Source organism: Colossoma macropomum, unplaced genomic scaffold (genome assembly GCF_904425465.1).
Source record: "Colossoma macropomum unplaced genomic scaffold, Colossoma_macropomum, whole genome shotgun sequence".
Taxonomy (NCBI): Eukaryota; Metazoa; Chordata; class Actinopteri; order Characiformes; family Serrasalmidae; genus Colossoma; species Colossoma macropomum.
In genome coordinates, this window is record NW_023494798.1 from 6358 (window position 1) to 150536 (window position 144179).

The 144179-nt window shown below is 39.3% G+C and overlaps 2 protein-coding genes and 1 long non-coding RNA gene across 4 annotated transcripts; 1 reads left to right on the forward strand and 2 right to left on the reverse strand.

Moving 5' to 3' along the window:
• Window positions 1-2355: 2355 nt before the first annotated feature.
• Window positions 2356-65950, reverse strand: fam214a (family with sequence similarity 214 member A). Its single transcript, XM_036585485.1, has 12 exons — window positions 64926-65950; window positions 17395-17579; window positions 16844-17046; window positions 14388-14513; window positions 12286-14038; window positions 11535-11657; window positions 7998-8086; window positions 6555-6651; window positions 6083-6241; window positions 4882-4950; window positions 3436-3638; window positions 2356-3251 (listed from the first exon to the last, which is right to left on the reverse strand). The coding sequence occupies exons 1-12, from the start codon at window positions 64939-64941 to the stop codon at window positions 3098-3100; spliced, it is 3177 nt and encodes a 1058-aa protein (XP_036441378.1). The 5' UTR covers window positions 64942-65950; the 3' UTR covers window positions 2356-3097.
• Window positions 65951-78356: 12406 nt separating this feature from the next.
• On the reverse strand, window positions 78357-86868 carry onecut1 (one cut homeobox 1). 2 transcript variants are annotated; one of them, XM_036585147.1, is made up of 2 exons: window positions 85216-86868; window positions 78357-78745 (listed from the first exon to the last, which is right to left on the reverse strand). In XM_036585147.1, exons 1-2 carry the CDS (start codon window positions 86342-86344, stop codon window positions 78456-78458), a joined length of 1419 nt encoding a protein of 472 aa, XP_036441040.1. In that variant the 5' UTR covers window positions 86345-86868; the 3' UTR covers window positions 78357-78455. The 2 variants fall into 2 exon arrangements, with proteins under 2 accessions (XP_036441040.1, XP_036441039.1); XM_036585146.1 differs by having other exon boundaries at window positions 85201-86868.
• A 6984-nt stretch (window positions 86869-93852) lies between these two features.
• On the forward strand, window positions 93853-99538 carry LOC118818567. Its single transcript, XR_005008083.1, has 3 exons — window positions 93853-94646; window positions 99260-99344; window positions 99472-99538. It is a non-coding gene; the product is annotated as an uncharacterized LOC118818567 (long non-coding RNA).
• Window positions 99539-144179: the final 44641 nt, after the last annotated feature.

A 144179-nucleotide genomic window follows, 5' to 3' on the forward strand; every position in this document is an offset into this window, starting at 1 on the left:
GGCTGGTACATTATAATACAGTATTGTACTTTAATAGTGTTGGACGCTCTAATAAGCTGAAAAAATAGAAATGATAACATTATCAGATGCTCCTTATTGTTGCTGAATAGAAAAATGCATAGAATCCAGACACCAAACTGAATGAGTTTGTAAATAGTTCATAAGTATACAAAACAGAACAATGTACATTTTAGCCAAGTTTATGTATAGAAGTTTGAAAAAAGACAAAGGTGGACATCCCAGCTGTAGACATATACATTAGAGTATATCACTAAGTTAAAAGTCACTTTCTTACCTCGTACCACTACTAGTGCTTATACAGTATGCAAACTTCAGCATCTGTCACTGTGAGCTGAGCAGCTTTGTCTATACGTTGAGAACATTTTACTATCTGTGTATGTTTAATACAGCCTCTGTGGTGGCCACTGTCTGATAAAGAGCTTTGCAAAGCGTGTTTGTCCAGCAACATGTCTCCTGAACGCCACGATTCACTGTGGATCAAGTTGAGTTACCCAGATTAAAGAGCGAATAAGGTCTTTTAAAGCACATCATAAAGAACACAGACATTTTGTCATTCTCTCTTCTGCCCAGGATCAAAAAGAAAAACTTTTAATTCAAATACTAATGCAGGACTGAACACAAAATACTGCAACCTGTGTTTAAAATAAAATTAAAATTCATCCTTGTAGTAAGTTACATTTTTAAGGAAATGATAAGTACATTTTTCAGGTTTAAACTGATGTGAGGTCATTTGGTGTGCCATTGAGAAATTCTTTTATGGTGCATTTCTATCAGGAGAATCCTAAACACTCTGGTTCAACAGAGTCAGCTTCCAGTCTTAGTTTTACAACTTACAACAATGAACGAGAATGATTCCTTTTTTATTTAGTTTAAAATGCCAGATTTTATTGTTTAATTTGTAAAATGTGAGGCACCCAGAAATGTACATATTTCTCTATACAGTGCAAATGCTTTTATTTTTCATTCTTCTCTACTTTAAGTCTAAATTAATGTTACAAATTATGAGCGTAACAATATGTCAAAAGCAGAACCTTTGTATGAAGTTCTGAATGTCTCAGTATTCAGTATGCCCACCATTTGCTTTAATGGCAGTGTGCACTCCAGCTGACCTTTTTGTACAAAGGCCTCAACACGGTCAGAGTCTCAAACTCATTATAATTTGAATAGTGACCTAGAAATAGCATAGAACCTTCAATATTTCTTATTGTCATTTTCTTTGTTAAAGACTTTCTAACATTCTTGGGTGACTTTACTGAAGGGTGGCGTTCACACAGCTACGACACCTACATTAGACTTTCATGACAACTGGCATCAACCTGTATAGACCATTCTACTAAATTAGCTCAAACTGCGATGCCACAGTATAAAAAGATGAAGTATTCAGATCTTAGATCTTACATTGATATGTTATGATCCATTTAAAGACATTCATAGAGATCATTATAAGCCAAATATATACAAAATCATCATCTATAGGGTACTTTCTATTGGGAGGTGTCTCACCACTAAATTGTGAATTGTGAAAATAGTACTTGTAAATATTTCTTATATTTTTATTTATTTTTATTATTATTTGTTTTTTTTAAGCAAAGTTGAAAGACTTTTTTCACCACTGAAACAGTTTTAGTCTGTAGGCTGAGGCTTATTTTAGTCACGCCCCTGCATTTTAGAGCAGGAAGTGAGGCTGCATCACTGTCGCTCAAGACCACATGGTGAGCAGTTGGACCCCATTGTTTTGAGGTAAATGTGAAAGTCTGAAAGTCAGTGTAGAACATTAAGAATTGTAACATATTTTTTGTAATTAAGTACTTTTTGAATGTTTTAAAAACAAAAGCTGTGTTTTCCGGTCATGTACTCACTGTGTTTTTGAGCTCAAAATGAGCTAAAATTGTCACTATTGAAACATTTGGTAAAGTTTGGGTAGAGTTATGATTGTTTCGGTAGTGAAAAAATGGAATGTTTAATCATTAGTTTTGATAAAATAGACATAATTAAGGTAGAGAGTCATTCAAAGCAAAAGGATTTTAGTATAAAGTCCAAATCAGTTAAAAGTCCCAAATGTGTTTCAGCTCTGACTTTAATTCAGTAGAATGATCCAAATATGCGTTCACATTAAAATGGACATAAACGGCCTCTATGATGACTGACGCTTGTTAGAGTAAGCCTTTATAGACGTTTTGTAGGTTTATGTTGGTTCTTATTAAAGGCTTATATCTGTGTCGTAGCCTTTTGAATGAAGTCTTACCACCTTATGTTGCTCATCCCACTGTGACAGACATGGTTACAAACAATGAAACTGATGTGCATAAAGAAAGAGGCAATTTGACGTCTTTGAAGATTGTTTCATAGATATATATTTCTTTTATTTCAGATCTGAATATTAAAGTCAAAAATACATAGTATGATTGAAACATATTGCACTACGTCATAATGCTGAGCACGACAGGCGTCACATGTGCAGTAAATGAAATATCAATTTAAATATTAAATAACTGACAAAGTAAATATGTAAACACTAAGCTATTTAAGATATTTTTTCTCTATTGCAACACTTCCGATTAAAGTGGTTCAGTAACAGTACAAAAAGAAAGAAATTACTCATTTCTTTTCCAGTTCTGGTGGAGGTACACAGTGCTCTATCCAAAGTCGTTTATTCTTTCAGGGTTGATCCATTTGTTGTCGTTACTGTTTTTGTTTTGTTTTTTTTCTTGTCTTTAGAAAAAAAAATGGTCCATGTTGGTTTTTACCCCACTTCGGTTTCTTCTCTCTGCACCAAAGCTCTGAAAACGAGCTTTAAAACTGCAAGAAAATCTGTTGGAAAAAAAAAGTGTGTCCACTGCTTTAAAATGCGGGGACAACGAAGCACCGATGGTCTGAAGATGCAGGTTTCGTTTTTCTTCCTTTTTTATTTGGGTGAAATGCGGCTGTTGGTTTGCATGTGGGAGTAAATCTTATTTGTTTTTCTAAGTTTCCCTTATAAGCAAAAAAAAATAAGAGGGATTGTGACTGAGTAAGGCCCCTACGCTGGAGTGAGATTATATTTAGATCAGATTAGATTAGACTGGATTGGACTGGATTAGCATCTGGGGGAAAAAGGGGGGTCGGTGGGGGATTCTGTGAAGGATTTGAGCTCGTAGGCAGCACCACTGTCCACTTCCATGGATTTGCGTGAGAATAGAAGCCGGATGTCCCGATGGAGGTAGATCTTTCCAGATTTGGAGCTCTGGAACCTGAGAAGGGAAAAAAAGAAGACATAAGGAATGATGAGCCATAAAGCACTCAGTAGCAGCTAAATAAAATGTGTTAATGCAAGCATAAGGACTGGCTCTTTCCCACAAACACCTCTACAAAAAAGATGATTAGCAATCCCATTCAGATTCCACCAAGTCACCAGTGTCCTCCTGTGATGCTTACCTCAGGTGAATGAGGTAGCGCAGGGTCCGCCCCTGGCCCAACGTGGGGAGGGGCTTCTTGTTGTTGTGGCCGTTGAATTCGCGTTTGACGGGGACGGAGAAGGTCCTCTGCCTCAGGAATGTCTGATGGCTGGCCGGCATTTCCCTCAAATCATACATCACCACGAACATTTTCACCACCGTCTTATTGGGGTTGAATAAGGTCTGAAACGAATAGCGCACAAACACAAATAAGGATTAATACTTAAACACTCCAGAAACAATAATTCAGTTCCAGTACATCAATAAGACACCCAATTAACAATATGTATGATGTGTATACATCAAAAATTGAAATTATTGTGCTAAAACACCTTTCCCATGTTTTGCCACCAGATGGTGCACGTTAGCAGCTTAAGAAACAGCAACACAGTACATTCTGCTGTGTCTGTGCAGATGCTGATGACATAACCAAGATGTCACTCTGTGTCACGTAAACTGTCTGTATAACTGTATTGCAACTGAGCAGACCTGCACAATGCCAAATTATCCACAACATAATATATCCACCGATCAGGCATAACATTCTGACCACCTCCTTGTTTCTACACTCATTGTCCATTTTATCAGCTCCACTTACTGTATAGGTGCACTTTGTAGTTCTACAGTTACAGACTGTAGTCCATCTGTTTCTCTGATACTTTGTTAGCCCCCTTTTACCCTGTTCTTCAGTGGTCAGGACCCCCATGGACCCTCACAGAGCAGGTACTATTTGGGTGGTGGGTCATTCTCAGCACTGCAATAACACTGACGTGGTGGTGGTGTGTTAGTGTGTGTTGCGCTGGTACGAGCGGATCAGACACAGCAGTGCTGCTGGAGTTTTTAAACACTGTGTCCACTCACTGTCCACTCTATTAGACACTCCTACCGTGTCAGTCCACCTTGTAGATGTGAAGTCAGAGACGACAGCTTATCTGCTGCTGAACAGTTTGGGTTGGTCATCTTCTAGCCCTAAACACCTCAGCGTCAGTGCTGGACTGAGAATAGTCCACCAACCAAAAATATGCAGCCAACAGCGTCCTGTGGGCAGCGTCCTGTGACCACTGATGAAGGACTAGAGGATGACCAACCCAAACTGTGCAGCAGCAGATGAGCTATCGTCTCTGACTTTACATCTACAAGGTGGACTGACAAGGTAGGAGTGTCTAATAGAGTGGACAGTGAGTGGACACAGTGTTTAAAAACTCCAGCAGCACTGCTGTGTCTGATCCACTCGTACAAGCACAACACACACTAACACACCACCACCACGTCAGTGTTACTGCAGTGCTGAGAATGACCCACCACCCAAATAGTACCTGCTGTGAGGGTCCAATCTTTGTCACCTTTCCATGAGTCGAATCAGCTGTGGTTTGCAGGACTGGGATTAAAAACAATAGTGTCAAGAATATAAATATAGGGGTCTTACCACTTGAATGGTTCCTGATGGAGGCACACGGTAGCCCCTTTTACCCAAGGACTCCAGGTTTATGACACCCTGCATTAGGAGAAATAGAAACAGTCAACATTAGACAGCTTTTATAAACAGGGCTTTCATCAAACACAATGGCAGTTAGGTCAACAACATGTTGTGCTTCATATTTAATAAATACAGCAGGACACTGCCCGCTACAAACAGAACGACTGTTTGCGGGACAGAAATGGGACCACTGAGAATAACCACATCTATAAAGCTTCCCACAGCATAAAGCAGCTCTGTGCTAATCAATTGGGTATGTTTATCTTGAACATTCAGCTTTAATTTTGTTAAAGTTTTATCCTTGGAATAAAGAGCGATTTTTGCTTAAGTAATGACGTGACAGTTTTTTGTTTTAGATGCAAAGCACCTCATAAAACATGCTTGCTACTCACTCCCTCACATTTAGCAGGTGGAAAACATCTCCTCACGGCAGCATCATTAGCAGTCAAATAGCTTTTATTGCTTCATAAGGGCAGCGCTTCATATCAATAACACTGCGTGTCCTTGATCAAACTACTGTAAAAAAAACTACTGTGCTTTAAACACCTGTGAGGCTTAAGATATCACTACAAGGGGGTAAAATGAGTGGCCTTTGGCTTTATTTATATTTCTACTTGTATCATATTATTTTCCTCTAAATAAACCTTATGGTGCCTTAATATGGCACGTTTTTGCATAGCAACAAAGAAACCATGCTTTTTTTTGTATTAAAACAGTTAGGTGTCCCCAAACTTTTGATGGGCCTTATAATAGCAGGTATACCACTCTCTTGGGATTAGCCTTTAGCCTAGTTTCACATGCATGTATGAAACATGGGTGTATCTATATGTTGTTGACTTTGATTATGTTGCACAATAATTACTGTTTATTTCAGGTTTGAGTCATTAAATATGACTTATTAAAATGTGATGGGAAAAATAAGCCACTGTTAACATATAAAAATATGTTTAGCATCTAAAATGATTTTATTTGAAAGCTATACATAAATACATTGTGATACAAAACAAAATTGTCCAGAATTGTAATTATACCATGACGTACAAGGTAGTAGGGGCTGATACGAGCAAAAATGTATATCATTCGAATGAACACATCAATATTGAGTCAGATGGAGCATAAAGATTTACTGAAACATCACAGAGTTCATTACCATGTAGGGAGAAGGAGCGTTGTCGTCTGAGACGCTGTAGAATGACACGTCCACTGGGAAGGTCATGTGACTGGGGCAGAAACTTCCGCTGGCACCGACTTCCGCAGTGAATCCATCCACAGTGCCCAGCGGCTCCAAACGGTAGTTCAAAACACACTCCTGCACACACACACCAGACATATATCAAGAGTGATGTGTACCTGAAAGCCAAACATTCTCCATATGTGAGCATCAGCTTGTGAGTGATTCAGTCTGAGTGAATGATTCACTGTGAGTCAGTAAGTGATTCATATGGTGAGTGATTCAGTAACAGGAGGTTTGTGAAAACTGTGAGGTCGACCCTAAAGCTCTGGAGCCCAAAGCCAAACACCGGTGAGTGTGAGTGTGAGTGTGTGAGTGTGAGTGTGAGTGTGTGTGTGTGTGTGTGTGTGTGTGTGTGTGTGTGTGTGTGTGTGTGTATTTTAGTGTGTACCTCAAAATTTCCCAGAAGACTGAGACTGGCGGGAGGGGCGCTGGCACTCAGGAGCTGCTGAGGTTCATCTGCGTCTTCAGACTTCTTCAAACACACTCTACACACACACACACACACACACACACACACACACACACACACACACACACACACAGGTCAGTTAAACAATAAACAAAGCTAATCCTCCTCACTATACCTACTGGCCACCCCTCTCTTGAAGCTCCACCTTGCTGTTGTACAGACTGTAGCTCATCTATTTATTTATATAGCACCTTTCATACATAAAAACATAAAAAGGAAACGAAAGATGAAGTAATTTAAGCTGCACTGCATTTTGGGGATTTGGAGCTCTCTGGTGAAAATATGTAACTGCATGCAGTGTGTGGAAGAACGTTCTCCAACTAGGGTCGTGCTTCGGCACCCATTCCCTGAGTGGATGTATCTGAACTAAACTTGGTAAAGGTGCATCATCTGAGGATGTGAGTGAATTAGCTACTACTGCCTAAACGTTGAGCCAGACCTACTTTTTGAGCCTGTGTGTGTGTGATGTTAATATGTAAAGGCGTATGACGTGGTGTGAAAAACTCCCGACCCAACGCCTCTGACTTTTAAATGATTATTTTAGGCTTTACAGAGCAACTCACAGCTGCACCATATTTTAGCCTGCTTTTATTTTCCTCATTCAGTAATGATACTTCCTTCAATTTTAACCAAAAAACTCAGTGCAGCTTTATTAGTTTCATTAAAATAAGTGCTTAATCCAAAAAAAAGCTAGTAAACTGGATACAAATTAAAAGTGTAGCAAAAATGAAAGTCTTAGAGCTAAACTGTAGGAACAAGAAAAGAGACATATTTCAGATCTTAGATCTTCTGCCAGTTGCTTCATCATGTTTAGTTTGGACTCTAATAGCTGTCTATGGATCTGAGAGACCTTCTCGATTTGTATTCTTTAAATGGATAAGGCAAACTGTGCAGCAACAGACTGGCTACAGTCAGTGACTGTAAATCTACAAAGTGTGGTTTGTTTGCTATGTACGGCAGGTATTTCTGATAAAGTGGCCAGTGATTATAGTTAGAAGGAAGGTGTTCTTCATAAAGTGGCAACACAATGAATAGTATTCATAGCATAGCATTCATAGCAATTAGGAGGCCTGGCTGCAAACAAACAAGCTGTGTTTTGAATCATTTAATAATATAGCCTGTAAGAGATCATCAGACACCACATCATCACTGCTCTCCAAACTTCTTAAGTGAAGAGCAGATGTACAGCTCTGCCTGGGCAGCCATTTTGAGCAAGTTCCTCTCTGAGGGCTTTTCCAACTACAGCAGAGTGTTCAGTAGATGGCAGTGTGTGAGAACAGGCCTTAAAATAAAAACAGACAGAGAGAGAGGAGCTGGCAGACAATCAGAGAGAACGCATTTAGGGGGGGATTGAGGTCATACCTCTTGCTGGCGGCCCACGGCACTCCTTTGCAGCGAATCAGAGATGTGTCTAAATCAAAGTAACCGGTCTGGCTCTTCCTCTGAGGAACCTTGGCAGGGGAAGATGAAAAAGGGTCAAATCTGGCATCAAGTTCAGGGCCTCAACACAAGAATATCATCTTTTTTCAAGCTTTGTTTCGGTACGCTTTGACGGCAGATGCTTCAGGCGCAAATAGAGCCGAGCTGAACTGCACAATCAGCGGGGAATCTCCTCTGCAAATCCTCAGCAGTGTGGAGGTGCACAACCCTGCTGCTGGAGGAGTTTGGTGGAAAATACAATTTATTGTTCCCTGCACTCCAAATGTAGTCGATCAGCCAAAGCATGGTTGGTGTCTGCACTGGAGCTACGAGGCTAATTTAGCTAACAAGTTAATCTTATTAACATTATTAGTAAGCATCATGTTACTGCATGCTGAGTATCGAGTTACTAAGTCATCATGAATAAAATTTCTGCTGGTTCCTGGTGGTGTCTAACAGACAGTAATGGTATTGTGTGTTTTCCTGATGGGTTGATATCACAGTGTGAAGTCATGGTTTAGCAGGTGTTAACCATTAAACCATTGGAAAGCAAAATGTTCAGGTTCTAATGGTTCTAATAGTCTTTTGTTTAGCAGGGTGACACTTTATTACACACTGTTATCTAAAAACTTTGGACAAAATTCAGCCTTCAAGAGAGCTGCTAGTGTTTTAAGCTATGCTAATGCACTTTTCCCCAGTGTTTACAGATATAAAAGTATGTTTTAATGCCAATGCATGCACATTATACTACGTATGATTGTGTGTGACCAATAAAGCTTGATTTTTATTTGATCTGATTTGATTCGTGTGCCATGCGGTGTCAGAAACCACACAAACAAGCCGAGATTACTTAACAGCTTGTTGCTAATTATGTGAGCTGGGCATGTAGTTTGAATGATGCCAACTGGTAATGCATTGTTGTTAGCTACGTTAGCTTTGTAGCTCCTGTGCAAAACTGAAGAAGCAAATGTCAGTTTTTCACCAAACACGTCTTGGCTGATTTTGGGATAAGGTAAGAATTTTATTACTTTATTTTAAAGGAATTATTCCTTTTAGTATCGACATCCGGCTGACTTGGCTCTAATGTTGAAACGCTGCTAAAAACCTTGATAATGGGCACCTACACCATCTGCTAGCTGCGCTCCAAACATTACAAATCACCATTCATTTTGCTTCGGGGAAATAGTTGATATTGGATTAAAATTCCGGAACATTTTTCTGAAAACTATAATTTTGCAGCTATAAACACAATATATGGCAGAACATCTGGTTAGCCAAATAACTGTGAAGATTAAAATAAAACTGAAGCTCTCTTACATCTCTGCCAAAATTGGTGCATGTTTACACTTTACTAATAGATGAAATGAGAGACGTGGAAAATCCTTGCTGGCACGAAATCAAAGTTTCTGGTGGTGTCCAATAGTCATTCATTTTTGTTTTATTCTGATGGGTTGATATCACAGTGTAAATGATTCTAATGGTTTAACATTGAAACTGATTCCAGATGCCTCAAGGAATCTAAAGGTGTCCTACAGGAAACTTATGGTGAGTTACTGATTTGTAATATTGCTATAGTGTCAAATACAAGTAAATATAGGGTGACATGGCACATGATATTGTACAACCTGTAACGTACATCACCTCCAATTAATTCTAAACCTACATTTTGAATGTAAACAGCAGGGGGCGCCCTCATCACCTTTCTTACCTATGAGTTTGTTAGATTAGGGATGGAGCTAGCAAAATTGAGAAAGCAAGTTTGGGCAAATATGGTCTAACTGCAAGCTTAGTATATATGTGGAAGGTCATATCCAAACACAAACCACACAATTTGGAGAGATATAAAAACTGGTCAGTGACAACTAAAGAGTACAACATTAAAACTTCTTACAATCAGCCCGCAGTGCAATATGAACATGATGAACATGACTTTAGCGGTTTTTCAGTACGGGTTAGGTCGCATGGAGAACAGCAGAGGTTATGACTCATGGCGGACGAGTCACAGCAGAGCTAATTTTTCGCTGTAGAGACAAGACAAGCCATGATCACAGGCCGTGTCATCCGCTGGAGCTAAAACACAGTGGGGCTGACTCGGCCTATGAGCATTTAATAACAGCAGATGTGGCTCAGAGAAGGAGGAAGTGGGCTAATCCAGCCCATAATACTCCCGTCAGTGCGCTGAGTTGCTACCGGCAACAGGAAATACATGCGAGAGTCTGAACAGCATTAGAGACAAGATAGCGACTCAGAGGTGAGTCACATGACATTGGCACATGCAGTTATGTTTCACTGTGCTTTTGAGGATGTACACTGCCTGTGATAAAGTACAGTGATACAGATACAGTGCAAGACTGAGCTGTTATGCACATTAGTAACGCATATATTGTTTTTTTAATGGTGATAGTTGCTTGTTTTGTCGGCCCTGTTACAAGCTAGCTGGTTGGTTGAGTCAATTTTGAGAAAAATGAGGGTTTTCCAATATAAAATAAGCTCTGGGAAAGACCTCATTTCCTAAGAAATACTGACTTAAGAAATAAGCTGCAGACACGAAAATCATTTGCAGTTCCATTTTGGTGAAGTTAGCAATCTAGCTAACTCACTAATAAACAGTACAATCAGAAAAGTAAACATAATTATACCAGATACTCACAAGCTGCGGAGTGACTATGTAACTAGCGTGATTTGTCGCAGTGGGATGTCATACAGATCTGCGTTTAGCCAAGGAGCTAACTAAGTAAATATAGCTATATCATATAATTATATACATGTGACAGCACAGTGTTACACATGGAGTTTTATCAAAAAACATATGTAACTAGCGTGGTTTGTTGCAGCGGGATGTTATGCGTATCTGCGTTTAGCCAAGTAGCTAACCTAGCTAGCTAAGCAAATATAGTTCTATCAAATAATTATATACATGTGACAGTATAGTGTTACACACTGAGTTTTAGCAAAAAACATATGTAACTAGTGCAGTTTGTCGCAGTGGGATATTATACACATCTGCATTTAGCTAAGGAGCAAACTGAGCAGTTAGCAAGCTAAGTAAATATAGTTATATAATTATATACTTGCGACAGCCCAGTGTTACACACTGAGTTTTAGCAAAAAACATATATGTAACTAGCGTGGTTTGCCGCAGTGGGATGTCATATACATGTGCGTTTAGTCTGGGGAGCTAACCTAGCAGTTAGCAAGCTAATTAAGTAAATATAGTAGTATCATACAATTATACACATGCGTGGTTGGCAGCAGTGAGATCAACTGCACTTATTCTACTTTTCACTCAAATTGTTATGCTGATAATATCATTTGTAATGAAAATTTTTGTATTAAACTAAAAAAGAATGCAAAATAGAAGCATTATTATATATATATATATATATATATATATATACATATATATATATATATATATATATATATATATATTATATTGAAAAAACGCACACTGACACACGCTCACACACACTGTCTCACCGGGCTGGAGAGCAGGGGCAGGCCGGTGCATGGGTGAAAGGCTTTAGTGGCCGTTCCATCGATGGAGTGCCTGTTCTGCTTCTTCCAGTTACTGCATGGCTTCAATGGAGAGACGGGGCTTCTCTGTGAGACAACATTAACATAAAATCCATTTAAATCTCACACTGTTGTGCTCCTGGATTTTGAGCTTGACTAAGTGACGGCCCTGAGAATTAGCTGTTAGCAGCACTGCATGTTTATACAAGTTTCGAATCCCAGTCTGCCTTGCTATAACATTTCAGTCACAGCCTTGAATCGTTCCTTAAATGATTCAAGGAAAATTTCTGAATTTTTTTGACCAATACTGCTGTTGTAATTTAATTGTGATTTAGTTGTGATATACATGAAGCTACAGTTTTTTTCTTCACATATGTTTTTTGGACTCAAGGCTTGAATGCTGAAAGTGGTGTGCCAGACTGCAGACAAGCTCTCTGTTATTAGGTTACATTTCCTCACTTAAAACATGTTTAAAACAAGACAGAGTGAAAATTGCAGCTCTTGTGATATGAAAATTTGCAAATTGCTGGTTTTGATATTGAAAGATTAACTGTTCAGCCCTAGTCATAACTGTGACCAAAAGGATTACATTTATAAGGTTTAGTATGTGCGGTAGAGCAGGAGAACCACCACATTGTGCTGAAGTACAACCAGAACAGAGCTTGTCTGAAATAAGTACAGCTACTCAGCATTGAAGCCATAGAAAGACACTAACCAGCGGGGTGCGTGCGTTGGTGCTGTGGGCTGTGTCCGGGCTCGGGGTGCGTTGGGTAAGGCTAGTGGGTGTACTGGAGAGGGATGCCCAGGGGTCCTGATTCTCATCTTGCCCTCGCATGAAGGACTTGGCTTGAGCTTGCGTCTCTACTCTCCTCCCCCGGGGTATCTCTTGTCCAGTCTGGAACTCTCTGAGGTCTTCGGCTCCTGCCGCCCCATTCAAGCTTTGGGAGCTCTTGGGGCTGCAGGTGTTGATGAGAGAGCTCCAGGGCTCATTTTTGGCATTATGTGCATGTTGGTGACTGGTCTGCATTGGCAATCTTGCTTTCACGATGCTAGGCTTTTCAGGTTTTGAGCATTCCACGTTCGAAGTCCTGGAATCCCCCCTCTTTCTTGTATCTGTGCAAATGTAAGGGTCTGTGCTCAAGTCGCCATTGGAAATGTCTGTGGTGGAATTGGGATAGGGTGGGAAGACGGTGCCATTAGCATGGCTAACATTGTAGCCACTTAGCTGGTGGTTCTGCTTTTGGCTCTGATAGTTCTGGTTCTGGTTCTGGCTCTGGTGATTTTGGCTCTGGCCTTGGTTCTGGTTATTTGAAGAGGGTTTTGGGGTCATTGGCTCACGGCACAGTTTGTAGGTGGATTGCAGAAGCTCTTGGGATTGCTGGAGCCTCTCCTGGATTAGCCGTGATATATCCTGCACCGCTTCCGCTATCAGTGATCCTTCTGTCGAATCGGTCAGCAGCAGCCTCCGACAAGTTGTGGGTTTGGCCCTGGAGGTCCCAGACTCTTCCAGGTCAGCCTGGTCTGCTCGAGTTCGGCTACTGGGACTAAGCGGAGTGCGGAAGAGAGAAGTCCGGCTCCTCTCTGGGTACCCCGAGCTCTCTGGGAGCTCTGGGTCCTCTGGCCTAGTTCGTTCATGCGTTTGTGGAGTTAGACAGGGGATGCTAGGGTCTTTGGTCTTCTTAAACAGCCCCTCATCCCGGGGGGAGGAGTTCCAGGACGTCTTGGGGGCTAGCGGGTCACGGGGTGTTGAGAAAAGCGCGTCCGGCAGATGGGGAGCTGTCGGGTCGCAGAAGTTTAGCCTCTGAGCAATGCGAGCAATTACCTCTTGTCGTTCCTGGAGCAGAGAACCTATAAGGGGGTTTGTTTCGCCTCCAGAACTTAATCGAGGACTGGAGCTAGGCGATACTGAGGGGTCAATGAGTGAGAGTGATTTGAATCCACGAATTGGAGACATTTCTGTCTTTCCGGAGCTTTCTGCACCATTGGAGCATGAGCTGTAGACTTCAGATGATTGTGGCACACCCAGTCCACCGTTTGCTCGAGAGTACAGCCATTTTACGGCTTTGTTAGGTGGGACGGGTGACTCGGGACGCTGGGGGCATTTACGGGGGTTCAGAGGGCTGCTAATTTTTGGGGGGGTTTGAGGACTGCTGCTTTTGCATTGAGGCAGCGGGGAATGCAGAGATCTGCAGAAAAGAGGAGATCCCTGCAGACGGAGAGGGTTTGGGGGGTCTCCGACTGGCTCGAGTCGACGAAAGGCTCCTTCCCCGGGGTCAAAATTTCGCTTGCCCAGGAATGCCAGGCCGGAGTGGATACTGCACTTGAGCACGGGATATTTGGGCTGTCGAGGCAGCGACTGGACCCGCACCTTCAGAGCCACGCTGTGGGACACGTTGGGCACGGGGAAGGCGTGCTCAGAGGGGGGTTGGGAGAAGTTCCATATTAACTGTTCATCTGCTGCGCTTATTCTGTAACAAAGAAGGATAAATATACACAAACAGAAACAAATAGTTTGGGGACATCTAGCTTCACAATAAGCATGTTTCTTTGTCAGTTTGCCATAACATATTAAAGACAAACCAGGATTATGAAGTGAACAATATCACAAACATAAATATTTATTACAGTATTTGTGACTTTGGGAAAGATGCCAAAGGCCATGCATTTTATCCACTTGAACTCATTAGAACTCAAACCTTTCAGGTGTTTAAACTGTCTTAAAGAGTTGCATTGCGCTTTGGCTCCCCAGGACAAAAAGTTTGGGCACCCCTTATATACAGAACAATCACATATGTACACAAAGACCTTCAGTGTTACCTGTAGAGGATGTTTCTGGGGACGATGCCATGAGAGGCGCTGAGCCAGGCGCTCAGCTGAGAGAAGAAGACGTAGGAGCGCACGGCTAGCAACAAGGTTTTCTCCTCAATAAAACGATCACCACTCCTGCAGAACACACAGGCACTTGTATCACTATACTCGAAGGTATGATACTTACATTCTCGGAAGACACATCCTTTGCAGAGTTCTCTTTGAACATTCTTTCAACATGCTGGCAATCATCAGATTCATGTACTCAGGGATAGGGTCTGAGCACAAATCATGCTACAAGTTTTGCACACAATTACACATTTCCACCAGAGAGGTCTCCAAATCCCCAAACATACATCTTTAACATGCTAACTTTGAATGAATTTATTGGAGTTTTTGTGCAGCACTTTGACCAACATTTGTTGAATTTAGTGCTCGATGAATGAATGTGACTGGACTAAAAGACTCAATATGTACGCATGTTTATGTTTGCATGTTTGTGACGCTGCCTTGTGCTGAGAGTGTGCAAACACGTGTATGAATAAGATTGTACACAAATGCTTGCTTGTGTGCACATGCACTGAGTGCATATGTGCATGTATGAGCTGCCACATGTGCACATGAATGGGTGGATTGTAGGGTATACAGTGGGGCATATGCATGTAAGTGTATGTGAGCATGTGCACATGTATGTTTGCACTAAAAATGTAGTCTGAACATTTGCTGATGAATTGGTGGATTGTAGATTGTTGCACAGTGTGTATAAGCCTCAGTGTGTGTGAGGTAAAGCATCTGTGCATGGGGGCAGGATGTGGGACAACCTTTGTTAGAAACAGCGCTGAGGTCTGTCCGGGGACGACGCCCAGAGCAATGTTCATAGAGCCTCTACAGTATGATTTAAATAGTTACAAATAAAGTACAGAAGTTAAAAGGTCACCTTTTATTTACATTCCAGTAAAAATGGCCATTGAGTACAAGTTATTTACTTTTCCAGGATATTTCTAAGGAGATCAGACATAAATAAGGAGAAAGTCAAAGAAAAATAAGTGAGAAGAAAAAAAACAAAAAAAAACACAAAAAACACAACTGGAGCTGAAAGATGTATTAAAAGATAAAGACTCTGAAAAGACTCAAAACACTAAATACCGAACAATCTGATATTATATTTCGTTGTTGAGGCTTCTGTGTAATTTTCTGTTAAATATATGTTTTCTGCTTTTTTCCTGTCTTTAACGGCAGGTTTTGACTAGAAATTAAATAAATGAAGGGGGTCTCGCAGCACAGTACTACACGTTACAGGGTCATTCGAAAAATTCCTTCTTAATAAACCAGCAATTATTATTTGCCAATTTGCATGATGATAATGCTCTCTCTTACAGTAAGAAACAGCCTGACGGACATACTAATTTATATGCATTTTGACATCATGATGCTTTTTCAAAAAACTTCTTAGATTGCAATAAGATCATTTCATCTAATTTAATCATCCAAAATAATTAGCATTATTAATTACCATTATAATCAACAGTGTCAGTCCTAGTACATAGTTTATCTAGTTAGGTGACAAAATGCTGTTTTGTTTTCTCTCTTTTCTTCCTCAGTCATGTCTTTCTGCTAAACTGTGAAATTCCCCATGAGGACCCAAAAGAAATGAAGACCACATTATATGTACATTTAACTCTGATCTGTTATTATTGGATCTCCAGCCTAGATACTGCTGCTGTTCGTTAAAGCTCATCCGCTCTGTTATAAAGGAAGTACCAAAACCACAAGTTTAGGGACTATTAATAACCCCAGACAGGCTGCAATAGTTCAGTCTTACAGCAATAATCACAAACTAAAAATGTTCACAGGAGGAAGATGAGCACTGAGCAGAAGATTTGGGGAAAATTTAGATGTGGCAGGATCAGGGTATTTATCACTTCTTCTTTTTCAAAAATAGTGTTACTAATGCTGGTAATATGTAAAAATACACAAAAAAGTGAACAAAGATCAAACAAGTAATTAAATGAAGGATAGCAAGTAAGAATATTCTCAGAACAATGGACTTCATGGAATGGAGTGGAATGGAGAACCTGACTGAATGTGTTTGAGATTACTTGGATGGTTAGAAGCAGAACATGCTAAACCAACTTCTAAGACTGAACTTTGGAGGTGTGTCTGCAGATTTGTTTGAGAAACTGAAAACGAGTCTCCTGAAAAGAATGGAAGCTGGAATAAAGGGAAAGTGTGGACACCATCAATACTGAAAAATATATTAGATTTATTTTCTGAGGCAAGTTTCTGTTAAATATATGTTCCTTGCTTTATTCTTGATGCTAAAACATTAATAACTTTTACTTAATAGCTGTTCTGACAGGAAATAAATAAATATGGGTGGTCTCTGACTTTTGCACAGTCCTGTTTATGAAATATAATGGTGTGTGGGGGCACATGGGGGCATATATTTTCTGCTCGTGTCTTACTGTCTGGGTACAGGCTGCAGTGTCCATCTCTCCAGCAGCAGAGCGTCCTGCTTTATCGCCGGGTCATTCAGGTCCGTGCCATCTGTCGCCAGGCCCTCATCGCTATAGCAACAGTCGGGGAGCAGCATCACTTCGATCATGATTGGGATGTGATTCCGCCACAGCAACATGACCTCCGACCTTGTCCGCCTCGCCTGACGGCACTGTCGGCACAACAAGCAGCAGCAAAACACACAAACAAAAGCAATGTGAACACTTCACTGAGCTCAACAGAGCACTGATTTCACAGATAAACTGGTACAATTCAAAGCAATTTGAAGCAACTCTCTTCAACTAGGCACAACCTTATCTCAACACACAGCGACGGAAGCATGTAATCTCACATGAATGACTTCCCACTTGTAGCTTGAGGGGAGAAATTGTGTGGAAAGTGCAGATTCTAAGCTTTCAATCCAAATCACTTTTGTGTTGGTAAGTAGAAGAAGAGATATTTTACTACGATCCAATGACAACAGCAGATATATACTTCAAGGTTAAAACGTGTTGCCCACCTGTGGCAGTTTGTCGCTACACTCATGTTTGGTCAACATGGGCATGCCGGACTGGGCGGGCGGACAGTGAAGCCCCTCGGTCCGACCCTTCACGGAGCATTCTGGAGTTCGTCCCTCGGTGATCAGGAGTGTGAGGGACACCAGGAACTCCTCAGCGTCATACTCAAAAAACTCCTCCGCCACTTCTGGAGAACAAAACACAGACAGAGGAGCAGGTGAGTACAAAGAGGATTTATAGAAATTGTGAAAAAGAACTATCGAACAATAAAATATCCCCATTATTTTGCTTACAAGTCTGTTTTATGAAGGTGACAACAGCTGGGCCAAACTACTGGGCCGACTACTCTGGACGGTGCTTGTGGGAGAACTGTGGATAAATCAATTAGCTTTATTTTTTAATTTCTAATTTATTTATTTTTGGATTTTTCCCAATTGCCCCCAACTTGGTCATATCCAGTTCCACCCACTAATTAGGGCTCCCCCAGTCACATTATGCCACCAGTGTAAGGAGGGTGAAAGCTAGCACAGGCTTCCTCCGAGACCTGTGAAGCACCACTGCATCTTTTTGAACTGCCGCTAGCGCAACGTCATTGGACAGCTAAACGCACTTGGAGGAAAGTGCCAACCACCAGCTTTGTTAACTGCCAACTGTGCTCTCTTGGACTCCCGGCCATGGATGGCTGTGTCATCACCAGGGATCAAACTTGCAATCTCCTGATGATGATGGTGATGGCGACAGGGCCAACGATTACATGGTTGCGCCACTCAGGAGCAACTTGCTTTATTAATCTAGTTCATTAATTATGTCCACAATAAAGGGTGAAGAACGTCTATACTCAGATTGCTGGCAGTAAAGGCTCCTTTGGCTCTTCACGTTTTTTTTAACATTTCTGTGGTATTCCTTCACATATTCGGTTCAGTGCTCAATCATTGGCTGAAATCTGTTTTCATAACACACAAAAAACAGCTGATTTCACAGTTCCAGTGAAGCCAACATCACGACACAAACACACCTCCGTGCGATTTGGAAAGAGACCGCCTCCGGCTGCTCTGTGTAAACACACACACACACACACACACACACACACACACACACCTTACAACACACACAAGTGAAGCAGAAGTAGGAAAGTAGGGCAAGTTTATGCGCTGAAGTTCCACTGCTCTCCGCTCTAGCACACCTGACGCTATACACGGCCTTCGCAGGTAGCTGTGAAAGTATATCAGGGTGTCTCAGATCATTAGAGACATTACAGCCTGCAGCATGTGAACCTGAAGGACTGGAAACATCCACCCTGATCTAGCACAACATCATAAAAACAATGCAGAAGCATTTCTGTAGAAAACCCACCCGACACCTGCTGCCTCATTTTCCTACAGAGGACAATAAGGAAATGATAGGGTGTATTTACAGCACTACAGTCAACATCTCCCTCTGTTATCTCTCCATCTGAAGGGTCAGCTCAAAAGAAGTCAACAGTATATAACAACCCAACTGTTGGGTAATGTTTGAACTTCACTGTTGATTTGTTTTTTCACTTTTAGCATAATTTATTATCATTAAAATGTAAACAAAGTCAGAACTGTACACAGAAACCAGACGTCTGAAATGGTTAATGCCTCTAAAAGTTTCCTCACACAAAGTTATTACATTAAATAGTTATGAATACACTGCCTGATGTCTGAGACACTCTTTTCTAAATGTTTTCAGAGAAGGCTTTGTCCTGAAATGTATTTTTAAATGCATGTGCAGTGGAGGGATACTTGCAGAGTGTGAAAAGGCAAAATGGTACCAAAAGAAAACTCGTTCTTTTTTCAGATTTATCACTATTTTACAATCAATTTTGGTATATATTTATCATTATCATCCATGATCGCTGTAAACCAACATCAAACCACATTGGTCATCAAAAAGTCTTCACTGGTATGAAGAACAGGTTTACACAATGATTTGACAGCTTTCTTCTCCAAACTGTTGTTAAAAGCACATACCGGTCAAAGGTGGTTTAAATGCCGTAAAGGTTTGAGTGCTGACATCACAAGGGGATACAATGCGTGGCCTCTGCCTTTATTCCCAAGCTAGTTCACTGTCAGTTCAGTTTTCAACTATTTTTGTAATGATGATTGGCAATATCTAAACTGGTTTCTATTCAATATTTTGAATAGAACTGATGAACTAATTTGCTCAATGAAACATTTAGAAAAGCTCAGTGTTCCCAAACCTTTACACACACATCTGGTATGCAGCAGCACAAAACTCCAGAGCCGAGATAAACGAGTGTAACTAGCTATACACACACGCCTAGGATCAGCATGCTCCAAAGAAAAATTACAACCTGACCTTACCTCCCGATGACACACTGGAAAGACATTTTTCTGCATCATGACATTTAGCTGTTCATTTGCAGACTGAACTAATGTATGATGTAGAACTAGACAGTCTTGATCTGAGTATGCTGGAATGCAAGGTGGAATGCAATAGTCAGCCTTTTCTGAGCATTTAACTGCATTATAAAGCTAAATAAAACTGGAGGCCACACACGTCAGCTGAATACTATCAGTCATAGCGTTGGCTTTTCAAGTTTTATGTGTATATATATATTATATATATATATACATACACACACACACACACACACACACACACACACACACACACACTCATATATATCTCAATGAAATTGACTCACACAATGTAAAGGAGAACAGGCATTTTCAAATTGTCTAATTTGAGTTAATGAAACAGAGTGTAAGCAGCTGGATTTTAAGCCATTTAAGCTACTTTGAGGCTGAAATTTGCTTCTAATATAAATTTTCTGTTCCACCTTAAATGGTGCAGCAGTTACATTCTGTACAGGCACCACAACATAACTGCTGTATCATTTAAGGTGGAATGACAAATTTGAACAAACAAAACCAATCTCCAAAACAATAAGCATAAATAAATAATAATCCTTACTTTCTAATGTAAGTCATGGTAATAAGATTCTTTCCAAGTAATCTCAGACAATTTCTGTAAGTCCATTTTTCATAAATTAAAAAAGAAAGAAAAATAAAAGAAACAAAAAAAAAGGAAAAAAATGAGATACAAGATCTGAAAAGTCAGACATTTAAGAACAGAAATTTCCTTTTTTTAATGAAAAAAATTAGCCTTATTTATGGGCAATTTGCATGTCTAAAGATGAACATGATTTCTCTTATCAAATTCATTTAACCATTTGTACATCATTTTTACGTCTGTAGCAGATTGTCCAAAGTATCTGAGCCCCCTTGGGCTTTGTGGTCTAAGTCTGGGCCTGGGCTCTGCCTGTAATCCATCCCTCTGGGCTTTTATGGATTAAAGCATCTATCGATCAAAGCATCTCGCTGGCTATGAGACTCCCCCTTAAACTTGCTTAAATATGCCACCAGAGGAGTTACAATGCGCGCATGTCCATGTTGGCTACAGTGAAACATATCAGTGTGCAGAATATGTGTTTTCTGTAATCTACTGTGTTTCCTATCACTGTATAAAAGAGGCTTCCTTTATTGTTGGATGCACTGTCATGTTTTACAAGCTCATTCAAAGCTCAATTCGGATCAGTAAGCACTTATTATGGTTTTACCAAAGTGAAGTGTGACTTATGTTTCTATTCATCTGTTTTCTTGTTCAAACTAAACAAAAATCTGTCATTTTCTGCTATGATCTTTACATATCAAGTGAATGCGACAACACATTTAAAAAAAAAAACACATTATTAACAGAGAAGAGCAGATTCAGTGGCAGAAACAGCTACATTTTTGTGCCATTCTTGAAGTGGAACAGGGAAACGATTGGCTGAAATCTTAAACCAGCCTGTATGTCAAAGACAATAGTGTTAAAGTGCAGTCTGGTCTATTTTAGTGCTCTTTTTGTTGCTCCACCCCAGTCATGAGTTACACAAGTGCACATTTAGGCCATCACACATGCACACCCAAGACTGTTTGTGTATGTAACCTCAGCATTCAAAAGGTCAGCTTCAGTCTCTTTTACTTTTCCTGAAAAAGGCTGTTTTTTCAAGCAAAGAAAAAAATGTCCCCATAAAGCAAAATATGTCCAGTTGTGGGATCATTTGGTCCCCACAAATTAGTCCCTGCAGGAATTTGTAAAAAGGGGAGTTCAGATTTTCCAAAATTTCTGCGTATTTAAATGGTTAAGAAGTAAACCGAGTCGTTCAGAGTGGTTTGGTGTGAAACGTTCTGTTCTAGAGAAACTCACAGAGTCAGAATGGTTCACAGTGGTGGTGACAGGAACCAGACGTCCACCTCTAAAAGCTCCCTCACTGAAAGTTATTGCGTAAAATGGTTATGAATCCACTGCCTGATGGCTTTTATAATAGTTTTAGGAAGTGATTTTTCCACTATTTTCCATCATCAACATTCCATATAAAACTCAGAAGACGTGTAGGTTCACTGGTGGTTTTGGATAGTAAATAAAATGTCTATATAAAAGTGTTGTAGTCATGGTGACCCCTGGTTCCTATCACCACCACTGTAAAGAAATCTGGAAATTTTTCACACCAAGCACTCAGAATCGCTCTGTTTACATCTTAAACATTGAATTATGCAGAAATTTTGAAAAATCAGTGAAGCTCCCCTGTAAGCACTTTCACAATTATGAGCCATGTGTGTTTTTATATTTGTGTAAGGGGGAGGATGTGAGCTCAATACTGAAAGTATTGTTTTTAAAAACAGTAAAAATTTTTATGATAAGAAAATATTATGCAAATTATTTTTAGATATCAAGTTTTTTTTTTTTTAAAGCCTCCACAAAATCATGTTTTTTAGCCCACAACATTTAAAAAAGCTGTGAGATTGTGGTGGCACCCACAAATAAGCCCACAGTGCTCTCAGTCAGCGGGCGAGTGGATGAATGCGTCCACTTTTCCAGTTCCACCATTCTGTTAATTTTAGCTGGTAAACGTCAGCTGCTCTTCACAGGGGCAGCCGTGTACACGCTGGACTAAAATAAACCACCAACACTCACTCACGCTCCTCTTACTCTGCGTATAGAGTCAATACCCACAGCAGCAAAGTCAGGGAACGAAAGAAAACTGGGCTGGGGTCAAGCAACTGTCTGACCTCTAAGCTGCAAGTGGAGTCTCAGAAGTCTGGAGTTATTACTGTCACTTCAACATAGAGAGTAAATGCAATTATTCAATTTGCTTCTGAATCAATTTCAATTACATTCTATTTGCATTCTCTCACGTAAATCTGCAGTAAACACAACAATAACTTTACATCATATTCACAAACACAAACTACTTACAAACACAAATGTACACTCTTAAAAATAACAGTTCTTCAGGGATTCCTTAGCAAAGAAAAATGGTTCTATATAGAACCATGAACACTCAAAGATCCCTTTGCATGATTAAAGAGTTTCTTGCATGATAAAATGGTTCTTCAGATTGATGGAATATGTGCTGTATATGGTTCTGTATGGTGTCAAAAAGGGTTCTGCTATTGTTACGATGTCAAGCTTGTAACAACAGAAGAATCCTTTCGGTGCTATATAGGACCCTTGTCAAAAAGGTTCTCTATAGAACCATCTACAGCTGGAATAAGTGCTGTATAGCTCAATACAGCACCAAAAAGGGTTCTCCCATTTTTACGATGTCAAGCCTGTAACAACAAAAGAACCCAATTTGGTGCTACATTTTCAAAAAGGTTCAATGCAGAACCATCTACAGCACATTCTCCCACAATCTGTAGAACCTTTTCACCATGCAAAGGGTTCTTTAAGTGTTCATGGTTCTATATAGTACTATTTTCTTTACTTAAGAACCCTTGAAGAACCATCATTTTTCAGCATGTGAGATAAATTATGAAATTTAGATGATAACTGTGTGCATCTTTCTGAAAACAGGAAAACAGACTGTGTTTAGGCCATAACAGCCACACTGAGTACCAAATTTAATCAGAATGATTGAATTTCAGCAGCTGGTTGTCTAAACATGTTTCCTCAATTCTGACCACAACACAGCAAGGTCACTGCGACATCATATGAGCCCTGCTGCACTAATCTCATCCCAGCTGTTTCTCAATTGAATCAGTCAATGATGTCTTATAGCAAATGCAGTATGGTGCTTTGTTGATGTGGTGTTCTATACATTTAGCTATTGTTTAAATCCGTTAATCAGCATTTATTTCATGAAATCCATTTTCATCCATCATATCTGCTCCTATATGCAAATGTTTGGGTGCCCCGATCATATTACATAAGTGTAAATAACTATATATAAGTGTAAATGGGAATAAACTGATATGACATTTTCTGCAACTTTTAATGCACAGCTTCTGTTTATTCACTGAAAAAAAAAAACCTAAATCTAGGGTTAGGGTGCCATAACTTTTGCACAGGCCACATTCAAATGTTTTTTTTAACTATTTTTTTTCATTTTTTTTTAACTAATTTTTTTTCAGTATGTTAAATGGCATATTTCCATTTTTCCTGTGGAATAAACTGCCAGTTAGAAAATAAATCATGTAACGGGCGCCCAAACATTTGCACACGACTGTATGTATCATCGCTGTCATATTAAAAACATATTTACTCCCCAGCTGCCTTTTATATTGTGAACATTTTATTAAGCAGTAAAACTGCTACAAAAACAGCCTGACTGCATTAATCTACACTAAATTCTAAATGTACATATTTATCATCACTTTAAAGTTTTTTATGCTCCTTTTCTGTATCTTTAATGCCAGCATGAATGAATAAAGTCAAAGTTATAGCCGGTCAGTTCTGGAACTGGTCATTTTTGGCGTCTTTAGAAACAGGCTGTTCCTCTGAAGCCTTGCGAGCGTAGGAGCTTTCAGAATGGGAGCAATGTGAAATCCAGCTGCTAGCCTGAGGTAGCTGACAGCAGGGCATTATACTCCTGCCTGCGTGTCTGTGTGTGCGTGTGTTGACCTATTCCATGGTCATGTGGGCGCAGTTGCCAGTGGCTAGTGGTGTGAACAGCTGAGCCTTGTTGTCCAGGAGACAAGCACACCGTTCAGGGCCAAACAGTAGGAGAAATAAAATCAACCTTGCCACCAGGGGGCGCCAATGAACAGCCACAAACAATAAATAGAGAGTCTGAAGCAGGCTTTTCCCCACTGATTACACCAGAGTAAGAGTGCAAGATTAGTGAAATATTCTGGATCAAACTGCTTCAGTTAAACTAGATGGTAATAAACAAGTTTTTGGAAAATTGACATGACTGCAAAATATTTATGAAGCTTTAAAATACTGAAACTGCTTCCTTGAGTACTACATTTAATAAGCAGTAGTCGCTGCTTTTTTCTTCAGTAAGATTTCTAAGTTAAAATGAAATAAACAAACTGCTCCTTGGCTCTATGTTTAGGATGTTATCCTCAAATCAGATTTCTTCTGAAGCGCTCAGGCTCAGTTTTCCAGCAAGATGGCACTGAGATAGCGCTCTAAAACCACCTCCAGGTAGAATCTGCCAGTATATGCTATTCCAGGAGGCAGATTTTAACCTTAAATTTGCAGTTTTGACCCTTCCCTCAAAGGCAGCCATTCCGTCAAGACATGTTTGGTGTCTGAAGTTTGCTGCTTTAGTTTCCCCTGCTAGAAAAACTAGCACAGGTCTGCACGGCTCGTCCCTAGCAAAACCAGCATAGGTTATGTTTCGAATGCTGGTCAACCAGCATGACTATGCTGTGTGACCAGCTAAACCAGCGCCAGACCAGCACTAGACCAGCATAAACCAAATTACACCAGCTGTGCTACTTTTTTCAGCAGGATTAGCACTGAAGCTATGAGGCTAACATAGCTAAGAGGCAGCAAAGGTTTCAAAAAACAGTTAGCATTGTGCTAACTAAATCACACTCGCCTCACAGCGTGTGGAGTTGTTCAGTAAACTCTAATAGACATGATTATGTGGTTTCTAACTCCGTATGACACTGTTATGTACAAACATGGACGGAATTCAGGCCTTAAGGTGGCTGCTACTGCTGTTTTTAGCATGCTAGTTGGAGTAGCATTGCAAGCAAATGTCATGCAGTGTCAGAAACTGTATTTTACTTAATTGCTGCCATAACCACATCAAAAACATGTGAAAACTGTCTTGGATTAGAATGAAATGTCCGGTAAAACTAATTAAAGGACACTAGTAATGCACAATGCACTTCAAGATGCATGCAGAAGCAATAGCCTTAACAGGGGCTGAAGGTTAAGCCAATGCCCAAAGCCTCACGTTTTAGTGCGGGTGATGAACGGTCACAGGTGACGGCGCACATGAGGTGCAGCGCTGCTCTAATTTTCTTAAGATTTAAGGTTTATTTATGAAGCAGATTACTGGTCAGCTGCTTAGCTTCTCTGCTCTTTGTGCACAATAGACTTTGTCCTTTGTGTTTTGATGCTTTTGCGTTCTAAAAGCTCTCAAGTTGTAAAGCTGGAAACAATAATGGTACTGCTTGCTGATCAACCTGCTTTACGCAGTCCATATAGTCATATGCAGAACTTTGGGTGCCCTTGGTCAATGTATTTGGCATGTTTTTACATTCTAAGTTAACTTCTGCACATTTTAATGCACAATTACCTGTTTATTTGCTGAATTTAACATACTGCATACTAGGAAAAAAATAAAATGTGGCCTGTGCAGAATACTTTTTCCAATATTTTTAATCAAATAAATAGAAACTATGCACTAAAATTTGCAGGGAATTGCATATTTAAGTTCTCAGTCAACTTATTTAACACTTGAACATGTGAAAATGAACAAATCCTGTAATTTGGCCAGCAAACTTTTGCATAAACACAAACTTTTGTATTATCTATGGAAATGGATGTCAAACTGGCCCTCAGGGACCCCCAGAAGGTCTGCATTTTTGCTCCAAGCTAAGTTGCAATGCATAGACTAAATGTGGACCGTCTGGAGAACAGCTTTAGAACCACTGATCTGCAGACATTGGGCCTTATTTACCGATATATTCCAAAGTTTTTCTTAAATTTGTTCTTTAAAAACGGGGCCTAAGAAAAGATCTACAACAGGTTTATGACGTGTTCTTAAAGCGCAGAACTGTTCACACCCTTGTGCTCTTCCGTGTGTGTAGATTCTGTTCTTACCTCAGAACAAATCCCAAATAAGAAAACATTGGTGAATGTTAGAATCTTGAACTCTGCATAAGTGGGTTTTAAGAAAATGTGCTGAGAAAGGCTGTATGCTGAAATCCTGCGGTATGTCAGTTGTAATAATGTGCAGCATTTATTATATGTGCAAAGGCAAATTTGTCCCCCTTCACACATTTGTAAAGGAGCTGAATGAAGAAGTTGACTTCAGTGACTTCAAAATTAGAGGTGGCCTGTAATCTTACTATATAAGAATACATCTCTGCAGGTTTTACAGAATTAATATATATATTATTAACTTTTTTCAGTCCTGTATTGCTTTTGTTACTTGTTTCTCTGCGCTTGTTCTTTGTCCATCGTCTTGTTTTGTTTTTCTCTGCCTTCCGCTCTGACGTCACAGTCCTTTGTACCAGATTTCCCCAGCACAAGGAGAAAAAGCTCTTTCAGCATGGAGGCGGGACTTAAACCAGTGTTGGCCAATCAGAACTGGCGGAATTTCAGTTGGGCCGGAGCTAAGCCACGTGCAGGCCAAGTCTCGTCCAGAGTGATCAGCTGATGGGAAATCTCGCGTGATTTGGCTGAACAAAGACTCTCAGCTCTACAGAGAGACAGAGAACTGAGACACTGGCTGTGCTAAAGATAATGATGTTTATTCCTGATGTTTATAAACATAAACAGGCTATTCCTGTTTATTTTTTGTTGAGTCTCAGTTTGTTGAGCAGTGCTCTCTGTGTCTGTATAAAGTAAATGGTTTTAGGGTTTTCCTGGATTGAGGAGGAAGATACAGTACAAAGTGTACTTAAACTGTGTGTGTGTTTTCATACATTTTTAGGACAAAATGTCCTGACAATACAGGAAAACCACAGAAAAGCAAGTAACAGAAAGCATAATAGCATATATGTTCAATATAAGATAAGCCACCTACATAATTCATTATTTTATATCTAGGAGAAAGGTGAAAAAAACTGGACCTAAAAAACTGATATAAAGATAAATGATCAACCAACTTCTAAGACTGAACTTTGCAGATATGGAGAACGAAAACACCCAACTTCTAATGGAAGTCAATGTAACAATTATTTTTGACCATATCTGTTGGTCCATTCACCATGATGGAAGGTTTTGCACGATAGCTATGATAATATATGGGGCATATTGTTTAATCAATTGGGCATTATCACATACATAATACATATGGGACATATTAATATTACATTTAGGCACCATATAGGGTTTGTTTGTTATCAGCTGATGCAAATACAGTGTAAGCACAGGCGTTACTGTGTGACTCAGTCTGCATGAGACTCTGCTTCTAGTGTACAGAGGTTCTCTTTTGTGTGCTATTGGTGTGATTGTGAGCTGTGGGGGCACTGAGTGGATGTATGTGAGATGGAGGGAGTGTGTGTGAAAGGGAGGACAGTCACGCACATTCTTCCAGGGAACTCCTCCCACGTGCTTTGTGCACGTGGAGCAACTACATCATTCAGAGAAGGGGCTGCGTGTGTATAGAACTGCCAGCTGTATCTGGAGGTAGAGGTGGAGCGAGAGAACGAGAAAGTGGAAAACAACAGAGAGAAAGACAAAAACACAGACACATAGTGCGGTTAAACCCTGAGTAGCTGAGTAGAGGAGCTGTACTAGTTCACACATTACAAAGGGGATCATGGTGGCAGACACAGCGCACCAGTAGTGTATACTAATCTGAACAAAATCCAGTTAAACAGGACTAATTATGCTCTTTTTAAGAAAACATGCAGTTGTTCGGTGTTCTTTATGTGCAAATTATATCCACTATACACTCAGAAAAGCATACTGTTTAACCCAGTTATGAATTGCATTATGAATTTTATTTATGTTTGATCTACATTCTGTATGAACAGGTTCAAGTCTGCGACTCCTTTCTGTTTGTTTTAATGTCAAAAAACAACAAAAGCATGGCGAAAAAGGTAAAACTTGCCTGCAAACATCAGTAACTCTTCATGTTTTAAGGTGTATATGCCCATGGGGGAGTGAGCAGGGTTAAAAACAATGAGAGACAAAAAGAAACTGGTAGAGACAAAAAAAGAGAGAGTGAGAGAGTGAAAGAGAAATGTATAAATAGAGAGATAAAGAGAGAGATATATAGAGAGAGATAGAGGAGGAGTAGAGAGTGTAAGGAGAGCCTTGGCTCATCTGGGGGAAAGGTAATGCTTTATCAGGGAGAAGAAAAGAAAACGAGTGCAGGGGGCAGAGAGTGCGGGGCAAAACCACAGAGAGGGGGAGACGCTGCATAAAAGGAGAAACTGCACCCACAATACGCATAAAAAACAGCACAGCTTCTCTCTCTCGCTCCCTCATCTCAGTGTAAACGCTCACTAAACACATTCTGACAGATTAACCAGCAACAGAGTTACAAAACAACAGAGCAAAGCTCATTTGCATGAAGCTGAAGTCCAACCCGCTCACACATGCATATATAAATACCGAAGGTGGGCGATATGGCCAATAAATAAATAAATTAATCAACACGTGAAAGTATTGCATGCATTTTTTCCTGATGTTTGCAAGCTGGAATGGAGAAAAATGCAAACAAAACAGCAGCGTCATGTTTAAAAAAGGCTGAAAAACAAACATCAGCGATTTCATTTTCAGTGCTTGTGAAAACAAAATACTCAGGAAGAAGCAGAACCAAAAATCTACAACCGTTAAAAATAAATGAATGAAATAAGATGCTGACATCCAATCAGCTACTCTACAGTTTAAGCAATTAAGACACTTGTTGTAGCTGTTTACAGGTTCTCAGTCGATCTATGGGGTGGTTCACATTGGACACACTGGACAGTAACTGCACCTTTTCTCTGTTGTTTTGAAAGTGAACTATGATATCATGAGCAATTTTTCCATTCTGGCCAATCAGATCAAAGGGAAGGTGGGCCTTTAGTGATGGCTGCAGTTACTGAGTTAGCCTAAACCAGGGATCGGCAATCTAAATGTTAAGAAGAGCCATTCTGTCCTTTGAACAATAATTAACTCATCTCAGGAGAATCAACATTTTATATCCATTTTATTGAAGTAACAATTTACCATCTTGATTGTAAATTTGTCTCAAAATGTGCTAATGTCCTAGTGTAGGATAAAAAATATAAACGAAAATGCAGACTTAATTTGCTTTAAGTTTTAAGCTCAGCTATAGCTGCTTTTCTCACATCTCCAGCAGGAAACTTTTCCGCAAAAGTAAAATCGATTCTTTTAAAACGTCCCTCAGTGTTCAGGTTCTTACGAGACCGAAGACAGCTCCTCATTGGCCATTCTTGTTTGCATTTTCCCGTTCCACCTTAAATGGTGCCTAAGGTGCCAGAATTTAATTGCTGACCAAAGGGACAAGAAGAGCCAATAAAAAACTTTATTGGCTTTGCAACTTTTTAGTGTTTGACAGCTTCTCGCTGAAGATTAAACATATCAGGGAACCAGCTGGAGTGATTATAAATGCAAATGCAAAAAGTCTTAAATCTTTCTCTTTGCCATTCTGTTAGCTACTCGCTAGGCAAGATTGTTGTCTTTGTCGCTATGGTGACCAGCAGTCTGTGTGCCAACTTTCAGGGATAAAGGGTGAATTAGCAGCACATAAGACCATTTATTGTTAAAACTGTGTTAGAAGGTAAGTAAAGCTTCATGTTACTGCAACATACTGTACATATTAAAATGACAGCTAGTTAGCATAGCTGTGTGTTTTGTTTGCAACACAGTTTGTTACTTTGTTGTAACTATGAAGCACCCCCAGTCTGAGAAAGGCACTACTTAATCATTATTATTATTAATACTACTTATTTGTATTACTACTTAACAACTTAACACTGTTTGGGGCATGCAGTTAGCCATATGCTAACTGGAGGACATAAGTTTCCATTACTTAGCTATATTAGCCTCGTAGCTCCAGTGTTAAAACTAAAGAAGCAAAGTACAGACACCATTACATTTGGGGTAATGTGCGAATGTGTGTACATTTAAAATGTGATCATTTTTCACATTTTCTGCAAAAGAGAATTCATTCAAAAAGGTTTGTTGTGAAATTGTCCATTGTAGAGAAACTCAGACCACAAGTATAACAATTTTATTTACTATCCAAAACCACCAGTGAAACCACAAGTGTCTTCTGAGCTTTTATATGAAACATCAATGCCATTTTTTTTTTTGGTGAAATATTTTGCCTTTTTGCTTTTTAAAGTGTTTTAGACCAAAATTTTCTCAAAACTATCATAACACAGTATCTCAGACTTCAGGCAGTGTATTCTGTGAGGGAGCTTTTAGAGGTGGACGTCTGGTTCCTATCACCACCACTGTCCACCATTCTGACTCTGTAAGTTTCTCTAGAACAGAGCATTTCACACCAAACCACTCTGAATGACTCTGATGACATCTTAACCTTTAAATTATGCAGAAATTTTGAAAAATGAGTGGAATTCCCCTCCAAACTCTTCATCCTTCATTCTTTTTCTCATGACTCCAAAATGGTGCAAACACACTTAGGGTGCCCAAACACTTCCAGCTGACCACTCCTCTGCAGGGTCAAGAAGTGTGTCTGCAAGGTGTAAACATGAGCCGCTCTAGCGCTGCTTATGTAAGCGAGGGCTATTTCAGGAAGCATGTAACAGAGGCAAATCGTTATTATGGTTTTGTGTGTGTATGTTACTGGACCTGAGCCAGCAGATCAGCTGGTGCGGCACACACTATCACACACACCATCGCAGGACAGGAGCAAAACAAAATGTTCTACAGTGATTTGTACACTAACGCCCAGCCAAAGGAACAGGCTGCCGTGTTTGGCTTCGCTGTCTTGAGTACACTCATCCATCCAAACACACTCGCAGTGTGTAAACTGAACCTGTGGGTCGAACCGCAACAGATTTGACGAGGGCTGAACTGAAACACAGCATGGCAGTGACATAACGAAACAGCTTTACAGCCGCCAACAGAAAGGTCAGAGTAACGGCATCTCAGCGCTCAACTCTAAATGCAATAATCAGCATTGAATCATATAAATAAATACATAACATAAATATGTAATTTATATTTAAACATTTAGCAAAGATGCAACAGGAACAAAAGTGCTCTGTAATGATCCACACAGTCACTCTGACAGACTGTAATACACTACAGGAAGTGTAGGGGGTGATATGGCTTCTACTGTTTCTTTTAAAAAGTACTCTATAATGTTCATATGATCCACATATTCTTCCGGCAATTCAGTGAAAAGTGTTCACGTAACCACTTCCTCAACAAGGCCTGCATTTCATGGATTTGATTCTGGCCATGTCGTATTTGCGTTGGGAAATCTCTGTGGCAGATCATGTGCCAATCAAATCCACCGATTATAACCCGCCAGGACACACGCCGACCCAGCTGCTCTTTCCCACAATGCTCTGGTGTTTTAGTTCTGCCTCACTTGCTCTGTCAGAAAACAAACCACGGTTGGACACACAACCTTTCACTTTTTTCGAAGTTCTCGTTTCCATGTTTACCGCTAAACGCTCCATCCGCGAGCTAATCTCACTGCTTAATCTAGCTCCGCTGTTGACACAATCAGACCCCTTTTGTGGAGTTGCTCGGGTCACAAATGCAGATTTATAGCTGTAACGGACAGACTGGAGCTTGAGGCTTGCGTAACACGCCATGGGGTTTGGAGGAAAGTGCAAAAAGGCCAGAGACATTGCCCTACGTTTTCTGTCCTCTCCGACAGGGCGGTGCGTCAGGAGACTGCTTGCTCTATGTAATTACGAGGATGATTTCAGTTAATCTCCGCTGGGCGAGAGCTTACTGGACTGTGGAATGATCGGGTCAGTGGCTAAACCATAACTAGGCCTTTGTGGCTGCTTGCTTGGCCAGTTCAGAACTGTGTAGTGGTGCTGTACTCTGTGGGGTAATGTGGTGTGAAGCACCAGGACGTATCAGCTAAAAAACATTTATGTCTATGTTGTGGTTTCTTTGGTCTGGACTGAAGCAGCAAATTAAACATTATATTTTTTTTCTAGTTCGCTTGGTGTTCACACTGACACTTGAGATCAAACAAAGAGAAGTAATATGGGCAAGTCACAAATGATTTTTTTATGACATGCTCTTGGCGACACTATCTGTAATAATGTAATGTCCACCAAACTTTCAGAGCAGCACTCTAATTTGGCCTAACTTAGCTTACAGGTTTTATGGTTGTCTTGGTTTATCTATATCTTGCGATATTCTAGAGCAATAAGATACAACAGGTCATACGTTACAGTGATTTACTGTTAAAAAACAGTCGAGTGGCTTACTGCTTCTATAAAAGCACATTTATATACAACTTGACTCATGCATGCAATCATGTTTGGCAAGTAATTTACAGCTTCAGCTTTAAATGTGGCAAGGCTACATATTTTAAACCAAACCTACTTTATAAACACCAATTTAGAGATGATAAAACACATGCATGGAAATCTGCCCTTTGCAGGTATCAAAGAAGGTCTATAGAGACATCCATTCTGGTCCATACTGATGTCTTTGCTTAGCATTACATTCTTACTTTGAACAAACCAGAGTTCATTTGGGAACCCTGGTCTGATTATTCAGCGCGCACTATTTGGTTCGAAAGACAGCTTTCTTACTTGTTCTAATGTACCATAATAACAGAGCAACCGAAATTCATTTTAATCTAACCAAACCTTCCATGTGTAAACATGCCATTAGTTTGGCTACAAATCAAATTAACAGTTTTCCCCCTTAACTCAATATGTAGTCATTTAGTCAAGACGTTTGGCGTCTGGAGTTTGCTTCTTTAGCTTTGCACTGGAGCTACAAGGCTAATGTAGCTAAATAGTTATGGAAAGTTATACCTCGTTAATTAGCACTGTGCTAAATGCATGCCTGAATCATCACATACCTGCCTCAAATTTTGAGCTGCATCTGTCTGAACAGTCATGAGATTTTTACATCAATACAATTCAACATTTATCATAATTTCACGTTGGAAGAAACAGACAACAGTATCAAATAAAACACTGAATTGCACACTTATCTATTAACCTGAAATAATAATACATCACATAACTAACAATCATATTTTGCTGGTACTGTTTTTTAATCTTTATATATATATACACACACACACACACACACACATATATATATATATATATATATACATACATATATACATACATACATATATATATATATATATATATCAGTATGCCATTGAGTATCAGTAACCACATATTTTGTTAATCAGACTGATAAAAATGCAAGATGAGCGACGAGGTCTGTGATGACCGAGTGCATGCGTTGTATTTAGCCCACATGCTGAACTAGCGCAATGGCATGAGATTACAGGCAACTCCTACACAGCAAAGCTGCTTACTACAGGCACTTAAGATAAATTTAAACGGCATATGTATCTCTCTGTCACACGTATACTCTTAGCTTATCATAGGCCTGCACATAATATAGGTGCAGAACATGGGGAGAACATGCGTGGATGGTGGGGTCTGATAAGGGAAGGCGTCCACAGTAAACAGAGAACAACACAGTCCAGGCAGCAGTGGGGGTTGTGCTTCCATTAGCATTTCTAGCAACTGGCCCAAAAAAATAGAAGGATAAAAAACAAGCGATTATTGCGGGTTGATCTCGACCAGCGCTCACCCACGCACACACGGCTCATGTTCATGTTCTAGTGACCTAAAAGTGTGGCTCACTGTGCCTGGATGATATAATTGTGGCTATTATTGGTTCTACGCTATGTGGCCACCAGCAAGGCCATGCTGTCCCTTTTCTGCCTCAAAGCTAGTGTTTCAGCTAAGCTACGCTCTTGAAAAAGATGGTTCTTCAAGGGTTCTTTAGTAAAGAAAGTAGTTCTATGAAGAACCATGAGCTCTCACATTTAAAGAGTTTTTTGCTTCATGAAAGGGTTCTTCAGATTGATGGAGAATGGGCAGTAGATGGTTCTATATAGAACCATTTTCTTTATTAAGAAAACATCTTTTTAAAACATGCTATCTTGAAAATATGATTCTTTAAGGGCTCTTTAGTAAAAAACATGGTTCTATAAAGAACCATGAACACTCAAAGAACCCTTTGCATGACTAAAAAGTTCTTGAGAGTTCTTCAAAATGTGCTGCAGATGATTCTATATAGAATCTTTTTCAAAAAAGAGTTTGATATAGCACCCAAAAGCATTCTTCTATTGTTACGATGTCAAGAACCCTTTTGCGTGCTATATAGAACCCTTTTCAAAAAGCTTCTACATAGAACCATCTATAGCACATTCTCCATCAATCTGAGGATTGTTTCTTGTTGCAAAGAACCCTTTAATAATGCAAAGGGTTCTTTGTTCATGGTTCTTTATAGAACCATTTCCTTTACAAAAGAACCCCTGAAGAACCATCTTTTTTAAGAGTGTAGTGCTGGGCAGTATGGCCATATTCATGATAAATTACAGTATGTCTCATTGTAATATATATTGTCTCATATGTTTCATTATAATAAGAGCATAATTAGTCATGTTTAATTGGATTTAGTGCAGTGAAGTATGTAATGTTTAATAAAAAATTAACAAAAATCACTGCCTTTGATAGTATTTTATTAAAAATGTTGCACCACTGTTTTTTTGCCATTCCAATTTGTAAAAAAAAATATATATATCGTGACATCGCGTATCGTGATACTGTATTTTCTCCCTATCGCCCAGCTCTAAGCTAAGCTACCTTTACCATTAAGTTAGACCAAGCTGAGCGTAAACATCCATGGATGGTGGAGAAAATCTGATCGCAGACTTGAATGCATGGAAACAAGAGAAGTCACTAAGATTTACGATCTGTTTCTCTGCTCGGCTAGTCAGCGAAACGGGCCACGCTATTAATGACTGCCTTGGAAGCTGATCACTGCAAAAATAGGTCGGTCCAAAAGTGGGGGCTTGCTCATCAATCTCCTGTCCAACGAAGAACACAGAGACCACCAACTTTGACCTTACCTGTATCAGATGGCATACAGAAAGTCTGTCTAGGGACGCTCGTGTAAACAGATGCACTTGCACAGAAATGAGTGGTGTAGACTAAGAGGCAGGTGTGTGGCGAGTTTGTAAAGAGAGATAGTCTAAAATTACCCAGAAGAGCAGGCTGGGGGTGGCTGGGTTCTCACACACCAGGTTTAGGGCCAACACACCACACACTCCAAACACACAGTGGTTTATGAGCTGGCGGAAAAGCAAACTGCTTCTGGTCCTCCTGCTCAGGCTGTAAACTTCTCCATTCAAACAGTCGAGATCAATTTAACCTGTTAAACATGTTGAGGAATGTTGTTCCATACAAAACTGAGCTACTATCTACGTAATGAAAGTGTCCTGATTACAGAGATGACACATTGGTCAGCATTTTTCTTAAGGCATGGGTTTTGTCATTACTGTTACACCAGTATGCACGTGAAAGGTGGTGATTCTGTTACCTCCCTCGAATGGCAGAGGTCAGTTAGTCCAGTATGGTGTTGAAAGAGCAGACACTAGAATAACATGGCATTGTTAATCTATAAAATTAGGTTTATTTAAGCAGTTGTTTTATTTGATAAAAATATGGATGGATGTGTGGATGGGTTGTTGGATGGGTGGATGGGTGGGTGGATGGATGAGTGGATGAATGAGTGGGTGGGTGGGCTGACGGGTTGTTGGACGGATGGATAGACGGATGGGTGGGTGGGAGGATGAATGGATGGATGGGTCGGTGGATGGATGGGTGGACGAACTAATGGATGGGTGGGTGGATGGATGGGTGGATGGGTTGTTGGATGGATGGGTTTTGGATGTATGGATGAGTGGGTGTTATCACTTTATTAATACCAAAGGGAAAGTCGTCTATTGCAGCAGCAAAACAAGAGTAAAAGCACTGGCGTGCTCTATTATACAGATGCTTAAATATAAGAAAACTAAAAATCAGTCTCCTAATTATAGCATGATGCAAATTGACATAAGATGAAATATAAAGTTTTTATGATATAAAAAGAGGATCCTCAGTCTGTCAGCACAAACAGCAGGATGCAGTCCGTATCTGCGGCTCCGGTGCACACCAAAAACGCTGGTGTGATGGTGTGATGGTGGTGTGATGGTGGTCTTTTTTAAAGCGACCTGCCAACTCCTACAAGCCTAATTCAACTATTTGTAAAGATACAAGATAAAGTGTGTTTGGAATCCTGGAACCCACTAGCTGTCCAGTATTCAGGCCTCGGGGCCCACTCTGTCTCTTTCACACTACACTGTTTGCATTATGATTTGACTGTTGGCATAAACTAAAAAGGTTGTAAGTGGGGGAATTTAGAGGAATACTGGCAATGAAGATCCCTTTATGTAGATACCTCACATCAAACAAACCTCACTGTGGAGCACTGTGCCAAGTCATGTTGAGTAAAAAGTGTGAGTCCGGGCATGTACAGGCCGTGTAATGTGAACAGACATGAGTTTGAGTGATCGACATCTCTCCATGGAGGCAGTTGGTGAAGCTGAACATGACTTTTGCAGCCTGAAATTGACCCTTGTTAGCAAACTTACCGTGGATTCAGACATTTTCTAGGGCAGAGGCCTTGGATTTTGTATTCACTGGCAGTTAAACTGAATGGTTGAGGTACCCGATTGGCCACCTAGTGCTCATATCTACCAGTGATTATAAAATCCAGGACAGGAAAGCACTTTTTTTGGTTGATTTTATTGACACTAGCAAGACTTTCCACTGGTAATAGAAGACTTTCCAATAGAAATGGTCCAGAATTACTTGGAATAAAATGCTTTTTACAATAATTTACAGTAGAAGTTTCTGCCTTCTTGTGGAAAGTTGTAATTTTGGAGTTTTTTGGGGGGGTTTTGTGCCGACTGTGACAATTTGTTGCTGAATAGCATGCACAATTTTACCTATAGATGGAATACAACAGCAACACAGCGTTAATTTGTGTAAATAAAGAACCAAAAGTATTGAATGTAAGAGCTTTGAAATGTTCACCTCATTATAATATTAAAAATGTCAATACATTGTGTAACCCGAGACAGTAAGGAGCAGCAGAACTGTGTCACAAAGTACGTCATCTGCTGACACAACGTCCTTCGGTGAAAGAGTTTCAGCCATTGAGTCTGTCCACAAGTGCTGATTATTCCTGCTTCTTTCACAATCACAGAAGGTGACTTGGGCCATTACTGCAGTGGTCATTACTGCAGGACAGAGAAAAAAAACAGAGAGAGTGAGCCAGAGAGTGAGAGAGAAAGAGGTGTAGTGTCCTCACATAGCTGCCGATGATTTGACAGTATGATGTCAGCGCTCGCTCAGTGGAAAGCAGAACACCGGTACCGCAGTGTGTGTGTGTGTATTTGTGTGTTAGCTGAGGACACTGGACTCTCCGCCCACAGGGTCATACGGTACGCTGCTTCTGGACCGGCTGTCACGGAAACGGACAAAAGTCCCAAACGAGGCTGTTTACATCACAGGAGCCAACGCATAGCAACCACCAACCCAGCAATAACATAGATTTAGCACTGGCCTGGCATTAGCGTGAATGGCCCAGTATTTGCAAAGCCCTCTCTGACCTTACACAGACCAGAGGTGCCAAATCTGAGTTCTGGTCATCTGCCGGCCTGCACCGTTCATTTTTACTGCCCACGATCCACCTAACTGAGAGTTTCAGGAGCATTCGAATATTTAGGTGTATTGGATTAGGGTCACTCAGCAGAACAACAGCTTAGCCTTTCTGGTTTTAGGATACACTCTTAAAAATTACGTTTCTTCAAGGGTTCTTTTGGAAAGGGAATGCTTCTATTTAGAACCGTGAGTTCTATACAGAAGCATTTCATGCTTAAATGGTTCTTTATGTGTTGCATGTACAAATGTTTCTTTTACTGTTATGATGTCAAGCTTGTAACAATAGAAGAACCCTTATTGGTGCTATATAGAACCTTATACAACACATTCTCCATCAATCTGAAGAACGTTTTCACCATGCAAAGAACCATTTAAACATAAAAATATTCTACTCTCTAAAAAAAAGCTGGTTTTTCAAAAGGTTCCTTAGTAAAGAAAATGTTTCTATATAGAACCATCAATACTCAAATAACCCTATGCATCTTTAAAAGATTCTTTGCATCATGAAAGCGTTCTTCAGACTGATGGAAAAGGGTTCTATATAGCACCAAAAACAGTTCTTCTATTGTAACAGCTTGACATTGTAAGAATTGTACAACCCTTTTTGGAGCTATACAGAACCATCTTCAAAAAGGTTTCATATAGAACCATCCACAGCACATTCTCCATCAGTCTGAAGAACGCTTTCACAATGCAATGAACCCTTTAATCATGCAAAGGGTTCTTTGCATGTTCATGGTTCTAAATAGAGCCGTTCTCTTCACTAAAGACCATCTTTTTTAAGAGTGTATACAGAACTCATGGTTCTAAAAAGGACCAAAGACCCCTTGAAGAACCATCATTAAGAGTGCATATAGAATTCGTGGTTCTAAATAGAACCATTCTCTTTACTAAAGAATGCTTGAAGAATCACCTTTTTGAAGAGTGTATATAGAACTCAGTTTTACATAGAACTATTCTCTTTACTAAAGAACTGTTGAAGAACCATCTTTTTAGAGAGTGTATCCAGAACTCATGGCTGTATATAGAACCATTCTTTTTACTTAAGAACGCTTGAAGAACCATCTTTTGTAAGAGTGTATATAGAACTCATGGTTCTAAATAGAACCAATTCTCTTTACGAAAGACCCCTTTGAGGAACCATTTTTAAAGAGTGCATATAGAACTTAATGGTTGTAAAAATTACCACTCTCTTTACTAAAGAACTCTTGAAGAGCCATCTTTTTAAAGAATGTTAAAGTGTGTAGAACTTATGATTCTAAATAGAATCATTCTCCTTACTAAAGAAAGCTTGAAGAACGATCTTTAAAAGTGTACTTCTAAATTCTCCTGAAGCCAGTGAATCTGTCATACCAGAAACCAAATTTACATGTGTTTTGCCTCCTCCAACTGTGGTCAGTCAGCCAAGACACGTTTGGTGTTCAAAGGTACTTCTTTACTTCCTCATATGGCTAAAAACAGTAGTAGCCTGACTTTGGCTGCATACATTTTCAGATAACAGTGTCATACAGTGTCAGAACCACATAAGCAAGTCTGATATTATGCAACAACCTTTTGCGGTTTGACGCAAGTGTGTGATGTTTTAGACAAGCAGTCTGCACCGGTGCTAATGAAGCTTCCATTTCTTGTTAACTACATTAGCCTCGAAGCTTAAAGAAGCAAACATGTCTTGGCTGATCAGCTACGTCTGTGTTAAGGGGAAAATCGGTGTACATTTTTTCGGCCAAACCATCATCATTAGACAGCCTCTATGAGTCCCTTTGGAAAAAATACAGTGACGCAAAACAATAGGTTTGGGCAGCAGCCTGGCAGACACTGCTCCACAGATAGGGCTACAGGGGCCATTCTGACACAGTGGACATCTGCCTGGATGTTTATAATAGGGCCTATAACTAGAGCAAGAGATTACCGCATGGTCCCACTGAATGCCAGCCCAGTGCTCGCTCACAAAGGGCTCAGTGACATAACGCTGAGAGAAGGACAAAAGGCCCAGCGGCACGCTCCTCCACACGGCTGATGGGACGGTTCAACGGAAACCTTCCAGATTCCAGCACGTGTTGCAGAGGATGACGAGGGCCATATGTACTGCATCTCCGGAAACAAACTTTTATTTATAAAACTAAATGCTAGTTTTTCACTTTGTTAGGTTAAATGCTAGCTTGTCTTTTTTTATCCAGATAAATTCTAGCTAACAATCAGCAGCAAACAGTTCCTTGTACCGAGACAAGCTTTTAGAACAATAGTTTATTTCATGGAATCCTGTCTTTCAAAGTTATACAAGAGTTTTGTTCAAAGCATTTCCTGGTGACTGATAAGTTGCTGTAGATCACTTTGTTTCACATGGTTTTTGCTGTAGCACCTGTTTTACTAACTTGTTGCTAAAACAATGGCCTGTCATATGCTGTTTGCATGCTAGTTAAAACTGCCTCTTCCTGTCAAAGTAGGCAGTTCTTGGCCATGTTCATTCATAATCATTCATAATTCCAAAATACTACTAGATTACTTATGCTAGTTAGCCAATTTGCTAACTTAAACATGTATCTAATATATAACAGCTTTTTTGTTAGCTTATGCTACTTAGCCTCTTTGCTAATTTACCATATATCTAATCTATATCAGCTTATGCTATTTTACATCTTTGTAAAATTAACTATATGTCTAATACATATTAGTTTATGCTAGTTAGCCTATACGCTAACTCAACCATAAATCTTTCTGAGGATACTACTAGATACTTGTGAGACTCTTGATGTGACACGATTAAGACATTTGCCAAAAAATTTACATTTGATGGATCATGTGAGCAACTTGAATTACCAGAAAACTTGCCTGGAACGTTGCAATTGGTTAAAAGCCCCATTTGCAGATAGCAGACTTCAGTGGTAGCAATGCAAAGGTCACTATTGCAACAAACACTCACAAAAGATATTTTGCAGCCCGAGCACATACGCTCATTCACGCTACTTCCTCATGTGCCCGAGAGAGAGAGACATTGAAAGCTCTGGGAAAAACACAAGGAAAAAAATTAAAAAGACAGGCTAACTTCACCGGGTGACCTAAATACACGCCTATAATTACCTCCTAAAACAGGCTGTGACCAGAAGCTGACTAAACTCCAGAGGACACCAGATCTACGACAGAGGAAGAACAAAAGGCCTGGCATCAGTCTGGGTCTGTGTGTGTCAGATCGTCCTGTACAGAAGCATCACAGACTCTCTGACTAAGCCTCTGTGTGCGGGTCAGTAATTCCCACCGGCTGCCATGAAGACTTTGTTCATACTGATTAAATACAGAAACACAAAGAGGCCATTACACACCGCTGCTCACAGAGCGCTTACTGTTCAGACCTTACTCACACACACACACACACACACACACACACACACACACACACACACTCTTGGGCAAGCAAACCTTTAGCAAAATATCGGTTTAGCCTATTTGTTAACTTAACCACATATTGATGACATATGCTAGTTAGCCTATTTGCTATTTGTCATAACTATACGTATACACACACACACACACACACACACACAAATATATATATATACATATACATATATATATATATATATATATATACACATATACATATATACACACACACACACACACCACACACATACATATATATATATATATATATATATATATATATATATATATGTGTGTTTATGTTACTTAGCCTAATATTTATCAGCCTATGCTAATTAGCTTATTTGTTAAACATTACATATCTGAATATTGCAACTTTTGCTATTTAGCCTATTAGCATATCGGCTTATGCTAGTTAGCCTATTTGCTGACTTAACCATACATCTAATACATATCAGCTTAGGCTAGTTAGCCTTACTATCTTAGCCATATACAGTGGCCCCAGATGTATTTAGACACTTTAAATATTTAATATTTGTTAAAGTTTAATGAAATTATTTAGGTTACTTCATGAAATGTTCAACACAATTATATCTGTTTCATAGTCTGATGACAGTCTTTGTGTGGAGAAAGCGTGAAGCCTGGAGTAAAGCACAGAAGTGGAAACATCAAAGTCTGGGGCTGTTCTGTTTCTTAAGGTGGTGTTGCTGAGATCGTGTTCACTGATGCAGCTGTGAGCTCAGAAGTTTACAAAGCTATTCTGGATGCAAGCCTGCAGAAGTCTGAAAAGAAACTGCTCAAATGATAGAGATCTGAAACACGCCAGCTGCTTTCTGTGAGAATACTACGTGAAACAGAAAGTGATGGTCTTGGAATGGTCTGCTTTAAATAAGGGCCATTTGGTTTCACAGTTTGTGTCCTAACAGACCCAAAACAAATATCAGCTCATGCTAATGGGCTAAAAATGTGCCTTATGCTAACATGTTTATGTTTCCATTTATGATAAAAGTACAATATTTGACAGTTTGTTTATTAACACAATGAACTTAAGTATGGCACAGATACTTTTTGGGGTCACTGTATGTAATATCTGCTAATATATGCTAGTTAGCCTATCTAATTACCCTGTGCTTAATATGTAACAGAATAACAGCAGCCTGTTTTGGAATTTTCAGTTTGTTTATAGGGGTTTATAGAGTTTATAGAGAATCCAGTAACTGTCACGGTGGCACACACACACATATATATTGCTGTTGTCGGGAGAGAAAACCTCATATCTCCAAAATGATTACAGTAAAAGGAAAAAACCTACTTTACTTTTAATGTAAGTCAATGGAACCAATGGACTTTTTTCCAAGCCATTTTGGTCCGTTCTTCATGAAATTTACACACAATGGACAGCAGGCATTTTCAAATTATGCCAAAAACTGAAAAAAGACAAAAATGGAGATACAAGGTTTTCTTCTGACAGCAGTGTGTATACACACACACACACACACACACACACACACACACACACACACACACACATATACATATACATATACATATATATATACACAGTTGTCTATTTAATGTGACTTTTTAAACGAAGTCCAGTCACAATTAAACTGTCACAGTGTGTTTTTCCTCTTGTTCTTTACTTCTATTCAGCTGAAAGCCTGCAGTCTGAGCCTTGCGGTTTCAAAACAAAGCCATCTCACCCTGATAGTTACCTCCCAAAAAACTTTCCACTAGCAGCTAAAGCGGGGCAGACTGTGAACTCACATAGCAACAAGCCCTGTGCTCTGATTGGACAGAGGGCTCTTGCCAGAACCTGAGAACAGTTTCCTGTCTGTGGGTCGAGAGAGAGAATGAGAGAGAGAGAGAGAGAACAAATCCTCCTTCTGCTCCGAGTCACTCAGCTGCTGTGTAGATTAGAGAAGTCCAACGGCTGGTCTGCAGACACATTGCACCCCAACCCCCCCTACACCAACCACACTCATTAAACCTCTATATGTGTCATAAAGTGTTTAAGGGACACCATAAAACAACAGAAAAGCACCAAAAATCATGATCCAGTTTTACTGTGCGCTAATGATCTTTTGTTCCAGCGAGGCCGTTTAGGTTTTAATCAAGCTGATCAACTTGTCAGCTGTGGGATACAGTAGAAGCAGCATAAAGTGCCGTTTACATAATTAAACATTATCATGAATTGAGGAACAGGCAGATCTCGAGGGAGCATACAGACTCAGCCCTGTGCGGCCTCTGGTCATGGGTGTAATTATTCTTAGAAAAGTGGAGGAAGTCAACAATAATGAGAGAAAAGGTTGGATGCTTCGACTGATGGCACTATTAGACAAGCAAATGGACAAAAACCCACTCAAAAGAGTTTTGTCTGGCAGGAACGGGCCCATATTATATATATTAAAAAAGTGCTATTTTTGCAATACAACAAAGAAGTCTGAACACCCACGGTCAAATTACATGTGTTGTTTTCTAAGTGTGAATAGTTCACACATCCTCTACAGGAACAAACTTAAATATAGCATTTTACTACAAATTTTAGGACAGAGTTTAACATATTGAGGAAAAAAAATACTTGTGCCATAAAGTTTATCATAAATCAGTAAATAAACAGGAAGGTTGCATTAAAATGTGTAGCAGTGTGTTCTCTGTAGAGGATGTGTCATTTAGAAAATCAACAAATCATGTCATTTGACCAGGAGCGTCCAAACTTCTGCATAAACAAACTTACCATTCAGCCCACAGTAGTTTAGCCCCGCCCCTTCAGCCTACAGCAGTTGACCCCGCCCATTCAGCCTATAGCAGGTTATCCCTGCCCATTCAGCCTAAAACAGTTTAGCTCCACCTATTCAGCCTACTGCAGTTTAGCCCCACTTATTCCCACTGACATGATGCACAGTGTTGTTCCAGTAGACAGTCTGTGGCTGAGTTACTGAAGTGGAAGTCATGGTAAAACAATTAAAATGTTGCTCTGTTCCTGTCTGTCAGTCAGCAAATGGATTATTCCAGCCTTTTAACACCTAAACACATCTGATTTTCTTTTCTCCCCTGAAGGCCATGAGGTTTTCAGTCTGAACATGACCATTTGTTCTGTTCACTTTGTCCAGGAAACACAGGATAGCCAATCAAAGCATGTCAATCTGCTACATGTAAAAATGCTAAAATTATAGCATAAAACCACAAATGTTATAAGTAGACTACAAAAACTGAATACAAGAAAAATACTGGATATGGGCCCTTAACTCTATATGGCTCTAAATAGACATTGATCCTGCTTTGCTTGCTATTCACATTCAGCTTTCAAACAACTGGGATCAGTGAAGCACTGCATGAAGTTACTGTATAATCTAATAACCGACACAAGCATGTAAGATTTCATCTTCTTCCTTTCTTCTATACCTCTATATGGAAAGACAGTGCCAAATAAGCTTAAAATGAAGTAAAAAAGCGCAGGTGGTAGAAAAGGTGCTCGTCCGCGATGCTGACATCTCTGGCAATGGCAGGTTTGTGTCAGGTGTCACTGTGCATCGTGTCCACTCTGAGCACTGTAACAGGATCAGCAGCTTGCTGGCCAGAGACACGAGAGCACCTGATTTCAGGCTATACGTACAGCTCGCTGCTATAACCTGGAGTTATATAACCTCTCTGTGATAGGTTTAACAAATATGGGCCCAAGCAGCCTAAGTGTGCGGATCTCTGGTCTTGATTAAAGCTTGAACATTGTGAAAATATTGAGATGATAGTGATTTGAAGGGGTAAAAAATGGCAACTGATAATACTGGCTGATACAATTTCATATAATTTTTATATTATAAAATATTTTAGATTTTAATTTTATACTCCTGTGGTGCTTTACTGACTTCTTAAACCCAAATAAACAGCAGAAACTCAGTCATTAATAATATGAATTTTGAAGCACTGGGATCGGAGCTACACACAGCACTTTGCTGTTTAGGTTTCTGTTCATTACTCTTGCATATAAAAGCTTTTTGTGTTATAAATGTTATTCTCATTCTAAAGGTGAGATTTGGAAACACTTCACACGTCTTTTTTTATTCTAACGTTGGTGTTTGGTGTTAAAATTGACCAGTTCAGTCTGTTTTACTGTCATACAGTTAAATGACTCTTACTGGATTCCCAAATAACACAGCTGTTTAAGCTTTTGTCCTAGCAAAGCGAGATCATGAGTTAAAATCCTGGTGATGCTATGACAAAATAAGTAACCAATTATCGCTGCACTATCTGTATTAGTTTTATTCTGATACTATTGAAAACTACAGGTAGCCAATACTGGTTGATATTTTTGACCAACTGTTATATTAGTTGGGCTTTAATTTTGGGTCCAACAGTAATGAGTTGAAATTCTTCCTCAGGTATGAGTTTCACAAATAGCAAATAATTTCATGTATAACAAATCAGCAAAGCTAAAAAAAAGTTGGCCACTTTTTAGAATATCCTGTTCTACTTTAAATGGTGCAGCAGTTACATTCAGGCGCCTGTGCAGGTGGAAGAGAGAATTAGAATGAAATACACTGAAGGACAGTTGGACATTTGAACTCGAAACGGTAATAAGTCTTTAATAATGGGATTTTATACACTCAACTCAACCCCCATTCCAGCTCACTCCATCAACATCTCAATACACACTGGAGAAACCAAGGGCATTCAGGTTAATGAACCAGGCCCCCAGGAAGCACCATATAAACCATTTACTCTACAGCGGCCGCGCTGGAGATGAAAAGACTGAGTTCGTCCTTCAAAGCGCTTTTCTGGACACGGAACAACAAACGAAGCTCGTTCAGTGGAGTTAAATATAGCCGCCATGTCAAAATAATCCAAAGCACCAAACGAGTGCCATCGTCCCTTTGCTACAGAGGCTTTACCCCGGCGACCTCCGACTCATTCAAAAGGCACCATGGGAAATCATCCTCTGCAAATTAAATCCCTCTGGGGAGATTTCTGTACCGCTTAGCCTCAGGGCTAACACTCAGAGGGAGAGAGGGAGAGGGAGAGCGAGAGAGAGAGAGAGGTTCTATTTATCGTCCCACTAATGCCCATTATGTAATAGGCTCAAATCCAGCAGCTCCAGTACGAGGAGGAGGAATGCTCAGTGCTGCTGCATCAGTCAGAAAAACACTGCAGAACACAGAGTGGGGGTGAAAAAAACGACAGTGAGAGAGAGAGAGAGAGAGAGGGAGATTTCATATCCTTTGTTATCAATGACATCCAAGATTAATAATAAGTTCAAAGAAGGTGTCCCTGAATTTACTAAACGCTCTGAAACAATGAACACTGACAAACAAACTGCAAGTAAAAATGTACAATGTCCAATCAGAACTTTTTTCTCTGTGGTATCTATGTAGATACAGCCAAGCGAGCTCTCCCATTAAGTCAGGACATCAGGAGCTGAACTGAAGGCCTTATATTTTAGATCACCTACCAACATCATTTCGGAACTGACCGAGGACTCCAAACAGATCTTGATACATCACTGACTGTGAACCACACCCTAATCAGATTTCAGCTAGTTCTTAGTTGTTAGGAATGGAAAACTTTTACAAGTGTCAAATGTCTGTGTTTCATCTAGGACAGCTAAAAATTTTCAGGTAAATCACTGTTAGCTTAGTGCTAACATACCATAAGAAATCACTTAGGGATGTTAGCAGAAATTAGCATTGTTGTAGAGGTGTTTTTTTCTAGTTTTTAGACTAGCATTAGAGTTTTGACATTTACAACCCGAACTGAAGGCCTAGTTCAAGGAGTGATGGTTCGGCACTGGTATTTATTTTCGTAAGAATCTATGTTGATAGAAATTTGTTGAGTTGAGCTGAGAAAGAGCAAGAGAAAGGAGAGCTAGAGTGAGAGAGAGGTTAGTTGACCTTGGCATATGGCATCACAAGCCAACATGCAAGGATGCAGTATGGAAGCATGTGTTAATTAGGCCTGGTTTTCTTTGTTCCTTGCAGTGCAATTGCTTTAATCTTTCATGGCCAAAGTGCAAGCATTATTGTCTTGCATATGCCAGGGATCCCCGAGTGCTGCTTTTGCATACTAAAAAGGTATTAATCGCCACCATATGCACTTAATAATGCATATTTTAGGTCTAGTAAGTTCAAAGTTACCTTCATTCCTTTATGTTAGATGGCTCATACAGTAGGAGATTAAGAAAGACAACTGCTGAGGACATTACAAAAAAGTATTGCATCCTGTTGTAATCTCAGTTATTTTGTCATAATTGTGCCGCCCTAGGAGCGTGATCAGACAAAGAGGCTATACCAGCATCACACTCAACCCCATCCAAACAGCACTCTTTGAAATTCAAGTATTAATCTGAAAAGACAGGCCTGCTTTGATCTGCATTGTTAAAATATGCTTATGTAATGTCTCTGTACACCATTGGTTTTCACTGCCACATGAGACTCTGGAGGTTAGTCTCATGATAGTACTGTTATCTTGCTATCTGACAGACAAATCATGGGTAAAAAAATTACTGTAACTAAATCAGAGGCTACTGAATCATTTCCAAACAAGACAAAGTGGAATTGTAACAGGGAAGACATCTCTGATAAGACAAAGGCTTTCAATTAGAGGTGGACGATATGGAAAAAATGTTATATCACAAAAATTTTCACGATACACAGTATGTCATGACATATATATATTTTTTTTACATTGATAAACTGGAAGACTCAAAATTATGCCACATTTAAAAAGTACTAATCACAACTATGAAAACAATGATTTTTATCCAATATTTAATATACTATGCTACACTAAATCCAATTAAACTAGGCTAATTGTACTCTCTTTGTAATAAAGCAAAGTTAGGAAGTGTTTTCAGGTATTTACTATACTGACAATATGCTCAGAAAAAGCATCATGTGGCATACTGTAATGTTATTTATCACGATAACAATAAATACCGTCATACTGTCCAGCCCTACTTTCAATCCTTTACAACAGGGACTGGCTAATGTAGCTAACAAGTAATTCTAACTTCACCATTAGCATTATGCTAACTGCGTGCCTAAATCACTGTACATTTGCCTCAAACTTCAAGTAATCTCAAACGGTGCAACAAGCAATGAAAGCTAACTGACCCATTAGCACTGTGCTAACTGCATGTCTAAATCATTGTACAGTTGCCTCAGTTGGAATAATCTCAAAAATGCTAACAAGTAATGGAAATTATACCTCACTAAGTATATTTATGCGGTTTCTGACACTGTAAGATAGTGTTAGCTAGAATTAATGGAAAGTGCATCACCTAGCTAGAAAAACTAGTAGCAGGCACTAACATAAGCACTTTGTTTTAGCTACATCATGTATTTTTATCCCTTTTTGTATGTGGCAGTAAGTCATACAGTGTCAGAACCACATAAACATAATGCTAACTGGTATAAGCGTTCATTGGTCTATCTGAGATTACTTCAAGTTTGAGGCAACTTCATGATTAGCACAATGCTAATGAGTCAACACTTGACAGCCTTTATTATGTGTTAGCTGCATTAGCCTACAGTGGTAAACTAAAAAGACAAACTTTACACAAACAGCGCAAGAGGAAAGTTGAGCAAAGGCTATTTTTTCCCCAAACTTCTGCTCTAATCCTCTGGTTGGTGTCGAAGTAGCAGAGCCTTTCAGAAGTACACTCAGCTCTTTTTAACTCAGCTGCTGGGTCAGCTTGACCTGCATGACCCCAGGCATTTCCAACACACACACACACACACACACACACACACACACGTCCCTGCTCTGTTACCATCAGGACAGATTGAGCAATTTCAGCCAAGCTGGAACAAACAGTTTGCTAGTTTTATGAATGCAATTTCGGTCAGATGTGGTCAGTCGGCTGAACTTTGCCTCAGTACAGCTCCTCTTTTTTTTTTAAACCTCCTTTGACAGACAAAACAAAAACAACCACATCTTAAAACAAGCATTAAAATTGTCTTGTATTTTAATTTTTTCCCTAGAGGTTCATTTCTTGTATTTGAATAAAGTTTATGTAACAAAAACAGTCCAATACATGACCGTTTTTGTTAACATAACTTCAGCATGACTGCTGGGGGCATTGAGGAGAAATCTGGAACCATATCTGGAAATTCTTGTTTTGTATACATTTTATTGTATTTATGTTTACCTGCATCTATTTTAATGTTATGTGGTGATTTTACACATAATACACACTCACTGCTGAGATTAATGCTTTTAACAACAGGCCTCATTCAGCAATATCTTCAAGTTTGTTCTTAAATGTGTTCTTGAGAAAGATCCTGAGAAAAAGTCAGATTCATGACGTGTTCTTAAAGTGCAGAACTGGTCTCAACTGTGTGCTCTTGAGTGTGTGTAGATTCTGTTCTTACCTAAGAACAAATCCCAGATAAGAAAACATTGGTGAATGTCAGAATCCTTGTGAAAACTGTGTATGTCTGGGTTATAAGAAATTTCTGCAACACTTTACTGTAGGGTGCTGCTCATAAGACTACATGACACCTACATAAGCTTGCAATGGCAACTGACATAACCCTACATAACTGTTTAGAAATGCTTATTCCAACAGGCATCATCTGTCATAAAGGCTACTTTAGCTAACTTTGATGAAAAGTGGCAAACTGGAATAAGTATTTATAAAACATTTATGTAGGGTTGTGTCAGTTGTCATGACAAGCTTATGTAGGTGTCATATAGCCTTATGAACAGCACCCTACAGTAAAGTGTTACCGAAATGTCTTCTTAAGAACGGTTGGTGAATGAGGCCTAATGAGGCCTATATATATATATATATATATATATATATATATGCAAAAAACAGTGAATTCAAAAAGGGCTGTTTTTGCAGCTTTGTTTCTATATATGGACTCTTTAGTCTGTACGTTATGAAACTTAATGTTTATATACCATATTAAACTCATATTTACAAAAAGAACTTTCAACTTCCATGAAAGTCGTTTAAAAGTGAACTATCTTGCATGAGGAGTTAAAGAAAACAGTATTTGGCCAGGAGACAACACAATTTGAAATTTCTCACACACAAACCAAAGATTCCTCCATTTTCTCATCTATCCACACTGAAGACCCTTAACCTCCTAATATCACAAACCCGTCCAGGGACATTCCTCAGCCACTCTCAATATGTCTCACACGCTTTTTCCTAAAATTAACTCATATTTTATTTTTGTTTCCAAGTGCCAGTCATAAATCAGCGGCTGGGTCAGTGGGTGAAGAGCCGGCGCTTCATTTTAGCTCCACTTAAGGAGAGGTATGTGTGTGTTTGTGTGTGTCCTTTTTCCACTGCACACGATCAGCTGATTACGATCTGTCTGTCTGTCGGTGTGTCTGTGTGTGTGTGGGTGTTTTGAGACACAGCCAGGCCACAGTTTGCCCCTGTGACCAATCCTGTTGACAATGGCAACAGAAGATCCATGAACAGACTGACCTTTGGAAGGGTCAGCAGAACACAGACGATAAAAAGAATATGGCAATGTTAATGCCGGGAGATACGGCAGAACTGTTAACATCACAATATGCACTGGGGTGGACAATATGACAATATGTTATCATTACACAACAATAAGCTTTTCTCACCATATTGTTGTGTCAGTACTTAAAGAACATTGACCAACTGCATGTTTCATAATAAAGAGAGCATACTTAGTCCTGTTTAAAGGACAAGTACAGCCACAAAACAAATGTGCCTAGTTTGCTACTTAGCAAGGTGTAGTCGATCAGCCAAGACCCAAATTTTGCTTCTTTAGTTTAGCATTGGAGCTATAAGGCTAATGCTGCTTACAAACACTGGAACTCAATAGTCACCCAAATCTTTTCTGTTAATGCATCCTCATTTCATTAAGGTTGCGAAGACTTGACGTAATTTAGGTCCCAGTATGACTTACTGTGGACTATAAAACAAAACTTCACTGTGTAGCTGAACTCCACAGGCAGGCAATGTGATGTGCGAAATTCCCCCTTCTCTTCACATGTATAGGTTCTTGAGAGGGTGGTTAACCGTTTGAGGGGCAAGTATTTATATACTGAAATCAATATTTGAGTATTTATTATGTTTCTTTACACAAATATGGAGAAAATATACAGGTTAACAAATTAATGAAATACCAATTGTACGTTTTAACCGAATTGGTTATGTCATGTCGTGATCTGTACTCATCAAAAGTAGTTGAAATGCACATTCCCAATGCACACGCAACATGCATATGGAAACTGCAGATTATGTTCACAGTTTCTGTTGTTTCTTGAATTTTTGAACTGCTTAGAAAAGAAAGACAACAGAAATCGTGAACATATTCTGGTGGAGAGTCCAAATTTGACACAACACCAGTGGTCTAAAGTGGCTGACCGCAGCATCCAGCTACGCCTTGAAGTTTTGTTCATGTTCTATAGTTTACAGTAGGTCATACCATGTCTTAAGCCACATCAGCAAGTCTTAATGAAGAGCTGAATGTGGTTTAAGCATTTTGAGATTTCGGTGACTATTGACTTCTAGTGTTTGTTAGCTTCTAAGCTCCAGCGTTAAACTAAAGAAGCAAAATTTGGACATCACACATGTCTTGGTTGGTTGACTGCATCTAGGGTAAGTAGTTTTGTGGTTTTAAATTTGACTTTTGCTGAACCAGCCTTAATATTCATCATAATATTCCGATTTGTTTGAGTTGGATGAGACAAAAAAAATGCACCAGCAAAGCAGTCTTAGTTTTAAAATAAGCTATGAAAGAGCACAAGCAGAGTAATTTGCCTTAACCTCAGTATTTTAAAAAGGAATGAGAAGAGAGAAAACAGAAAACATCAAACAAACATTATATGTCATAATGGGCTATCTGACTGGCTACTTGTTGCTGCGCAGCTACTACTAAAGACTGGCTGTTATAGTTTACAGGCTCTCCATAATGGGCCTTTTTATGATCTATGCTGTTGTTTGGTGCTCGGGAAGTACTAACTATACCCACCATATACTCAAAACAGAGCATTATGACGTACATAATTTATCGCATAATAATGACATTGCAACCCCGGGGCCTATCTCAGCACCACAAAGAAAACAGACAGCTGTAATTGTGACTCAGGAGCAGACAGAGCGAGGGTGAGGGACACTGCTACCCTCAGGCACTAACACACACCCGCACACACTTATACACTTACACACTCCAGACGCTCTCAGCTTGGCTTATGTGTGTGTGTGTAAACCAGAAGTGTGTGGAAGGGTTTGCATAACACCAGCAGTGAGAGAACATACCAGGTGTCCAGTAACAACAGCAGGTCTAGCTTTACCTTCCCAGCAGCTCTACTGAGAGACACTCTGAGCTGCACGAGCCTTCGGCAAGACAAAACAGGCCGAGTCACAAACACCGAGGCTGAGAAACAAATCAATTAAAAGCACCTTTATTGGGCTCCAGTTAAGAAGTAACACATGCACGAACAGGTTGAACAAGTAGGTCAATAGCAAATCAATGCCAAAAGGCCAAATTCCCAGGAGAGCTGTAAGCAAGTCTATTTGAGGTTACTTAACCAACCCAAAGGCCTAAAAACATAGGACTGTTAACCTTAGCTAGTGCTTTCCTTACAAGCAGCTAACACTACATGATTTGGGGAAAAAATACCTGGTCCTGCTTTAGTGTCTCTACTAACTGTATAGTTACACATCAATAATACATGCAACAATGTAACTACTGGTGATGCATCTTGAAGGTGGGAGAAACTTTGGAAAACTACAACCACATTTGAAATTTGGTCTTTTTTGGTCTGTTTTCTTTTATTTTCCATTGGCTGGTGAATCCAGAATGAAGCTAATTATCATGTCCATATATACTGGCCTCTACATCAGCTGCACCTTGATATTAAAACACTGATTGTTTTGCAGTTTTAGCAATATTTCTTGCATAATTTTGAGCAATATATTTGATATAAAATAAGCATTATATTCATCATAATGCCCATAACATACCAACTGCTAAGCAATTGTGCGCTTTACTGATGGTAAACACCGCCCAGCACACATTTTAATGCTTATTTTCTGTAAGTTAAGCTCTAGACTTATCCAATATATACCAAGCATAATCACAAGCTTATCTTGTTCCTGCATGAGCTCTGTTTGCATGGTTACATACAGAGCATAAGCTCAGGTCCGTTCTGATTGGTCAAACTCCTCTACAGGCAGTTCACACCCTTGCTGTTATTGGGTTGAACTTCCCCTCTTACGACTTGTTGATGTGATGTTGGTAAAACAGTAGATCATTAAAAAGACCTGTACACCAAATTCTTTCACATCACTAATTCAGATCAGCCACAACCTGCCACTGGAGCCACAAATCCAGAATCTACCCAACATGCATTCTAGAGTCAGGGGCCCACCAGGGTCCATTTCGAATAGAAAGGAGCAAATTCAGCCTCTTTAAAGCCCCCCTGAAATGACTACAGAAGTGTGCGGACAAAGGGCACAATGACAGTCATGTGATCTAGTGTGCATTGATTTTACCTCGACTGGTTGTGAAAGACTACAGCTGTGACTTATGCACGACATCATCAATATTGCAATGCACAGGAAACTGTAACGGAACTGCAACCAAATTTAGCAATTCCACCAATTTGTCAATGTTTCTGCATAATAAAATGGTTAAGAATTGGCAGTTTGGTGTGAAATGCTCCGGTTTAGAGAAATTTAGTGTCAGAATTGCTCACACTGGTGGCGATAGGAACCAGATGTCCACCTCTAAAAGCTCTCTCACATAAATTTATTACATGAAATGGTTGTGAATACACTGCCTGATGCCTGAGATATTGTTTTACTACAGTTTTGAGGAGGATTTATACATCCATTCACGGTGGAGAGGCACATGGAGGGTGTCGTAAGGCAAAATAGTCCCCAAAACGTAGAAAGAAAACATATATAAATGGTTGCATTTGTGATATAGGCATCAATAGCCCTGGTTGCTTATCACAACCAATGTAAAGAAATGAGTCAGTCAGTTTCTCTACAGTGAGTCATTTCACATTAAACCAGTCTAAAGCCAGACGATTATGGCTGTTTTGAGAAAACTATAAGATGCTGATGAAAATTAAACATTTTTTGTTGTTTTTGGTTGAAATATTTGTTTTTCAAAAGTTCATTTGTCCTCAAAATGCACTCGTCATGGAAAAACATCTGCCCCTTTTTGAAAGATAACATAAAAAACTGAATAATTATTGGTTTTTCATTACAGTGACTCATGCTAACAGCTGTCAAATCTTCTTCTACCACAAGTAACAACAACAACAACAACCACAGTAATAATGGCATTATTAATCCTTTCTAACATATGCTTGATCTGAGAAGCTACTCAGATCCAACAGATTTCATCAGAAACCCCTCCGCACCCCTCAGGATCTGCTAGCTGCTGGCGTTAACCAACAAAGCAGATCAGTCTGGGCGCTTTCATGGCTTCTACACCCTCTCTGTCGCTCATCAGGAGAATGCTCTAATTCTTTAGAAAGCTTATCTAAAATTGAGACAGGCATGAGGAAGCAGCTGACAGTCCACAGGCCATTCCAGAGCGAGTGATGTTTACCAAAAGTGCTCACTGGGGTGAGAAATTAACATAAATCTAATCCCTCTAGGTGCTTTTAAAAACCTGCTCCTCGTAAGCGGAGATGAAAATGCTTATTATGACAAGACTGCTTCATTTTCCTTCAGTGAAAAGCGGCGTTGAGTGTTCTTCAAAAGTGTGCACCTACATGGAACACTCACTTAAAGAAAGCTCTTATTTTCGTCAGAGGAAGGAAAAAAACTTAACAACTCTATCCTAAAAAAGATTGGGAATTTAGAGATCGTGCTTATAGCCATGATTTCTAGATATTACCAGAAATGAATCTTCGCCCTTAATGGGAAGAGATGAAGAGGAAATTCAGTGGAAAACTTCTTCCTTCTAATGAGTCAAATGACTGCCCGGGTGTAGCTCTAAATATGAGGGCCAAACAATGAAGTGTAAACACTCTCCACCCAGCTTTGAGGCCTACAACCAACAGGAATACCTAATCAAATTGCAAAGTACCACGGGCACATGGAGTTGAGACTGTGCACGGGCCAGAAACCCCAAACCTTCTCCTCAACTACATTCAGGTCACAGCCAAACTGAGAGGACACATGAACCTGAAAGCGTATCCTGCTCTGGAGAAAGGTTCCCAAACTCTGATCTATTAAGGTTGCAGCACTGCACAGTTTATGTTTCTGCTCTACCACATCTGATTGGGCTTCATCATTAATTTACAAGCTGAATCAGGTGTAACCATCTCAGACTAAGACATCCCAAACTTCGCTGACTGCCCAGATCTAGAAAAGGAAAGTCAGCTAACAAATTTCTTAACAACAGATTTTGCAGCATGGAACTGAGTCTGCCCAGTCTAACGGGTGTCCGATTCATTGGACTGACTCAAAGACATTCAGTGAGGTTTGGGGGTATAACTAATAAAGTATACCGCAGTATTTCAAAATTACGATGCGATAAATTTCTATTTCACATATAAATGGCCAAAAAGAGACATTCCCCCCAGTTCATATTTTCACTAATTTGTGGTGTGGGATCCCACCAATAGGCGCTAATAGAAGCAAGGAAAAATAAGAGACAGAATAAAACTCAGAAAAACTGATGATGATAGCGGCTCAGCGATGGCTAAGAGCTACATCAGAGACATCATAAAGGAGAAGACCGGTCAAATGTTGGAAAATGAATGGAAAAGCTTTTAACACTTGACATAGCATCTCTTAGCTAAAAAAGGTCCCGTCCTTCAAGTAAAAGAGCCAATCAGCTTGCTGGTTACGCCACAAACAGGGAAAGCCACACTTTGTTGTGAGGATCTGTGCAAGTGCATTAGCCAGACCAACCTGACAAAAACATGTTTTTCTGCATTACCGAACCAAATGCTACAAACAATTCATAAGGATTCATCACAGATTTTATCAGTGACTTCAAATATGTATTTGGAACAGTAATTTGACCATCATTTTCAAATGTTTTAGTCTCTCCCCATTCAAAGAAATGGACACTGGTCTTATATGCTGGAAATAACTGCCCGGTGGTGTTGCAAAGATGGCTGCCGAGTGAGTCCTATAAGCACTTACCACAACAACTTTGCTTTGAGCTTTCTCTCACTCCAGCACCAGTCCCTCGACTCTTTTTCTCTCAGACATTAATTTTTAATCTACACGCGTCAGCAGAGCAGCAGTCAGTCAGAATCAAAGCTGTACTGTGGTGTGTGGTGCTGTTTGGCCTGTAGCCTGTTCGCTAAGCTAACGTTAAGTTAGCAGATCAGGCTACAGTTCCAAACACCACAGAACAGGTTTAAATCCTCATTTCTTTCAACCACACTACCTCAGATTTGAATCATTATCATCTTAACTTGTTTCAGTGCATTAGTTAGCCAGAAGTGAACATGTTCTATGGTGAGGAGAGCTGTTATGACTGCTAGATAAGCTAATGCTAACCAGCTCCTCTCTCCTTGCTGACAGCACTGATTAAAATTTAACAATGATAGATAGTTTGACATTCACTGAATGCACGACATTCACCTATTTGGTAACTGCATCAGCAAACTAAACTTTTTGATTGTTTTTGGTTTAATATTCACTTTAGATTGCAGCCTGACAGAAAAATAACGAATGGTGTAATAAGTGCTTCATGGTAGGGGTGGGTGATCCGGCAAAAATATCACATATTTCATGATACACAATATGTCTTGCAATATTCTGACAAGCAGATACAATGCACTAGTAGGGCCACACTTAAAAACTAAAAAAAAATAAAAGTGAGCACAATGATTTTTATTCAACATCTCACACACTAAATAGAACTAAACAGGATCAATAATGCTATCTTTAACACAAAACAAGCAGTTGGTCAATGTTCTTCAAGTACTGATGATATTCACAATATACTCAGAGAAGCATATTGTCTACAATAAAAAAAAAATGATCAAAATAACAGTAAAATATTATCATGTTGCCTGCCACTATTTCATGGATCAATCTGCTCCATTTCATTTTATACCTTTTTTTAAAGCTGATTTCTTGACTTCGGTGTTCATAGTCAATGCCACGAAGCAATTACATGTTTTTTCAGACATACATCCCTTTGGTCATGCAGTCATTTTCCATTTAAAGCTCCAGTAAGGTAAACTACTGTATTATATTCAAAGATAGATGTGTAATTTCAGAAGGTCAACACTAGCATCCTATTTACCATATAAACTCAATGACAAGCTCTGTGCCTATTTAGGTGTGACCAGACTGATATTTTGGGAGTGAGTGGGCGCTTTGGTGTGGCAAGGCCTTGCCCAGTCACACGGCTTCTAATAAAAGCACGGCACAGCGAGCCTTTGTCTCCTAGAGCGCCAGAACCAACAGGCCCAGATGGTTCTTCATCTGCAGGCTCGGCTCCCTGCGGAAGAAGCACCTTTGAGTTGGGGGCTCGTCCGGGATCTGTTTCCTCCCTCATTACCATACGCTGCATAATGCTGAAAGGGGGCAGCGAAACCGTCCCAAGATCTGTGAGGACAGACCAGCAGGCAACAGCATGGTGCCCGGAGGGCCAACGGCAAAGATCATGACCACACAGGAAGTGATGTCAGCCTCTTCTCCAGGCTGGAGAGAGAGAGAGCGAGAGAACGAGAGCGAGTGCCATGTCCTGGTTGAGTGACCCTGATTAATTGTGTAACCGCATCGCTGAGAGCACCACTGAGAGGAACGTCAGTTTCTTCACCGTTTTCACCCTCAGCCCCTGTTTTGCTTTGGCATATTGTTGGACGCAGCTGAGCCCATATTTTTAAACGTGTCCTAGCCCTTGATGTTCAAAAATACACCTCAATTGGCCTGTATCACCGGTTTGCAGCTGAGCACATGGTCATACGGTCATATGGCTTAGGGTCAAGTGGTAGGACATTCCTGTGTCCATTCTGGCCACAAGGACAAAACAAATACTACATTTTATTTTAACACATTTTTGTATTGTTTATTATTAGTTTCAAATTCTTATGCTTAGTTCCAAAATTATTTTATTCTGTTGGATTATCTTGCAATTATTATCTTCTGTATAAACACAACTGCATTCAATAAATTTTAGAAAAATTGCTAGTTTTCTATTTCAGAACAAAATGAAAAAAACATGCATTTTGTTATATAAGCAGATATGCTTTTTTTAGGGCCTGCCCAAAATCCCCTAGAACTTGTATGAAATGCAGCACACTTTTGAAAGAACTGCACTTGTTACCTGCTTAGAACTGATCTTAGGGTTCTTTTACGTACTCTAGATGGCCTAGCACCCACATATCTTACCGAATGTTCATCGATGTTCCAAGACATGACGTTCGATCTGCAGAAACTTGCAGATACTTCTACAAAAATATATCCCTTTAATTTAGCTTTTAATTAAAGATCGAGCTTGATTTTTACATTTGTCTTAATGCTATTCAAAAAATAAAGTCCACGACAGAAAAATGTCGATTTTACTTTATTTCACTTTAACATCTTGCTGCTACATATGAACTTTTCTCACAACATTCTTCTTCATGCACGTTTAAAGAGCATGAAGTATGACACAGTAGCCAAGCCAGGAATTCAGGAATCCAGCATGTGATGATGTACAATGTCACTTCAACCAAAATGTGTTTTGCACGCCTATACCAGATGGTTAAGGATGGAAAAAATGTCACCATTAGGCTTTGAAGGACGGTTATGTATCTTTGTCAGCATCATCATCCTTACCTAGACCAGCGCTTCATGTTTGGCTTAAAACATGAGCCTTGTAGTTGAGGAATCAGGGTGGGCAACAGGAAATCCACTATGCTGGACATATTTTAAATCCCTGATTCTTTCAGAGGAACGTTTTACAGTGCTGACCGTGTGGACGTCAGCAGCTGTTAGCACACCAAATCCAGCTCAGCGAGCAATGTGTGAGTGTGGAGGGGAGGGCGTTTCACCCTCAGGGTTTCTGCTCAGGGAGGAGACTCGACCAAAACAAACAGCGGAGGAACCTTAAAACTCAAAACTACGCCCAGAAACTAACAGCTGACTGTGTTGTACTCTGGCCATTTCCTCTGCCTTGATGGAACATGACATCATCTCTGTGAGTAACACTGTGCATGTTTTTACACGGTGTTCATACCTCAGATTTAGAGAGATGAGGACTCGAGTCAGTGACTCAGACTCGCCCTTAAAGTCGCAAGGAAAACAGAGTAAATATTAAAAATATTGTAGTATACTAAATTTTAGTGTTAGACTTAAATATGCAGCTAAGCTTGAATGAAAAATATGAGATATAATTATGATAAAACACAGCTTAAAAATCGCTAATCAGAGCTATCTGAGAACTGTGTGGGTGTGGCTAAAGAGCAGTTTGATTTACTGCTCTCCAACACTCCTAGCCTGCTCCACCCCTCGTACTGAACTAAAATCATTATCCAGCTTTTACTTGAAGCTAACTGGATGGAAAAAGTTACGGATGAACAGACGTGCAGATGGGCGGATGGACGAAAAAAGCATGAATGAAGGACTGGACGAGCGAACAACGTTGGCGTACGGATAAACAAATGAATGGGGCGACAGGCAGCTACAGACAGACAATCTAACTTGCTAGCTTTTGACTATGCTAGTTTAGCTTTAGCTCACCAAGCCTCTCCCACAATAGCAATAAAATAACGTCATATTGCCCACCTCTAAGACTCCAGACTTTGACTTGCAAGAAGCAACTTGACCATCTTTTACCTCAGAGACTTCACAAAGACACTCCATTGTTCCAAGAATGAGGTGTGAACATCCTATACGCTCCAAATCTGCAACTCAAACACACTCAAAACCAACAAGCATGAATAAACTGACTGAAACCACCGACAGACTAACGTCTGTTGTTCGGGGGTTTCACTCACCGGATCAATGCTGGTGAGAAAAATACGAGCTTGTTTACTACGTCAAACATGAGATGTTTATTGGAAGGCTGCTCTGGCTGAATTGATTTTTCGTCTCTCGGGCGGGATTCCAGAGGAGGCCACATGATCCTGTTACACGTCGGAGTTTATTGTGAGTGTCACCCTGGTGCTACAGACAACACATCACCGCCATAGGAGGCCACGGCTCAGGCAAACATCATTACCATACCAGTCTCAAAGCCGCGGCTGTGTCCATACATCTCCCTCTGAGAGAGCGCTCATCCATCCCAGCTCAGCTTTTGAAGAGCCATGCCAAATTAGTGTGAAAATGCTGGGTACAATGCAGTATCCAAAAACACTGGAGGAAAAAGGAGAGGGGGTGGGAAAAGAGAAGCTGGAACTTGAAGTGTCTGTTATTTCCATCAGTGGAACAGTATGTCCTCAATAACAATAGCAAGAAGAGACACCGTGTCGTTTGGGATCTGCTATCTTTTGCAGCAGAACTGTTTTATTCTTAGGTGCTGAAATGGCACCAGCAGGTTCTAATGAGGAATGAAAGCCTTGCCAGGATGAAGGACAAGCTCAAATGTGGTTTTGTGACAGGTGTTTTCAACCTGATGGAAAATAAACTGCTAACTTGGCACTCTTTGGTATAGTGTCATAATGTCAAAGGCCACTACCAAATATAGACTTCGGTAGTCAGTGTCATGCCCATATAAGGAAGTCTGGGTCTAAGTTGGTTTTCTCTATGGGAAAAATGAATGGCAGTGCAGTGCAGCAACCACATTGTGTGGTAAACAGAAATGTTCCAAACCTGATTCATGCAGTTTTCCTCCTCAATGTCAATTGATACTTTAAATTACAAGATTTTTGTGGAGTTGCTACATATATGCTACAAAAAAAAGCTAACGTTCCTGTGCATTTCTAATGACGTCACATGAAAGTGAGTCTATACTGTTAAACTTCAGCTTCAGCTTAAACTACTAACACAACTTAATGAGCACACTGGACAAAGATTGCTGGTTTGCACAAGGTATTTTGGTGTGGTTGCCAGTCTTACAATGTTATTTCAATGCGCAGCTTGCATGTCACAATTTTCATGTTTATTTGTAATTCAGATCAGGTGACATTCAGAAAAAACGGCAAGTATCGCTATTTTTAAAAGCGCCATTCATTTTCCAAACAGAGAAAATGTACCTAGAGCTCCTTATGTGGGCTTTCCTTTCCATTATGTGAACATTTCATGATGAACAGACCGATAGAAAAGCTCCAAAATTTCCAAAATTTCTTGTAATGAAAACCCTTTACATTATATTACATGAAAAGTTAAATACTTCTGTATTCTCCTGTAAGGTTGCTATTTTGAAGATTCATGTTTTTCTTAGGACAGCAACGAGATACAGAATGATGACATGACTAGGTCAATGGGCACAGTGACTCTAAAGAACACAACGTTTTAGACATTTTACAGTACAATAATTGAAACTAGACTGAGTGGACTGGCGTCTGGACATGTAATGTCATGTTAATGTGCACTGTATGGTCACCGATTGAAACCAGTCAATGCAATCGATGAGTCAAGCCTCTCCATGCCACTACACAAAGACTCTCTGTTCCCAGATTGATCACTTAATGATTTAATCAGGAGAAGCAGAAGCTCTCACTGCTACTGACTACCACACAACAGAAACTCAAGCCCTGACAAATGAACAACAACCCAAAATGCGCAGACCTTTCTGAGACGCTTAAAGGACGCACAGCGTAAAACATATGGGTTGTTGCAGAGGCTGCAATACCCAAGCAAAGAGAGCGTGTTATTTTTTATCACGTCAGGGGATTTGTAAACAGAAGTCATAAAGAGGCATGCAGGTGAGAGCTTGGTGGCTTGTGTCAAACATAAACAAAGGAACAACACAAGCACACGGTTCGTGTTATAATGGGCTGTTTCCACTGAGTTCTCGAAGACTGTAGCTAAACGCTGCTGTGCTTTTCCTAAATTAAAGTCTAACTAGGCTGTGTTATGTAATATTCAGCCTCATTAAGTTCACAGAATTCTCAATTTTAATGAGAACACAGTCTTCATCTGTGTTCTCTCACTACAATACCCAGCATTCATTACAAATACATCATAAATCACTGGGAATCTCTGTGGTGTCGCCCTATCCTGACTGCTAGCCTAGCCACTGAGTTATAGGCTAATAAATACAACCAAGCTAGCATTAGTTTAGCCTCTGGTGTTAAACAAAATCAAAAAGAAATAGCAATTCTTTCTTTATTTGGCACAAAAGACACGAGAGACAGCTTCGTTAACCTTTCAGCCAGAAAAAAAGAAGCCAAACTCTCTAGACAGAAAACTAGGCTTGCTAACTTTAGCTTTTAGCTTATCTGAGTCGTTTCTGTCGTCTGACTAATCCAATCTCTCCATTTTACAGATAATCTAAAAACAGTAACTACTGTTTATATATATATATAAACAGTAGAAACAGTAGTTACTGTTTTTAGATTATCTGTGTGTATATATATATATATATATATATATAATATATATATATATATATATATATATATATATATTACACAACTGCAGCAATATATTTAGCTTTCTTAGCAATTACGTTAGCTATCTTTCTCTTCACCAGCTAACAAAAACATTCAAAAACAACCTGCCCTCAAAAACAAACACCGAAGCAATGCAACACTCTTAAAAAAAATAGGGTTTCTCATGGGTTCTACAGTAAAGAAAATGCTTCTATATAGAACCATGAACACTCATAGAACTCCCTGCATGACTAAAGGGTTCTCCACACTGATGGAGAATGTGCTGTAGATGGTTCTATATTGAAAAAAAGTTCTATGTATCACCATAACGGGTTCTTTTATTGTGACAATGTCAAGCATGCAACAACAGCAGAACTCTTGAAGAACCATCTTTTGTAAGAGTGAGGCACAGCGCTGCATCGCTCAGCCTCGTCAGTTCGACAGAATTCACGATTTTCCACCACTTTTGTGTGTTCACCCATCAGTGCTCTCTCACTACCATACACACTTTAAAAAGATGCCTCTTCTAGGGTTCTTCAGTAAATAGCGATGGTGCTATTTAGAACCATTTGCAAGCTTAAATAGTTCTTTGCATGGAGATACTGCTCTTAAGATTGATAGAGAATGTGTATATGGTTCTATACAGAACCTTTTTGAAAACAGCACCAAAAAGCATCTGCTATTGTTACAAGCTTGACATCACGACAATAGCAGAACCCTTACTGGAACAATTTTACCAAGAAAAGAACCATCTAAGCATGCAAATGGTTCTGAATAGAGACCGTAGTACACTGCCTCTGTTAAAAGAACCCTTGAAGAACAGTCTTATTTTTAAATGTGTACCCAGCATGCATTGTAGAAATATGTCATAACTATTGGGACAGCCATCGTTGTCAGCTAATGAGGAAAAAACAACAACAACAACAACAACAACTTCAAACATGGCTGTAGTTTATCAGAAGCTCCTCCCACCTTCAAGATGCATCATCAGAAGGGGCTTTTCCTAATCTTTGAACCTGAAAATCACTCTAGAAACAACTACAACACTGTAGGTTTATGTAGCGATGGTTATGTTTTTATTTTTACTGTCCTGCTAGAAAAAAAAATATCTTCTGTTGGTTCCTGGTGGCATCCAATAGTCAGTAATGGCCTTTTTTGTTCTCCTGGTGGGTTCACATCACAGTGTAAAGGATTATAATGGTTTAACAGGTGTTCTAGGTCTGATTCCAGATGCATCTGGTGGTCTCCTAATAGGATCTGAATGATGTTAACCACTAAGCTGATTCCTATTGGAAAAACCCTCAGGTTCTAGTGTTGGTTGTCTCTTTAACCACAGCAGCTTTGGCCTTTTAGTATAAAAACGTGAGGACCATGAGGACCAAATGTCCCCACAACGTCCTCACAAAGAGCCAAAAAGCTCACAGGATGCAAATATTCTGCACTGTACACACGAAAAACACAAGCAGCGCGGTTCTGCCGACAGGGGGCGCTGCGGAACGTAAACTCAACCATGTAGGACGCTTTGTTCCCTCCGTACAGCTTCAGAAGGCGACGCTGTATGTTCAATAAAACATTACAAAGAAACGCACCGACACTCCTGAAGACTTTGTCCCTTCCTAGAAGCAATATCGATCACTTAACAGCCACATTAGCTGGAAAAGAAATGACAGTCACGGACAAAAACAAACGAGCGAAGTTAGCTTCCTATTAGAATTTTTCCGTTCCACCTTAAATGGTGCAGCAGTTACGTTCTAGCGCCTCAGGCGCCAGAAAGTAACTGCTGCACCATTTAAGGTGGAACGGAAAAATTCGCACAAGGCCAGTCAGCCCCTTTATTATCATCTCCGTTTGATCTCTATCTGATGGCATTTGGCTGCTAACAGCCCAGACAGTGAACAAAACAAGCCACTAGAGCCAATTACACCCACATTAAACATCTCAGCAAACATCTGACACGGTTCTAGATGGACACGAACGCTTTGGGAGTGATGTTTTACCTCGGTCAGGCTTCATGGTGTCCACCGTGGCGTCCTCCAGCTCGTCTGGTTGTCCGTCTTCAGCTGTCTTCTGGTGTTCTGGTGGTTAAACTCTCGTCAAAAAGCCCTCAGACTAACTAACTACGGACATTTCTCATCAGCTTTATCAGCTCAGTCTCAGACAAGCTTCTCCTCCTCTTGCTTGGGCCACCGTCCACTTCCACTTCTGCTGGACTGGACTAGCTGGACTAGTCCTTGAGGAGACGGAGAAGGTCCAAAAGACCCCTCAAAGCCACCTTGTATGTATGTAAGCAGGCAAAAACAACTGGGTCAAACGCCACCTCGACCACTTCCCCTCCTCCTCCTCCTCATGCCCCCATTAGCAAAGCCTTCCAGCAGCTCCAGCGACTCCAGTAGCGCCAGTGCCAAAAGCTTTGGGACACTGATCTAGCAGGCTTGCCGGCCAAATCTGAAGCCAGTCGTCTGCAGACCCCTCTTGACCATCCCAACCGCCCTCCTCCTCCTCCTCCAAACACCGGACAGGTAGAAGAAAGGGAAGCTCCTCTGCTGCTGCTCCTCCTCCTCAAAGCCTTCAGTGCAATCTGGGCTGCAGTATCAGTATCAGGGGGCCACAGAGTCCAAACAGAGCAAGCATGTCTCCCACTGCAAGCTGGGGAACCATTCTTATTCTTCTTATCCTGCCATCACCACTTACTCCTCCATCACAGCTCTATCTCTCTGCACTGCAAATGCAAAGCAGATCAGATCAGCTCAGCTCCGGCTTCCCACAAGCAACTAGTTAGAACTAACCAACTTAAGCTGAGCTCAGACACAGAAGTGAAATCCTCAACGGAACCGGGCATCAAAACGCTCCGTTGGTGAGATCTCCTACAGACAGATGATCAGACGCTCAATCTAAGAAGAATAAAAGCGTTCTGAAGCTGAAGCTGGGTGACGTATGCGCCCCCTCTCTCTCTCTCTCTCTCTCTCTCTCTCTCTCTCTTTCTCTCTCTCTCTCTCTCTCTCTCTCTCTCTCTCTCTCTCTCTCTCCGTGCTTGTCAAAACACATATGAAGCGCTGGGCGCGGTCACGTGACCCGACGCTGGCTCCTCCTACCCTGTCGCGTCACGTCCTCGTTGCGGCAGTGAAGTGCCGCCAAAGATGATTGAACAGCAGCGAGAGGTGCAACTTGGTTTCGTTTATATAATGTTATTACCTTAGTTTCCGTATTCCAATATCAGCTGCTGTGTAAAGATTGTAGAGGTGCTGCTACGACGACACGTTCACACATCTTGCTTGTGAAAAAGTCTTGAAAACACGTAATTAATCGCCACATTGGGAGAAAAAGACTGCTAGCTAACTCATTCACCTTAGTGGCACTCTTTTCTGGTTTGGTAATAATGAGGGTCTTCCTCACATTAACTGAGCTCTTACTCATCTCCTCTGGTATCTTAGGTTTGAGAAAGGAGCAACAAATCACTCTTTCCACAAATCTGGGGAAATCATTCAGGTTTTTAGACTGAGTAAAGTTTTTCTGAGCATAGTTACAGTTGCTAGGCTATGAAGGACCAACAGGTCAGATTAATTTGCTACAGCACTAACCTGAGGCAGAGCAGTGCTGCGGAGTTAGGTAAGAATAGTAAAGACAGTTTTTTGCCAATTATTAAATAATGAGCTTTCCGTGAATTTGTATTCAAGTGTCTGTTTTCCCTAACGGACAGCACAACTTAATAATAAGTTTATTTTCAGGGACCCCCAGGATTTTGATTTTGAGACGTTCAAAGGGGCCCCAAGATTAATTAGGGAATCCTGGACCCCCCCAGGACCTCCTGTATTTTGCACATTGTGTACATGTATGTTATGTAGCTACATATGTAAGTATCAAATATTGGACGTAGATGAATAATATATGGACCATAAATATATGTCTGAAAGGTGGGTTAATACATGTACGCATAATATGTGGATCACATACTGTCCGTCTGATAGAAAAACTGGAAACACTGGAACTAAATTAAATTACACCAGCAACAAAAAACCTTATATTATGTAACATGTAGCTAGTATATGTAAGTAATGTACACCATTCATATATGTTTAAGGTTTTCTATTCTATATGGTTAAATATACGTGTTGCACATTTATGTTTATATATGACTAAAATATATTTCCCACATTTAAAAATGACCTGTTTTATTTGGCATATGTCACATACATGGCCATACCTGACTAATACAAGTTAGACACAAGGGAAATCCATATATTCTGATTTAGATCATATATTGCCAAACATCAGATTTTCATATTATTTTATATTGTATTCTGAATTTTGGAACTGAATATAGAAAACAAACTTGTGCCTCTGTGTACAGATGATCGGATGTAGCGAGATGTAAACACTTTATAAAGAATCCGGCTGTCTAAAAGACCGCTAAACTGCTCAGGAAGCAGAATGTTTCTGCAGGTGTTGGAGACAGAAAGAGGAGAAGAGTGAGTCCTCTCGCTGCTGTTGTCGTTCTTTTACGATCTTTGCGCTGTCTCAGGCCTCACGTGACTCTGTTGCCATGGTGACCGGTGGAGTCCAAGTAAAGTCTTCTTAGAAACTTTTTCCTCTTCTAGCGTCGGTTAAAGAGAATAAAACCTCTTTTATCCGCCTAAAACTTACAAACAAATACATAATTATGTTTTTATTAAAATGTATATTTTATTTTATATTAGTCTATTTTATGTTAATGCAGAAACAAATGTTATACATTTGAGCATGATTTGATGTTGCTGAAACTTTTATTTAGTAAGTTAATATTTGAGATGGAACTTGGTTTTCTATACGAATAAAAAAAACCACATTTTATGTATTTAAAGGGAAATTCCACCGAATTGTCAAAATTTCTGCATAATTAAATGGCTGAAATGAGTCGTTCACCAGTTAGCATTATGTTTTATTTGCAGAATGTTTGTTGGTGGCTGTGCTGACCTGTTTGTCATTAGCAACATTAGCCTCTCAGGCTATTGATTTAGAAGTATTTCTTATTGCCTTAACTCTGTGGGATCACACCTACTAATTAGTAAGTCTTAAGAATAATAGCTGAATTATAAGCCCATAGTTTAAAGGGGAACGCCACCAATTTTTCAGAATTCCTGCATAATTAAGTAGTTAAGATGTAAACAGAGTCATTCAGAGTGGTTTGGTGTGAAACGCTCCATTCTAGAGAAACTTACTGAGTCAGAACTGTCCACAGTGGTGGTGATAGGAACCAGACGTCCACCTCTAAAATCTCCCTCACAGAAAGTTATTACATGAAATGGTTATGATTTTGCTGTCTGAAACACTGTTCTACAGTAGTTTCGTGATATCATTTTGGCCTAAAACGTATTGTAATAATCAGTTTATTTTAATCTGTTCATAGTGGACGGATACATGATGGTTCTAAGGCAAAATAGTCCCAATTTCCCATCATCAACATTCCACATAAAACTCAGAATACTCGTGTAGATTCACTGGTGGTTTTGATAGTAAATAAAATGTCTATATTTGTGTTGTAGTCATGGTGACCCCTGGTTTCTATCACCACCACTGTAAAGAAATCTGCTTCTCTATAATCAATTTCTCATCAAACTTTTTAATCAAATACGTTTTAGCAGTTAATTAATTGGACTTTTTCATTATCTTTTCTCAACATCAAAGTGTCTGAAAGGCGTTGACGACAGTCTCACTGCTAAACAATCTGCTGACTCAGTACTGAGTAATTAATCAGTAATGATTCTAAGCTTGTTAAGGCTGAAGTGTGTTTGAGGGCAGAGTCTGAGTCTTAGCCTTCGCTCAGCTGCCGTCTAGTGGCGGCCCGGCAGTATTGCAGTTCAAAGTGAGCTGGACTGAGAGAGAAGATACTATACAGAAAATATATAACATATTTAGTAAAACTTGTTCTTTTCACCAGTTTCTTTTCATCTACTGTATTCTAAATATTTATTTCACATCTACTGTAGTCAGTAATATAACATATTCAGTGTCAGAGGGTTTTAATTCATGACCAGGAAAACATGGGTGATTTGTTCATAGGTCTACAGTCAAGGAAGATTATTTAGAATCTGTTAAATATTTGAAAAGAATTTTTTTAAACATGCACTCTTAAAACAGATGGTTCCTCAAGGGTTCTTTAGTAAAGCCATGGTTCACAGAACCATGAACACTCAAAGAACCATTTGCATGCTTAAATGGTTCTTTGCAAGGTGAAATTGTTCTTCAGATTGATGGAGAATGTGTTGTACATGGTTCTGTATAGCACCTTTTTGAAAATGGTTCTGTAAAAGAGGTTCTGCCATTGTTATGATGTCAAGGTTGCAACAGTAGAATAATTTTTTTCAGTGCTATATAGAACCATATACAACACATTCTCCATCAATCTGAAGAACCACTTCACCATGCAAGGAACCATTTAAGCATGCAAATGGTTCTTTGGGTGTTTATGATTCTATATAGAACCACTGGCTTTACTAAAGAACCCTTGAAGAACCATCTTTTTAAAAGTGTGACAAATTAGACAATTTGGATAATTTATCATCTCAGCCAGTGTATCTGTTATTATCGTTCACTCAAGTGGTGAGGCCGAGCACCCTCTAGTGGTCATTACAATGAAAAGGTTTTAATCCACTCGTCTCTTCTCTCTCTCTTCCTCTCTCTCTCTCTCTCTCTCTCTCTCTCTCTCTCTCTCTCTCTCTCTCTCTCTCCTTCTTTCTCCCCTCTCTCTCTGTCCCTTTGCTCTTTCTCTGTCTCTCCTTCTTTCTCCATGGTCTCTCTCTCTCTCTCTCCCAGGTACAGTTCACTGAAATTGTAATATTAACAGAATCATCATTTCTGTTTTCATTTGTTAACATATTTATACTTTAGCATTTTAGGTTCTTAATATTTCATGTTAACCTGGTTACTTTTTTACATTAAAGTGGCATCATTTTTTACAGTGTATTTATTTGTGCTGTTGTTTATTTATTTATGGATTTTTTTAGACCCTGCTGAAAATATAATATTAAAACGATGTTAATTATAAATAAACTGGCTAAATGGTTACCATGAAAGATTAGAGGCATAGGAATGAGATAATTAAGTCGTGACCATGACTTAGAAAGGCGTGGAAATGACATCATGCCTTATTAAAAGCTAATCATCAACTCTTCCTGAACATATTCACACAGTTACCATATGAACTTTAAAAGGGCAATTCCACCAATTTCTCAAAATTTCTGCATAATTGAGTGTGTGAGATGTAAACAGAGTGATTCAGAGTGGTTTGGTGTGAAATGGTTCAGGTTTCTTTACAGTGGTGGTGATAGGAACCAACACTGCCCTCTGGTGGGCAGAAGTGTGACAAAGAGGCCAGCTGACCTTTGTTTGTATCATTTGTATGAATGTGTGTATTTATTAATTATGCATGTAGCCTAATAAACACAGCATCATATTGAAAGCAACAGTCTGTTTAGATATATTAACATGGCCAACAACAACTAATGGAAGCCAGTGGTCACCAGTTAGCATTATGTTTTATTTGCAGAATGTTTGTTGGTGGCTGTGCTGACCTGTTTGTCATTAGCAACATTAGCCTCTCAGGCTATTGATTTAGAAGTATTTCTTATTGCCTTAACTCTGTGGGATCACACCTACTAATTAGTAAGTCTTAAGAATAATAGCTGAATTATAAGCCCATAGTTTAAAGGGGAACGCCACCAATTTTTCAGAATTCCTGCATAATTAAGTAGTTAAGATGTAAACAGAGTCGCTCAGAGTGGTTTGGTGTGAAACGCTCTGTTCTAGAGAAACTTACCGAGTCAGAATTGTTCACAGTGGTGGTGATAGGAACCAGACGTCCACCTCTAAAAGCTCCCTCACAGAAAGTTATTACATACAGAGACCTGCTGGCTCCTGTATAAATCGAAACAATTCATGGCCATGACTTAGTAAGGTGTGGGAACGAGATAATTAAGTCCTGGCCCCAACTTAGTAAGGCATGAGGACGAGATCCTACTGTGCGGCCAGGGCTAAGTAAGGCATGGCAATGAGATGATTAAGCCTTGATGACTGCTTAATAAGGCATGATCTGGTTCCCATGCCTTACTAATGGCCACAACTTAATTATCTCATTCCCATGCCTTTCTAAGTCCTGGCAACAGTGTATTAACGTGTGGGAACGATATCCTAATGCGTGGCCATGACTTAGTAAGGCATGGAAATGAGATCATGCCTTATTAACAAATTATTTTTATTTATACAAGATATCACCAGCAGGGCTCCATAATTACATGAAATGGTTATGAATACTTTGCCTGATGTCTGAGATGCTGTTTTATGATAGTTTTGAGAGGATTTTGGCCTTAAACTCCATTCATGGTGGAGGGATACATGCAAGGTGTTGTGAGACAAAATGGTCCCCAAAGAAAACTTATGATTTCAGATTTTCCACTATTTTCCCATCATCAACATTCCATATAAACTCAGAATACTCGTGTAGCTTCACTGGTGGTTTTGACAAATTGTCTTGTGTCCACACAGCATTGCAAATGAAATAAATAGTAATAAAGATAAATATTAAAAGACAGAATAGAGACAGAGAAACATGAGTCTGGTCTTGCTGTGCTGGAAAACCCAACTTTTTTTTATTTTCTACACTTTTCGTGACTACAGAAATGCTTAAACATTTCAACACTGAAAAAAGCATGATGACATCATCACTTGCTTCTCTTTTTTTCCTCTTTTTTTCTTGCTTAGCAAACACAGTAGATGATATTGCACGGCAGAGGGAGAGAAGGAGAGAGAGAGACAAATAGTGTGAGAGAGAGAGAGAGAGAAAGAGAGAGAGAGAGAGAAAACAGTAGCAAAGTCAGAGCAAAAAATGTTAACTGAAGGCGTTACAGAAACACAGCAGGAGAGGAAGAACCAATGCTTCACTTCTCTTTACTAGACATACAGTACAGAAAAAAGCACTGGGGAAGATGATTCTGATTCAAAGACAGAGAGAGTGATGAAAAAAACAGACAAACAAACAAAACAAAAAAAAAACATGAGAAGTGCTTGGCTAGTCATGGTAACACAGTTTGAGCTACTGCTTTAAACAATCAGCCAAAATCCTTCCAGCCTTTAAATAGGATCATCGCTTGAAGGAGAAGAAAGAAAGAAAGGAAGAAAGAAAATCAAAGCATGATTTTTTTTGTTTGTTTTCCAGATGATTGTCATAGGCGCTCTAAATATTGTAGGGCACACAGAGCCAGGCCTTTCGTATCAAACGGAAACTCCTTTTCCACGACAACCAACTGGGACGGGTAGAAATGATTAGAGCAAAAAATCCCGACATTCACATACGACGAGCTATCTAAGAGACGCACTACAATCTGCCAGGACGGGACAGGAGGATATCTCGTAGAGGGGAAGGGAGGGGAGGGAAAGGGGGTGGATCCCAGGGAACCGTGCTTTGCCTTCCTTCTGCAATTGGTGGGATGTTTCACCTTGACCTTGTAAGTGTTTTTAACCCCTTAAAGTTTAAGTGTGTGGCGTCTTCCATTTGTACTGAAGAGCTTTTGTTCAGTAGTTTTGAATAGTTTGAGGGGTCAAGTCAGTGGTCGCCAACCCACCAATCTAGTTAGTTCCAAACTTAATCAGCCACACCTGCTCCAGATGTTTTTTTCAGATGCTAGGTGTTTTGGAGACTTCCAGGTTTTGCTTCATGGGTGAACTTTGCAGGATCTTTGGCAAGAACTTTGTTCCTGACATAACAGAGGCGGGTGCTTGAAACAAGGTACTTTCTGTGTTTTTTGAGGACGAAAATCAAACAAAAGCTGGGAGTAAACTTCATCTAAACTGCCGGCAGATGTGATTGTAAGACCAAATGCACTGCTGAAGATGTGCCGCATGGCCAGATAGCAAATTCCTGCGTTTGGCTCCTGAGTCAACCACCCTAGTGTTCATCTTCGAAGCTGAATATACAGATTCCTCAGGTCTTATACGTCTAAAACAAGCCACCCTGCTATGTACACATCTGAGAACATTTCAGAGAAACAGAACCAAATGTCAGAATGTATACTTACTCCCTATATCTAGTGCACCATATGTCGTAAAGTAAGGTAGCGCATGTCTCCAGCAGGGAGCTAATCAAGATCCACTGATTGTTTGGTAAGATTTTTTTTTAGCAGGTTGCTCATTTGCTGTAACACCACTGAATAGATCCAGATTGCTGCGTCCATCAAATAATCAAAAACACACCCGGTGATGTGGCAGACCTGCTGCCCCATCCCATCTCATGTATGTAAGACATAGCAAAGTGTGCAAGGCTACACACAAGCCTCAGATTGTACAGGTTCACCAGGAGATCCCCCCCAAAAATGATTCTACAAAGTCCTAAGTACACCTTCTACCTTCCTATACCCATGCCAATGGCGAATGAACTCAATTCAAGTCTGCCTCACAGATGCCAGTGCTTTTTGTCTCACACTTTACATAACTTTTTTGTTTGTAAATCTTTGGATGTGCAGTAATGTCCATAAAACAACCAGTCAGATCAGCGGTGGTCAGTCTTCGTCTTGGAGTACCACTATCCTGTGCAAGTAGGCAGCTTCAAGCTATGCAACTCAACGCTAGCGCCACCTCAGAACTTTGGTGGAAAGTCCGTGCTCTTGTAACATCAAATGTGCAATAGTTTAGCTCGAACACAAACCCAAACATAGCTGCCCGTTGTTTCTGTAATAGTCCTTAAGATGGATCAGGTCCAAAGCACCCTAAAAACACTCAGCAAACCATCTTTGTTAACTTTGTTAACTTTGTTTGTTGTGAAATCTTCAAAAGCAGATGTATAGTCTGGTTTGATGGAACTGTTTTCCCATTGCAAGAAGTGATGTTAATTTTGGGGGCCCTTGTAGCCACGCTAACTTACAGGCAACATGCTTGGATAATGTTGATGGTCGCCTCCTACTTTCAGCTCTCGTTAGATTAGTTTATAAATTTCATGCTTAGTTTGTTCCCATGCTAATATGTCTATGTTCCCACCAACACTTAGCCCAAAATTTGTCCTGGTTGGTTGTCCTCAGATGTGATCACGTCTGGCCAAGCAAGACTACCACCATGGCTGACCACCAGTTTTACAAGTGTCTCGTAAAGAAGTGGTTCACTTGTGTAAACATATCTATCATCACTGGGACAAAACTTTGTATGTTTTTGATTTAACATAATCTGAAAATTTGCTCTTTATATTGTGTTAATGTATCATGATGAATGGGCCAATAGAAACTATTCAAATTTATTTGAAAAAAAAATCTTCTTCCATTGACTTCCTTTTATAGTTAGGAAGATATTTTTAACTATTTTAGAGATAAGAAACATGATCACCTCTAACAACAGAACAAGTAAAGCAGCACATAATTCTCTACTGACAATATATTTAGTTATTGTAGATGTTGGGATAACAGTACATCCTGTTTACAGAATCTGGTTTGTCACCCCCTTGTGGAACCAGCACAGGACTGTAAGTTTGCAATGTGTTTCTGGCCTCAGTGTTTTTTCTGCTTCAACACACCTGATTCAACTCTTCAGCTCATTAGCATGACACTAAAAATATGACAAAAAATGCGACACTGTGTTGCTCCAGGACGAAGACTGAGAGATGCTGGTTTAAGACAAACAGAAAAGGACATATGAACTGGGAAAGAAACCCGAAACCACCATACGCTCCTGTTTTTTGGTTAGTCTGTGGGGTGAATGCTCTCCGGAAGTGTGTGTTTGTGTTTCCGGGGGCAGCGCAAGAGGCGCCGCCGCGTCTGGCAGTGTTTACGGCACAGAACGGAGTGCCAGCCGAGACACGGAGCGAGAGAATTCCCAATCACACACACACCTCCGGCATGTCTGCACTTCCGACGTCCAACTTCCAACGGAAGGCCATAACATAAAAACAGAACGTCTTGTTTTTTGTTTTGTTTCTTTTTTTTGGTCTTGTTTGTTTTTCTTTTTCTTCTTTTTTTCTCAAAAAACCTACTATATACAAATCTATATTTTCTACAAATACATAAATTAAGCAATACAAAAACTCAATTAAATTAAAGGAAATCACAAACACAGAAACAGAGAAAAGAGAAAAATAGAAACACAGCATCACAGCAGTTGGTTTTACCCTGTAAAAAAAGAATAGTCTACCATCCTTATCGCATCGGAATAACACAACGTCGTAATAAAAAATACGCTTCTGTTATTTTTTTTTTCCTCTCTGCAAGTTTCCAAACTCACAGTCTTGAAGAAACTTGCCTTTGGTGACAAAAAAAACCCCAAAAAAACAAACACTTGAGCCAAAACCTTCAAAATAAATACTTTTTTTTTGAAGTAACGTCAACAATTACCAAACTAAGTTCTGCCTCAATCACATAGACTCTCTATACAACAGAACTGTAAGAATTTATTACTATGAGGTATTCAGAGACATTGGTAAAAGACATACACGGCCCAAAAAACAGTGGACACGCCTACCAAGGTGATGTGAACAACGGAGGGGCGGGGCTAGTGGTAGATTGTGTGTTTGGGGGAGGGGCTTAATGTAGGGGGGTGAAGAGGGAGGAGCTTTGGTTTATCAGCAAAAAGAGGTGGAAAAAGAAACAATTCCTTTGGTATGTTTTCATTGCATGGCTGCACTGGCGAAAGCACCACGGTGAGAGAGAATAACTCCGTTTTTTAATCTTCGTCGGTGGCCCTTCTAGAGGCTGAGGTATTCCAAGAAGTACAAGGTGAAAGTAGAGAGGTCAACAGCGGTTTAACACTTTGGTTCAAGCAAGGCACTCGTCCTGTGAGTTCAACAAAGTCTGCGGCGGGTCTGCAGAGGGCGCTGTCACACGAGCACGGATGAGAATGGGACCATGCTGAGCAATACGGAAGGATGGAGGGAGGAAAGAGGGCAGGTTGGGGAGGGGGTCATCACACCATCTATTTATCCACCACTTCATTCATATAGGCCGTGCAAAAAGAGAAAAAACATCTTTGGTATTCTTTGGTATCATTAATGTGATAGAAATCACCAATGGAAACTGAGTGAGGTAGCATCTTTGGTTCGCACTATAAATATCAGTAGGTCTTAACACACGTTTTGTCTTTTTTTGTCTTTTTTGTCTTTTTTCTTCGTCTTTTCTATGTGAGGAAGAAGCAGCATTCTCTTCTCTTTGCTTCGTCAATGTAATACTCATAAATAGTTACCGAATATACTTCTTTTTTTTGCTTTTTGTAAAGCTAACCACACCACAAGAGACAACAAGGCCAGAAATCTTGTGACAGTTGGAGTGGCACCCACCAACTGGGCTTCTCCAGACCAAATGCACCACTCTCGATGAGAAACCACGAAGGTCGTAGTGCTTTCTTCCAAACTGTATAATGCATAGAATCTAGTTTTTCAGTTTTTCCCTTCACTTGGCCAGCCTGAAGCCATGTGCATTCTTCATACTTCCAGTCATTGAAGCTTTGAATGAAATGCTGTATTGTGTAATGGTACGGCCCACTTCTGACACCACTTTAACTATTGAAAGTGAGCAATGTAAAAAAACTTTTGTGTGGAGTAAGTGAATACATCTGCCAAGAATTTATGGAAAGTTCCAGTGGAACATATTTAGGCATCTGTACATTTGTCTTTTTTTTTGGACTGGCCTTTTAATAGGAAAGGACTGACTGTTGTAGAGCAGGACAAGCTCAAAAACATTTGACCCAGACTGCATACAGTGGCATAACTTGGAGCATGGTTAAAAAACAAATAGCCCAGCCCTACAAAAATTATCTTAAATGAATAAAAAAGCTTGTCTACTCACTTTTGCTGTGTTGGTGCTCTCATGTAGGCTAATAGTTGACGTATGTTAATAAGGAATCGTAGCTAGCAATGAGTCATGGCATAAGTAGTAATAAAAGGGGTTGAATGAAGACACTGGGGGCACAATTGCTATTTGAGGACCCTATGTGACATCTAAATCATAGCACCCACGCAAATCATATCTGTTTGAATACTTTATTAATGTGAGTGATATACGAAATGTTTTGGACTTACTGAGCTTTTTGATGTGTCATATTAACTAAATATATTAAAAATGCACTCTCTGGGCCCCTTGGTGGCTTAGGGGCCTTAAGCAACTATTTATACTGCTTATAACTAAAAACAATCCTGGCTACAGTCCCCAGTGTGACTGCCCCTCCTCTACCATCAATAGTTACACCACTGACTACATATACAGGCTGCATATAGGCCACTTTCGAATAGCTGAGCGAAAATCCTTTGATTTGGCCTAAACTGTTAGTCTGCCGATATATTTTATGAAGACTAGAGATGATTAAAAATCAAGGAAAACAGACAGACTATTCGGATGGAGTAGTCTTTGAGATGTGGCTCCCTCTAGTGTCAGTCCATGGCATAACTGCCCACTTACAATCAGCTGTCTATCCCTGCTTGTCGGTTTGATTAATCCTTTGCAGTCCAGTGAAATAATGTCCCTCCAGGGCTGTGGTTATTATGATTGGCCCCATGAGGTTTAAATCTTTGGCGTTTAGCTGCTGGCGTTAAATATTTTTACGATACAAAGCATGTTAAAGCTAGCAAAGTTTTCCCTGAACGTATCACACCATGATGAGTGCGCTACATCAATGACAAAGGTTTTGGATGCTTGTTTCTCAAGTGCTTTTACACTGTATAAGCTGTTAGGCATGTGTTATTTTGGATTAGATACTGATTACAATCCAACAGATTCAAGATTTAGTCTGTCTGAGCTTGACGACTAGGGCACTTCCATAGAAGGCTTGGAGGACACAAAATTTGGCCCATAAGGGTTTTCTTTGGTTACATATCTCATATGATTGCAGAATGTAAGATGATGAACACAACGACAAATGTAGAACTGGTTCCTACTTTCCTGACAGTTAGGAAGAAAGCACTACAAGGAGCGTGGAAAAAAAACCTTGCTACAGACGCTACAGCTTCATGTTCACGAGCCCCACAGAGATGTTTTTGTGTTGGGGTTGGGGGGAGGTGTCGTAGGGGTTCGAAGCACGCACAGGTGTGCATGTGTGACGTCACAACACCTGTGCTGGTCTCCGCGGGCCACCCCTTCGGACAACAGTGCTTAGATTGACGTGACGTCACACGCCTCAAATCACACATCGAGAAGAACAAAAGAACAAAAACAAAGTCACTCTGAGGTGGACTCAGCGTCCAGTCAGTGATGAGGAGAAGGTCCGTGAAACCAACCAATCACATCGAAGGAGAATGAACGTGAAATAGGGGCGCGTGTACGACCAATGGTTTGAGAGTAACACTTCTTTTTTTTTTTGGTTGTTTTTTTCTGTTTTGCAGTATGTCAGACATAAACGAAGTCTTAAATACGCGTCAAAGAAGTCTTTGGTTTGTTTGTTTTTCTTTGGATATTATAAATATCAGTACTGTACAAGTTTTAAGGGCAAAAAAACAAAAAAAACAAAACACGCTGTCCAGAAGGTCTCTGGTTCTTAAGTTTTAAAGCTTTTCCACCGAAGGTTTTAAAGTCAGTCTGCAGCCGGTAACTCCGTCACGCTTTGGTACAAGTGCTGGAGGAGGAGTTGGCGGAGTTGGAGCTGCCGTCATCCAGCCACTTATCGAGGCTCCGCCGGCGCGCGTTCATGAAGAAGTTGCTGACCGTGGCGAGCTCCAGGCCCAGCTGCTGAGAGATAGTGATTTGTAACTCTTTGGACGGGCGCTTGTTCTCTTTGAATATTGCATGTAAAGTCCGTCGCTGGACGTCAGTGAAGACCAGCCGGGGCTTCTTCGACACGCTCCCGCGCTCGCCCTTGCCCTGCTCCTGCTCCTTCCTTTTGCACGCTGAAACAAAAGCCAAACAGAGAGAAAAACGTGTGTTAGATTTCGACCTGATGCATCTTGAGATACTTACAGAACTTGAGATGGTTGCGTGATGAATGACGTCATGGTCGCCTGGAGTTTACAATCAGAAATCTATGCCATATGCAACTATTCGTCATGTGCATTCTCCTCTTACCACAAGGTTCCTTTTACTTTTGGTTCCCTTAAAAGGACAGAGAACCATTTCTTTGAATGAGATTTGGAAGAACCTTTTTTGGGTCAGTTTTCTAGACCGACACTGGCAAAAAGGTGCTTTAACTTGTAATAATAGAGGAACCTTTTTGGTACCCTAAAAAGCCTTTCAGTGAACGACTTCTTAGAGAACCATTGTTGTAAATGAGGTGTGTGAATGGGAAGAACCTTTTTAGGGTCTGTTTGGTCCTACATGGAACCACTTTTGCTTCCCTAAAAGCTCAAAAATTGTTCTTTGGTTCTATGTAGAACTGTTGTGTTTACTAAAGAACCCTTGATGAACCCCCTTTTTAAAAGGGTGTAGAATAAGCCTAAGTCTAGACTCAGAAGAATTTCCAAGGTTGATTCACCACTGGAATGGCAGTTAGTCTGAGGCTAAGCTTGGCTTAATCCATGATCCAGGTTCAACCCAGAAAGTTTAAAGAGCTTCCTCTTTTCCATAAGACATTTACATAATGTTAAGGTTCTTTAAACCTTTAAAAGCCTTTCTTTTTCTGATATAAGAATCTCAAAGAACCCTTTGTGACACATTTTCTTTAAAAAATGTGCTTATATTGCTGGTTCTTGTCTTGGATGTGCAGTTTGAGGTAAAATCTCAGTTGGTGTAGCTCTTCAAAGTTGCACATCTCATTTACAAAAATGCTTCTTTAGAGTCACAGAAGAACCTCTTTTGGTTTCCTAAAGAACCTCCAGAGCAGGGGTGCTCATACATTTTGCCTTGGTGTGCCAAAGAGCAATGTTTGTGGTGGCCTGAGACCTGAGTTTTTAAAAATATATTTTATATTACACCATATTTTCTACATAAGTACAATGTAAAAGGAAAGTAGAAGTCTAATAAGTCCCAGTATACAGTATAAAAATATGTTTTCTCATTGTGTGAGGGGGTGGGGTTAGGGGAACATTCTGGCTGGCCAAATCAAACATGGGCAACCTTTTTAGTAAATCTGTAGGCCTATTTGTTTTCCTTGCAAGAACCTCTAATGTCTATATTTGTGTTAATGAGAATGTGAACCATGAGAACCATTGTTGTTCATTGAGATATGCTTGGCCTGATGTAGTGGTTGACTAGTTGCTAGCAAAACTAGCATAATTTCAACAGCTTCCAAAGTGTGTATTCTTGAAAATAAAGGTGCCAAATAGAAAAAAACACATTTGATTCCCTAAAGCAGAGTAGAAGCTATTTGAATGCATTGAATTAAACTGACTGATTTAGTGTTTTAGTTACGTTCCTCTCTGCTAGCTATGCTAGTTTTGCTAACAACTAGTCACTCGCTACATCAGACTCGACTACACCACTGCTTATAATACCAGCTTTGCCTGGATCAATAACAGTGGTACATTCTCATAGACATACACATAGACATTAGAGGTTCTCAGAGGGGTCCCTAAGAATTACAAAGCCTGTGAATGTCACAGCTTTACAGAACACTAATACAGACTTTCTAAAAAAGTCTCCTTCTCTGCTCATTTTATGACACAAAATGATATAAAACGATTGACTGTGAAGTGACTTTTGGACTAAACTACGATTAAACACATCAAGGAAACAGTATAAAAAATAGTGATGCAATATTCAATATTCCAATTCCCAATTTCATCATGGAGATGGAACAAAAATGGAGCAAGAAAACAGTGAAGTGTACGGAGCAGAGGTGACACAGGTGCAGGATTAGGACTGAGAATTTTAGATGCCCACTTATTGTGAGAAAACTATCCATGCTTCTGAATCTCCAGCCTTACTCGCTGATGATGACATAAAACAAGATCATAAAAGTATTAACAGGGCATAAATGATGGAAAACAAGCAATTAATGAAATTTAAAGCCTATTGGTTCCATCTTACAGGGCCTAAAGAATGATTTATACTGCCTGATGTGCAGTTCTGGATACGGCCACAGGAGGGCAGTCATAGACTGATATGAAGAGGACACAATGTTGTAATGAGTGCAGGAGAAGAAAGAAATCAAGGCTGCAGGTGTGTCTTTAAACCAAACAACACTATGCACATTGGGTATTCTGTGTCTGCTCAGGTACAGTGTTTGTACACCACCTTTTGCAGTGCATTGTGGGACTGTAAGAATGAACTGGTCTCTACTGTGTATTTTTGACCGCTACAAAATGGCAGACCCCCAAAATGACGCACTATATAGAGAATAGGGAATGTTTTTGGACATAAGCTCAGATTCAGGCTTAAACTTAGACTAAGATTCAGAGTTAGACTTAGACTCAGACTTAGACACAGCCAAACTCAAATTCATATTTAGACTAATTTACACAGTCTCAGGTTCAGACTTAGATTCAGACTTAGACTTACACAGAGATTTAGACTTAGACACAGCCACACTCAAATTCAGACTTAGACTTAGACTAACTTACACTCAGTCTAAGGTTCAGACTTAGACTTTGATTCAGGCTTAGACTCAGAAACAGACACACTCAGACTCAGGCTTAAACTTAGACCGACTTACACTCAGTCTCAGATTCAAACCTAGACTTAGACTCAGACATAGACTTGCTCTCAGAGAAATATCAGACTTAGATTCAGACTTAGACATAGTCACACTCAGATTCAGACTTAGAGTTAGACATAGACTTAGATTTGAACTCAGTCTTAGGCATTCCTGTTTTGAAATATTATTTTCTCTAAATGACCACAAACGCTGTTTTACTAATGATGACCTTTAAAATCATATATGACTAAAAATGAATTCCCTATCAGTGATTTAATGGATATTAAATTAATCTGAATTCATTATCTGTGTTAGGAATAAAGTATGAATAAACAAATGAAGAATGAAAAAACAAGCAAACAAATAGAGCTGATTTACACTAAGTTCACACACTGATGTGGGTGTTAGAGGCTCCCCTGTGGAGCTGATCCTCAGGCAGGTCTCTGGTGACTCTGTCGCTCTGAGTGTGGAGATATTTCTCTGAGAGCAGCTCTGATAAAGTGATAAATGAAGTAAATGAAGGTCTGACTGAGACTCAGCTGGCTGAATATTAACACAGAGCAGCTTTATTTCACCAAACACCACCGTCCACCATCACTGATACTGCTCACCTGCTAATCATTTACACAGAGCACTGATAACAGGGCCCAACCTCACATTACAGAGAGAGAGAGAGAGACATTGACACCTTGTCTTGGCTCCAGGCTTTTATTTTATGTGTTCTATTTTAAAATGTAATGTTATGAAGGTTTTTTTAAGGTGTACTGTTGGACCTTAGAGCCACTGCTGTACCTTTAAGGTTGTGTTTACACTGTTTTTACCTTCAGGTACTACAATGTACCTAGGCAGCTTTTTTCACTATCGACAAAACTGTGAAGTAAAACTGACAGATTTAAACTGAAGATTTAATAAAAATATAAAATCACTACAAACTTTGAGTGTTTACATTCATACACATTCATACAACACACACACAAACACACACACACACACACACACACAAACACACACACACACACAAACACACACACAAACACACACACACACACACAAACACACACACAAACACAGACATGCATACATACAGACACTCACCCACATGCACTCACACATTCACATACACACACAAACACGCACACACACACATACACTCATACATACACACTTGCACACATAAATTCACACACACAAACACACACACACTCACAAACATTCACACACATACCTCCCCACACACATACAGACTAAAGCTCAAACACACACGTGCAAAATTTTCCGAGTGATCAAATTAAACAACTAAGGCAAATAAATATATAAATAAATAAATAAATAAATAAATAAATAAGTAAGTAAGTGTAACAGTCTGTGTATTCAGCCCGTTATAACTACAGCGCCAAGATCTGTACACATTTTCATGTTTCATATTCCTGTAAAAATACATGTAAATGAATGTAACATAATTCCGTTACTGATAATTATAAACTGACTCTGTTCGTATGTCGCGAGTCTCCGTGTTGTTTTTTTTTATATAAATGTTAAAATGATATTTATATCATAATGTTTGTGAAACGCGCTCGTGTTTGGGTCACCTGATCCGCTTCGGGTTATTTCTAAAAACACACACATGAATATGATTATGAAGAAGAGCTGCTGGATGAAGAGATTAATCTCCATCACTCAGAGCAGATAAACTGATATTCACACCCGACTGAACACATTTAAAACAACTATAAACGAGAATAAACGAGAAAAGCCGGACACTGACCCTCAGACTGAGCTGAGTGAGGAGTGTGAAACTGTGTGAGACGGACTGAGCTGATCCGCGTGCTGAGCGGGAATCTGAATAATCGATATTTAAGAGCGGATCAATAAAAGCTGCTGCTTTATTCTACACTCTCATTATTAAACACACAAACAATAAAACAGCACCATCTCAACACACACACACACACAAACACACACAAACACACACTTCATCACTGCAGCTGCACTCATTAATATTTACACACAGTTATTATAATAACACATTCACATATTTACTGTTTAGTTATATATCTGTAATGGATATATTTTAATTATACAAAATAATAATAAATAATTATAATAATTAATGTACATATTATATATAATGATGTTCATATAAAGATGAATCATAAATTATTATTATTATTCGATATCGTACATTAATCGATTTATATATTATATATTTATAATATAGATATAAATATAAAACTACACACACACATTGGGAAAAAACACACACACACATATATATATATATATATATATATATATATATATATATATATATAAGAACACAGTTTTAATGTCTTATTATCATAAATCTGTGCTGTATTTCTAGATTGTATTTCTTTTATATGTTATTATATTATTATTTTGAATATTATTGGAGTTTTATTTGAGCATATCTTATACATTTTAACGAAAAACAGGAGTTTCTACAATAACTTCATCCATTTTATTATAACAGCACGTGCGATGAATATACATTAGAGAACTGATCGATATTAATTATGAAACAAACGAAAATAAAAACAACAACGAAAGAAAGAAAGAAAACAAAACATCTCATAACTCTAATACATAAACACGTGCTAGATGCGCCGAGTTCTAGAGCTAAACTGCTGATTAATGGAGGTAAATAAATAAATAAATAAATAAATAAAGTATTTAGGTCATTATAATAAGCGCGAGCGCTCTGTGGACTTTCACCACATAATTACAAGGAAATGGAGATAAAACTCTCTGAGATAATCCGGCCTTAAATATCTAATACAGCTCTCCTCGTTTTAAACAACAAACTATTATTATTATTATTATTATTATTATTATTATTATTATCGCTGCCGTGGTTGTTTTTGATAACTCACTTATTCATTTTACAGTCAGTCTACTTGCTGTGCCCCCCCAATTCTCGCGAGACACATTAAAGGAGCCCCAATTAATTAACTAATTAATTAATGAGCAAAAAGCTCATCCTGAGGTTATAACGCTCTGAAACAAAACCATAAGACTCTAGTCGGAGCATAAAGACACAGCTGCAGCACACACACACACACATACACACACACACACACATACACACACACACACGCGCGCCCCCGCGCGCGCTATCCTTCAATACAACGCAAATAAAGTACTGTTTCAAAGTAAAAATGACAAAAATGCTGCAAATGGTTCAAATTTTCAGCCACTTTTTAAATGTTTTACCAGCTTTTACAGTGACGTTCAGGTCAGTCACGATGTGAACATGTTCCTATCTCACTTCTAGAGCTCCAGACTCACACATTTAAACCACAATATTGGGGGAAAAACCAGACATGAACAACTAAAGTCTGCTCTTTATGGTCCAGGAATCCACTTAAACACCAAAACAAGCAAGCGGTCCAACACAGCTGGTGCCTAAAGGCAAGAAACAGCAACACCTGAACACCCAGATCACCATTTTTAACAATAATGGACATGATTTTCAAGGATAGCCCATAAAAGCCTGCACATATTTCTATAAAGCTCCCATTCTGAGCCATAGGGTGCCTCCCTGGAGCCCAAAAGAGGACAACAGAGCTCAGGGTGAGGACAAAGAGAGGAGTGCTAATAAAGAAAAGCTGCAGAAATCCACACAAAGCATTGACACACACACAACTTCTGCAGCCCTGAAAAAGGAATGCAGGAGCAAGCAGCAAGGAGATGAGGAGCAGATGAAGCAGATGGATAAATGTGAAGGAATAGAAGTAAAAAATAGGGCTCCATTACCTATTGCGGGCTCACCTGCGAGGCGCAGCGCAGACATCCTCTGGAACTCGGGCTCCTGGAGCCACTTCCACATCCTGCGGAAGGTCTCACGGCCTGACTTGAGCTTGCTCCAGGGCTTGGGGTTGCGGAGCAGGTCGGACAGGGTCCCCTGGGATCGGCACAGCACCCTCTGGGCGAAGATGGCCTGCGGGATGCTGTAGCGCTTCAGCTCTGTGGTGATCCTCTGCGCCACTTCTTTGGTGTTGACCTCCTCCACTGGTCCAGGGGTGCCTGGAGCTCCACCAGAGCCCACCTGCGCCCCACCAAGGGGCTCCCGGGTGGACCCAAGGGCGGAGGCGTGTCCTGGGGCACCCAGGTGGGCATGAGGGTGGTGGGGGTGATGATGTGGGTGGTGGTGGTGGTGGAGCCCATTGAGTTGGACCATGCCCGCCGCCGCCACAGCCGCTGATGGGCTGACGTGCTGGTCTCCATGTCTGGCCAGCACGGCAGGATGGTGAGCTGCCTCGAAGCCATTGGGTGCCAGCATCTTGTCGGCGCCTGGGTGGGCATAAGGTGGAGGCGGAAGGCCCTGCTGGGCACTGTGGAGCCCACTGAGCCCGGAACCGGCCAGAGGAGACAAGCTCTGGCCCATGCCAACATCCTTGTGGTACGGCGCATAGAGGTTGTTCATGGAAGCCAAAGCCCGGTCATCCCGCATCAGGGTGAAGCTCCCGCTGACATTGCCTGGGATCCGCTGGTGCGGGTGAGGGGGAGGCGGTGGCGGAGGAGGGTGATGGTGATGGTGGTGGTGGTGGTGGTGATGGTGGTGAGGGAACTTGTCCGAGACGGTGGAGATGGGGGGTAAGGGCTGCAGGGGGGTAAGGGTGGTGTATGTGCTGCTCATGCTCATCCCAGGAGGAGCCTCGCAAGCCATGGTCATGGCAGCGTGAAGGTGGCTGGCCAGCCCTTGCTGCTGCTGCTGCTGAGCTTGATTCTGCTGGCTGTGGTGTTGGTGTGGATGTTGGTGTTGGTGCTGTTGGTGGTGGAAGTCGCCGCCCTCCATGACCAGGGGGCGGCCCCCCCCACGGTGGGTCCGCTCGCCCGGCAGCAGGTCCGGATCATGGCTCAGGTCGCCCATGTTCTCCATCGACAGCTGAGCGTTCATGGCGCGCTGGAGCTTGCGGACGAACCATCTAGTATGTCAACGGTGAGGAGCAAAAGAAAAAAAAAAACAAAAACAAAAACAAAAAAGGGGGGCGTCCACAGAAGAAGAGGATGATGTAGAAGATGATGAAGAAGAAGTCCTCACATGCGGTACAAGTTCTCGTGGTTCTTAGTTGCTGTTGGTATTTTTATTTATTTATTTTTTAATTATTTCTGAGTTCCCTTTATGGAGTAGCCTGTATAATAAAATGTTCAGAGTATATATAGATGCAAAAGAAGGTGTTGATTTTTCCCCTCAGTGTATTCTCCGATCGCTTTGGTCGTAAAAAAAATAGCAAAATAAACAAAAATAAAATAATTTTAAGGCCCCCGTCCGTTCAGCAGCGCGTGATCGGCCGTGCTGTCCGTCCCTGTCCACTCCTCTCCGTCTTTAGCCATGGCTGCTGCTGCTCTCTCCGTTTCTTCTGCCCAACTGCCACAGCTCTGCGGCTCTCCCGCACCGCGCATGCGCACTCCAGACCAGCCTACCCCACCTCCCCGACTATTCCACCCCACCCCCCGCCTCTGACGTCACTTATTAAGGAAGTTACCCCAAACGCTATAAAGCAGAGTATCCACACCAATTACACTGCCATGCGCCCAGTTCATATGTAAACAAGTGTTAATTATAGCAGAGGCTTTTACGTGTTAACACTTCGCCTTAAAGGGCCCATATCCTACATTTTGCTTTCATATTATTATATTTATTTTTGGTTATTTTACTTACTATTGGACGTCCACTTATATGATGTTTTTATGTATATTAAAAAAAAAATCAATAATTTTTACATGACCATTTTCAACCTCTCTGTGTGCCTTGTGGAATTATGTAAATGACCTCACTTCTGATTGGCTCCCTCATATGGAACCTTAGTTATAGCTGCAACCTTCCTTCATGCTGTTTTTAACGCTGATTTATGCAAATGTGCTATGTTCTGATTGGCTGCCCTCATTCAAAAAGCAGTCCAGGCTGAAACACTCCTCATAACTTCAGCCTGAGTGGGCGGATCTACACTGCTGTAGGACCTATAAGGTTTTTGTGACATCACAGAAACTGCGAATTCAGCGTTAACAATAGAAGATTTATATTGTTATATTGTACATCCAGCACATCAGTCTGAAGAACCATTTTACCATTCAGAGAACCATTTAAACATGAAATGGTGCTAGAAACACTATTTAAAAAGACAGTTCTTCAGGGGTTCTTTAGTAAAGAGACTGGTTCTATTTACTATATAGAACCATTTGCATTCTTAAATGGTTCTTTGCATGATGAGCCGATGGAGAATGTGTCGTACATCGTTCTATATAGAACTTTTTTAAAAATGGCTCTACAGCACCAAACAGTGTTCTTCTGTTGTTATGATGTCAGGCTTGAAGAACCATTTCAACATGCAGTGAACCAATTAGGCATGAATTGGTTCTATAAATACTCTTACAAAAGATGGTTTTTCAAGGGTTCCTTAGTAAAGAAAATGGTTTTGTTTACTATGTAGAACCATTTGCATGCTTAAATGGTTCTTTGCATGGCAAAATCGTTCTTCAGATTGATGGAGAATGTGTCATATATGGTTCTATATGAAACCATTTTGAAAATGGTTCTACAGCACCAAAAAGGTTCTTCAAGTGTTACAATGTCAAGCTTGAATAACAATTTCACCATGCACAGAACGAATAAAACATGAAATGGTTCTATAAACACTCTTAAAAAGAAGGTTCTTCAAGGATTCTTTAGTAAAGAGAATGGTTCTATTTACTATGAAGAACCATGCTTAAATGGTTCTTTGCATGGTGAAATAGTTCTTCAGTCTGATGGAGCATTTGTCGTATATGGTTCTATATGAAACTTTTATGAAAATAGTTCTAAAGCACCAAAAAGGGTTCTTCTATTGTTATTATCAACATGCAAAGAACTATTTAAGCATGGAAATGGTTGAATATAGAGCTCATGGTTCTAAATAGAACCATTCCCTTTACTAAAGAACCACATTTTTAAGAGTGTAACATTAACATTAATACAGGAGTAGTTTGAGAGAGCAGCCTATCAGCAGCCCTCACACTAAAGCGAACATGTTCTCCTGTTCTCTCCTCGTTTCATCTCTCCAGCACTCACATGTGCTCTTTAAATGAGATATGGATTAGTGGAGGGCGTTTGCTGCACCGGCTGAAGCGCGAGGCTGCGGGGGCAGATCGTTTTCGCGCGCGGGTAAGTGGGGCAGATGTGCCCATTGTTGGGTTATTAGCTAAGAGTAACGAACCAAGCTTAGCAGGGGAAACCCCGCCCTCGTGCGCCTACCCACCCATCCGCCCCCCTCCAAACAGCACATTAAAGCTGCTCGAGTGAACTTCATTCAGCACTCACTCATGAATGAGCAGAGGAGGACACGCTTCATGAAAAACGCCCGTTTATCAATATCAAAGAATCGCTCTCCTCTGCAAACGACGGCTGATGTTTACATTTACATTACAGACGCGTGTTTTGCGCGCGGTTTTCTGATATCTCTTGTGATACCATTTTCCGGGCCTGATGAGTTTTGATCTGGTGTAGTTTTATAATTTGGATGAAGAAAAAAAGAAGTGTGCATAGAAAAGTTCATAAAAATGTTATTAGAGATGAAAACATGGGCAAGAGATGCTCTTCAAAAAAGAGGTTCTTTAAGGGTTCTTTAATAAAGGCAGAGATTATATACAGTCTTAGCACAAAAATATATTTCATGATACCAAAAGGTCCAATGAACTTAAAAAAGATGGCTCTTCAAGGGTTTTTAGTAAATGCAATGGTTCTATCCAGCACCATGAGTTCTATGTAGAACCCTTTTGGGTTTGAATGGTTCCTTGTAAGCACACCTAAGAAAAGATGGCATACAAGTGATTCTACACTTGTACTTCAGTAAAGAAAAAGGTTCTATATAGAACCATGAACACTCAAAGAACCCTTTGCATGATTAAAGAGTTATAAAAGTATAACTTATAAAGTGTTCTTCAGATTGATGGTGAATGTGCTGAAGATGGTTCTTTATAGAAACTTTTCAAAAATGGTTCTATATAGCACCAAAAGGGTTCTTCTATTGTTGCAAGCTTGACATTACAACAATAGCAGAACACTTTTTGGTGCTATATGAAAGAACAGTTTCACACACACACAGAACCATTTAAGCATGAAATGGTTCTGTATTAACCTCAAAGATCTAAATAGAATGACTAAAAAACCTTTGAAGAACCATTTTTTTAAGTGTGTAGTATTTTGATCTAGTGTCTTTTGTAACTTGAGAAGAAAAAGTGTGCACAGAAAAAACTGTCAAGAGCATGAGGTTCTCTTCAAAAAAGTTCTGCAAAGGTTCTTTAGTAAAGGCAGAGATTGGGTACAATCTTAGCATAAAGAGTTCTCTATAGTACCAGGTCTTATAACTTGTAACAATAATAACAGAACAATAGATGTTTGTCTGCTATGTAGAAAGGTTCTTTAAAGAACCATACAAAACAGGTTTTCCATCATAGAGGAGAACTATTTAACGCATTCAGAAGATTCTTTGAGTGTCCATGGTTCTATAATGCCATTGTCTTTACTGAAGAACCATGAAACAAACATTTGAATGCTGAAATATATGTGTATGTCTGTGATTACTTAAAGGGCCAATATGATGGAAAACTGAGCTTTTGTTCAATTTTTATTTTAATGAAAGTGTGTGATATGATATGCAAACATTGTTTAAGTTTGTTATACATGGAAACTAAGCTGCAAAAAACAGCCTGTTTTAATATCAAGTTTGTGATGTCACAAAAGCTGACTCATTTACATCTATCTGCTTAACCAGCCAGCAGCAGCTTAGCCCCGCCCAATCACTCTGAAGTTATAAGGAGTGTTTCTGCTTTTTGAATGAGGCTCAGTTGAGGATAGCCAATCAGAACAAAGCTCATTTATGTAAATCAGCCCTAAAGGTGCAGTAACAGAAACAGTCAGTTTAATTCTAAGTGATACAAAATTAACATGAAAATTTTTGGTATATAAACCCAGTCATGAGTGAACTTCAGGAAAAAAATAGCACCCAAGTAAAGTGTAGGATACTGACATGTCAAAGAACCTTTGAAAGGTTCTATGTAACACCAAAAAGTCAAACCTTTTAGAATCATTTCAGCTTAGAGTGTACACAAATATTGTGTATATATGCTTTAAAATGCTTCTTTAAGAGTTCTTCAGTAAAAGCATTGGTAGAACCATGAGCACTGAAAGAACCATTTCAATTGTTCTTTGCATGGTTAAGTGGTTCTGCTTCATGGACCTTTAAAACATATATACTCCTTTTTGCTAAGAACATACACTATAAGAAATTGTTCTTCACAGGTTCTTTAGTAAAGGGAACGGTTCTATTTAGAACCACGAGTACTACATAGAACCGTTTACTTAAATGGTTCTTCAGACTGATGGAGAATGTGTTGTATATGGTTCTATGTAGCGCCACCAAGGGTTTGCTATTGTTACAGCACCTTTTTGGTGCGATATAGAACCATATACAACACATACTCCATCAGTCTGAAGAACTGTTTCACCATGCAGAGAACCATTAAAGCACGCAGATGGCTCTATATCAATCTCATGGTTCTGAACAGAATCATTCCCTTTACTAAGGATCTCTTGAAGAACCTCTTGAAGGTTTGAACAACAGCCGGTAGCTAAATGCTTAGCGGTTGCTGTTCATTAGTGGTAATTAGCGAACTTACTGGGGCGGATGGCGCATGCGCGGTGGGCCGGCTGGGTGACAGCTTGGCGCGGTGAGTGTTGGGGCCTCCATCACTTTACCCCCCCACCCCCTTTACTCCGGGACCCCCAACTCTGCCACATGTCAAAGGTGAAGCTTCAAGACTCGTGAAGCCAACAGCTGCTCGCGGGATGGGGGGGCAGATTAACTTTTGGAGAGTTTTTTGTGGTTTGTTAGGGACCTGCTCACATCTGTTAGGGTCAGCAACAATGACCATGGCTTTAACGAGTTAAATAAAGTTAAACTGTCACTAATTATAAGTCAGCGCCGACTGTTTTCTGGAGTGTTTGATTGGCTCAGACTGGCACTGTTGGTTAAAGACGAACGTTCTTGATTGGTGGAACAACAAAACACGTAAACATTGTAGGAAAAAAAAACGAACAAGGCGGAGAACAAAGGAAATGCAGCACTCATATTTATTGAAATCATTCCAGCATTCATTTCCATCATCCAATATCACAAAGCAATAAACAATCCATTGTTTTGTGTACACAGGGAAGGCGGAGGCGGCCCGGATGGACGGATGAGGATGAGTGTGAGGTAAATGTGATATTCAGGCAGGAAATTTCAGAGAGCAGCCGCATCTGCGCGCATTCTCATACTGGTCGATATTTCTCATTCACACTCGAGCCTCCATGACGCGAAAGGGTGTGTGTGTGTGTGTGTGTGTGTGTGTTGGGGCCTGCTCAGGCGGTTCTGATCGAAGCTCCTCTCCTCTCCGAGCTGTTTTAACCTGCAGGCCTAAAAAAGGTAAAAGCTTCAGATCTGTTATTAATGAGGGTGGAATAAGAATATAATTCAAAACATGAAATATTAAATATTAAAAAGCTCAAGACACAGGCCTAAAAGAGTAGTGCATGATAAGGCAAGGCTCCTGTACCTGTATAACAGCCTAGATGCACTTTATTAATTTTTTAAACTGAAATTTACAATTCTTTAAATTTTTGAAAATTTAAGTCTACTATAATACTTCAAATTCTAATGCAGATATTGAAAGAATACAATGTCTAACTAGTTAGTTGTGGCACGTGATTAAATATGGTGGCATTAAATAAATAAATAAATAAATAAATAAATAAATTCTTTCTTTAACTTCTTAAAATTTAATTTTTAATTCTAATACAGCTGCATTTGTGCCCCTCACTAGAGCTTATGATGGTGGCATAAAACATGACTCTACAAATCTATAGTTTTTATTATTTTTCATTTCTTGCCCTGAAATTTGCTTCAAATTTTTGAAAATTTCAGCCTAAATCTGAAATTTCCCCAATCCCATTACATCTAATGCTCCTCTCAAAACAGACATAGTTACAAGCCTTTTTTATATGGGTAGCAGAAGATAAAGAAGATAAGATAGTTTACAGTTTCGTGCAAAAAAAAAAAAATACTGGTATTTTTATTGATGGTTTTGGGCTGGGTTCCAGATTTAAACCCTGCAGAGAACACTGGTCTCACATTACACACAAACTTGCTTGGCAGTGTATTTCATCTGCTGAGTGAAACAATATTGACTCTTCTTTCTGTAAAAGACCGTCTGCAGGTTTAATCCACAAAGCTTCAACATTTAAAGACAATCAAAGGAAAAGCTCTCCCACACTAACTTGCTTAAATTCTTGCCAATTTATTGAGAAGTAATCTGTTGTTAAGACTTTTAAAAACTTACTGTTTAGCCACTTTCTGCGTTAATTTTTTCAAACTCAAAGGCCTGGAAAAGCGTCAGACAAGGCTAATTTTCCAGTATGTCAGCTTAAACTGAACTTTTCCAATTGTATCTATCTAATATATATATATATATATATATATATATATATATATATATATAGTTATTCGATCATTTAAAGCCTGTTCTCCGCTTGTTTCTGTATGAGCTGGAGCAGAGCTGGTCTGAAACTGAATCAGAGGCGACTGAACGCTTCAGACACCAGCAGTTCCGGGGCGATCAATGAGACGGTGACACATTAAAGCATTAAAACCAGACCGCTCTGAATACCTGCGTTTATCTCTCACCAACTCAGGCATTAAGAGCAGAGGAGAACGTGGGAGAACATTGGAGAACACTGACTAGACATACGAGGTTATCCTGGTCAGCTTTTTCACACTGAAAAGTGGAGAACGATGCGTTAAAATAACACCTTCATAAATGACCTGTTCATCGGTGTATTTGTTTGTGTTTTAATACAGCTAACGGAATGAAACGAAAGTAAAATTAAATTACATGTGAAGTTTGATGCTGTGAATAACGAATATTTACACCATGCCAATCTGCTGTTTACACTAAAGTTATTTATGAATTGTTCATATGTGCTGTATGTTCTACAATAAATATCGTACCTCTTAAAAATAGATTTACTCATTGATTTATTCAATATTTTATCGCTGAAAAAAGGCGTTTAAAATGACGGAACATTTTCTGGCGTCAGGAAAAATAGAAATCCTTATTTCCTTTTATCCTACGCGGTCATCTTCCTCCTCCTCCTCCTCCTTCTCATTTCCGAAGACAAGCCTACTGAATAATAGAATTTAATTATATAAATAAAATTATATAAATCACAAATATTTAAAATCAAACCGTAATATTGTCACATTTTCGTTAGCGATTAACAGTGCGCTCAAATATCATCAATATATAATAAGATATTTTATTAGTCAGCTCTTGAGACGGTAGTTAATATGTAGAAAATAATAATTTAAATGTTTAAATGACATTCAGACTTGAAAAATATTAAATTTTAAATTAAAAACCGCATTCTTAAAATTGCGACTGATTTTAGAGGAAAAGAAAAGAGAAGAAAAGGAAAAAACATTCGTGTGTGTGTGTGTGTGTGTGTGTGTGTTGGGGGGGTCTTGGAGAGTGATGTATGCACCAATCGATAGTAGACTACATTATCCTGATCAATGAGTTTAAGCTGAAAGGAGAGTTTAAAGACACAATTCCAGCCACACTTCAGATCGGCTAAGTAGACTAACTTAATAGATCCATTGATCGCTAATTGACGGTTTGTGGAAGTTTGATGATAGTTTTCTTTTAACGTAGTGTAAACGACCCACAAACAAAAACATTCAACACCGTTCAGTATATTCTCATATCAATCAGCAGTGCTCTCAAATAAAGAGTAAAAGTATTAATACGCTGAAAAAAATGGTTACAAAAATGTGCTACATCAAGAAAATTGCTATTGAGCAATTATTGCTTTGATGTAAGGTATTTTATACATATACATATTCATATATATATATATATATATATATATATATATATATGAGATATTTTCCAGTCACTGTACCTGAGTTTGGCCTGTATGTCAAAGAGTTGAATCCAAAATAGCACAGATAAGGCACTGTTTGCTTTTCCCAAAGTCAGTTAATTCAAATTTAGCAACCTTTGCTCAATGCAAATACACACAGACTGACTGAGCCTTCCGGCCTTTAGCATTCCTGTGTTTAAAAGAGCAGATCACACTGCGCTGCGGAGTTCAGGCTCAGCACTGACCAGCCATGACACATCGGGTAAGAAAAAGTTATTCATACAGTTGTGTGTGGTCTGTAATCTGTAAGACTTTTGGAAAATTATAATCTTAAAAAACTGTGAAAATTAGTGTGATCTGGTTTAAATAATCTGACATAATGTTAATGAGTGACACAGCCACAAAGATTTTGATGGATCTAAACTACCTTCAGACTGGTGGGTGAGATCTATAATGAGCCCCTGTTATAGGCCTACAGAGTGGACACTAAAACATGATGTGAGCTATAATGAGCCTGAAGAGCACAGAGCGAAATCCCCATAGCTGAAAGGATTATCCCATACAGTGCTGGATTAGTTCTTACAGGATAGGTTTCCTGGTCAGGGATTAAGCCTGGTCCTGGACTGCTGTTGGATTTCTTTTCTTATGGAGGGATTCCATTCAGAAGTCTGTGCAGGACTAGGCTAAATCCTGTCTGGGAAAGTGACCCATAGTGTTAATGGATAAGGCCTAGTATTGGAATAAATTGCAGTTACTTGCTTAAATTGCTTAGGTTTAATCTGGGCCTGTGAAACTGGTCCACAGTTTCTGTATCAATCCACACAGATAAACTAAGCATTACATTCATTCAGCACTGTAACAGGTCACTCCACACTGGGGATTTTTGGTATTCAAGGCCAAATAACATAACAGTGGAAGGTAAAACAAACCCATCACCTTCAGCAGCTGGACACAGATGAAACACTGTAAGAGGAAGTTCCGTATGTGTTGGATGTTAACACTGAACTCAACACTGTAAGTGTTGGCGCTGATTTTGCTGTGTATCTACTCAGCCTGCAAAACTGACCGAGCCATTAACACGTATCAGGAAAAGATCTACACAGATATGAGGCCTGTGCTGAGGAGCTTTACAGTTATGGTTGAGGTTTAAGTGATCAAAGCGAAGAAGAAAATAATAACCTCTCCTGGTGAACATAATGCACCACAGATGATGTTTCAGCCAGAGAACATGATACCACATCAGCCCAGCTCAGTGCTCAGATATAACATGTATGAATAAGTTATGTAATATAGCATATATGGAATATATTGTGTGTGAAAGTAACAATTTGGCACATAAATATTGTATATTAAACATCATTAAGAAATACATTTACACAGTTAAGTGCTATATGAATAAGCTATTTACTTATATAGTAATCTAGTAAATAAAAAATATAGCATTATTATAGGGTAACAAAGTATATATGGTGTATGAGTGCTAACAAAGATTAAGGAATATACAGAAAAAAGTACATTGTTAATAATATAAAACTAAATCGTAATAATGCAGTAAAATATGTGATGACATAGTAATAATGCATTAATATGCATGCAGTAATAATGCAGCGCAATAGAAATAAAGCATATCGATACGCCATATAGTGATATAGTAATATAACCTGTGTAATTAAATAGTAATGTAGCTTATGAGTGCATTAAATGTTCATGTATAACATATGAATTAGGCATATAGTGTTATAGTAATAGCTTATAAATAAGGTAAATGCTGATAAGTCATATATAAGTAAGGCATATAATGTGATATATAGCACATGAATAAGCTATTACTTAAATAGTGATATAGCATATGAATACGCTGTCATGGCATAGTAGTGTAGTGATGTAATTATCTAGTAATAATACAACATATATTACGAACATAAAGAAAGTAACAGCGCATGAATAAGGCATATACTGATACAGTCATAAAGCATGTGAATAAGCTAAATACTGATATATAACATGAACAAGGCATGTAGTGATCTAGTAATATGGCAGAAAAGTAGGTAAATATTGATAGAGTAAAGTAGCATGTAAGTATGGTACATAATGAGTGATATTGCAAAGTAGCCATAAAACATAAGAAAGCATACAGTGATTTAGTACTATTGCATATGAAGAAGGTATATAGTGATAGCATATAAATGAACAATTTGAGTATAAATATTGATACAGTAATATAGCATGTACATTTTCCACATACTGTTATAGCGGTATAGTAATAAAGTAATAAAGTGAAATAGTGATAAACCACATGAAGAAAAGACAGAGCGATATTTGAGTATTTCATATGAAGAATGTATATGTTGACATAGTAATATATCATATAAATTGAGAATTTGAATATACTTATTAATATGGTAATATGGTATATAAATATGGTATACAATGCTGAAATATGGTAAAATAATGATATAGTGATAAAGGCATACAGTGATATAGTACTGTTGCATAGGAAGCTGGTATATAATCACAATAATAAATGGAGGATTTGAATGTAAATATTAATATAGTAATATGTCATGTAAATATGGCATTTAAAGATAGTAATGTAGTAAAATAGTGATAAAACATGAAGAAGACAGTGATATAGTACTGATGCGCATTATTACTAATGTGGTAATATGTCATATAATAAGAGTTTTAACATGAATACTGATATAGTTATATAGCATATGTGTACGGTTTATACTGATGTAGTTTTGTGTCTGTGCTGTCTGAGTGCTGCCTGTGCTCTCGTGGTTCTGTAGCTGCCTCCCCCCACACTCCCTTCAGACCCCCAGACACCCCCACCCCACCCCTCCCTGAGTTTTAAACCTGTCTGCACGTCTCCAGGTCTCTGCAGGGCGCCACATGTCACCGCATCCGTCCAGCGAAAGTACAGCTCGCTCCAGGTCTCTTTCAGCTCCGCGAGCAGCGCGCGCGCCCTATCCTCATAATAACCAGCGCGCGTGCAAAAAAAAGGGAAAAAAAGCAGCCCAGCTCGCAGCTGCGGTCATTACACCGCTTTACAAAGCGATCAGATTCCCTTGATTTTCCTTTTCTCTTTTTTTTGGCCACGCGCTCCATCTCTTGGTGGCCCTGCTCTCCGCTCCTCCTCGCGCTTCTCCTCCTGTGTTTTCTGGTCGCTCCTCGCGCTCCTCCTGAAGCGTCTCTGGCGCCGTTTCCCGGCCGTGTGTGCTCGGCAGCCCTCCGCGCGCTGGAGTGGATCAGCATGCAAATTGGGCTCCACTTTCAATCGAAACCTTCGATCCGCGCGAGCCGGGGCTGAGCGCAGCGCTCGGCAGGACACTGAGCTGAAAAAAAAACAGCCCAAAGAATACATATGCATGTTAAAAACACAGCATTAGCCTGAACGGCGCAGATCAGTCTCACGGTAAACTGCACCATGCATGGAATTATGGGACTTACATTTATTTGTTCATGTTTATTTAGACTACAACCCGCATTAAAAAGCATGAAACATGCGCTCGAGTCAATAAAGATGATATTCATTACTGATAGAGGCTACGATCCTTTGTGGTGCATATATATAAATGCAAAATCAAAAAGCACCAAAACATTATATAATTAAAAAACACATTCATAAACCATATAAGGCAATAAAGCATACATTATACATGAATTCTGACAAAGATTAAGGTATATAAAAAAAACACACTAATAAAGTGTTAATAACGTAACATAACTGAAACAGTACTGGTAATACATTTCAGCGAGATATGTAATGACAGTAATAATGCATGTCATTACAAATTTAATGGCATAATAATATAGTGACATTATGATCATAGTGCCATAGTAATAAAGGCATATATATATATAAGGGACATAGTGATATAGTAATATGACATTTGTAATGACATAGTAATACAGCTTATGAGTGAAGTAAATACTGATATATAACACATGAATACGGCATATAGTGCTATGATAATAGCTCATGAATAAGGCAAACACTGATATATCACGTGAATAAGGCATATACAGTGATATCGTAACCTAGAATATAAATAAAGTAATTTAGCATGTGATTAAATATTGTTTATAGTGCTATAGTAATAAAGCATATGGATTAGGCATATACAGTGCTATAGTAATATAACATTTGTAATTATGCAGTGATATAGTTTCTGAGAGGGGTAAATACTATACGTCTATAACACATAAATACGGCACATACAGTGATATAGTAATGTAGATGAACAGGTTAATACTGAAATATCAAATATTAATAAGGCATATACTGTGAAATAGTAATCTAGAATTTCTAGAAAAGGCAATAAAATCATTTACACACAAATAGTCACTTAAAACACGAAATGGCATTTTTACGATACATATAAGAGCAGTTTTATTATTTAGGGGGATTTTTTTATTTATTCTCTATTTATTAAATTATTATTGGATTGGGTATCAAAATAGTATTTAGTACAACTACAAATAGAACTTCTATTTTTTTTCTTAATGATGATATGATTATATTTTAGTTCTCTCTGAAGGATAAAATCATATTTTATGAGTCTATAACTCAGTTTGGGCCAAAAATTCTTTTAGTTTTCCTTGATCTCCCTTCTTAAACTCAGTCTGATGTAAATAACACCACTGTACTGCGTGGATATTTACCTCACTCCTAATATTTACGTATTCATTTTACGTTTTAACGTTCAATATGAAATCGATACGTATGTGGATATGAGAGTGAGGAGTGAGCGTGTGGACATTAATGGGTTAAAATGGATTTAACAAGAAGGAGTAGCCGCTGAAAATCACCTCTACGCAGCAAAGAGGCCACATCGTGATCAGATATTTTATTGATCTTTTCTTTTTCAGAGGAAAAGCGTTAAAATTCAGAGAGAGAGGAAAAACACAGAGGGAGGAGTTTTACAGGAAAACAACCTCCCAGCAGCGATAAAAGGTAAATAAATTTCACTCCTGATGACTCCATACATGTTTAATCCGTGAGCGCGAGAGAGAAGCAGTCCGTGTTGTGTAGCAGCAGCGCGTGCTGTTCTCAAGCTCTGTTTCTGGTTCTGAAACCGCAGAACACGGAGGACACGCGGGCCTGATGGACTCTTACAGGCTGATGGTTCAGCATGAATAATGAATGAGGAGATGGTGGTGGTGGTTGGGGGGGGTGGGGAGGGCTCTACAGCGCTGAACTACCGGCCTAAAGAGCCTCATCGGCGGCCTGATGGAAGCGATATACAGCCTAACTCTGCACACAAGATGGTTCTTCAAGGGTTCTTTGGTAAAGGGAATGGTTCTACTCAAAATAATAATAAAACATTTAAATTGTGAAATGGTTCATCAGATTGATGGAGAATGTGTTGTATTTGGTTCTATATAGCACCAAAAAGGGTTCTGCTATTGTTATAGTGTCAAGCTTGTAACAATAGAACCCATTTTGGTGTTACATAGGACCATTTTCAAAAAGGTTCTATATAGAACCATAAACAACAAATTCTCCAACAACATGAAGAACCATTTCACCATGCAAAGAAATATTCAAGCATGCAAATAGTTCTTTGAGTGGTCTTGGTTCTATATAGAACCATTGTCATTAACAAAGAACCGTTGAAGAACTTCATTTTAAAAGTGTAGAACCATTTGTATGCTTAAATGGTTCTTTGCATGATGAAATGGTTTTTTAGACTGATGGAGAATGTGTTGTGTATGGTTCTATATAGCACCACAAAAGGTTCTGCTGTTGTTACAATGTCAAGGTTGTAACAGTAGAAGAACCCTCAAAAAGCTTCTATATAGAACCATGAAAAACAAATTCTCCAACAAGCTGAAGAACCATTTCACCATACAAAGAAATATTCAAGCATGTAAATAGTTCTTTGAGTGGTCTTGGTTCTATATAGAACCATTCTCACTACTAAAGACCCCTTGAAGAGCCATCATTTTAAGAGTATAGAACCATTTGTATCCTTAAATTGTTCTTTGCATGGTAAAACATTTTTTCAGACTGATGGAGAATGTGTTATGTATGGTTCTACATAGCACCAAAAAAACATCTGCTATTGTTACATATTAGAAGAAACTCTTTTGGTGCTATATAGATCCATTTTCATTCTCCAGCAATCTGGCATCAATCTTCAAGCATGCAAATGGTTTGTTGAATGTTCATAATTCTACATAGAACCACTCTTGAGAAAACATATTTTATGTAGCACCTTTTTGAAAACGGTTGTGCATAGCACCAAAAATGTTTTTGCTGTTGTTATGATGCCAAGCTTGTACTTATACTTTCACCATTTCACCATACAAAGAACTATTTAAGCCTGCAATGGTTATGTATTGAATACATGGTTCCAAATAGAAAACCTTTGAGGAACCTTTTTAAAGAGTGTATAATTGGGGTGGGGGTGTAGAGGGGGGAATTAAAGTTTAATGTGCTCAATAATGTCTGTTCTCTCTGAATTTTGCTCTCTGGCAAGCAAAAAGCTGCATAACTGAGCTGCAGTGGCTTCTGCTGCTTGTCTGTGAGGGTAAATATGGCTGATGCTAGCTATCAGAAGAGCCATTGTACTGGAGTGTTGACTGAGCTGTGTTTCTGGTTAAATCATTAGCACTGTATCTAAGTGGCAGGCAAACACTACTGCAGCATTTACAGAGTAAAAGTTTTACAATCACAAATCAGTAAAGGTGAAATTCTTACCAATGTTAGAATTCTTTAGATTCTCAACAATAAAACAAGCCAAAGCAAATGGGCTGATATTTTTAGTACAAAATGACTTTAATTTCTCACAATTTGAATAAAATAGAAGCTTTTGAAGGAGCGAAGATGATGATGATGACAGAACTTACAAAACAACACAAATAATTAGTATGTACAGAAAAAATTCAATCTGTTTGATGTATGATATAAACAGAGTGATTCAGAATGGTTTAGTGTGAAATGATTCATTGTACGTACTCACAGTGGTGCTAATAGGGGTCACACAAAATATAGCCACTTTATTCAATTTTACTTTAAAAAGCTATTTTATTTAGTAATGAATCTGATAATGTACGACAGTACTGCATGTTCCTCTCCACCATTAATGGATTATGTAACATGGTTTTATGTAAAAATATGTTTTAGGCTCAAATCTTATGTCCTAACCAACATCAGAGACATCAGGCAGTGTATTCATAACCATTTTAATGTAACAGCTTTCTGTGAGGGAGCTTTGAGAGGTGGATGTCTGGTTCCTTTCACCACCACTGTGAACAGTTCTGACCTTCTGAAGCATTTCATATCAAACCACTCTGATAAACATCTTTACCACTTAATTATTCAGGAATTTTGAAAAATTAGTGGAATTTCCCTTTGATTGAATTATTCTACACATTTTTATTCCATCAAATAGAGTCAGTATACACAGACTGTACTACCTCAGTATAAAATACAGCCTATTTAACACACATGTTCAGTTTTCTGAATGTAGAAATCAGTTAAATTCAATATTTTCCTAAACTGCACTCTATTGAACCTGAAACATGCAGCAGGGCATCTGTGTAAAAGCTGAAAGCAGCAGCCTGTTCAGATCCACACTGAGTGTCTGCGCCTTTCTGTCTTTGTGCTCACACCGAGGGGGTATTTTCTTCTGTAGGAGTCGCAGCACTAATCAATAACCTAGTGCAGTGTTGCAGCCATGCAGAAGCAGCATGTGCGTCGCTTCAGGGAGGCTGCAGCCCAAGCACAGCTCGCTGTATTATGTTGGGACCAAATATGAACAAATGGGCTCCATGAAATTCTGAAGAATTGCCTCTATAGAGCTTTCGCCCCAAAGAGAGGTGAAAATAAATGCTGATTTGGAATGAATTAAAGCCAAATTCATAACAAAGCATCTCTAATAATCTCAATTTACTCAATTTGGAACAAACCCTGTCAACCACAAGCTGGAAAGCACTGCAGCATCTCCATCTCTCTAACCTGAACTCTGTTCTAAACATGGACACACCCTGATATAAATATATTTTCATTTCAGAATTGTAAGACTTCCATGTCCAGGTATTTGTCTGCTGTTGCACTCTATTTAATACCCAAATACAGCATAATAAAACCTTACAGTACTGTGCAGAAATCAGAGACCGCATTTTAACACATTTGATTTCTATCAAAAAGGCCATTAAGTAAAATTCATTCAATTTTCAGCATCAGAAAAAAGCAGAAAACACAAATAACATCATCTTGTTTTGTGTTCAGTGTGTCACGCTTAAGCTTCATCACAGCTTCCATTCTTTTCAGGAGACCCACTTTCAGTTCCTCAAAGAATCTGCAGACACACCTCCAAAGTTCAGTCTTAGAAGTTGGTTGATGATTTTCTGAAGTAATCAAACACATTCAGTGGTGTTGAGGTCTGGACTCTGGGGTGGTCAGTCCATCGTTCAGCTTCTTTGTTTGATGTGTCCGTCTCCTTTTCTCAGTGAGGTTCTTCTTGACAGCTACACATCCTTTCAGACCCACAGCGCTGAGTCGTCTTCTCACAGTGGAAGGATGGACAGAAACACCTGTGGATGTTTTCAGATCTGAAGCAGCTTGATTTTCTCCTCTCTCTCAGAGATGAAAGCTTTAAGTGCTGTTTATCTGATGAGGGCAGTTTTGGTGTCTATCAGGTCTTCCAGGTGGTTGTTAGGAGTCACATTTTCTCTGTAGCCTTTGATAATGTTTTGGGCTCCAGTTTTGGAAACTCCTATTTTTTTCACTTATATATTTTTTTTGACTTCATGTAACAGGACTATCTTATATCCCATGTGCTCCAGAGTGCATTGTGGTGATACATTAGCCAGAAGAGTGCTAACAGGCTACAGGCTACTACTTCTCTGTTAGCTTATGCTAGCTATGCCTTGCATAAATGGGAGAAAAAAATGATCATTCTGTTGCAGACTGAGAGGAACAAAATTGATTCTCGGTCCGAAATTGGATTCTGGCTATAGTGGCTCTAACATGTATGGCTGTAAATGGCTGGACAGAGCATCCATTTTAGGTCATAGTGGTCAAAGCTTGACACTTGAGAAAGACTGTACCTTTCCTGCAATTGGGCGTGGTTTCATTGCCTTTAGTGAACATGCCTCCAGCACTTCAGAGCAGAGAATACTGCTTATTTTTCACAATTTTCTCCTTTTTTATTATACAGCAAATATTTTATCATTTAAATTCGGCTGTGTGGTTAATTACACATTTTTCTGTGGTGTAACAAACTCAGAGCACATATTTATCACTACTTTACCTGGACCCCTGTTCAAGGTTAGAGAAGGGTATAATAAAACTTTGCTGGTGAGCCCTGGCCTTTTAAGGGGTTAAGTATCTGTAGATCATCCATAGGAGACCATCACAAAAAAGTGTGACCAAGTTTTGAGGATGCATTGTCTAAAAAGATTTGGGTGACTGGGTGACTACTAGTGGATTTTCACCATGTTACCCTCATAGCTCCAGTGCTAAATTAAAGAAGCAAAATTTGGACACCAAACATGTCTTGGCTGATTGACTACATTTAGGGTAAGTGAAAAACTGTGCACATCACATTTTCCTCCTGACCATTCCATTAAAGCCAGAAATGTGGAGGTGAGGAAGTAGAGCTAAAGCGGGGGGAGATGAATCTGTTTACTTGCTAAAGCAGCCTGCCGTCCAAAATGTTTAGCGCAGCAGGTCCTTCTATTAACTCCAACAGGGGTCATTACATAAGCAAATTACTACAAGTGTAAATACATCAAGCCAAGTTTTGCTGAGTACACAGATATATGGCTAATATGACCTAACTTCTATAAAACTGTAGTCATATCTACAATAGCTTAGCCAGCTACAACACATAAATCTCTCAGAAAAACACACTGTTGATTATCTATCATCATCATGCAGCCAATAAAAAGGCTAAGCACACCTCGTAGTGACGAGCTAGAGAAAGTGGCCCATCCATTTCCCGTCCCGGGGGGCACAGACGGCCATCCCAGCGGTGCTTCGTCTTCCTGCCTGAGCTTCCTCCTCTTTACACAGTCTGCTAACTGCCCCGGGACAGAGAGGTTGCCTCCTGATTCTGGAATCAAGTTCTAGAACTGTTGTACTCTTAAAAAGATGTTTTTTCAAGATACTTTAGTAAAGATATTGTTTTTATTTAGAACCATGAATATTTGTTGTTTTTTGTTCAAAAACAAAAATGTTTGCATGCTTAAAGAGTTCTTTGCAAATCGCTCTTCAGATTGATAGAGAATGTGCTGTATATGGTTCTATATAGCACCTTTTTGAAGAGTTCTATATAGTACCAAAAAAGATTCTTCTATAGTTACAAACTTGACATCATAACCATAGTAGAACCCTTGTTGGTGCTATATAGAACTCTTTTCAAAAAGATGCTATATAGAACCATATACAGCACATTCTCTATTAATCTGAAGAACCATTTCATGATGCAAAGAACCCTTTGATCATGCAAAAGGTCTTAGTTCTCTATATAAACATTTTCTTTACTAAAGCACCCCTGAAGAACCAACCATTCTCCATCAATTTGAAGAATGATTTCACCATGCAAAGGACCATTTAAGCTTGAAATTACCATTGTCTCTTAGCATTTCCAGCCCTTGGCCTGGATTCACAAAAGCATCTTCAGGTGTAAAACAAAAAAAACTTAAAAATATGATTAAAAAATACAATTATTTAAAAATGTTTGGAACATTTCATTACACACATGCTTTCATTTCAAGGCTACCTACATAGGGACTTCATAACACATGCATAAGTATTGAATAATGTATTAAAAATCAATACTTAGGCATTTATGAACATGTCAGTATTTGCAATTTGACATATACTGTTTTATGAAGTTTGCATTGACATATAGGCCCTTAATCTAAAGAGAAGTATTTGTTCAATTTATAACCCTGTTATAAAACTTTATTGCCAAGTTTAGAGAGATGTATAAGGCAGAGGCCTGGTTAAGAACACTGTATCGGTTCTATTAAACTAAAATGTAAACAGAATTTCCAATGTTGCCTTAGTTTGAGTGCATGCTTTTTTTCAAATATGTCTTCCATTACTTTGGAATGAGGCTCATAACAGTGTAATAATTTAACCAAATGTCCCATCATTTTAGACTGAGGGCCATTAAATCAATTATTCACTTCATACAATATCATCTTGCAGAAACTGACATAAGATGTTTATAAATATTAAATATTCTTATTTAACCTGTTATTAAATGCTAATGCATGTGTTATGAAGTCTCTATAAAGGTAGCCTCTGAATAAAATATTAATATATATTCTTATGAATGTTTCTGGGTTAAGATCTATCATAAGCTTTATTCTTTGGAAAGTTCTCATGAATCTGGCCTGTTGCCCATGTTTCAGAGTATTCAGCTCAGTAACAGCTTGTAAATGAATTAATTGATTAATTGAACATGTTGGAAAGTGTATTGGAAGCAGGGAAATGTTAGGATTAGCTTATTAGCATGATATCACTGGCTTAAACTTACACTAAACCTTGGCTTGAAGTGAGCTGTGAAAGTTTTGGAGGCTGGATTAAACATGCTTAACCCCTGAAGCTGACCTTAACCTCAGTTTACCCTTCAGAGCATCCGCCCTTAATCACAGCCTTCAAACCCTCAGCTACCAACACCGGCCTTGAAACCAGATCAGATCAACATTCTTCACTGCTCTTTTTTGGCTGTTATGGGCATTGTTGACTCCTGCTGAGCAACATATGTATGAAGGAACATCAGAGTGAAAAGTACGGTTAATTTTTTAAAGCACTGTTAATACTGGTTCTCATTTGAACTGGCTGTGTCACTTATACAGTGATGGGAAACACAATTTACTGCAAAATGCACCTATAAACCAGAGCAGTGGGACGGTCCATATTCTCTCTGTGTTAGAGTGACAAGCCCTTATCAGTGATACATAGCCGTGTGACCAAGGTTGTGACCTCTACAGCACCACAGAAGGGGCATGGACAGGCCACTTTCGTCTATATAGCTCCCAGCAATAGACTGAACATTATGAATTGGTGCTACTATGTAAACACTACCACTTACACTCCAGCAACACAGAAGGCTACAGTGAAGCTGAACCAAAGGCCTTACACCGTACACTCTCAGAACTAAATGTGTGAAACTGTCACTGGGGCAGTACCTCTTTTGTCACTGGGATGGTTCCCTCAGGAGTACATCTCAGTGCCTTCAGTAACTGTACCATAATCCATTAAAATTATATAACCCCATTTCCAAAAAAGTTGGGATGCTGTGCAAAATGTAAATAAAAACAAAATGCAATGATGTGCAAATCATTTAAACCCTATATTTAATTGAAAATAGTTCAAAGACAACATATCAAATGTTGAAACTGAGAAATTTTATTGTTTTTTGAAAAAATATTTGCGCATTTTGAATTTAATGCCAACAACACATTCTGAAAACATTGGGACGGGGGCAACAAAAGGCTGGTAAAGTTGTGTAATGCTAAAAAAAACACCTGGTGGTTGATTGGCAACAGGATAATAACATGATAGTGCAACAATTCAAGAATAATGTTTCACAACATAAAATAACAAAGAAAGCTTTTCATCATCTATGCTACATAATATGATTAAAAGATTCAGAGAATCTGGAGAAATCTCTGTATGCAAGCGACAAGGCCAAAAAACAGTATTTGCTGGTCGTGATCTTTGGGCCCTCAGGCAGCACTGCATTAAAAACAGACATGATTCTGTAGCGGAAATCACTGCATGGACTCAGGAACACTTCAGAAGACCATGGTCTGTTTAAACAGTTTGTTGCTGCATCCACAAATACAAGTTAAAACTCTAAAACATTCTAAAGGTCTAAAGTCTAAAACACTATAAAACTCTAAAAGAAGAAATCACATATAAACAGGATTGAGAAATGCTGCCACCTTCTCTGGGCCTGAGCTCATTTAAAATGGACTGATGGGAAGTGGAAAAGTGTCCTGTGGTCCAACGAATCAACATTTGAAATTCTATTTGGAAATCATGGACACTGTGTCCTCTGGGCTAAAGACAACTCAGCTTGTTATCAGTGCACAGTTCAAAAGCCAGTATTCATGATGGTATAGGGGACATTAGTGCACATGGCATGGGTGATGTTCACATCTGTGAAGGCACCATTAATGCTGAATGATATATACATGTTTTGGCAATATATGCTGCCATTCAGACAGTTTCAACATTTGATATGTTGTCTTTGTAGTATTTTCCTTTAAGAAATGGTTTACATAATTTGCATATCATTGCATTCTATTTTTATTTACATTCTGCACAGCGTCCCAACATTTTTGGAAATGGGGTTGTATTTTTTAAGTTGTACTAACTCCACACATGCTGTCTTATCTCCAGGCATTTTATTTTATTGTTCTGTTTGAAAACTTTAGGTTATGAAATGGTACAAATATGTACTTTTCATCTGGAAAAAACTTATTTAAGGTGCACAATTGGACCTTAAAACCACTGTTGTACCTTCGAGGGAATGTTTACATTGTTTGTACCTTGATGAACGGAAAATGTACCTGCACAGAACCTTTATTTCTAACAGTGTATTATTGAGCTCTGAGATTGTCCTGGGTCAGCTGTTGTTTTGGATAAATCTGATAGGGACTTTAACTCTTTAAGGTCAATGAAACAAGTTTCTACTTACATTTAATTCACTCTTTAATTCTATGATGTCTCAATGCATGTATTTTGATATATACAGAACTGTGCAAATGTTTTAGGCACCAGAGAAAACTAATTTATTTTTATGTCATGTAACCATTTCCAAAACTCTCCTTGAGGAAGATCAGTACTAATGACTAATAAATTGTTTTGGCCGAACATACATACATACATACATCATCTAAACCGCTTATCCTTCTGGGTCACGGTGGGGTGCTGGAGCATATCCCAACTGTCATTGGGCGGAAGGCAGGATACACCCTGGACAGGTTGCCAGTCCATCGCAGGGCAGACAGACATACATATACAATCACACACACACTCACTCCTAGGGGCAATTCAGCACGTCCGATTGGCCTGACTGCATGTTTTTGGACTGTGGGAGGAAACCGGAGTACCCGGAGGAAACCCACACAGACACGGGGAGAACAGGCAAACTCCACACAGAAAGGACCCCGGTCGCCCGGCCGGGAATCGAACCCAGGCCCTTTGCCTTTTTGAAATCAGGTGTGCTGATTGACGATGGAGTTTAATAAATCCATGTGATGGCTGGCGGTGTCCAGGAAAAAACTGGAAACAAACTTTATACTTCAAACTAGCTAAAAATCAACTTAAAATATTTAAATTAAACTAAAATTGCACCATTTGAATGTATTTAGTTTCATATGCACTAATTGTATATGAAGTTTTTACAAGTGAAAATGTATTTATCACCAACATAAGTGGTTTTAAACAATGAGCTTAGGTGCCCTTTTCACTGTACTGTACATAAAAATTTGATCTAACGTTAAAAATACACATGAATAGGAATATACTTCATACTGTTATCATTACTCTGACAAAGTGTTTCTGTATCGATGTGAGCTGCATTCTGAATACAACGCTCAAAAACTATTACAGTGCATCCAACAATAAAGGCAGCATGGAGCTTCTTTTATTCAGTGATAGGGAAACACAGGAGCTCATGGTCAGCTCCACCTCCACACGCTCATCCCTTTTACTGACCAACATGGACATGCATGCTCACCAACTACTCTGGAGACTCCACTATAGTCTTCATGGAACAGTGTGGAGGGATGGTCACTCAGATAGAGTCTCAGTCAGAGAGGACAGGCTCAGTCATACAGCAGACGTGATCAGAGATGATTAGCAGTAAGAGATGAAGCCGCCGGCTCTGAGTTGATACGGAGAGCGAAGAGAGTCCTTCTGCTGATTTAGGGACGCTCAGAGAGAACCGCATGGTAAATGGGTTCTCATTACAGCATAACGGCTCAAATCTGCCGCACACTGCAGACCATCTGCTGGACGCTGTGCTCACGTACAAGTCTAAACTGCTTCATTCAACTTAAACTACATCAGAAGGAGAGAGAGAGAGAGAGAGAGAGAGAGAGAGAGAGAGAGAGAGAGAGAAAGAGAGTAAAATGAGATAGTAAGAAAGGGAGGAGAGAGAACAAGAGAAAGGGAAAGAAAAAAGGAAGTGAAAGACAGAAAAAAACAGAAAGAGAGAAAGAAAGGGGAAGAAAGGAAGAGACATAGTAGCAGCAAAAGAGATGAAAAGAGAGAGAGAAAGAAAGAAAGTAAAGGAGAGTGGGAAGGAGAAAGAGAAAGTAAAACAAAGAGAAAGAGCAGGAAAAGAGAGAAAGAGTTAAAGAAAGAGAAAGACAAAGACAGAGAGAGGAAAAGATCAACAAAGTGTGTGAGCAAGAGAGAGAAAGAAGGAGAAAAAGAGAGAGGGAGAAAGACAGAGAAGGAAACAAAGATGGAGAAAAGATTGGTGAAATTGGTGAAAAGAAGGGAGATGGAAAGAAAAGGAAAAATAAGGAAACAGAGCTAAAGAAAGGGAATGACAAGAAGGAGCAAAAGAGTCACATTGAGAGATAAAAAGAAGGAGCAAAAGAGTCACATTGAGAGACAGAAAGAGGTAAAGATAAAGGGAGAGACAAGGAGATGGAAAGAGAGAGTAGGTGAGACAAAAAGCAGACAAGGAAAGAGAAAATATGAAAGACTGAAATAGAGAAAGAGGAGATGAAGAAAGCAAAAGAGAGCAAATAAATGAAAGAGACAAAAAGTGGGTGATGGAGAAAAAAGAGGGAGAACAAAACAGAAGGCTAAAGAGAGAAAGCAAAAAATGAAAAGAAAAGGAGGGAAAGGGAAGGAAAGAGAACAGGGGATGGAAAGATAGAGAGAATGCACAAGAGGGAAAACAGAAAGAAAGAGGGAAAGAGTGAACAAGAGGGAAAGAGAAAGAGTGAAAGAGTGAACATAAGAGAGATAAGGAGAAAGACAGAGAGAAAAATAGAGAAGGAAAAAAGAGAGCAAAGGAGAGAAAGTGAAGGAAATGGGCAAAGAAAGAAAAGGAAATGGAGAAAAAAGAAAAAAGAAAGACACAAAGCTAAAGAGAGAGAAAGACAAAGATGAAAAGAAGGGGCAAAAGAGTAAAAGTGAGAGACAGAAAGAGAAAAAGGAAAGGTGAGAGGGAGTTAAAGAGAGGAAGAACTAGAGGGAAAGAGAAAGGGAGACAGATGGAAAGATAGAGAGAGTAAGCAAGAGATAAAAGAGAAAGAAAGAGAGAAAGAGAGGAGGAGAAAACGTGAAAGAGTGAAAAAGAGAGGAGATAAAGAGGAAGAGAAAGGGTAAAAGAGAAACAGAGAGAGAGAGAGAGAGAGAGAGAGAGAGAGAGAGAGAGAGAGAGGGAAAAGAAAAAGAGAAAGACAGAGAGGTGAAGAATGAAAGAGAGAGACAAAGAGAGCAATTAAAAGAAAGAGAAAGAAGGCAGTGGAGAGAAAGCAAGGGAGGAAGAACAAAACAGAGAGCTAAAGAGAGAAAGGAAAAAGATAAAAAAAGAGTGAACAAGTGAATGTGAGAGAGAGACATACAGAGAGAAAGAAAATAACAGAGAAGGATGAAGAAAGAATGAAATAATTCAGTTAAAAGACAGATAAATAAGGGAGATGAAAAGAAAAGAAAGGAACAGAAGAGACAATGAGAGAGACGAAAGAGTGAGAGACAGAAAGAGAGTGAAAAAAAGGTAAAGAGAGAAAGAAACAAGTAAAAGATAGAGTAAGCGAGAAAGAGAAAGGAGAAAGAGAGACAAAGCGTGCACCAAAAAGAAAGGGAAAATGCAAAGGAGTGGAAAAAGAGACAGGAGATACAGAGGAAGAGAAAGTGCAAGAGAGAGTAAGAGAGAGAAAGAGAAAAAGAAAAAGAGAGAAAGACATAGAGGTAAAGACTGAAAGGGAGAGCCAAACAGAGCAATTAAAAGAAAGAGGGTGATGTAGAGAAAAAGAGACAAAGACAGAAACAGAAAGAAAAGGAGGGGAAGGGAAATAAAGAGAACAGGAGATGGAAACAATAGAGAGAATGCACAGGAGAGGAAAAAGAAAGAAATAGGGAAAGAGTGAAAGAGAGAACATTAGAGAGTTAAGGAGATAAAGACAGAGAGAACTGAGAAGGAAAGACTGAAAGAAAGAAACTGAAAGAAATAGATTAAAGAGGGAGATGGAGAGAAAAAGAAAGAAACAGAAGAGACAGAAAGAGCGAGGGAGCGAGGGAGGGAGAGAGGTAAAGAGTAAAAGTGAAGCAGAGAGAGAGAGAGATGGAAAGGTAGAGCGTATGAAAGTGTCTGTGTGTGTGTGTGTGTGAGAGAGAGAGAGAGAGAGAGAGAGAGTATTAAATAAAGGTAGAGTGGAGTAGAGTGAGGTTGGAGTCTGTAGGCGTGACAGATAAAGAAAGAGAGAAAACAGAGTGAAAGAGCGCTGCTGAAAAGAAGTGCTGCACTAAAATGACCTGATTTGAATCTGTTTATCATTTTCACATTAATAAAATATGTAACATCAACTCTGTTATTACCAGAAATGAGTGACACATTTAAACCATCATTTCAGTGCATCCCTGTTTTCACTGCGGGGGCCAGAATGGAGAAAAAGAGAGAGAGCAGAAAGGAGGGGTGAGGGGCAGGACAGCATCTTCAAAATGGAAATGGACAGCTGGTCATCCTGCTGCCTGATGACCTCTGGGGTCAATGTCATTGACCAGCGTGAGGACACGCGCACGCACACACACGCTGACCAATGCCACAGTGAGCGTATGACCAGATGTGGGGTCAAGCTCAAATCTCACCGTCAGTTGTCGGCTGAAAAGCACGGTCATTTTATTTTAACTCTTTCAGCTCCAGTTTTGGTGTTTACGTCTTTAAAAATCCTTTCTTACACCTGCTTTAATTATTCGTGACTTGTGGCTAAACACACGTTTGGGTTTATTAGTCGAAGAGGAGATTTTTTTTTTACTTCGAAGCAAAAAAAGAAGTGCAAATCTTTAACTAACAATGTAATAAATTATATAATAATATTCAAAGAATTTTCTACGTCATTTTTAATAAACAGTTAAAAGCAAGCTGCATTTTTGCCATTAAAACAAATGGAAAAAGTCAGAAAGGTTAAATCAAACCTACTGATGCAGAATTATAAGAGCGTACATTATGTAAAACAGAATTTTTTTTTAATGAAAGAGTTTGATGCAGGATATAAAGATTGTTGAAGTTTCAAAACAGACCATTCACTCTCCCATCCATACAGTCCATACAGTCCATATCGTCCATACAGTCCATATCGTCCATACAGTCCATATATGGAAACTAAGGTGTAAAAACAGTTTTGAATACATTGTTTTTGTGATGTCACAACACATTTACATATGTCTACCTATTCAGCCTACAGCAGTTTAGCCTGCCCATTCATGCTAAATAGTCATGAGCATTTCAGCTCAGACTGTTTTTTTTAATGAATCACAATGCAGGGAAGCCTATCAGAACAGAGCGCATTTACATATCAGTCTTAAACAGACTGGGATGAGGAGAGGATGGAAAATGGTCTTGTAAAAATGAAGAATGACTGGTAGGATCTTTTGTGGACCCTAAAATGCAAGAACATTTTGACATAGGCCCTTTAAATATAAACATAATTCATTACATAACCAAGGGGTGTCAAACTGAATGAGTAAAAGGGCCATTTCAGTAAATCTCAAAAAAGTTTTTATTGCATCTTTAATTGATGTTGTGCTATGACCTCAACTGGCTATTGTTTATTCAAAATATGCAAAAACAACAGCAGTAAAATATCGGCACTTGTAGTAGACCTTGAAATATTACATGAGTACCTGAAATAATCAAAATGTAGATGTCCCCAGGAGCTCAGTCTTTTAAACCTACCTATCTGCTTAAACTAGACATCTGACATTCTTTCTTCACTGTGAGTTCATTAATGCTTGGGCTCAGTTTCTAAGCTGCTGGGTTGATGTTAAGTGTTTATATTGGCTGAACTGCAGTTAGTGTGTTTGGTGATATGTCTGGTTTGGAATTGTGTAGGGTTGAGGTGTAGCCACTGTCCCATAGATTGTAAAGGTAGAAGAGTCAGAACGCATATTACGTTGCAGTGCATGCTGGGGACTGTAGTGCAGCGCATTGTGAAACAAGCTAATACTAACAGAAAATTAAAGCACTTCTGCAGGCCAGATAGGATTGTGTCGCAGACCTGATCTGACCCGCAGGCCTTGTGTTTGACATATGGGACATAACTGATTACTTAAATATTGTCTCTGTCAGAAATGTGTCTCCAAAATAATAACTTTACAGGAGAATAACAAAAACGTTCTTAACTTGTAAATCAATGTAACAAGATTTAATATTAAAGCCTTTCTATTAGTCTGTTCATCATGAAATTTTGATACAAAGTTTTTAAATTATGCAAAATCCAAAAAACAAAAAATGGAAAACATTTGCGTGACAGTGATGATATACACTAATATGAATAATTAAGTAATGTAAAGGGAACATATAGCATTCTCCGGTGGTTAACTAAATACATTAGCAGGAGGTGAACTGTAATTACAATCAGATAGAATTACATCTGAGTCTGCCTCCTCACACTTACAAACAATCAGTCAACACTGTATGTGTGTGTGTGTGTGTGTGTGTGTGTTTGCTGCTGGCCTTGAGGGGGTTTATGTGTGTGTTATTGCTCTGTTATGATGCTGCTGAGAGGAGCAGAGGTTTAATCAGAGAGAGAGAGAGAGAGAGAGAGAGAGAGAGAGACAGAGACAGAAATGAAAACACACCTGCAGCCTGTACAGTGATCATTTAACATTGCTGTCCCTCGTAATCCTCAACATCTTTTTAACTAACCTGAGTGATCACCGTTTCGATGGGCCACCAATTGATTGATTAACTAATCTGGAAATAGTGGCATCCATGCTGTTGATCAATATGATTCTTCCCCCTGCTTTAAACCACAGAAATCAATTAGGGTGGTCAGTAGATTGTGGGATATATGGGGAAAAGTGGACACCCCTGACCAGGAGTGTAGCACCAAACTTAGAGCTTCAGGCACAGTGATGTGCCCACCTCACACCCCACTTCCAAAGAAAATAAACAAAAGGAAAAAAAAGTAGTATATTTGTTATGGTGTATTTCTTAAAGAGGTTGGAAATGTGCCTTGAATCATCAGTCTTGCTGTGGTTCAATAAGGATTAGACTTAAAGTTACATCAAGAATTAGATTTTAAATACGCTGTATTGGTTACAGCAGTATTAAAAAATACAAAGCCAGAGAAAAGTTACACCAACAGTTTCACTGTGCTTCACCAACCACATCTACTCAAGCATCACACAAACACATTTATCGTTGTGTTCTCTTCATTATTTAATCTTGTCCCACTTTCTGAGTGCTCTGGAAATAGTATAATTTTGGGCAGTACCTTTTTGAAACTCTGTAATTGTACTGAATGTAGTCCAGCAGCAGCAATGACCACCTTAACATTGCAGTGCTGTTGATGTGTCTGGCTGAACCCAACATGGTATCTTTGAAGTTATGTATGTACATCAACGTTACTACAACATATTTACTGTTTGGCACTTTAGGCTCACCTGTCTTCAGAAAGAAATGGGTCAAATGTTGTTTGCCATTTATTGTTTTCTCTCTCTCCGCTCCTTTTGTGTCTGACTTCCTGAGTTTGGTATCATTTTAACCAGGTCAGAATTGGTGGACAGCCACAACCACTTTTGCTTTTGAGGGTTGGGGGATCAAAGAAACAACAGTAGATAAGCAGAATTTATCATAAAAGATGTAATCTTGTAATGTTTATTTCCATAATAACAAGGAGATATTAGGCCTAATTAATGACGCCTTTAGAGGGCAGTAGTGCGTAATGTTTGTTTATTTGATGTTTGTTAATAACACATTTAGAGAGCAGTAGTGAGTAATGTCTGTTTATTTGATGTTAGGTAATGTGTAGGGATGCATTTTATGTCTTTACAGCAGTACCTAACACTGTCTGCGCTACATGTCTTAATAGTATTATACAGTACCGTGCAGTTTATCTCTACAATACTTTATAACACTATATCAATCAATAATATGCAGTAATGCGTAGTATTGGTCACAGTCACAATGTTTAAAGCTGTAGACCATGTTCAGCTCTTCTCCTCTTGTCTCCCTCTCTCTCTCTTCCCTGCCTTCATTCCTCTCCTTTCCTTTCCTCTGCGTTCCTCTTCTCATTTCACCTCTCCTGTCCTCTCCGCTCTCAAGCAGAACAAAAGCTCCTCACAGCCTTTCGGAAAACAAGGCTTAACCCACATTTACCCCGTTTACTTTGAATCAAAGCTGTTAAGCAGCAGTAATGATCTTTCAGTGTGTGACGGCCTCTTTAACGGCGGCTGATGAAACCCCCGAGGCCTTTTGTTTTGTACCGAACGAAGAGAGAAAAAAATAATTCACAGCTAAATAATCAGGCAGGCCCAATCGATAGAGGGAGAGGACAGCGGGGTTCACGTGATGCGTATGTGAGTATGTGTTAGTCTCCCATTTTGTTTGTTTTTTATGAATTTTCAGGAGAAACGTCTTGATTATATAATAAAAACAGCATAAACAGGGCAAACCTACTGGACCGACAACATGCTCCTGACCTTTAGTGCTTTTTACAAAAGGCTTCATTTCTTAGCTGATAGCAAAAATGTTTCTTTCTCGCTCCTGAAGTTAAGATTAGATTTAGCAGTAGAATATTATTTTTACAGTGAAATACTTACTTATATATAAAATACATATGGGACATATTATTATATAGGACATATTGCATATTGTTACAAAGAGATGCTTACACATCATATATATGTATCTATGGCACATACACATTATTAATATATGTAAGTAATACATATGGGGTACTTATAAACAACTAAAAGCTTGTCAGAGCTAATAATGGATAGCAACGCTACAAAAAAGAAGAGGCTGGGCTTGGAATTGTCAGTTATTGAAAAGAAGGAGAGGCAACTGTAGATTGGCAATATAAGACATTGATCTGCCCCTTAAGCCATTACAAGCAAAGAAACAACCATGAGAATAGAAAATATGACAAAGATTAAATAATTGTTAAAGATTAAATAACAGTTTTCATATATATATATATATATATATATATATGCTTTATAGTATGCTATGTGCTCTCAAACGTTATCTCAATTGAATGCAGAAAGCATGAAAACTGTAAGATGTGCTGTAAGACATCTTAATTCTAGGTAATATATCTGTAAACATATAAAGGAAAATATTTATAATTTTCAGTTTATTATAATAACATAAAATTATTTCTAGACTGTTTTTACTGATATAAGATGATATTATTACATGGAATTATTATTGTTGTTGTTCATTTTTAATGTTGCCATACTGTGTTATTACTGTTACTGCTGTTATTATCATGATTTATACATGATACAATTATGCCAGAGATTTTCATACTCAATATGATCATATGATCAGGTTTATTTCATCTCCAGAATATTCTGTAACTGATTTTATCTTGAGGCCCAGCTTATAAAATCCCCCACATGAGCTCCAGCAGCTTTCTGCACTGAATTCAATTGAGTAGAACGTCTTCTTATCAATATTTAAATCATGTAGGTATCAAAATCGATCAGGTCCGCTCTCTGCTGAAAGGCTCTGGAGGTTGCCAGATTGCGTCCCTGTGTAATTCATATCCCGGGCAATATGCCGAGCTAATTTTTATTGAATTGTTGTTGTAATTTGAATACTCCGGGCCAGGGGGTTGGGGGGTCTTGGCCCAGCAATAAAGAGCAGCTCAACTGGCAATCAGAGATTTGGCAGCAAGGTGGGGTTTTGTTTTGATTGTTTGTTTTTGAGGCAGTAGTCAGGGGTATCCCAGGTGATTTTCATAAACAATGGACATCCAATAAGGTGATTAAACTAAAGGTTTGGCCTAAAATCTAATTTCTAAATATTTGTTTTATATATATATATATATCCTTATCAGTATGATCTGAAGACAGTTACTACAGTTATACAGCTGCAATGAGGTATTTGGCTTCTTAGCAGTAATGCTACATGATTTCCTCAGCAGCTAACGCTCAAACAGCTCACCTGCAAAAATCCACCACATAGCAGTTGTTGTTTTTCAGCAGCTACTCTCACCTTCAAGATGCATCATCAGAAGTGAGTTTTCCTAGAATTTAAACTGCAACTTCTTCAAGGCTTCTTTAGTAAATGGAATAGTTCTATTTAGAACTATAAGAGTTTTATATAGAACTATCTTATGTGGTTCTATTCATGGTTAAATCGTTCTTCAGATTGATGGATGGTGTGTTGTAAATGGTTCTTTGTGGCACTAAAAGCATTCTCCTATTGTAATAAGTTTGACATTGTAACATTAGAAAAACCCTTTTGGTGCTATATAGAACCATTTTCAAAAAGGTTCTGTACAGAACCATATGCAACACATTCTCAATCAATCTGAAGAACCATTTCACCATGCAAAGAGCCATTTATCCTTGAATGAAATAGTTGTTGTTAGAAGCGTTGGCTGTACTAAAGAACCCCTGAAGAACTATTTTAAGTGTGTTCCTTATCATTAGATCATTTCATAAAATAGCTGAATAAGAACCTTAAAAAATGAAGAGCAAAACAAAGTAGAGCTATTTTACTGGAACATTATGATGCTAACTTGGAATACTTTATTAGAGAAAGTGATTCCTTCTTCAGAATAGCTGCTGCTGCTATTTTTATCTTTCACTTTTCTCTATTTTTATTGATAACAGTATGTCATACAGTGTCAGAAACCTTATTAGCAAGAGGTTTGAAGCATTTGTGTCATTTAAGCATGCAGTTAGCATGAGCATGGGTTGGCATGGGCTAAGCTTCCATTGCTTGTTAGCTACATTAGCCTCATGGCTCCAGTGGAAAACTGAAGAAGGAAACCTAACACACCAAACACGCCTTGGCTGATTGACTACATCTTGGATAGGTGTAAATATTATGTTAACTGCAATTTTCAGCCAGCGCTTCAGTGCTGATGAGCATGTGGAATGTTCTTGTAGATGTTCAGCAAATGACTCTGATTGTTCACATGCTAATCTGCATATGAGCTAATGGATCAAGAGTGAAAACGGTCACTTTTTCATTTTAGTTCAACAGAAAAGAAAGAACAGGCTCATCCTCTTCCAGCCAAATGCCCCATCTGGTAAGGTTTCCACGGCTCGAAGGAAGGAAATCAATAGCAATAATTTCTAAGGTCTCTGCGCGACACACACACACACACACTGTCACAGACGTGCGGAGCTCCATTTTCTTTTCCTTTGTTCACTTTTCTGTCCATGTTTGTGATTTATAGCATCCAAACACTGACCATACCATAAGAAGAAGCACAGTTATGGCTATGACAATGACGCTACTCCACACAGTTATTAGTGTTACTCTTTTTTTGCTTCTGATATGCACTCTGAATGTTATGTCTCCTTAGATTTACTGTAAACAGTACAGGCCATCACCTGCTCAGTGACCCTGGGGTGAGCATCTAGGTCAATATCTGAATGTAAAACTGTGTTAATTTCAGCTAACAAACATCTTAAACATGTTCCAGAGACATTGTCACGGTGAGGATAGCATCTGCCAATTAGTTTACTTTATTCTAAGTCATTAAAAATGATCTATGTTTATTAACATAGCCGGAAGGAAACTGGATTTTAAAAAAAAAAATAAACACAACACATAACTGCTTGTCTTGCATTGTAACTATTATAAATCTGTGTGTAGAGCGACTGTTAAAGATTATGGATTGAGATTGTGATTTAATAGTGCGACACATAACTCTGCTTGGTACTGCAGTTTATGAATGCAATACTGAACTTGACATTTCCACTGTCAATTGCTGTGCTTGCTAGGTTAGTAGTTAGTACACTAGGCACTAGCAAAGCTCACCATTTTAACAAACATTAAATAAACAAACATTACCCATTACTGACCTCTAAAAGCATCATTAACAAACATCAAGTAAACAAACATTACTCACTACTGCCCTCTAAAGGCGTCATTAACCAACATCAGATAAACAAACATCACTCACCGCCGCCCTCTAAAGGTGTTATTAACAAACATCAGATAAACAAACATCACTCACCGCCACCCTCTAAAGGTGTTATTAACAAACATCAGATAAACAAACATCACTCACCGCCGCCCTCTAAAGGTGTTATTAACAGACATCAAATAAACAGACGTCACTCACTACTGCCCTCTAAAGGTGTTATTAACATACATCAGATAAACAAACATCACTCACCACCACCCTATAAAGGTGTTATTAACAAACATCAAATAAACAAGTGTTATTCAACAATGCCCTCTAGTTTCAACCCAACAGATGAAAACGCCCCCAATTCACATTCTGTTTGTTGTTACATAAAAATATGTGTGAAAGGTAACTACTGTAAAAAATAATTGTACTCAGGTGTTTAAGCAATAATTGAGATGAAATCTCAGAGTACATGGCATATTATTCATTTTGGTGTTTTATAGTATATGCAGATGATAAGCACCAGAATTTATATGAGAGTTTTATTTATTCATTTATTTTTAAATCTAAATCATATATATATATATTTATTTAATCCTTCTTTGTTTGTAATGGCTGATGGGGTGGATCAATGTCTTACCATATAATAGTGTATGCCCCTGGCCACAGCAGACAGAGAGAGATACAGAGAGAGAGAGAGAGAGAGAGAGAGAGAGAGAGGGAGAGAGAGAGGGAGAGAGAGCGTTTCTCACGTTGTGTATCTAACAGGAATGAGGAGAAGCTGCTGCTTTGTGTGTGTTATCAGAAGCTCAGGGACGGTGGGATCCATATCTCACCATGCAAACACATAGCGCCGGGGGGGTCCAGGGGTCCACAGTGAATGTGTGCGCAAGTGTGTGTTTTGTGTGTTGGGAAGGGGGGGTTAGTTGGGTTGTTTGACCTCCAGGCCAGTTGAACCCTCATTTTCCACGCTAGGGCATTTCCCATGAGGCCTTGCTGGACAGCTCATCCAATCAGGCCCAATCAGCAGGAGATAGAGCTGTCCAGCTGCTCGCTGGGCCACAGACTGTGTGTGTGTGGACGTGTTAAATGACCACAAGGCGCAAATATTCCAGAGGGCAGGAATTTAAGTGATCTTTGGATGCCAGCGTGATGAGAAAACATCACCGTCTAGATGGAAATTTGTCCTCCAACGATTGCTTGGTGTATGACCACTCCAATACATTCAATCAGCAGCTACTTAATACATCACACAAAATCCAAACAAGGCCGTCGTTGGTCAGCAGCTGTTGGAAAGTGAAGCAACAGATTTTACATCTTGCATTAACATGTGCAAAGACACACAGAAAAGGAAATAGCAACTAGTATAAAGTCACTGTGTTGAAAGTGCACTAAAAAAACTGCAGTTAGACTGCTAACTAGGTTAGCCAGATAGCTAGCATTAAAATAATTGACACTGGTCATATAGTACTAAAGCTGTCAGATCAGAAATCAAGGCCTTGATTAGCAGTTCTGATGTTAAAGGTGTTATTTAGTATTTGGACAAGAACAACTGATTTAGTTCAATATGCTTTGTTAATGACTTATGGTTCAAATGTATGAATGCTGATATACTAATTACATATAGCTAAAGGCTTTTGCTGCATTCACCTAGAGCTAGCCTGGAATTTCCCACCTCTGACAAGGAAAAATGAAAAGAAAATGCCTCCTCAACTGGGAATTCCTAGTGTGAATCTAAGCTCCAACTTCCCCCTTAAGTCAAGCACAGTGAAGCAAATTAAGCTGAGAAACATAAACATCACCAAGCTATGTTGGCTAGCAAAGTTACCCAGATAGCTAGCATGTATAGGTCTATGGGCTTGATAAGGTTGACACCCTGCTGACTGTATGCATTGCAAAAAATGGTATCTTGTCAAGTAAAATTACCTTAAATTTAGTCCATAAATCTAATATTTCTCCTGTTGAGATTGTTGTAATCTGTAATCTTTATTTAAGATTATTTACAGTATTCTAGACATTTTTTTACTTGTTCTAAGTAATTTTATTAAGTAAATTTATCTCAGTATATTGGCAGATTATTTTGCTCATTTTAAGAAATGTGCTTGAATTCAGCAAAATTATCTGCCTGTAAAATGAAATAATTTTACTTGATAAATTAACCTAAAACAAATAAATAATGTCTAGAGATAATGTTATAATAGGTGCAGACCCATCTGAAAATGGGAAATATTAGATATATTGACTGGATTTAAGATCATTTCACTTTACAAGAGACTTTTTTGCAGTGTGCCACTGCTGGTCCACCCTTGGACCCCCCAGATTACTGTCCGGTGTACACAATCTGAAAAGTTTTTAATCTGCTCAAGCAGATTTTAAATGTGCATAAATGTGCATGTTGTACGATAAGCTAAGACAGCTATTACAAACAACTAAAATAAATGACTACACCTAATATAAAGTTTTTTTTTAAGTTTTTACTGTTGATGACCTTGTGCAAAATTAAAATTATTCACTAAACTAATCTACAAATGATAATGAAAGAAAGAAATGAAGGAAATATAAGTAAGTTGGACTGTGAGTGGAAAATGGGTGGCATTTTGTCTACTTAGCCATCAATAGTCCACCCGTAAAACGCTGAGCAAAAAGCCAGTTGGCCACCAGCTTTGCTGTCAACAGTGGCCCTTTGTCCTCTTACTATCTGGGTAGCATTTACACACTTTGCTATGCTGTTAGATTAACATGCATATAAAACCACATAATCTGACCAAATAGGTAATTGATTTCTGATCTAACAAATTTTAGCCCCACTACCAAAGTTAGCTGTTAATAACCTTAAAACAAGCTAGCTAACCGAGCTAACTTACAGTGGTTTAAGTGCAAATAGCTTCATCTTTGTGGATGTAACCTCCAATCCAGTGTCATGATGTCCTTTGAGGTATCCTTGCAGACATATTTGCCTATTTTTCAAAGCGTTTAAAAGGTGGAAGGTGGCATGCATTGAAATTTTGCTCCACGTTGCTACAGCTGCTAAATCATTAATTAGCCTCTTCACATATGTAAGAAAGAGGTTGTTCTTAAAATGAAAAGCAGTTATGTTGCATCAAAGTTTTTGTCATCACTGATAACAGCATCTTCCAAATGAATAAACGTAAATGTAAATGCAACAACACATCTACTGAGCTTCAATGTGGTGAAAAAGCAGGATCCAGAAGTATGCAAACAGATCTGTATTTGTTTGGCCTTCACTAATACACAAAACGCACTCATCCACTCATCTCCAGGCCCTCAGCTCTGCCTCAAAGGCAGTGAACCCATGCGATCGGTAAATTCTTTCAAAGAGCCGCTAATGATAAAACCAAACTGGGCCTTAAAGCCGTGAAGAGGGCACTTGTGAGGCGCCGTCTTCATCACAGCTGTCTAAGGGCCATTAGCTCTCAGGAACGCTCTCTCTCTCTCTTTCCCCAATGCCGCCTTTCAACTTTCTCACCCTCTCCGAGCGCTTCTTCCACTCTCATCATTCTCCCTCTCTTCCTTTTCAAAAAAAATGTTTCTTCTCAGCTCTCTCTCTCTGTCTCCAAAACTCTTTCAAGTCTCTCTCGCTCTCTAACACTCTTTCAACACTCTCTCACTCTCTTTCTCTCTCCAAATGCTTCTTTGGGCTTTTAAGCTTCCCCGTCTTCAGCTTTCTCTGAGGTACTCGGGAGTCAATGCCCTAAAAGTGGAAGAAAAGATGAGCGGCCGAGATTCCATTCATCCTCAACCCCATTTAGCCGTAGCGTCCTAGCATCTAAAGGGCTCTCCAGTCCAAGACGTGGGCTTCGGCTCGAGCCTCCAGCATTAAGACTCCGTCTCCGGCTGTTATTAAAGGAGGAAGACTCGGATGGAGAGATGAGAGGGAAATGGACTTTTATGTGTCTGGGTTGCTCTTTTGTTCCAGATGAGAAAGTTGCGGCACTAATGGCTAAAGGGTTTTAAAGATGTTGTGGATAAATAAGGCAGATCGAGGGTTCTTGAGAGTTTGATGCGTGGGATTCACAAGAGTTGTGGAGAAAGTTACTCATATGCAGAACACAGTGGCGAGATTAAAGGAATAGTCTGGCAAAAAAAAAGAATGCAGAATTAATGCAGTTTTCTCATCTGTAGTCAATCAGGCATGTTTAGTTGTTCAGTTTTGCTCTGGAGCTATGAGGCTAATGAAGCTAGCAAGTAATAGATGCTGATATCCTGCCCGCTGAGATTTTACCAAAGAAATGGACCGAAGTACAGACAAAATGAGTCGTTTGAGGCAAATGCACGATGATTCAGGTATGCATTATGTGCAGTCCTAATTGGTGGGGGGGTACAGGCTTGCATTGCTAGCCTACATTAGCCTTTAGCTGCAGTGCTAAACCTAGAGAACAAACTTCTAATAGCAGACATGTTTTGGATGGTCAACTATGGGGTAGTGACCAAACAGTGGAAGTGAAAGATAGGTGTTTCCAACAAAGAGGCCAGTAACTGGACAAACAGTGTATGGGGTTCCTATGAAAGTGGCCAGCGTGTACTACAAGACAGTTGTTTCTGATAAAATTGCCAGTGAGTGGAAGTACAAGGTAAGTGTTTCTAATAAAGAGGCCAGTGTGTGGAAGTACAAGGTGTTTCTAATAAAGTGGCCAGTGACTGGAAGTAGAAGGTAGGTGTTTCTAATAAAGTGGCCAGTAAGTGGAAGTACAAGGTAGGGGTTTCTATTAAAGTGGCCAGTGAATGGAAGTAGAAGGTTGGTGTTTCTAATAAAGTGGCCAGTAAGTGGAAGCACAAGGTAGGAGTTTTTAATAAAGTGGCCAGCGAGTGGAGGTATAAGGTAGGTGTTTCTAATAAGTGCCCAGTTTAGATGCCTGATTCAGCTGATGGGAAAGAAAGGCAGTGAGTGCTTCACATTGAGAATGAATATGAATGTACAGTAGCAACACCAGACCGGAGTTATCCATCAAAGCCTCACATCTAATTCAGTATTCAGATTATTCTGGAAATCAAACATAAGAGATGCTTAAAAAGGGGTTGAGGATTTAAGAAATCTTTTAAAAAAAAACCTTCTGCAAACCTTCAGCTTCTTTCAAGCGCTATCTAATCCCATGAGAAAATTTTACAGCACTATGATCACGATTTAAGAAAAAGATCCTTTGAGAATCTCCTGCTCTCTTGAGGTTTAAATGAAAAAGAAAGTTTAAGTTTCTACACACTTGCAGCCAAATATTAGGAATGTAGTGTCTATAATTTGCAACACTGCAATAAAATCCCAAAGCTTAAACACATTTCTTTCTGTAAGCTCATTTAAAAGGGGAACTCCTCCAAGTTTTCTAAATTTCTGCATAATTAAACATTTAAGATGTAAACAGAGTCGTTCAGAGCGGTTTGGTGTGAAACATTCTGTTCTAGAGAAACTTACTGAGTCAGAATTGTCCACAGTGGTGGTGATAGGAACCAGACGTCCACGTCTAAAAGCTCTAAAAGAGTTATTACATGAAATGGCTATGAATTCACTGCCTGATGCCTGAGACACTGTTTTATGATAGCTTTGACAGTGTTTTGGCCAAAAGTGTATAATTTTAATTCAGTCAAGGTGGAGGGTTACGTGCTGGGTGTTGGTAAAATAGTCCCTAAAGTAGTACTGGTTTTTTTTCTGAATGACTTTGTTTATATCTTAATCATTGAATTATACAGAAATTGCAAAAACAAGAGGAGTCATATTATAATAGAATTCAGCAGAAATTACTATAATGTATCTAAATCATAGATAAAAAATATTACTGGAAGCTTCTATGCAGGTGTGGTAAGTCCGTGTAAAAACACACAGCGGCGTTTAAATTGAGTAAAAAACATTTTTCCGAGGACAGAATGATGTATCTATTTGGATGAAGCTCTCTCTCTCTCTCTCTCCCCCTCTTTCCCTCTCTCTCCCTTATTACATCAGAGATATATATTGGGGCTTTGCTTATTGATCAGAAATGGCCTTGGCAAATAAAATTTCAAAAAAACTTAAAAGCTAATGCACAAAAAGCTTAAAAATCAATTTTTATCCCACTAAAGCCATCCCATATTGCGAGAAAACAGACAAAATCAAAGGTAATATATACGTTTTCCTGCGGAATCTTTACTTTTTTCCTCCCCTGTAACTGAGTTCAGAAGAACATCAAACACGTGCTTTTTGGCAGCGGCACAATCAGACTTAGTCTGAAGTTTAGGAAGATTAGATTTATTCTGATGGAGCCATTAGGCGGAGGTCTAGGGGGGCTGCGGGACGTCATATCCAAAAGCAATTAGAGTCAAATGAACACATCGCCGGGTGATGTCATCCGGAAAAAAAAGTCTGCCGGAAAAAAGAAAAGTATTTTAGAGTCCAGGCCTTTAAACAAAAAAAGGAAGAATTTTAGAGAAGTTTAGTTCAGAGAGTGCTTCACACCTGCCAGAGGAGGTGAAAAACCCCTCATCGGCCCCCGCAGACACCAGCCTCTCTGCGTACACACATTACTGAGAGCAGGTGGGGAGTCTTGAGGGGATTTTGGCTGGTGATCTGGTGCCCACGCCTCGATGAGCAGGGTGGACGGGCTCGTGAGTGAGAGAAAGGTGTGGACAGTGGTGGCTGACACTAAATACCCATGATGCCCTGCCACGGCTGCTCTCTGACACATCCTGTCAAAATGTTTTAAAATAAAATTTGTCTGCCAAAACATTTATAGTTCATTTTATATGAGCATTTTTCAACCTTTATCGTCCCTTAGAATGTTTACTGTACCGTTAAGACTGACTATATGTAAATGTATGCAAATGAGCTCTGTTATAATTGGCCACCCTCCATTGTGCCTCATTCTAGACCAAGTCCAGGCAGAAGCATTTCTTACAAATTCAGCCTGAATGGGCAGAGCTAACTGCTGCAGAGTGGATTGGTGGATATAATTGAATGTGTTTTTGTGACATCATAAAAACAGTGAGCTGTTTTAGCAGCTTACTTTCCATGTATGGACTATATGGACTGGACAGTGACCCATACAGTTTAAAAACAGTGTTTATGCACTAATTTGAATTCTTTAATTTCCAAATAAGTGATATTTAACGACTTATTAAATTCTTATTTTCCTTTTAAAATATTATTTTTAAAGTATTTTGGGAACACAATATAGTGTAATGTTATAAAATACATTTTTAAAACCTTGATTTGAAACATTCGTACCTTATATATGTTTATTTACATATGTACATATTTGTCTTTTTGGTCCTCAGCCCACCAGTACAAACTCAGCTTTTTAATAAAAAATTAAAAATGAAATGTTAAAGGGCCCAAATCCCACATTCCCCACTTATACATTTATAAACATATTTGTGTCTCTATCAATTTTCACAGAAAATATGTAAATGATCTGAAATATGTAAATGATCACTGATCTGATTGGCTGCCCTGTTTTGTGTCTCATTCAAAAAGGCAGTCTGGACTGAAATACTCCTTATAACTTCAGTATAAATGGGCGGGGCTAAAGTCATTCAGGCTGAATATGTGTATATCTGTAAATGCACTGGTTTTAGTGATTTCACCAACACTGAATTCAAAGCAGGACATTTTGCAGCGTTAAAGGGCAGAGGACACTTGTAGGTCACTGGTGGTTTAGGATAGTAAATAAAATGGCTGTGTTGGAGTGTCTTGATGGACTGGTGTGGCCGTCAGCGAGGCTACAGATCTGTTCACAGGTCCACTGCTTCTGATCCAATTTACTGAACCTGCTGACCCGTCCCTCCACACCAACAGCATGTGTGACTCTACACGCACATCTGTATGTGTCCAAACATCTGTGTGTGCCTGCTGTTTCTGACTTAAAGCATTCTCAGCAGTTGTTTAGGCACCCAGGCCTTTCTATCTATCTATCTATCTATCTATCTATCTATCTATCTATCTATCTATCTATCTGTCTGTGTATCTGTCTGTCTATCTATCTATCTATCTGTCTGTGTATCTGTCTGTCTGTCTATCTGTCTATCTATCTATCTATCTGTCTGTCTGTCTGTCTGTCTGGCTGTTTACTTATCTGTCTGTCTGTCTGTTTGCCTTATCTGTCTGTCTCTCTTACACTCCTCCTATGATGTGTGAAATGTGTTTGTCTTCCACAAAAGCTGAAAATAAACAAACCTGAGAAACAGAAACCTTCTAAATACATTTCCAGCGGATTTGAGTCCGGTGGTCAGACACTTTCCAGAGGCCAGCAAGACAGCAATCACTAGCACTAAAATGAAAATACATTTTTTTAAACTAAAGGTCACATCCAGGGTTATATTACATTAAGACTGCTGGATTCAATCAGCAGATCAATGAGGTCGGTCAGCGAAGGGCTGAGTTTTTAAACAGTGAAATTAGAGCTACAGTAACAGCTGCAGCTTTAACCTACAGTCAGATTCATTCTGCATAACGGGGCCGATAAGCAGACACGCCTGACGCTGCACTTTCCCCTGAAAACATCTAGAAAATTTGAAGTTAACAAACTGCCAGAAAATATTTGCAACATGAGTTAATGTTATTTTATGTCCCATTACAGAAATAATATCAAAACACACTGTGAAGTCACAGTAAAGCTGAGATCAATTGCTCTTCCTCAATTTTCATTCTATAACTACATTATGAATTTGCATCTATTACATTCTTAATGAAAGGATGCAAAGACAATATGAGTGGGCGGAGTCCACTTTTAGCTCTACCCCTTACTCAATACAGATCAATTAGATTATCAGCGTAAGTTGAGTGGACAGCAGTCATACATGATATTCAGAGATAGAGAGAGGATTATTATTATTATTATTATTATTATTATTATTATTATTATTATTTCTTACCTTTTACTTCAATCATTTGAGATACTACAATTATGTCATATTTAATGTACAGAGCGTAATCTTACTAGATCTTATTTTAACATGTTTATGATATAATTTCATATTTTTATCACATTTTAATTTCTCAATTTTTGCAAAACTGTAGCAATACAAATGTACCTTTATTCTCCAGGCCAGTGATGCATTCTGAACTGAACTGAATTGAACTGACAGACAGAGAGAGAGAGAGAGAGAGAGAGAGAGAGAGAGAGAGAGAGAGAGAGGGGTGTGAATGAGTAGTAAAGTTGATGTGTGGAGGTAAATTGGGCTCCCTCTGCCGTAATACAGGCTCCAGCCCACTCGCTCAGCCCAGCTGGGGTTAAAGGAGTGGAGAAGGGGAGAGAGGAGGAGAGGAAAGGGGGAATAGAAGAGACGGGGAAGAGAGGAGGAGAAAAATCTATGCAGCAAGGGAGGCAGGCCGAGCGCAGAGTCTGCACAGGCAGACAGCAATCAATAAATCAATAGGAAACGCTGGTTGGCTGCAGAGTGAAGAGGAGGAGGCAGAGAAGCCGTCTGAAGATGGATGGACAGAGAGATGGCCGAGAGAGCAAGGGCCAGAGGTGAGCCTCACCTTCAGAGAGAGAGAGAGAGAGAGAGAGAGAGAGAAGGGGGGTTATCTTAATGACAACTACATAAACGATAATAAATATATGAATATTTGAATATTTGCAATAATGTATAATCATGTCAATGAAGAAAGAGAGAGAGAGAGAAAGAGAGATAGAGAAAGAGAGAGAGAGAGAGAGAGAGAGATGGGGATAAATAACTAACTTTAACTTACATTAAATATAATAAATGCTTTGACAATAACAAAGAGCAGAGAGAGAAAGAAAGAAAAAGACAGACATGTTTATATTAGCTGCAGTTGTATGAATTATGCTAATTTGCATCAATTCATATCAAATCATACAATTATGGTAATGTATATGAGTTAATGTAAATTGGTACCAATAATGCACTCAGAGAGAGAGAGAGAGAGAGAGAGAGAGAGAGAGAGAGAGAGAGAGACGTACACATATAGAGAGAGAAAGAATAAGAGAGGAAAGACATAGAGAGGAGGAGAAAAAAGATGAAGAGAGAGAGAGAGAGAGAGAGAGAGAGAGAGAGAGAAGTGAGTATATAAATTACATAACTACAATGTAATTACAGGGTAATCAATCACTTGAATTATATTAATTCTCGCTTAATATATTAAATACTTTCACAATAAGAGAGAGTGAGAGATATACAGAGAAAGAGAGAGAGAGGACAGAGAAATGTTTGTATTAATTACATGAATTATATTGTAAATACAGTATAAATATTAATATCAATTATGTTTATTTATTTTCATTAAATATATTAAATGCCTTGATAATAACGGAGGAGAAGAGCGAGATGTTTATATTACTTACAATTATGTAACTAATATGTATTGTTTGAGGTAAATTCTTTACATACATATTTCTCTCTTTCCCCTCTTCTGTCTTTCTCTCATTTCTCTCTCAGTTGTAATTCTTATTTCTATATTTCTCTCTCATCACTGTCTCTCTTCTCTCTTTTTTCCTTTTCTTTTTCTCACTCTGTCTCTTACATTTCTTTGCCTTCTTTCTCTTCCCTGCTTCATCTCTCTCTCTCTCTCTCTCTCTCTCTCTCTCTCTCTCTCTCTCTCCTCCCTCCCTCTCTCTCTCTCTCTGAGCTGTGGTCAGTAGGTGGGAGTAGCTCTGGTCCCCTCTTAACCCCCTCCTGCTGCCCATCGATCCGATGCTGCTGTCTTCCTCTTCTCATCTTCCTCTTCCTTTTTTCCTTCTCCGCTCCTCTTCCTCTCCACTTTTCCTCCTCTCCTCTTCCTGCTTCACCCTCTTCTTATTCTCCTCTTCCTGTTCTTCCCTTCTCTCCCCCTTTTCCTCCTCCTCTCTGCCTCCAATTTCTCCTCGTTCTCCTTTTACTCCTCTTCTGCTTTTCTTCTTTCTCCTCCTCCCCTTTTGCCTCCCTCTTCCTCTCTTCCTTCTCTTCTTCTCCCACTCCACTTCTTCTTTGACCTCTTCTCCTTCACCGCTTCATCGTCTCCTTCTCTTCCTCCTCTACTCCTCATCCTCTTCCCTCCTCTTCTCCTCCTCTACTACTTCTCCTGCTCCTGTTCCTCTTCCCTCTTCTATTTCTACTTTTCTCCTTCTCTTCCTCTTTCTAATCCTTCTCTTTTTACTCCTCCACTTCTCCTTGTTCTCATTTTCCTCCTCATTCTTCACCCTTCTGTTCTTCTCTCCTGTTGCTCCTCCTCTTTTTTCTCCCCTTTCCTCTTTTTCCTCTCTTCTGTCACCTCTCCTCTTCTCCTTCTCCTCCTCTACTCCTTCTTTTCTTCTCCCTCTAATCTTTTCTTTTCCTCTTCCTTGCTCTAATTTTTTTTCCTCATCTCCACTCATTCAGCCTATAGCAGTTTAGCCCCGCCCATTGAGTCTACAGCAATTTAGCTCCACCCATTCAGCTACAGTACTTTAGCTCCGCCTATTCAGCCTACAGCAGTTTAACCCCACCAATTCAGTCTACAGCAATTGAGCCCCACCCATTTAGCCAACAGCAGCCTCGCCCATTAATTATTCAGCAGTTCAGTCTCACTTTTCAAGCTTTCAGAAGTTTAGCCCCACCCATTCCTGTTGAAGTAATGCAGAGTGTTGTTCCTGCTGAACATCCTTGAACTTGGAGTGGAAGTTGAGAAAAAACAGGTAAACGTTGAAGCACACTGCAGCCTTTCAAAGGAGGAACAAGGCACAATAAAAGGCAAAAGCCAATCAGAACAGAGTTCATTTACATGTTTCAGTCTTAAAGGAACAGTAAAAAAATAGCTCTTTTAATTCTAAGCGACATGAAATGGAATTATGTCTGTTTTTTGGTACATAAAAACACACAAATGATAAATGGAGGTTAAAATAAAATTGAATAAACAAAAGAAAAATGTAGAATCAAGTTAGCATTAGCATGCGTGTTGAATTGACCATCAAAATAAATTGTTACCAACAAAATGAACGCATTTCAAACCTTTCCTAGCCTTTCACCGCAGTGCTAATACATTTTCCTCCCTTTTTGCGCAGAGGAGAGCGATGCACCTGCTATTCCGCTGTTTAAAAGCAGGGGAATGTGTGTTGTGGAATTTGATTATTGCTTATTTAATTTCTGGACAAATTAATGCAAGGCCTCGCAGTAAAAGCGGCAGAAACCTGAAACTGGAGATTTTGAGTGGTGTGGTGGGGTTGGTGGTGGTGGGGGGGTTACTGATGCTTATCTGCAGGCGCGGAGGCGAAAGAGACCCGAGAGTGTGTTGATTAGATGAGGCAGAGGGAGATAGCGTGGCTCCGGGGCCGCGGGGGCCGACCCCAGCTACGCCGTAATTAAGATGCATGACATCAGCACAGCTGTGGAGATGCACTTTTTTTCTGGATGAATTTAAACACTCATTCACTTTCTGCAGCGCGTTCGCTCACAGCAGAGCGCTTTCAGACAGAAGGACCTGCAGTATGGAGATGTTTTAACATCCCTGGTCAAAATACATGATTTGTTGATTGTGGAAAATAAGTGAACACATCCAAAGAAAACACACTTAAATATGCAAATTTTAGTGCACAATGTCTGTTTATTTGCTGAATTTCTCCTCTTCCTTCCTCCCTCTCCTCCTCCTCCTCCTCCTCTCCTTCTATCCCAATTTCTTTTACTCCTCCTGTTCTCCTTTTTTTTCTTCTTCTCTTTCTCCTCCTCTTTGGCTGCTCTCCTCTGCCTCTCCTTTCCCATTACTCCTTCTTCTTTCTGTTTATTTGCTGAATTTTAACATATAAAAAAATATATACAACATATAAAATAAAACATCTAAAATATGCCATAATTTTGAATGCCCAGGACACATTTTAAATATATATTCTTCCAATATGTTAAAGGGAATTCTCTGATTTTGTAACACTTTCTACATGATTCAGTGGCTGAGATGTGAACAAAGTCATTCAGTGAACAAAGTCATTCAGAGTGGTTTGATGTGAAATGGCTCACTGTGCAGAAACTCACTGGCTGATGTCATTACAGTGGTGGTGATAGGAACCAAAATATAGACATTTTATTTACTATCACCACCACTGTGAACAATTCTGACTCAGTAAGTTTCTATAGAACGAAGTATTTCACACAAAACCACTCTGAATGACTCTGTTTACATTTAATCCTATTAATTATGCAACCATTTTAAGAAATTGTGGAATTCCCCTTTAAGGTATGACATTGTGTTCCTCTAAATAAACCTAAAAAAAATAAAAGAAAAAGCTAATTTCTGTTAAAAACCAATGAGAAAAACCTGAAGGAGTGAATTGTGTAAAAGAGCAAAACAAGAACAAAAAAAGGTTTGTCTTTGACTCCTTTTGCATTTTGATTTTTTTTTTTTGAGTAGAATAACTAACTATACAGTTTAGTATACAGTCAGGATGCAGCTGATACATCAATTGGGAGCTGGGCTGGTGTGTTCCTCATAATCTCAGAGTGTGGAGAGATGCTAAAGGGAATCATTAGTCATGATTTTGTGTAGTGATGTTATGAATGGCTGAGGCAGTGAGGACAGTGATTCTTTTAAGTGTGATTACTGGGCTTTAGTACTTTTGCCATTCAGGTTTGATTGCTGTGTCTATCTGAGACTAATAGGACACTTACGAACACACTTTGTGTTGCTATTAACATAGTTAACATGCATGATTAATGACAATCTAATACAAAGATATAATCAATATTACATATATTCATGTGTCAGAGATATATTCCTGACACTAAATATGTTAAAACAGAGATAAGGCAAAAAAAATGGCAGCGCTGTAATTTCAGAGTTCACTGTAGATGCTTTGTAGATGTTCACCATGTGTTTAAAGTCCCAAAGAACATGGATTAAATTATTAAAAATGTTTATATCATACTAAGATTGAGGGTTATATTAACCCTCCTAATATCTTTTGGGTCAATTTGACCCCATTCAATGTTTAACTTCTCTAATTAAATGACTGACACACATTTTTGGGCTTTATATTTAATGATTATTCCTAATTTATTGGGGACAACTGGGTAAACATAACAGTAAATTTTTTTTGTTGTTTATTTTTGGGATCCCCGTTAGCTGCTGTCTTGATAGCCGCTATTCTCCTTTGGTCCAATAGACATACTGTACACAAGTCATATAAAACACGGGTAAAAACAAATAAAAGAAAAATAAAAAGAAACTGAGAGAAAAAGAAGGAAAACATGAAAAATGGAAAATAACATTGTAGGACATATAAAATTTTAAATAACAATAGAATGATAATATGATATGATAATATGTCTTCAATATCCTGTCCTTATTTTGTGTGCATCAATGTTCTTTGTGGTCAGTTTGACCCCAGGCTGTTTTAGCTGAATAAAATATGAATGTTAACATCTTACACACATTTGTTTTGGTTGTTTTGAGGTCAGTGAGGTTAGTGAGGCCACTATAACATGCAATTTTTTCATCTTCAAAAAAAACTTCCCTCTGCTTTAAGGACCTAACCTAACATTACCACACCAGTAGTAGTATGAGAACCACTGATAGTTCACACGACATGGAGTGGGGGAGCAGCATTCCCTCCAGTTGCTCATGTTGATATTTCCGAGAGGTTTGAATTGCTTGAGTTAAATCGACCAAAATGATAAAAGATGTTAGTAAATTTGAGGATAACAGGAGGGCTAAACAAAAAATGAGTGAACCATATACATACTCAGGTGTTGTAGGAGACCCTGCTGTGTCCAGCCACTAACGTTGTCCAGTTTGTATACAGAGACCCCTCAAAGAAGGTTCTTATTCACTTTACTGCTAGACCTGCATCCAGGAATGCTGGCCGGTTGACTGAGATGTGAACAAAGTCATTCAGAGTGGTTTGATGTAAAATGGCTCACTGTGCAGAAACTCACTGGCTGATATCATTACAGTGGTGGTGATAGGAACCAAAATATAGACATTTTATTTACTATCCAAAACCACCAGAGAACCTACACATGTCTTCTGAGTTTTATATAGATAGTCTTCTTTGGGTACTTTTTTGCCTCGCAAAGCCTTGCATGTATACCTCCACCATGAATAGATTAAATATAAATATATATACAAACGGGTGAATGGAAGTTCTTGGTGGCTCAGTTATACTTGCTAGGTTTGCTTTTGCTTGGTGGTTAGCCTTCTCTCCACTGGCGAGCTCAGTTTTGTCGAAGCTGTGGGGGCTGGACGACCTACATCACCCTTGCGATTAGTTAGGATACTGCTTAGGTACGCACTGCCCAAAATTAGCACTGCCCAGTTTACTTTGAAAGAGGAGAATTGTGGCAAAAACATTGGACATTTATTGGTCATTGGAAAGTTATGCACAGGACATACTTGGGATTTTGTTGTTGTCATTCAAATGGGATGATCATGATTGTAGTAAAAAACGGCTTACAAGACTATATTTTCAAAGCAACAACAAAAAAATTCAGTGCACACAAACACGAAATATTATTTCTCATTTTTCACACCACAATTAGTCCCTGAATCTAGTAAAGGAATTGTTTGGGCAAAAATCAAATGTACACAATTTTCCAGTCGCCTCAGATGTAATCAATCAGCTGAGACATGTTTGGTACCTGAATATTGCTTTATTAGTTTAACACTGGAGCCACAACACTAACATTGCTAATAAACATTAGAAGCCAATAGTCACCCAAATATTTTCCATAAATGCATATACACAGTGAAGATGTGAGGACTTCTATAGCTCACAGTAAGTCATACTGTTCCTCTACATCACTTCAATGAGCCATTTAGACCCTAGTTAAGACCTGGATGTAAGTTGAAAGAAGTTTTGGAAATGCATCTACAGAAAAGATTTGGGCGCCTATTGAGTTCTGTGTTAGCTACATTAGCCTTCTAGCTCCAGTGCTGAACTATGAACATCAAACATGTCATGGCTGATCGACTACATCAGTGTAAGTGGAAACTTGTGCACATTTACATTTTTTTTTTCCTTTAAACACAAATGAACTTTAGGTTTAATGTATTAGAATCAATTAAAACTAACCTTAAACCTAATCCTGAGATTCAAACGGGGGCTATCAAAATGAAGAGTGACCCACATTGTTCATAACGTGTACATGAGACTGCATTTCACTTGTAAAGAAAAAAAGAAATCTTCTCTTCTTTATTGCTCAAATAAGAAACTGATGTCATAACTCAATAAGCTGGAGTGACAAAAATTGTGCAAACTGTTTTTTTTTCTCTTTTTCTCTTTCCCCCACTGCTGCGGCACGCTTCAGACCCAAATCTCTTCCCACAGGCTGAGGTCGGGCTCCATTTTGCATCATTGCTGCACAAAAACTCCACAAAATGGCTCCCCCAGAGCTGTGAGCTCTCCTTCATTCTGAAAACAGAGAAAGTTATTGATGATTAACATTTTGCGCAGAAAGACCCACAAAACCAAACCCAATTTTCCGGTCCGGCTTAATAAATATTTTCTCCGATTGCTCTTTTGCGCTGAGGGACGCGCTGGTCCACTCTGAAGCGATTTTGCCCAGTTAGCGGCTATGTTTTTTTTTCTCTTCCTTATTGATTGAGCAGATTGATTTTTCACAATGTGCACATTGGTCCAGCCGGCAAAGAGGGGGGAAAGGTGAAAGGTTAAAGGTCATGTGCTCGGTATGTGACTTTTCCCTCTTGTGCTCGGACTTCTCGAACGTTATCTAGTTATTCTTTTTGAAATAGAGCTTACAGAGGATGGAATAAATTGAAATGCATTGGCTGTTTTTAGTGTATAAGGTGAATATATATGAAACATATTGATATTAGATTGAAAGGCCTTTCAGTGTTACTATGCTTCACTTTCTCTTCCTTCATCCATTTCTTCCACTCTTTCTCCTCCATCCTTCTTCTCGGGCTTCACGGCCTCCCTCTCAGCCAATATTACTCAATCCGCTCATCCGTCAGGTCCTGATACGGAGATCAATACTTGATTACTGCATTAATAATCCATTTGATGAAGCTATTGAAAGAACTCCTGCGTTATGTTACGGGGAAAACAATGGTTGTGTCGGCGGGAAGCGGTTTTCGATGCTAATAAAATTATGTTGCAGCACGTCAAGGTCTCTGAGTGACCTTACGTGGCTAATTTGTGCTCTGAGATGCAGTCATTCTGGCATGTAGTCCTTCAGTACAGTGGGAATTAGCAAAGGGGATAAAACATGAAGCATGCATGATATTCTATTATTTACTGTACCGTATAGTAAGAGTTTAAGGTAATTTAGGCATATAATGGCATTAACTTTACTACCTTTACCTACTTACCTTTTTCACATTATACATTGCTTGAATATGTATATTTACTGTGTATATTAGCACCACACCAGGATCTGTATCCATACATGTCTAAAGTGTGGCCTGTCCAAAGCTGGCCCATCAGGACTATTGATTTAGCCCAAGAGAAGGTTAGCCTAACCCCACTCCCCCCTAATAAGACATAATAAGACATATTTTTACACAATATACAACTTTTCTAATTCTTATTTTCCTTTTAAAAGAGAATTTTTGAATTATTTTTTTCTTTCTCAAATTCTTTTGAATTTAAGTAAAACATTATAGTGTAACGTTAAACATACATGTTTAAAACCTAAAAATCCTTATTATTATTGTTTTGTCCATAAACACTGCTTTTTTAAGCTCCCAAGACAAAATAAAGGGACACCCCTTAAAAATTAGCTTCTTCAAGGGTTCTTTAGTAAAGGCAATGGATATATATGTATATATAACAGTGGGGCTATAGTGGGCAGGTATCTGGTTTGGTGGGCCAACTAGAAAGCAATATGTCCTGGACACCCCAGTAGTGAAGATGACAATCACAAACTAGTCTACTTCATTGTAGCTACCATGACAAGAGAGATAAAAGTTGAAATTTTAAACAAGCGATTACTGATCTCACATTTAAGGCTCACATTTTGGGATTTGGCAACCTCTCTGGTGAAAATGTGTAACTGCATGTAACAAAGTGGAAGAACATTTAGCAATGAGGGTTGTGCTTTGGCTCCCTTCCCCGAGCAGATGAATCTGATGATTGAAAGAAAGTTCCAAGAGAACTAAATCAAAACTTGGTTGTGTCTTCTGAGGGAGTGAGTAAAGTATCTACTGTCGTTATCATACCTTCATCAGTGTAAAGTTGATCTTGAGATCATTTGAGACCTAAACATTTAACTGGACCTTCTTTTTGAGGCTGTGCGTGTGACTTTAATATGTTAAGACGTGCAACATGGTGTGAAAAACTCCCAAATCGATGCTTATGACTTTTAAATGATTTTTTCAGGCTTTGCAGGGCGACTCCCAGCAGTGCACACACATTTTAGCCTGTTTTTATTCAGTAATGCTACTTTTGATGGTGAGTAAATGCTAATTAACTTAGCTAACCAGCTTTACAGCCCTAGGTGTAGATGGCCAAGGTGGTCGAAGACCATCTTGTCCTTTTTTCACAGAAGTAAACTTCATTTTCTGCACAACAGTCAACTTGGCTACTCCACTGGTGGGCCATGGTCTAGAGAAGGGTCCCAAAGAAGCTAAATTGGTACAGAATGTTTTTTTTCCATAAAAGCAGAGCACAATCAGAAGCTGGGAGGACTCCATTTCGACCCCACACTGCTTCTGCATCCAAAGCATTCCTGTGTTATCAATGTGACCTTTTACACCAGCAACACACAGCAAGGATTGCTGTTGTTGTGTGAACAATGAAGGATGGAATGTGCGGTTTCCATGCTCAAGGCTTCGAGTATATCTTTTGCTGCTTGTAGAGCTACCTTCTAGTCCAGGAGTCGACAACCCAAATGTTAAGAAGAGCCATTTTGTCCTATCAGCAAAAGTCAATCCACCTTGGTAGCCACAACATTTTTATGTCCATTTTACCATCTTTGCTTTAAAGGCTAACTCACCACCAGATGGTGATCGGTTGACAGCTCAGCACCTCTCTTCACCCGAGTGTCCAGAACATATGGTCCCAAGTCAGATGAAACGACAACAAAGTCAATCATTGACCTTTGACCCAAGGAGCTCTGGTACCATGTACACTTATGAACATCCTTGTGTTCGAACTTGGTGTTCATTATGGACAATCCATGCCTGGCACAGAAGTCCAATAACAATTCACCATTCGGATTTAGATCGGGCAGGCCGTTCTTCCCAATCACGCCTCTCCAGGTCTCCCAGTCATTGCCAACATGAGCATTGAAGTCTCCCAGTAAGACTATGGAGTCTGTTGGCAGGACCCTTTCCAGAACCCCACCCACTTGCTCCAAGAAGGCCGAATACTCCGACCTGCTGTTTGGTGCATAAGCACACACAACAGTCAGAGTTTTCCTCTCTGCAATTTTAATTCGCATTGAGGCGACCCTCTCGTCCACCGGGACAAACTCCAACTGCACTGCCGCCAGCCGGGGACTTGTGAGTATCCCCACACCCGCCCGGCGCCTCTCACCCTGTGCAACCCCGGAGTAGGAAAGGGACCAACCCCTATCAAGGAGTTTAAGTTTGGTTCCAGAGCCGGCACTGTGGATGGAGGTGAGCCCAACTATATCTAGTTGGTACCTCTCAACCTCCCGCACAAGCTCCAGCTCCTTCCCACCAGTGAGGTTACATTCCACGTACCAAGAGCCAGTTTCTGCCGCAGGGGCCTAGGCCACCAGGGCCCCCCCCGCAATCTCCCACTGCCTATACGGCACTGCACCACTCCCCCATGCTGGACCTTGCAGGTGGTGGGCCCACATGGTCCCCCCACGTTGCCTCTTCGGGCTGAGCCCGGCCGGGTTACGTGGGCTGCCCGGCCACCAGGCGCTCGCCGGGGGACGCTACCCCCAGGCCTGGCTCCAGGGGTAGGTCCTGGTAACCGTCTCCCGGGCAGGGTACACGATTGTCTGTGTCCACGTTAAATGGTGCCTGAGGCCCTATGTGACTTCTGCACCATTTAAGGTGGAACAGGAGAATTCGAACAAGTAGCTGGCGAACGAGAAGCTGACTTCAGCTTTGTGACTTTTTAGTGTTTGACAGTTTCTTGATGCAGATTAAACGTATCAGGAAACCAGCTGGAGTGATTATAAACGCAAATAAGTCCATTCATCTCCAAATTATTGATGTTCTTCTTAAATCTGTCTCTTTGCCTTTTTGTTAGCTATTAGCTAGGCCAGGTTGTTATCAGTGTTGCTATGGTGACCAGCAGTCTGCACGCCAACCTTCAGGGTTAAAGGGTGAATTAGCAGTTTTATATTAACTCAATTAAGACCATTTATTGTTAAACTGTGTTGAACGATCAGCAGAGCTTTATTTTACTGCAAATGAGGATTATTTTATTTTTACCTAAAATCTAATTCTGTTATGGAACCGCAACAGGGCAGTAAAAGAGCCGCATGTGGTTTCTGAGCTGCATGTTACCAACCCTGAACTAGAAGAAACAAAGAAAAACCTCTTGTTTGTCACTCGTGACTAGCTGTTTTCTGGTAACTCACTAGTTATTGCAACTCCACAACAAAACATGTCCTGCTAAATAATGATGTATTAATACGTTCATACTGAAGGTAAGCTGAATGGATCTAATACAGAAAAAGTGTCCATATTTAATTTTATTTTTTCCTGCTACACAATGTAACCACGTATGTAACAGTGTAGGCTTACAGACAACAAACTGTATAAGAAATAACATGTTGTAACATGTTGTATTTGAATGACCTAAAAATAAAATACAATAGTAACTACAGTGTGTGCAAATGTTTGGGCACCCTTCCAGGTATAAAGTCACAGAGCTTAATTAACTCATTAGGCTTTAACTGACTCATTAGGAGTGACTAACTTACCCCTTTGGGGTTGATGAGTGTGCCCATGCATCAAATCCAATGTCTCTATATCTGTGTCTGTATCTTTGTGACAATCCAGCTCAGAAATCCAGTTCAAACACTTCCTGAATCTGTAGAGTCGCCCTTTCCATTCCATCTTATCACGAGATCATACGAGACTCACATCCGGAGTTATGAGCCTATGAAGAGGGGCTGAGATACACGTCATCTGCCTCTCACCGTGTGGAACTGGTGGATTCGTGTGTCCGTCTACATTCTGTGTGAAACTGACCGATGGACACTCAGGAAATCACTAAGTACTGACCATCACGCCGCAAACCCTTCATTCTTCATTCAGTCCACATCGGAGACTCGTGTGAAACGGCGTGCAGAGAGTTTACAGCTGCTGAAGCTGCTGCAGCGGTTTTGGAAAGTAGTGATGAAGATAACGGAGCATTTAGATATGAAACATATGAGGATCATGTTATATGAAGAGCCTTTAGAGGGGGCTTTGTAAAGATATGCACAAATCAAGGAAATGTCAAACTTTCAGACGGACCTGCTCAGTTAAAAACAGTGCACTGTAAATTCTGCTTTTATATCTGTGTCTGTGATGAAATGATGTGGGGCTGTGGTCTGAGTGGAGACTGAAGTCGTGAGCGAATGAGCTGCAGGTCGAGTCCTGACTGTGAGAGGACAAACAGAAGGTTTTTATTGAACGGGACAGAGTCTGAAGACCCCCATGTGTAGCAACACGAACCCCCCCCACAGACGGGCCTGACTCCAGCAAATGGGGCGATGGCGACAGGAGGGACACACACACACACGTGCTCACACATACACTCACACACACACTCTGCGTCTCTCAGACTGTGAAAATTGTGAAACTGTGTGGAAAGCTGACAGTTTTTAGGTCTCTGTGTTTTCAGGCAGAGGTGGCCACCCAATACTGCCCGCTGTCAATCAAAACTCATCAGCTAATGACGAGTCAAGGTCATTTTTCTGTTTTTAACAGACTGCAAGTGAAGTTTAGTTAGTAAACGAAGGTTTGCAATACTTATTTAAAAATGAATTGTCCCAGAGTTTATTGCTCATTTAAAAAAAAGAATTTTACAAAACTATGTATGAAGAATTTATTTATTCAATTGTATTATATTTTATTGTATTTTATTTTTAGCTATTTAAATTAATCAATTATTTAATTTTTATGAAAATGCTGGATGTTTTTTACAAAATATGCTTTTACAGTTTAATGATACATTTGAAAAATGATTTATGATCTATTTATTTGTTTGTTTGTTTATTTATTTAGTTAGTTAGTTAGTTTGATATTTATTTATTTATTTATTTATTTATTTATTTTATTTTGCTTTATGTTTGGTTAAAAATGATGTATATTGCACTGCAGTTATTTATTTATTTATTTAGTAAGTTAGTTATTTTATTTATTTGTTGTTTATTTAATTAATTAATTATTTAGTTAGTTCATTACTTAGTTATTTTGCTTTTTGTTTGGTTAAAAAGTGATGTAAATTGTGCTGCAGTGACTTATTTATTTACTTATTTCATTTTGTCTGGCTATCACTATTTATTTATTTATTTATTTATTTTTATCTGTAAATGCGGCAGTTACGTTTTCACAGTTTAGTGATAATTGTAAAAATTACCCATATTTCAGTGCAGTGACTTTTCTTTCCATTAGAAGTTAACATGTAAGCCCATCTTCCCCCCCTCCCCCACACCATGTGGAGTTTTTTTTTAACTTTATCAGAATGCAGAGCTCAGCGATGCTCTCTTGGATGCTGATTTCAGCAATCCGCTCTTTCATTTCAAACGGTAAAGGAGATAAAGGGCCTGATGTGGTCAGAACGCTCTGCAGTAATTTGCCGTTTGAAGGGAGCTGATATCTGTGTCTAATCACAACCTGCTACGAGATCAACAAACAGTGGAGGAGCCTCTCTCAGATAAAGGAATCAGCTCAAACAGCGAGTGGATTCTTTCAGCAGGTGAGAAAACAGCGAAGTGTTTACGTAATGACCTCTCAGATTGTCCAGCAACTTGTCTCACATGACCTGCACTTTACCTTCTACACACACCTGCTTATTTACTGTCCTGAGCAGTGAAAGTGCCCGAAAAGGTGAAAACTGAGTGCATTATTAAAAGTTAGTAAGAGTTTGTAAAGTCATCAAGACAGAAGGAGTGAAGTATGTGAGATGGACATTAGTGCAGGCTTGTGTCTGTGAGCTCGTGTTTGTGTGTGTGTGTGTGTGTGTGTGTGTGTGTTTACATGTTTGTTTGCGTGTCACTGTACATGGAGTGTGTAGAAGCATATGTTTGCTCATGTGTGTGTGTGTGTGAACAGATGTGTTGTTCATATGAGCTGGTTTGTGTGTGTGTGTGTGTGTGTGTGTGTGTGTCTGTCTGTCTGTGTCTGTGTGTGTGTGTGTGTGTGTGTGTGTGTGTGTGTGTGTGTGTCTGTCTGTCTGTCTGTGTGTGTGTGTGTGTGTGTGTGTGTGTGTGTGTGTCTGTCTGTCTGTCTGTGTATGTGTGTGTGTGTGTGTGTGTGTGTGTGTGTGTGTGTGTGTGTGTCTGTGTGTGTGTGTGTGTCTGTCTGTCTGTCTGTGTGTGTGTGTGTGTGTGTGTGTGTGTGTGTGTGTGTGTGTCTGTCTGTCTGTGTCTGTGTGTGTGTGTGTCTGTCTGTCTGTCTGTGTCTGTGTGTGTGTGTGTGTGTGTGTGTGTGTGTGTGTGTGTGTGTGTGTGTTTGCTTCTGTCCCCAGAGGTTCTGTAGCTCAGATTACAGCAGCATCAGCCTGCAGGAGTGTATACAGCTCTATAGGAACACTGCACCCCCAACACCGCCCACCCACACACACACGAACACACATTCACTCTATCACACTCTATCACCAACAGCATCAGCATCACCTCTCATTAAACTTAATATACAGCAATATTAACTCCTTAAAAGATTTACTCAGTATCTACTATAAATGTTCAATATCTACTATGAATTACTCAGTATCTACTATGTAATAATTCAGTATCTAGTATGAATTATTTAGTAATTAATATAAATCATTCAGAAATTACTATGAATTGTTGATAATTGTAAAATAGTGATGAGTTTTGGGGGACAATTTTGACTTATAACACTTTTCACCTCTTTTTTTTTGCTTTAGATGAAAACCTCAAAACCTTTGTTACAGACATCAGACAACACATTCATAAACACTTCATGTAGTTACTTTCTGTGAGAATTCATTGGAATTCCAAGATGCTGTGACACATTTGGAAGTAATCAGTAATGAGATATTGAATTTCCTCAGTGCTGATCAGCACTAAGTGAAAGCCAAACTGCCTAAGGGAACCTTTTGCATGTGCTGTTCCTGCAGTGACTGGGCCTTTCTCCCCAGATTTCTCAGAGAAAGAGAGCTGACCTCTGATGAGTTGGTGTTTTCATACTGTGATGACTGAGTTTAGTTGAACAGTGAGCTTGTCCTACATCACTGTTTCTTTTCTGAGAACTCAGAGTTATTTTTAGGCATATTTGATAACTGCAGGTCACTGTGTTTTCTGGTCGCTGCGGTCGCTGTTTTTACCAGTAAATGCGGTCAGCCTGAAACATGAGCTGCATCTAATTTGTCCTTCGATCACTCTTAAAGGAACCATGTGGAACAGTTCTACAATTTTACTTTTAACCATTGTGGAATGCATTTGGAAGACCTGAGACTTGATTTTGTGGTTTCTGATACTGTCATCTATAAACAAGCACAAAAGTTCTATGAATGCTATGTCCATAAGCATCTGTATCACATTAGAATGCATTCATAAGGCATTATAAACATTGTCATGAACATTTTGAAAATACATTACACTTTATGACCATGTTTGTCATGCATTATGAATTGTATATATACCTACCTAGTGATAAACAAACACTGAACCATGCCATGATTTCTTTTAATAACTATAATATGTCTTTACATGCTTCTAGTGACAACATTTATATACTTGGCAT

Coding starts and splice junctions, on each gene's coding strand:
- fam214a (XM_036585485.1), bottom strand. Junction 14,514..16,843: donor CTGCAGCCTGTACCCAGACA/GTAAGACACGAG, acceptor TGTGTTCTGCAG/GAGTGGTGATCGTTTTATTG. Junction 8,087..11,534: donor TGCCCCTGCTCTCCAGCCCG/GTGAGACAGTGT, acceptor TCCCCTGCCAAG/GTTCCTCAGAGGAAGAGCCA.
- onecut1 (XM_036585146.1), bottom strand. CDS start 86,344: ATGAACGCTCAGCTGTCGATGGAGAACATGGGCGACCTGAGCCATGAT. Junction 78,746..85,200: donor CGCAGGTGAGCCCGCAATAG/GTAATGGAGCCC, acceptor CTTTTGTTTCAG/CGTGCAAAAGGAAGGAGCAG.